General features: G+C 44.8%; 2 protein-coding genes and 1 long non-coding RNA gene across 8 annotated transcripts; 2 read left to right on the top strand and 1 right to left on the bottom strand.

Annotated features, from left to right (window-relative positions):
• Positions 1-18,075: 18,075 nt before the first annotated feature.
• Positions 18,076-19,027, bottom strand: LOC139066379 (uncharacterized). Its single transcript, XR_011519274.1, has 3 exons — positions 18,771-19,027; positions 18,315-18,693; positions 18,076-18,231 (listed from the first exon to the last, which is right to left on the bottom strand). It is a non-coding gene; the product is annotated as an uncharacterized lncRNA (long non-coding RNA).
• A 1,501-nt stretch (positions 19,028-20,528) lies between these two features.
• Positions 20,529-86,862, top strand: LOC107372665 (uncharacterized). Of its 6 annotated transcripts, none has more exons than XR_011517017.1 (12): positions 20,583-20,866; positions 21,344-21,706; positions 25,574-25,696; positions 25,767-25,984; positions 26,069-26,173; positions 26,258-26,362; positions 26,438-26,470; positions 26,543-27,450; positions 27,563-27,654; positions 27,735-28,046; positions 28,141-28,353; positions 28,436-28,787. XR_011517017.1 is itself a non-coding variant. In XM_070546118.1 (5 exons), the coding sequence occupies exons 1-5, from the start codon at positions 20,695-20,697 to the stop codon at positions 86,599-86,601; spliced, it is 1,908 nt and encodes a 635-aa protein (XP_070402219.1). In that variant the 5' UTR covers positions 20,529-20,694; the 3' UTR covers positions 86,602-86,862. The 6 variants fall into 6 exon arrangements, 2 of the variants coding, with proteins under 2 accessions (XP_070402219.1, XP_070402220.1); XR_011517019.1 differs by having other exon boundaries at positions 27,403-27,450; XR_011517016.1 differs by having other exon boundaries at positions 26,543-27,654.
• LOC139066303 (uncharacterized) lies at positions 30,999-33,215 on the top strand. Its single transcript, XM_070548744.1, has 3 exons — positions 30,999-31,192; positions 31,428-31,497; positions 32,113-33,215. The coding sequence occupies exons 1-3, from the start codon at positions 30,999-31,001 to the stop codon at positions 33,037-33,039; spliced, it is 1,191 nt and encodes a 396-aa protein (XP_070404845.1). The 3' UTR covers positions 33,040-33,215.
• Positions 86,863-121,060: the final 34,198 nt, after the last annotated feature.

Genomic DNA, 121,060 nt, shown 5'->3' on the forward strand with positions numbered 1-121,060 from the left:
CACGCTAGCTTAGCATTGCCGACAGGGTGCGCAGACCCGGCACCAGAGGACTTCACCAGGAGGGGCAGTGGGTTTTTCTGGGGGGGCCCAGTAAACCGTGTTTTTATCAACCCCTTTGCATGTTTATAATCTGTCTGGTGGACGTTACATACATATACTTCCGGGTCAAATCGGCCATTTGCATCACCAACTTGTTCTACATAAATAACTGAAAAGCTAAGATTCTTCATTGTTTAATTCCGATTAAGTATGCCAATTAAAGATGCAATCAAAACTTAAGACAAAGTAACCAATTTTACTGAACCTCTTAGAAAAATACTTGCAACTCACCGTTCTTAGCTGCGCCTGCGCACCACAGAGTCACCATCTTAAAACAATCCTCATGTCCAGTTAATGTTCTCAGTCTCCAATAAAGTACTTAGTCCACAAGTCTTCTTCCAAATCCTGCCCTGCAGCTTGATACCTTAGTAAATTCTTCTTTTTGCATGTATTTCTCATAATGTCGACATCACGAATACTAGTTAGCATCAGGTTAGCATGCTACTTTGTGCTTGTGTCAGCACTTTGTGATTTATATCTGTGAAAGGCGCTATATAAATAAACTTTTACTTACTTACTTCTTGGCTGCATGCTTCTTCTTCTTGGTAAACATTGACTTGGTGCGTTACCGCTACCAGCTGGTAAGAAGTGTAAACTAGGTCTTCTAAACAAGATTTAGAAAATCTAGAGTGTTTTCTTTCTAAAAAGAGAACAGAAAACCCTGTATTTAATGTTGAGCGTTGCAGCATCAATCGCGTATGAACTCGAGGAAAAGAAAGATGGGATCAAAAGTGTTTTCTTCTTGTGTCTTTTATTAGAACTGCGACACACACGTTAACATCCACACCGGAGACTCCATTCTCCTTAAAGAGCAAGTAACGTCTAAATTAACTTTTTTTTCTGATGAACTGTATAAATGAGTGTCTAATAGTGTTTTAAATGTGTGCATTCTTTATTTTAGCATTTTGGTGCATTTTCTTTAAAAATTAAAAATTCTGTCTAAAAACCACAGTAATGCGCCACCTTCAGCTGAAAACATAGAATTTGAGTCATTTTGAATAAATTTTAGCCAATGGCTAAAGAGTAAAGTACTACGTAAACCAGTAGAGTACTACGTAGCAGCTCCGTGCCAAAGTTATAAAAGCAACGAGCGTCTCGGCCACGCCCTGTGGCGAGTGGGAGTTGGATTTGCAAGCGAGCGTAGGAGGTCAGCGGTAGTTCAGCATTAGCATATAGCATTAGCATATCCTAGTCTTCTTTAGCATATCTTTTAGTGTTATAAATACTTATTTAGTGTTAGCTTGGCTGTTGGATATTGTAGTTTAGTTAGTGTTTGGCTGTTAGTGTAATTGGGAAAGTATTTCGGGTTTAGTGTTCCATATCGTCTTAGTATTGGTGAGTAGGTGACTCTGTGGGCATTTTACCCGCGATTCTGCACATCTCCGTTTGAAGAGGGAGGCTGCCCACCGTGGCTCTTCCGCGATTTAGATGCAGCCCACCGACTCTGCTCCCCCACCACGGCGGGCTCCAGTCTGAGGTGAGTAAGCTAGATAAACGTTTTAACATCTTCTAAAGACAATTCCCTACCTAAATGCAAAGTCTGAGAGACGTGGTTCACTTCCTAGTCATTCGGCAATTCTGCAACAGTGTCTCTAACTGACGCAGCACTAGTTGACAGACAGCATTACAGCGTGAAATCCAGCTTGTGACCCGGTTCTGTAAGGAATTCTGTTCAGGAGGTCACATTTCAGGCTCTCCACATCATGTGTGACTGACTTTTACGTTATAACAACGATCACACACTAGGAATGTTATAAAGTGCCTATATAGGAGATTCTTTTGTATATTATCTGACTTTATAAACTCCCAACAACAATGTGCTTCTATTTTTTTTTTCAGGCTAAATCTACCCAATACACTGGCTGTCAGACTGATTTAGCTGCAAGAATGCACTTGTCCAGGCTGATGTGAAACCTTCCCTGTAGCAAAGGTGAATTATTTTTAATAATCTTCTATGTAAACATTTTATTATTACCTTCTAGTTTTAATTTGTTTTACAGATTATTGTTACACGTGATTTTATGCTCTTTTAAACATTTATAAATGTGCTGCTTCTTTGTTTTTACATAGCCAGCCAGAATGGAGTTCACAGCCGCAGTGTGTCTGGTGACCCACGGGGACCATGATGAAAATTCATCTTCTAGAAAGTCTCAGAGCAGCATCCACACCCCCTGAAAAGACCAAGATGTAAGGTGTCTGCTGTTGATTCCAGCTTCCACCTCAGTGACAGTGCAAGCTCAGTGAACTGTTCAAGGTAAAAAAAAAATTAAAACATTTCAGAATTTTTAAGATATTAACAATTAAATATGTATGTGATTACATCATGACATCATGACGGAGGCTACTGATTCTGCCCCCGTGACACTTGGTGGTGACGTGTGAGCTGATTCGCCTGGAAAATAACTTTTACATTAAATATTTTGTTTTTGCTATGAAAAGTAAATTAACTAATAACCTGCATTATTGCAGGACACTCAGCAAAATATAGACTCTACACCATGAGGCAGGCACATGTTAATATTCTATAAGAGCACATAAGGTGAGCAACACCACATATTGTACACTGTCCTGAATTTGTTTTCTTTCTGCATCTCATTAGCCTGGCTGTTCACCTGATAACTCCTCTCATCTGGTTATGACAGCATGAGGATGTCCTCACACACCTGTAACCTATCAGCTCATCTGGCAGAATAGAGAGAGAAGAGACAACACCACATCTCCTGTTCCTGGAAAGCCTTCAGCCATCCTTCGATGACTGAGAACCTCCATCAGCTCTGTCTCCTGTCTGCCTACAATTATTATAATAAATATTGTGTTTGACAAGTTTTTTGTGCTGCCAAATATCTCATTTAGATTCCAGTTTTGATATTTTAATGGATATTTATAAATTACATTGATTATCACATTTTTGTTGCATGCTTAACTAGCTCTATTGTGATGAATTAAACTAGCACCTCACTGTTAAAAGCTTGTTTTAATTTCAAGCATGTTTAAGTATTTATGGACATGAACAAAAACAGGAAATATATAAATTTAGATTTATTTAATTAATATAACAAATAAGGGGGAAAGAGTCATTGAAAGGCACATTCTTCTGGAAGCTCCTGATCCTGACGACACCAGACCAGCTGCAGACACCAGAGGACCTAGAACCGAGAGAGCAGCTGTTATTAGTAAATAAATAAAGAAATCAGGGCAGTTTTAGTGGGCTGAACACATTACAGAATAATTTTCTCATGGGGTATTTTCATAACTTTATATGCAGCAGACTGTAACTTGAGCCCAGGGCTACCGGAGAGCTGCTATCCAGCACGTTTCAGTGGATTTTTCTGCTTTTAACAGGTTAGATTAGCTGTTAAGCAGCTCAGCTATTTGTTGCTGATTAAAACCAGGTGTGCTGAAGCAGATAAACCTCTAAAACATGCTGAATACTAGCTTTTTAGGGCCGTGGAGCCAAACACTGCAGCTAATCCAATGCTATGGCTAACGGCTACTTACCGTTCAGAGGTGGTTCTGTTGGGTCGGTTCTGGGAGTTTCAGGCAACTCACAAGCTCAAAACAATAAGACTCAGGTCCGCTTGTCTCCTCCAAATAGACTTGGTCCCTTTCTTCTCGAGTGTCTTGGTAAGGAGGGGGAGAAACGTCCTCCACTTCTAATAACTGCTCAGAGTGAAGGGAGCTAGCTTCGTCTAGTTAGCCATCGTCTTCGTCACTGCCGCGGCTCCGCCCTCTCGGTCCTCCAGGCAACGCCTACTAATGTTGCATTTTTTAAAATTGATACGTGAGTGGAGAAGGACTCCGAGGCTCAATTGACCCGCTCTTTAAGCAACTGTTACGTAATGACGCAGTGTGCGTGCCCCCTAGTGGTGAACAACTAAAAGCACAACCTGCTTAATAACACCAGATTACACAGTTTAGCACATGAGTCCACAATATTGAACATCTCAACACCCCCTCTTGAACTCATGTTGCTCAAGTCTTCAAAAAAATAATAAACAAACAACCCTATTGGTTTTAATAACTTGTTTTCCCCCTCTTTGTTTCTTCTAAACACCAAACATAATACCTGCAAACTTTCCAAGTTTTAACCTAGAAACAGGCTTGGTCATAATGTCTGCTGCCATCTCTTCAGTAGTGCAATATAAAAGAGACATCTTTCTCTCATTTACAATGGACTTTACAAAATGATATTTAATGTCCACATGTTTGCACCTTTGTCGACTCACAGGGTTATTAGCCAAAGCGATCGTCCCCTGGTTGTCCTCATACACCACTGTCTGTGTATATTTGTAGTTGTCAATACCTCTCAAAAGCTGTTCTAAATATATACACTCTTGCATTGTGGAAGCTAGAGCTATATATTCTGCTTCACAGGTAGAAAGCGCCACAGTAGGTTGCTTCTTGGTTTTCCATGAAATCAGAGAGCTGTTGTTGCATAAACTGACACAATAACCCGAAGTACTGCGTCTATCATTTTTGTCTCCTGCCCAATCAGCATCACTGTAGGCTATTAAACCTAGGTTTTCACTGTTTCTCCTGAAGCACAACTGTTTGCCTTTTGTTCCCTTTAGATGTCTCAATACATGTTTTACAGTTATCCACTGTTCTTCCGTTGGTTCCTGGAGATGTTGAGACAATTTGCTGACCACAAAACTCAAATCTGGACGGGTACATGTTACAAGATATATAAGACTTCCAACAGCCTCCCTATACATCTTCACATCTTCCATCCTAATAGCATCTCCTGTGTAACTCAACTTTTGTTCACATGGAGTTTCCCTGGGCTTACAGTTCTCCATGTTAAACCTTTAACCAGTATTTTGTCAACATATGTTTCTTGTGACATTGTTACACATCCATCAGACTGAGTGAAATCAATACCCAAAAAATGCTAAAGTCTGCCCAAATCCTTCATCTTAAATCTGGTTGAGAGCATATTTTTCACTCCTTCCATTTCTTTTTCATTGCTTGCCGCAATTATTAAGTCATCAACCCAAATAATCAGAACTATTTTTCCTTGTTCTGTTTCCTTGGTGTACACACAGTGATCTGCGGGGTTTTGCTTAAAATTGTTTACAGTCAAATTATCGTGCAGGATCTTGTTCCAGTTTCGACCGGATTGCTTTAACCCATACAAGGATTTCTTTAATTTACACACCAAACCTTTCCCTTCTTCATAACCTTTTGGCTGATCAACGTATATTTCATAGTCGATAGGAGCATGTAAATAGGCTGTTTTCACATCCATTTGATTGAGTAACAGATTCTCCTGTGCTGCTTTCTGCAGAAGAACTCTTATGCTGGTCAGATTAGTGGTTGGAGAGAATGTCTCGCCATAATCTATTCCCATTCTCTGACTGAAACCTTGGGCTACAAACCTTTAGGTTACTGTCGTAACCCCGGTTCTCTGAGTAACATGAGTGAGATGTCTCACTATGGGATACGCCCCTCCGCGGATTCCTCAGAAGCACTTATCTCAATACGCCAATCCTGATTGGCCAGTGACCGTGACGTACGCGTCCCCCTGCTACTATAAGTAGCAAGCGTCCCAACGCACGCACTATTCAAGATAAACACCTCTTCTCACTTCGCCCAGCAAGAAGGGTTGTCTGGTGAGACATCTCACTCATGTTACTCAGAGAACCGGGGTTACGACAGTAACCTAAAGTTCTCTTTCTTAACATTCGTTTCGATGTCTCACTATGGGATATGGAGACTCCCGTATTGCCAGACAGCTTATCCAGCGATCACCAACCTACAGGGATACGCCTTGGCCCGCCAAAGACCCCACACTCAGAATCGTGTGAGTCATTGCAGGGACCGAAACATCAAGCTTATAGAAGCGTGCAAATGCAAGTGGAGAAGCCCAACTTGCTGCAGCACAAATCTCCTGGATTGACAGCCCCCGAAAAAGGGCCCAAGAAGCAGACAGGCCCCTAGTAGAATGGGCCCTGAGCCCAGCAGGTGCCTGAATGCCCTGACAGGAGTAAGCCATAGAAATAGCCTCCACAATCCAGTGGGAAAGCCGCTGCTTTGTGACGGGTTTCCCCTTACGAGGCCCACCCCATGACACAAAAACTGGTCCCCCCTGCGAAGGTTCTTCGTCCGATTCACATACTCCTTGAGCGCGCGAATCGGACACAGCTTGTGCCACCGCTCCTCCTCAGGAGAGGAGAAGGGTGGTGGGTAGAAAGCTGAGAGGATAATAGGAGAAAAGGAGCCCACCACCTTAGGCACAAAGGCAGGGTTGGGCTTCAAGGACACCTTCATGTCACCCGGTGCAAACTGGGTGCAGGATGGGTGCACAGAGAGAGCCTGTAAGTCACTAACTCGCTTTGCAGATACCAAAGCCAGGAGTAGCACCACCTTAAGAGACAGGATCTTAAGGTCCAGGCCGTCCATAGGCTCAAATGGAGGCCCGGAGAGGGCCGACAGCACCAAGGACAGATCCCATGAGGGCACCAGGGGTCGGGACACAGGGAGAAGCCTGCGCGCGCCCCTCATGAAGCTACACACCAGGGGGTGTCGACCTGCCAATTTCTTCCCAAAACCCAAGTGTCGGGCGGAAATGGCTGCTAGGTACACTTTAATGGTGGAGAAAGCCTTCTTCCCATCCAACAAGTCTTGCAGGAAAGACAGAATGACGTTCACCGGGCATTGGAGGGGTGAGACCTCCCTGCCCTGACACCAGGCTTCAAACACCCTCCATTTACAGTCATATAGGGACCTAGTGGAGGGGGCCCTAGCATTCTGAATGGTTCGAATGACTGCCTGGGGCAGCTCTGCTGACGCTAGCCCGCACCCCTCAGGGGCCAGGCCCACAGGGCCAGCCGTTCTGGATGAGGGTGGTAGATCGAGCCTCCCGCTTGGGACACCAGGTCCCTGCGAAGCGGCAATTTCCAAGGTTGGCCCTCCAGGAGCTGGAAAATGTCTGCCACCCAAGGTATGGCTGGCCAGTATGGGGCCACCAGAATGAGAGTGTGGCGCTGGGTTCGTACCCTCAGCATGGTGGATGGTATCAGGGCCACTGGGGGAAAAGCGTAAAGCAGACCCCGTGGCCAGTCGTGCGCCAGCGCGTCCACGCCGAGTGGAGCGTCTCGGTCGCGCAGGGAGAAGAACAGAGGACACTGAGCATTCTCCTTGGAGGCAAAAAGATCCACTACTGCTGTGCCGAACCGGATCCAAATCTGTTCCAAAACTGCTGGATGCAGGCTCCAATCCCCGTACAGGGGTGTCCCTCTGGACAACAGATCCGCCCCCCGATTCAGAACACCCGGGACGTGGGTGGCTCTGATTGAGAGGAGATGCCTGCTGCACCATAGGATCAGTCTGCGTGCCAGCGTGTGTAACCGCATGGAGCGCAGCCCCCCCTGGCGGTTTATATATGCCACAGTCGTGGTGTTGTCTGTTCTCACTAGGACATGATGGCCGGAGAGAAAAGGCAGGAAGCGCCTCAGGGCCAGAAAGACCACGAGGAGTTCCAGATAATTTATGTGTGTCCCCCAGAGCTCTCTGCTCCACACACCCCTGACAGAGCGACCCTCCAGGAGCCCCCCCCCCCCCCCCCCCCCCCCCCAACCTGACAGGCTCGCATCTGTCGTGACCACTTTCCTCACGAGAACCAACCCCAAAGGCACCCCCTGTGCCAAGAGGGAGGCGTGACGCCAACAGTGGAGCGCTGCGACGCACGCTGCAGAGACCGTCACCCTGCGCGCTCTGTGGCGCACTGGAGAGAGACCCAGAGAAGCCACCCAGCGTTGAAAATCTCTCATGTGCAGACGGCCGAGTGGCACCACTGAAATAGCCGACGCCATGAGACCCAAAAGCCTGAGGCATAACGCAAACCGCACCGAACTGTGTAGGCGGAAGCGCGCCAGGCAGAGCGAGAGCGCGTTCACGCGCGGTGTCGAGAGACGGGCCGTGAACGCCCCTGAGTCCAGATTCAGACCTAGAAAGGTTATTTTCTGGGAAGGGAGTAAAGCGCTTTTCTGCCAGTTTATTCTGAAACCCAGACCACACAAGTGAGGGATCACAACCAGCGTTTTTGACGCTGCCTCCTCTCTGGATCGTGCCAGCAGGAGCCAGGCGTCTAAATACGTGGCCAGCCGAATGCCCCTCCCTCTCAGAGGGGCGATCGCCGCCTCCGTACACCTGACAAACACCCTCGGGCTCAGCGAGAGGCCGAATGGGAGCACGGTGTATTCGTAACACACTCCCTGAAAGGCAAACCTCAGAAATTTCCTGTGTGGAGGGTACACGGGAATATGAAAGTATGCGTCCCTCAGGTCGATTGAGGTGAACCAGTCGTTCTGGTGAATCAGACGCAAAAGGGATGAGAGCGTGAGCATTTTGAATCTGTACTTTCTGAGGCATCGGTTCAGGGCCCTCAGATCCAGGATCGGGCGAATCCCGGTCCCTCCTCGTTTCGGGACCAGGAAGTACCTGGAGTAGAAACAGCTCTGAGACCGATCGGGAGGCACAATGCATATCGCTCCCTTCTCCAGCAGGGAGGAGATTTCTCCCTGAAGGATGTGAGCTGACGACCCCTGGGCGTGGGAGAATACTACGCCGGAGAATCGAGGAGGAACTGAGGCGAATTGGAGCCTGTAACCCCTCGAAATAGTTCTTATCACCCAATGTGAAGCAGAAACCGCTGTCCATTCCTCCATGTGAGTGGAGAGCGGTGACACAGCCGTGACACACGGAGCACCAGCTCCCTCCAGAGGTTGTGGGGCAGCAGTGCTCGTGGCAACCACTGCGCATGCGCGGGGGCTTTGTGCTTTGACGGCCCAGGCGTACGGGGACGACCCGTGGCTGGCTGGAAAGTCCGCCAGGGGCCGCTCCCACCTGGGACCGCTCATGGGTAACATTTTTATTGATTTTTTTTTTTCTGCGCCCTTGACATTTTGTCTGGATGCGGCAGCGAACGTTTTAATGCTCATTGAGCGTGACATGTTTGTAAAAAACAACAATGTGCGTGCTTGTGACGTGTGTTTTGAGCCGGCACAGCCGGCTGCACGTCCTGGCCCCACCCTGGACCGCTCGGGGACTCTGCCGGAGGAGTTCCGTGTCGGGGGGGGGAGAAAGCACCATGGCAACGTCGAACAGGAGGAGCTGGCGAACGGGGAACTGCCAGCTGCAGCGTCGGGAGGGAAAGAACTCCGTCAGGCTGCCCTCTTCTTCTTCCTCACCTGCTGACCGCCGGGTCGGGTGGGTTGTCCCGGCGGCGGAGCAGCTTGGTTGCCGGATCGCTGAGGCCACACTGGTCGAGGCGCTGAGCCCGAGGGAGCTGGTTGGACAGCTTGAAGCTTCGGGCGCTTTGGGATCCGGAACTGAGGCTGGGCTCAGGGTATTGCCTGAGGAAGGTTCGGCCGAGCCGGCAGTGCCGGTGAAGGCTTACGGGGAAGGCAGAGATGAAGGGCTTCATCCTCTTTCTTTTTGGCCTCACACCGTTGCTGCATCGATGCCAGGGCAGAGCCGAAAATGCCTTCAGGCACGATTGGCATGTCCAAAATGTCCTCCTTCTCTCTGTCAGAGAGGTTGGTGAGGTTCAGCCATCGTGCACGTTCCTGAAGCACCATCATGCCCATAGCTTTCGCCGTAGCCTGGACCGCGCAGCGCTGCACCCGCAGGCAGATGTCGGTCAGTACGGTGATTTCCTCCCACACCTCCGGGTCCGGCTTCGTATTCATGTCCTCACAGAGCTCGGCTTGGTACGCTGAGAGCATGGAGGAGACATTCAAAGCTCGGACCGAGATGGCGGCAGCCTTGTACGCCCTCTCGTTCAGCGCCGACTGGAAGCGGTCCGCCTTTGCAGGGAGAGCGGGAGGCCTGGAGGAAGTTGCCGAGAGTCGTGGGTGCAGGTGGGCTGCAACCAGCGGTTCCATCGGCGGCATGCAAAGCATGCCAGCCCTCTCCATCCCCTCGAAGTCCAGTGAGGAGGCTCCTTGGACAGGAGACCTTGAGCTGAAAGGGTGTTTGTCCCAGGAGGACCTCACTTCTTGGAGAAGCTCCGGGAAAGCGGGAAGGAGGGGCTTTGCCGCCCTTGTGGCCTGAGGCAGCTTCTTACCCTCGTAGCGGGACCTGACAGCCTCAGTGACCACGGTGGGCCAAGGGATGTTGAGCCTGGTCGTAGCGCATCGGCAGACTGACTGCATGTCCAGGTGGGCGGCCGGAGAAGCCGCTCCATCCCTGGGAGAGGACGGAAAGCTAGGCATGGAGGCCTGAGCGATGGGGAGAAAAACGTCGTCATCCTCGTCCTCCTCTGAAATGAGGAGTTGCGAGGTGTCTTCGTCGTCTCCGTAGTCCAACTCCAACACGTCCTCGACGGGGTGGCTCGGACCGGCCAGTTCGAGCTGTGAGCCCCAGCTGAGTCCAGCACGCGGTTCCGGCTCCGGGAGGGCATGTTCGCTGGCGTCCCCAGGCGGTGGCCCAGGGGCCGGCAGGCAAGGGTCCTTCCCCGACAGGCTAGCTTGGCACGCTAGCCGCCGGCGAAGGCTCTTCAGAGTGAAGCAGGCACAGTTCTCACATGACCCGGGGACTTCCAATGCCAGCTGGGCGTGTTCCAGCCCGAGGCAGCTCGAGCAGACCTTGTGCGGGTCTTTGCTCGAGATTTTGTTCCCACAGGTACAGAGGCGAGCTCCTGCGCCATCGACTCCTCTGGTGGGAGGAGCGGCTTCCATGTGGGCTAACTGGTGTGTTAGCAGAGAACGAACAGGTGCACTGGAGTGTGAAGCTGCTCGTTATGCCCCGAACCTATGGTGAAGGTCAGGACAGAAGGACGGTAAGTTAACGTTCGGCGACGGAGAAAATATTAGCTGGCTCCGTCTGTGAACAGTTGAGCTAACTTACCTCAGAGATAAGCGACCACCGAAGCGAGAAGAGGTGATTGAATAGTGCGTGCGTTGGGACGCTTGCTACTTATAGTAGCAGGTGACGCGTACGTCACGGTCACTGGCCAATCAGGATTGGCGTATTGAGATAAGTGCTTCTGAGGAATCCGCGGAGGGGCGTATCCCATAGTGAGACATCGAAACGAATGTTAAGAAAGAGAACTTGCTTTGTATCTGTCCTGTCCTTCGCTGTCACTTTTGACTGAATAAACCCACTTTCCTCCCACAGTTTTCTTTCCTTTTGGCAAAGTGGTAAGAGTGAAAGTGTCGTTTTCTTTTAAAGATTTTGCTTCTTCATCCATAGCTTTTACCCATTTCTTGGAGTTAACTGATCCCATAGCTTCCTCAAATGTGTTTGGGATGCCACAAACTGCTCGGTAACAATAGTCTATTGTAGTATAAACCTCATCTCTACCACAATGATCAGTTATAAAATCCTTCAGATGACTGGGTTTTCTTTTCTCCCTAGTAGGATTCCTTCTAAAATCAGGTACTTCTTTTTCTGCATCTGACACTTTTGGTTCATGCTCATCTTGTATATCATTTTGAACATTTTTATCACTTGTCGTTTCATGAACGCCCTCATTTTGTTCATCTTCATCTGAGTTTGTGTCTGTCATAGGTTGTTCTACACTGGTGTAATCCTCATTCATTTCTGTCTCATCTGTCTGTGTGTTTCTCTCCCCACATTTTCTTTTCTCATAAACTTAACCAGTCTGTGTTTTTGAACAGTTTCTGTATCCGGGTGATAAACGAGATAGGCTGGACTATTTTTATCATAGCCTACAAAAAATCCCTGGTTACATTTTGGATCAAGTTTACCTCTGTGCTGTTTGTATGCAAAACATGCAGTTCCAAACTTTTGCATTTTTGATACATCTGGCTTTTTGTCTGTCATCATTTGATAAGGGGTTTTCCCTGTTTGCCTGTTAAAACATTGGTTTCGTGTTATAGCTGCTGTTTGGACAGCATAGTTCCCACCCCCGGACTTTTGCATGGGCTTACCTGGGCTACAGCCCTGGGCCCCTGCGTGCTGGAGGCCCCTCCCTCAGTCAATAAAGCATTTTTATTTTTGTATGTAATTCTCTAACAAGATGCTACCATTTAGCTGAGAAGCACTGGGATTTGTTTTGGCAAACATCTGTCATGACTGCTTATAATTGGTCCAAGTTTTCTCACACTTCTTACATCACGGCGGGCGTTTGCAGCCTGACCGAGCCTGATGCACCCCAGTATGCGGCGGCGCCGACGGCACCTGCTGAGACCACGTCCAACAACACGAATTATCTTTTCCTGTCAGAGAGTGATTGTGGAAAATTGGCGGCTGAATCCGCGGCTGATGTTCCGGCAGCAGAGACGCTCGACCTGGAGGCATCAGAGACCACCACGTCCTCCATGGATTATCTTTTCCCATCGGAGAGTGATTGTGGAAAACTGGCGACCGAAAGTGCGTCTGGGCCACGGATTGAAACTTTGGATGAACCTTGTTACAGTACGGATCCAGCTTGCTGGGGAAAATGTGATGCATCTGTGCATGCCTACTGGGCTGAGCGAGGACCGCAGAGCTGCCAACACATGGATGTAAATTTTAAAGCGTCCGAACGTGTGTACAAACAGCAGAAGCGGTTCTTCTCCAGACTGCACTTTAAATGCCAATGGTGAGTATGTCCAAAGACAGTGGCTGCTTTACTCTCCATCTACCGGAGCTGTTTTGTTTTGCATGCTGCATTTTCAGTGATGCTAAAAGCAAATCGTGCTTTGAAACTGGTTTCAGTGACTGGAAACATGCCACAAACCGGATGAAAGAGCATGAAAACAGTGAACATCACAGAAAAGCTATGCTAACATATGGGTCAGCTGCTGGAAGGATAGATACAGAGCTGGAAAAACAATTTGAATCTGAGAGTGCATATTGGACTGAAGTTTTGAGAAGAGTTGTGTCTGTTGTGAAGTTTATGGATGATGCCTGCATGTCGTGACATGTGCTACATTTATCATTAGCATCAACATCCGTCTCCAAATAATATAGCTTGTCATGCACATGGATGTTAAAGTTAGTACCATCTTTGTGGGTCAACATGTCCTGCCCTTGTTTAAAAGTGACTGTTGCTCCCAATGCGGTGGCTGACTTAACAGAGAAAATATTTTGGGGGTAGGATGGGATAAACAATGCGCCTCTCAGCGTAGCTTTACGTTGCTGGCCTGTGTCATCCACCAAGATCACCTCTGCATTTCCTCTCCGTTGGGCAATGCCTCTGCACAAGGTGCCGTCTGCCAGTTCTACACAGTGTGTTTCCGGACTGAATGTGTCATCAAAACTCTTGAACTTTGTCATGTCGTTGATGATGTGCGAAGTAGCGCCGGTGTCAACCAACAGACCTCTCTCCTTAAGGTTGTGTGCTGGCTGCTGACCTCCGATGTCCGCGTCCTCCACCCTGAAAGCATAATCCTCTTCCTTTGCTGCGTATCCTCTTCCGCTTTCTTCTGCGACCTTCTTTCCGCCATCTTGTTTAGCTCTGCGTCTGCACGTGGCTTCACAGTGAGTGCTGCTCCGGCAGTGAACACACCACGTCTTTTGCCTGCAAGCTTTTGCTCGGTGGCCCTTTATTCCACATTTGAAACAAACGATGTCCACATCACACTTGCCTCTGGCTCGTGTAATTGGCCTGGTGTGCCTCTGCTCAGCCCCAGCATCAGTTTTCATGACATTGTCGCTGGATTCAGCTACAGCCAAACATTCAGTGTCTTCAAAACTTCGTAGCTTTGTTTTAAACTCTGTAAACGTGATATAATCTGTCGTGTGTCACATGTATTGCAAATGGTTTAAAATTTTCCGGCAGTCCCTTTAAAACCATAGCGATCAATAGGCCATCACTCAAAGTCTCACCCGCGTTGCGTAGAGCTGTAATGGCTGCCTCCGCCCTGATGATGTAGTCTGTGACCGTCTCTTCTCTTCTTTTCTGGAGCGATGTTAGCGTGGTGTACAGGGTGATAATTCGGGGCTTTCCTCTCCCCGCGTAGTAGTCCCTCAGGATCTTGAATGCTCTCCTCCCGTTATCCGGGGCATCTCTCATAATCAATGAAAGGCTTTTGTCGTCCAAAAGTTGGATCATCTCAGCGTAGGCGTCTGCATTTCTCTTACTGTCTGTGGCTACTTCAGCCTCTCCGTTCGGTTCCCTCAGAACGGTGTTTTTCAATCCCAGTAAGTGCAGATGTCCTAACACTTTTGTTTCCCAAAGCTCGTATTTGGTCTCGTCTCCGTCGAACATAAGTCGAGGCAGCCTGCTTGCTCCTCGCTGATCCATGTTGCTACTTTAGCCGTTAGCTCTTTAGCCATTAGCCCTCCGTCTCAACGAGGCTTTGTGGATCCTTCAGACAAGAAAAACGGCTCCTCCTCGAGTTTGCTCCTGGGCCGATAACCTGTTGAGCGTTGCAGCATCAATCGCGTATGAACTCAAGGAAAAGAAAGATGGGATCAAAAGTGTTTTCTTCTTGTGTCTTTTATTAGAACTGCTACACACACGTTAACATCCACACCGGAGACTCCATTCTCCTTAAGCAACTGTTACGTAATGACTCAGTGTGCGTGCCCCCTAGTGGTGAACAACTAAAAGCACAACCTGCTTAATAACACCAGATTACACAGTGTCATGATGTGTGCCTAACAGGCCACCGTACGGGGCACGTGGCACAGAGACAGACAGAGAGAGAGAAGCCATTGTTGTTTGTATCGGAGGATTATTACACATTAAACACGGTTAACTTCTGAGGTGTTTCATTCTTCATTATTGCCGAACACGACATGGTGTCAGAAGTGGGCGAATCCATACCTGCATGAAGAGACATGGCTAAGTTCGGACCACCAGAACAATTTGATTTTTCACGGCCAGCGGAATGGACAATATGGCGCCGCCGCTTCGACCGCTACAGAATAGCTTCAAAGCTCGACAAGGACAGCGGCGAGGTTCAAGTAAATACCCTTCTCTATGCCATGGGTAAGGACGCAGAAGCCATATATGATTCATTCGTATTTACTGACAGCGAGGAGGAAAGAGACGACGAGGATGAAGAGGGAGGAGCCGGAATTAACTCGAAGCTGGATTACTCCAAAGTAATGCAAAAGTTCAGTGACCATTTTGTACCGAAACGAAATGTGATTCATGACCGGGCGTGTTTTACAAGCGAGTCCAGAAGCCGGACAAATCAGTAGAGGCGTTCATGAGAAGTTTATACGAACTGGCTCAGTACTGTGAATTTGGAGGCATGAAAGACGAACAAATCAGAGACAGAATAGTGATTGGCATATCAGACAGCGAGGTATCTCAGAAACTACAGCTAGAAGCTAACCTCACACTAGAAAAAGCGATCCAAATAGCTAGACAGAATGAACAGATAAAACAGCAAGACAATAGCATGCGAGCTAACTGTGCGTTGGATGCAGTTAACCAAGGCGGACGGCAGCCTCATGACAGGAAGGCAGCTGCATACAGCCAGCGAGGGAGAGCTGAGGACTGGGAGCGGAGCACTACGAGCTGCACGCGATGTAAACTGCAACATGGAAAAATGCAGCCATGTCCTGCTAGAAACAAAAGATGCAGAAGGTGCAACAGAGTCGGACGTGGCATGTTTTACAAAAACACTGAAAGAAGTGTCAACTGTGCCCAGAGAAATGGACACGGATGACCAGTTTTTCCTGGGAGCCATAGGTAAAGACGTCATTGAGCAGTTTAGCAGAGATGAAGAGTGGCTGATAAACTTACCTGTGAACGGCAGCACCGTAGAGTTCAAAATAGACACCGACATCACGGTTATGTCACAGAGTGAATTTCACAAGCTACAACACTGCCCCCGCCTGGTCACACAGAGAAAACCACCTTACATCACAAGCCCAGGAGGAAAGGTGCACTGTACAGGGAAGTTCTTGGCCTCAAGCCAGCATAAAGGGCAGAAATACAACTTTTGGATTACAGTTATCACCGGACCCTATGCACACAATCTTTTAAGTGGGAGCGTAGCAAGGAAGATGGGTCTAGTCAAACGTGTCAACGGCTTAAACACAGAACTGTTGGAGGATGTTTTTGGGGATGTTGGTCTGCTCAAATGTGACCCAGTGAAAATTGAACTGAAAGCTAATCCTGATCCCTATTCTCTAACAACACCAAGAAGAGTACCCTTTCCCCTTTTGCCTAAAGTTGAAGCTGAGATAAAGCGCATGCTTGAAAGTGGAATAATTGAGGAGGTCACAGAACCCACTGATTGGTGTGCCCCGATGGTACCTGTTGAAAAGAAAAACAGGGAAAGAGTCAGGATATGTGTCGACCTAAAACGTTTAAACAGTGCAGTCAAACGTGAAAGGTACATGCTACCTACTCTGGAGGATATAGCCCCCAAGCTCGCAGGAGCCAAAATATTCTCAACATTGGACGCGTCGTGTGGGTTTTGGCAGATCCCTTTGGAAGAGAGTAGCAGAAAACTTACTACTTTCATCACGCCATTGGGAAGGTTCTGCTTCAAGCGTCTACCCTTTGGGATTACGTCCGCACCCGAAATTTTTCAGAGACTGATGTCAGAACTACTGAGCGGCCATGATGGAGTAGTGGTAGTGATGGATGATATACTGGTTTTTGGAGCATCAAAAGAAGAACACAATGAACGTCTGAGCAGAGTCCTGAAAACAATCAAAGCAAGTGGGCTTAAACTGAACAAGCAAAAGTGCCATTTTGCCAAGCCAGAAATACGATACTTTGGACACATCATCAGTGCTGAGGGAATGAGACCAGACCCAGACAAAGTCAAGGCCATCACCAACATGCCAAGCCCTACAAATGTGGAAGAACTTCGCCAGGTGCTGGGCCTCATCAATTATGTGGGCCGGTTTATTCCAGATCTCTCATCCAAGCTGCATGCGATCACTGAGCTGCTCAAGAAAGACAACAGATGGATTTGGGACCATGCACAAGAACAAGCTTTCAGAGAGGTAAAGGCCATGCTTGTGTCAGCACCAGCACTTGTGTACTACGACCCAAACCGTGAGACTGTTGTCAGTGCAGATGCCAGCAGTTTTGGCTTAGGAGCGACATTACTGCAGGTTCATGAGGACAAGTTAAAGCCTGTAGCTTTCTGTTCCCGCACACTAACAGACACAGAGAAGAGATACTCACAAATAGAAAAAGAGTGTTTAGCTGGGGTGTGGGCCTGTGAGAGGTTTGCACGTTATGTTCAAGGCATGGACAGTTTTCGGCTGCAAACAGATCACAAACCATTAGTTCCTTTGATAAACATATACGACTTGGACAAGGCTCCACCCAGAGTGCAAAGACTACTAATGCGTCTTCTGAGGTTTCAGGTGGTGGCAGAGCACGTGCCGGGCAAACAAATGGTCATCGCGGACGCCCTCTCTAGGAACCCGCTGAACAACTCGGATGACAGCATCGACAGCACGTGCAAAGAGGTACAAGTTTATCTACAATCTATTCTGTCAAATGCACCGGCGTCGCCACAAAGGCTGGAAGAAATCAGATCAGCAACACAACAGGATGAGGAGTTAACAAGAGTCATCAGCCTCATACACAAGGGTTGGTCACCAAAACACTCACTACATCTTGCATTGCATGGCTATTTTCCAGCACGATCACAACTCTCAGAGGTTGATGGACTAGTATTGTATCAGGACAGACTAGTCATCCCTGCAGCTCTGAGGCCCGACGTTTTGAACCGCATTCACGAGGGACATCAAGGGTTAACAAAGTGCAGAGCCAGAGCAAAAATGTCGGTGTGGTGGCCTCGCATCAGCAAAGATATCGCACAGGTTGTCAATACATGCGAGCGGGCAGTAGAGGGCGACAACGTCCTCTGCTGCCCGCAGATAAACGGAGAAGGAAGTGACGCGCCACCATCAGCGTCAGCCTGAAGAAGCCGGCAGCCGTCGGCGAAACTGTAGCTACAAACAGGTAAACAAAACTGTTTCTGTGTTTAAAAAAGAACGAAAGAATGGAATTAGAAAGACACAGCAAGAACACACCTAAGATTGATAAAGTTGTTTGTGATTGTAATGACATATTTTAATGCTACTTCTAATAATCGCTAAGTGATGCTTACCAGAGGCACCCCATATGCTTTGAAACACCTTATCATATGTCTGCCTGCTCTTCATCTTCTCCCTCTGTCTGGTGATGAGATCAAAGCGGGAGCCTTTGGAGTCGATGTTGCATGCTTTACACAATTTTCTTACCACTCCAACCTGACAGTAATTAGGGAAAAATGTAAATGGAACAACCCCTGAACTTTATGTCACATATTCTGAAAACATAAAAGCAATGTTACCTTTTGTTTTGCGAGTTCATCCAACAGACGGTCTTCTGTGACACCGCTAAGCTTTGCTTCATGTGAAGAGCTTATTCCTACTTTTTGAAACTCTGTGTTAAGCACAATGTCACTTGTTCGAGTTTCATTCCCGATCCATGGTGCCCAGGACGTGTAACTTGGTGGAACTGAAAATGGATTCTTCGCGCCGCCTACAGAAAATGGCATGTTTTTTAATTACAATCTAAATTACTTTAAAACACTGAATGACTTTCAATAAGTTTTTGCCATCACTCACTTGGAAAAAACCCACAGCTTATCATTTCCAGGTGAACAGAGTTCCAAAAACCTTCAATGTCATGTTCACCATTGAAGTCTTCCGGGGCTTTGAGGTCACTCACTATAATAAATTGACTCATAAGAACATGCACATAATGTACACAATGAACTATGAACACAAATGTACTTTAAACTTACCTGCTAACTTGAACACCCCTTTTCTGTGTAAGTCCATAACTACCACTGAACTGTACAATGTCAACAGCAACTTTTAAGTCAACAAAGATACTGCAGAAGTGCTTAAAAAGTGCATATTTATAACTATAAAGTATATTTAATACAAACATACCGTTGAAATGCAAAGCATTTTTCATATGCACACTTAGATGCTCCTCAATCTTTGCCCTGACAGTAGGGCTGGAAGTGGGGCACAGAGGGAAGTGAAAGAGTCCTCTGCAGCACGTGTTGCATTCCTGCAATTCTGGCTTTAAGCCCAAATTCCAGATTGATATGTGCATCTAAAACAGAGAGAAAAACAGATAAACAGCATCTACACATTTAAGTTCAGGTTTTAGCAGAAATAACACATTACAGTTAGCATGTAATAGATTTGGGAGGAAAATTCTTGAAAAAAACAAACATTTTACAAGACACTTTCATTTGTGAGATATGTTTCTATTGATATATAACAGTCAATTGAACAAGGGCTAACTAAAATCTGGGCAATAAAAAAGCTGTACAGAATAGAATAACGAATACAAGTATTCATAAATATATAAATCTGTTTGTGACGAAATGTACGGTGTTGACGCTAACCTAAGGTGTCAAAAGTGCACACGTTCCTTACTACAGTTTAGATACCTCTGTTTAAAAATAGTCAAATAAAAGTAGAAGCATTGACTGGACTTTTTAGTCAAGTGGAAGTAAGAATTACAGGGTATAAAATATAATTTATGTACAAAATCCTGAAGTAATCTTGCATCCAAAGCACGCGTGCGGGGGGCTGATTTACAAATGTACGGATTACAAAGTACAGACATGCGTGCTAAAATGTGAGAAGTAGAAGTATAAAGAAGTATACAGTAGGCACAAAAAAGTACAACAGTAAAGATACCAGAAAATTCTACTTCTACAGTATTGAAGTATTCGTTATTTTGCATCTCTGACGCCAACAATAAATCATACTCTAATGCAAAACGTGTTTTTTCTTCTTCTCTCCCACAGAAGCCGTTAATCCAACTCTCTTACTTAAACCAGGCCCAGGAAAAAGCATATCTGTGTGTTCCTCTGCCATGGAGCACGATGGGAAAAAAAAATTAAATAAGAAGTATTGTTGTTGTAACGCAAAAAAAAGTGGCAACATGATCACTGTAAGAAAACCAGAATTATGAAATCACTAACGGCGAGTTTATTTAAGAAAGACTGTCCCATCCTTTGCAAGACGTCCGCGGTATCCATGTGTTTATTGCCATTGTGGTGGTCACGTGCTTCCAGCTACTGTGGAGGTCACGTATTTCCAGTTTCTGTGGAGCTCCACAGCGGCCGCAGCCAGACCCTTCTCAAGAGAGGGGACAAAGTAGCTGGAGTGTGTAAAACGGAACTAATGGTGGCATTAAACACTGACCCTGATATTTCATGGCTATCGTCCGCCCTTGAGTGAAAACAGCTTCACATCCTTTCTAGTCTCTCTTCCCATCTAACAGTTTATAAATAAACTGAACTGAACTAAGAACATCAGGAGGGATGAAATCATTTGTTCCTCCAGAGAACTGATTGTTGAATTCCAGTAACAGATGGATCAGTTTTCTCTTTGTCCCTAAAAACCTGCAGCTGTGTGATTCCAGCTAAATCTGCTCTGTTGATCGTTTCCCTCAGATCTTCAACTGTTTCTCTTTCCACTGTTATAAGTCTCATTCTGTCACCTTTTGACCTGAACCTGTGATCCACACCCTCATCTCTTCCTTGTTGTTGCTGGTCCAACTCCAGTCCAGTAGGTGGCGCTAACGCGCCTTCACGCTGCCACATAACCGGAAGCTGCTATCAGAGTTAGCTTGTTGTTAGCTACCAGCGCTAGCTTGCTGGTCTGGTGTGTGGGGGGAATCTCTGAGGCTCTGCAGCAACAATGTCTTCAGCTCAGTCTCTGAGAGAGGTGATCAGAGAGCGGCTAACTGCTGCTGCTGCAGAAATCTTCTCCGAGTTTGAAAAAACCATCGTCCGCTACGAGGAAGAGATCGATCGTCAGCGCAGACTGCTGGAGATCAGCTGGAAACCACAGATCAACTTACACAGAATAGGTATGAAACAGCAGCGGGACTCATGTGGTTTTACTGAGGACACAATCTCAGGACAGTCTGCTTGGATCCGTTTGCTGTTCTGAAGCTTTTTAACACAACTGAGCTGAAATCAGTCTGCGGTAAACTTTGTTCCACCTTAGAGAAACAAATCAATAACATTTCAGGGATTTTAGGACGTTTTCATTTTCAGGAACTCCACTAAATCAGTTTAAAAGAGACAAACTTTAAAGACTTGGTGAACGTTTCCAGCTGATGTTCTACAATCAGAGACTTGTTAAACGAGTCAGTCTGATAGATGCTGAGTCCAGTCACACACACACACACACACACACACACACACACACACACACACACACACACAGGTTAAGAGTTCATTGTTTTCTAAAACATCTTCAGATGCATCAGATGGTTCAAGTGAAGTGTGCTTTCTTATTGTCATATGACTCAGCTTTTTGTTTGGTCTGTTTGTCTGTCCAGAACTCCCACTGCATTATGTCAGGACAGATGAGGAGGTTCTGACTGACCAGCAGCTCTGGAACCAGGAGAGGACCTCCAGTTTGGAGCAGGAACAAGCAGAACCTTTACAGGAGGGACCAGAACCTCCACAGATGAAAGTGGAGCATGATGAGCCAGAACCTTTCCAGATTGTAAAACAAGAGGAGCTCTGCATCAGTCAGGATGAAGGGCAGTGTGTACTGAAGCAGGAGACGGTGACCTCCCTAGTGACTCCTGCTGGTGAGGAAAGAGACCACGATGAAGCAGAACCAGACAGACACCAACTCGTTTTGTCATTGTTTCCTGAGGCTGAGATCAGAGCTGCTGCTGCTCCGGGGTCAACAGGTGAGGGGGGTGCTACGTTTGTTTTCCTTACTGTGATGTCACAATAAGGGACTTCTTGAAACTGCTCATTTTAGGCAAATCTGCTTTATTTTAGGGCTGCCTTTTATTTGACGACTTTAGTCAAATAGAAGGCAAATCTGCAGCGAGGCTCCTAACTGGAGTGTAAACGTCTCTCCTTGTCCGTCCAGGGTAACTGGAGTTTTTCTTTTTGTTGCATCAAATCACCACACATGTACAATCAGGCCACAGACACAGGACTGCTCTTCAAAGCTTTTTACTGGCAGGACCTGATATAAAAACAAGCACACAATAGTTCATCAGTGTGTGTGCGTTGCAACTGCATACAACGGTCTCCACAAGCTTTCATTATTGCTTTTCTTTTTTTTCTTACATGTGATCGTATAGTGATATTTAATAATAACAGCAATATATTAATTTACCAACTTGCATTTCAAAGCAGTACATATTTTCTTTTCTGATAAAACATATAAAATAGTTCATAGTAATAACAATGACTTAACAGCGTAGCCGCTAACAGTTGAAACAGTTAACTGACATCAGTAGGTGTGTAACGGTAAAACATTTACAAATTATATTTTTACCAAACACATGTGAACCTACCTGATATAAAAACAAGCACTTAATAGTTCATCAGTGTGTGTGCGCGCTGCAACTGCATACAACGGTCTGTTCAGGGCAAAAAGAAACAACAAACATTACTAAAGGACTGAAAAGCTAGTCTCCATTAGCTTAGCATGCTAACCAGAGTGAATCTCATCTATAAAGTTATTAATTTAATGCAACCACAGCTAACCTTTTTCAAAATACGCTCTAACAACACTTATATATCTGTAACAGGTCCTATTGATATATTAACTAAAGGTTAAAATGACTTAAACAGAAGTTAAGTGCAGAGTGGCTTCACAGTACACCTACCTCCACCAGCTTTCAGTACTGCTTTGGTGGGAGGGGCCGTGAGTGCGCCTGAAGGACCCACCAGTAGGCGGCTCCAAAAACGCAAACAATCACTGCACATCACTTATGGTGAAATTCACATTTTTATCTGTTACACCAGCAAACGGAAGAGCTCACATCACTCCTGTTCTAACGTCTCTGCACTGGTTACCCGTTAACTTTAGAGTTAATTTTAGAATTCTGACTATATTTTAAGTTTGGATCTAACGCTGGTGCCGCAATATAAAAAAGCATTTAGAAAATGTTTAAAAATATATGTAAAATGAGCAAAAATAAGCAATTGCAATTTAAAAGAAAAAATGTTAAGAAAGAGAGAGAGTGAATAGGAAAGAGGGAAATCGGTGGATCCTGAGGAAGGTGGAATAGGTGGGGAGAGCAGAATAAAGAGAGAGTGGTGAAGAAGGTCATACAAAAGTCAGCTTGAACAAGTGAGTCTTCAGCTGCTTTTTGAAGGAGACCACTGAGTCCACTGATCTGACTGGAACATAATAGTTGTCACGGTGTGAAAATGTAACCTCGCGGTTATTGTGACCAAAGTTATCATGGTTTTCATTATTATCGTGGTGTTTTTTTTTACGTGTTAACTAACTAAACCCTCTATATCAGGAAAATAATGTCATCAGTTTGTGTCTAAAATTTGTTATTTTGTAATCATGTTGTTTGTTTACATTTTTCCCCTTTGTCTTTAAAATACCAGAATTTTCCAATAACTACTTATTTTTTGTCCGTTTGATGTCATCATTTAAAAAATATGAGATCAGATTATACTTATTACTCAATTAGCATTCTAATCTCCCTTTCCCATATCCGGGTCGGTAGCGGGATGGTGCCTGTGCTTGGATTAGCCGCGGTCACCGACCACGTTTTCAAACTTTTCTCTACTTACCTTCTCCTTGTCGCCTTGCTTCTGTCCGCGACAAGCCCCCACAATGCCGCTCAGAAAATGGTCCCAACCCGGAAGTAAGAAAAATTGCAGTTCCACCCTCATCCGCTGGGGGCTGGTGCCAGAAGCGAGCAAATCCTCATTGACTCCCATGTTGAAAATGCCGATTTCACAGCAGAAATAAACATGTTTACAGCCTGGTGCCAAAACATGTTTTTTGTCTAAATTATCTAGTTTATACTCATGACAACTCTGAGGGGGGTGAATTTTTTTCTCACTCTTCTGTTTAAGTGTATTGAAAGCCTAAAATTCTGTATAATTAATGAGCATCCGACACACGTGACCGCCGCCTCAGACCCACGTGACCACAGAGCTAGCTCCGTGGAAAGGCCTCAGTACAGCCTCGGTCTCTCCTGGAAACTGTTTCGGGATTTTGAGTCTCTGTGCTTGTGAATTCTGTTTTGGATATTATTGGTGCAATTGTTGGACAAAATGACTTGCAGTGGTATTAATTGCACTAATAGAGCGTCCAAGGAGTCTCCACTTCATTTTTTTCGGTAAGTTAAAATCTATATTCGTATTTTATGTCACTGCTGCCTTTAAACTAGCTGAGTTTACCGAAGTAGCTAGCTAACCATCAGTTTAACATGTAGCATTTACTGTTTAACCATGAAATTTAAATGTAAAATACGGTAAAATAATTAATAGGGCATATTTAGATGGGTAATATGGTAAAAGATCAAAATGGGTTGAAATATGACGGAGCGCTAAGAGGGAGACTTCTGTGTCCATTCTTCCACCCGGTAATCCCCAGCGGTCAGGCCGGGCAGCCTGACCGATCCGGCGCCTACTTGCTGCGCCTAGCTGCTGCGTGGTCTGACCGCTCGTGGAGTTTTTCATGTCTGACTTTAACCGCATCTAATACTGTATTATGGCGTGAGCGCAACAGCGACAACTTAATATCGATGTGTAAGCAGCCTGAGTGGTAGGGTGTTTTCATCTGAACCCTTAAAATCTCCAGCAGGCTTGGAGTGACACCTGTGTCCATTCTTCCATCCGGTAATCCCCAGCGGTCAGGCCAGGCAGCCTGACCGGTGCGGCGGCTAGTTTCTGCGCGGGCTGACCGCTCGTGGAGCTCTCAGAGACAGATCTGACTGGAGAAATACTGCAGCTCGGTGAGAAGTCTATAGGGCATACAGCGTTTCCCTTAAATCCCACCGCCACGCCGACAAGATCCCAAGTTTCTTTGTTTTTGTTGGCGCTGTTTACCGAAGAAGCAGCGGGAACTAATATGTTGTCGCTTGTGATCACAGCCGGCGGGTAGCAAGTATGTACAGTCTATGATTTTACCGCTCCCTCCTGCAGTCTTCCCCTATTAAAATTTAAAATGTGTAACTTCATGTATTGGGATGAATGACTGATATTCATGTTAAACTCAAACGTTAGGCATTTAGGGGGAAAAAACAAAATAATAAACATTATACAGATGTCAAATAAATCAAACTGTAATTAAACAATATATTTTCAAAGTCTCGATTCTGGATAAAATCCAACAACATATGCTTTATAAATAAACACTACACATGGCTTTTACACACACACACACACACACACACACACACGTTACATTGTGATTTCTTAGTAAATATTCTATTTGGCGAGAGATAAATTTTATTGTATTTATCCTAGTGAATCTATAATTAAACGGGTAAACTAGCAGTAGTACATCCAACATCAAAGAAAGTAAAATGTTATTATCAGGAGAGGGAGAATGATTAAGTGGTTAGCAGCAGTGTGCTAGATGATGGCCCCCTCCATGAGGCCACCACAGCTCAGCAGAACATCATTGTAGCTTCTTCTGGGGAGAAAAACACTTAGAGAAAAAATAAAGTAAACAGCTGAAATAGCAGGAAATAATACAGTTAAAGAGCAGATTGTAGAAGAAAGAAACCCCTGGGTTAAACTGGTCTGTCTACTGCATAATGCTGAACTCTAACATGTGTCCTCAGGGAAGGACCTGATTGGTGTCCAGAACCTGCTGAAGAAGCACCAGGCTCTGCAGGCTGAGATCACAGGTCATGAACCTCGCATCAAGGCTGTCACCCAGAAAGGAGAGACCATAATGGAGGAAGGTAGAGCAGGTCTGGTCCTGACATGTTTCTGAGGTGTCTGCAGGTTCTGGCTCACTTTGTTTGGGTCCAGGTCACTTCGCTGGTTCAGAACCCTCGGCCCGTCAGAACATTCTTATCCACCACGTTCTAACACCAGACCTGTTAACCCAACAGCAACAAGTGGCTCCAACTGACGATGAGACCGGGAAGGAGCTGGTTCTGGCTCTGTACGACTACCAGGAGAAGAGTCCTGGAGAGGTCACCATGAAGAAGGGCGACATCCTCACGCTGCTCAACAGCACCAACAAGGTTCGTGTGCCCTTCACAGCCGAGGAACGACCTCCAGCTCAGAGCGAACATCTCCACACCTGCTTTGTGTTTGTGTGACTTTAGGTTGTTTTACTTGAACTCGCGTCTTTAGCTGAATGAGGATGGAGAGACGGGTCGGACCTGGAGCAGGTCGAGGTCTTGCAGAAGAAGTTTGACGACTTCCAGAAGGTCGGACTTTTCCTCCTCTCCGTCTTCCAGCAGCAGCTGTCAGATCAGCTCAGGTGATAATCAGCAGGTGCTTTTGTCCTGCAGGACCTGAAGGCCAACGAGTCCCGCCTGAGGGACATCAACAAGGTGGCATCTGAACTGGAGTCAGAAGGTCTGATGGCTGAGGAGGCTCCTATGGTTCAGGCTCAGGTGAGCGTCACCTGTCTGCAGCAGCTGGTCCCTCTCACTTCCTGGTTTGTTAACTCTGCTCGTCTCTGTTTGTAGCAACAAGAACATCTGGGTTCTGCTCCTGGAAAGGTGCATGTTGTCCTCCGCCTCCACCAGAACCAGACGTGGTGTTTTTGTTACCACTCATTTGTTTGTTTACAGGATGAAGCCGTCTCTAACCCCGGCTTTCCACAGGAGCCGTCAGCAGCACGTTACTGCAGCAGCACGTCATAGCTGCTGATAGGAACCGCTGTGGTCAACAGAACCTTTTCCACCGGAGCCGTCAGCAGCGCGAGTCGGCCACGTCTCAGGAGCAGCATGTCGCGGCCCTTACGCGCCGGTTCTATTTTCTACGCGCGACGCCTCTGAAACGGGTCAAGTTCGACATTTTTGGGGAAGGAAAGACAGGAAATCGGACGCGGAAATTGAGAGAAGCTACCGAGATTTTCAGAATAAAGAACGTACTGCCTTCCGGTTGCTTTACTTTTAAAAAAGGTTACTAACTGTGCGTCCCCGTGAGAAGTTATCACCTAGCTAGCGGTCTCCTTTGTTTTTCAGGTCCGTATTGGCGATTATAAAACGGACAGAACATAAAACACAAACCATGTTGTAGTTTTCTCCTGCTTGTTGTTGTGTTTACTGACGAAGTCACTCGAGTGACTTCGTGCTCGGTCGGTGACAGCTGCTCCCCTGCTGCTTCGCGTCTCGTGGGAAGGGCCAAGCAGCAGCTTAGGCGAGCAAGACGTGCTGCTGCAGTAACGTGCTGCTGACGGCTCCCGTGGAAACCCGGGGTAACACGGCGTCACCCTAGAAGGTGAGTTCATTCAGCTGATCAGAGGTCACCTCTGATGGCCGCAGTCACGGCCGACCGTGCTGAAATCACACAGGAATTCAGGTGACCCGGCAGGCACCAGGTGCTGGTGAAAGTGGGGACATGTCAGCTGGTTGCCATGGCTACAGTTATCTTTATGCATCTGTATGACTGCTGACTGGTGTGTGTTTCCTGTGACCTTTGACCTCAGACCGTACGGTTGGGCGTTCAGACGACGGCTAACTTTAATTCCATCAAGGTAAGAGGAAGCTCTTCCCTTCCTGTCTGAGCGATCCGTCTCCAGGTTTCCTCGTCCGGCGTCCAGCCCGCTGGCGTCCACCTTCATCTCACTGGGTTTGGTTTCTCTCCAGGAGCTGAACAACCGCTGGCGCTCGCTGCAACAGCTGGCTGAAGACCGGAGCAACATGCTGGGCAGCGCCCATGAGGTGTAGCGCTTCCACAGGTACCCCGCACACTTATGCGCCGCTTACGGGTCAGTAGAGTTTGGACCCACACTCAGACGGAGTTCTGATGTCTTCTCAGAGACGCTGATGAGACCAAAGAGTGGATCGAGGAGAAGAACCAGGCCCTGAACACAGACAACTACGGCCACGACCTGGCCAGCGTTCAGGCTCTGCAGCGTGAACATGAAGGCTTTGAGCGTGACCTGGCAGCTCTGGGTGATAAGGTCCGCTTTCCTGATCGGTACCAGGACCCGAGTTGTCTCTGGAGACACGTTCTTCATGGTTCTGGTGACTCCACCCCAGCCGTTCCTGATCAGCGATCAGCGGGGTGCTTTCCTATTTATGGTGGATGGAGGACACAATTTGACGCCAGAAGATTGCCTCAGTTTTGGTAGTAACCAGCCACTCGTGTTACCTCTAGTGTTCCTAGGATTAATGTTATTTCGTAGTGTTTTTGCTCTTATATTGGATTTACCATTCTTCAGGATTCCTGTCGACCTCATTGGATACTGACCTCTACTCCAGGATTTGGATATTCAACACACGGACCTTATCACCACCCTCCATAACCCACCTCTCATCTCACCCGTTGCCCCATCCACCAGGACGCCCCGCTTCTCTCCACCTCTGCTCCCTCTCCTGCGCTTCCCCCGGCTCTCTACCTCTCCCTCCTCCAGCCAACACATACACCCACCACAGTAAGTCTGCTGAACACCTCTGCCTGCCTACAATGGATTTTGAAACCAGAACCTAAGCTCACCTGTGTCCTCCCTCCTCCAGACGCTGAGCTGTTGTTGCAGTTCCAACCACAGACTTATCTGTGCACCTTAAGTTCCTCCTTATAAATAAATCATTTTTTCCATCAGTTTTTGGTCAGTGTTGTATTCTGCATGTCTTGGGTTAAGTACCTTCCTCCAAACATGACACTCCTCTTCAAAGAGCAAATCTGTTCAGCACATTCTGACAGACAGACCACCATTCTTCTGTCATGATGCTGTACAGGACATTTTTAGAGTTTTTCTTTTTAAAGATAAATAGGATTACATTTAAATAGCAATACTTGCACATTATCATTTTCCCACACTTCTGTATAACTGTATTTTGTTGTTTTTCAATAAAGAATGACAAATTATTTAAGTTTGGATTTGTTGCACACAAATATATATCTGTAAAAAATATCTACAAAGCTAATGTATACATAACAAGTATGATTGGGTTTTGCAATACGGCACTATTTTAGTAAGAGTTTTAAACCAAGTAAAGTTAGTAAAGAACACATTTCTATTGTCTGCTAAGAAACTGTTGGGATTTAAAATGGGCCTGTTGTACAAATAACTTGTAAATGATTATTCCTCACTTTTGTCTTAATCAAAGAAATTCCAGTAATTGAGCAAAAACATTTATTTTTAACACTACAGTTTATAAAACAGGGCGCAAAGTGTCGGCACATGTATGTATGTCGATGGTCCGCCCCAACCGAACCAGGAGACACAGACGTCAGGGAGGCCAAGGTTGTCTCTGCAGCTCTCTGGGCACCACGCCTCACTCAGCTGTCTCCAATGATCCAAATGGCTATGGAGAAAAAATAACAGGTTTGTCAATTGTTTAAAGTACAAAACCATACATGAAGTGGTGAGACAGGTATGTGAAACTTACACTTGCTGCTTTGTGTAGCTGATGTTGGAGACACACAGGCTGCCATGGTGACATTTAAACAGATCTAACAAAAAAATTAAAATTAAAAACTCCCAGACCTCATGTCATATTTACTAATCAGCTATGGCTGATTTATTGTTTGGATCACAGTGAGTTACACTAATTCTAATATATTTTTATTTCTATTATACATACATACTTTTTAACTGTTATTTTCACGACTGTTATCAGGCTCTCTTGTTCTGGTTCTGATGATAATTCCGTGTCTTCCAGTAAGTTATCTTGTGCTTACTTCATCTGTAGAATGTCTCTTTACTTTTGGTAAATTGTACTGAGTCCAGAATAAAGACTAGTTGGCTGTACAAGATACAAACAAGTATAACATTTTGGAAATATATGAAATGTATTTACGCTGCTAATTTAGCTCGAATACTAATAACTGCAATATTTTCCGGACTATAACTCGCACTTTTTTACATTTTCTGGCAGGTCCTGCTACTTATACTCCGGAGCGACTTATATAACAAAATATGTAGGCTACACCGCGCTGCTGCGGGCCGACTCCGACCCACACAAGAATGAGTTCCCCTGTCCCGCTGGGAGGGTTTCAAACACCGCCAGCATCTGTTAGAGCCTGTGGCGGGGTGCTGAGGGCCGGCTCCAGCCCAGGAATGAGCTCTCCTCGCCGGCCGGGAGGGTTTGAAACACCGCCATCCTCTCCTCTGCTCGCTGTTGTTCATTCTGTTATGGTTACCGGTGCTTGTGTTGCAATGTGAAACGCTTGGTCTCAGATTTTGTAAGAAAGATAATAAAATGTCCCCCCAAAATACGACTTAAATATATTTTCTCTTATTCATGATACATTTAATGGCTGGTGCGACTCAGGAGTGATAGCGCCGAAAAAAACTGTACTGAAAACTTGCTCAAAGCAAAATGTTTTCATTACGGAAATAAATTATAAACTTACCGATTTAAAACTTTTTTAATACAGGTACTTCTCACGAACAGGCGCAGAAAACCTCCACCTAAACTCCGTGTAAGGTTCAGGTCGATGGGTGTTCCAGTTAGCTCCGGTTGGGTTGAAGCTAGGTGGCTACATCCGTTAGCTCGGCTCCCACCTCCGCTTTAGCTTTGGGTTAGCCAGGGTTAGCTTCAGGTTAGCTCGTAGCTAGTTCGCCTGGGTGTCGTCACTCGAGCCCAGCCTTACAGCCACACCCTCAGCGCCTCCTCTCTTCCCTTTTATGGAATTGTCTGGGCTGGACGGAACCTGTGACACGGTCAAAATGGCGGTGGTGGCCACCTCCCATTATAGACAACAAACGTGTTATTGAAGCCAATGGAATCCGTTTGTCCAGTATATGTACAGTCTATGGTCCGCGATCCTCTTTGGTAGTGTCCCGGCTACCGTCTACCAGACTCTTGTCCTTCCGTTTGTCCGCAATCGCCCAAGATGCACCGAATGATTACCTCCATGTTTGTTTACGTGAGCAGCGTGCTGGCCCGGAGCCAAACGCTGATTCCTACCTACCAGTGATGTTTATCTGATCCCGGGAAAACATTGGAGGAAAAGGGTTAAACGAGCAGGAGTCAAGGTGAGATTAAGACTTCTCTCAAAGCGTGGTTTATCTCAGTGCTGATTGGCTCGAATAGAATTCTCGCGGGGTGGAGTTATTAGCATGCGAGAGGCATGGGCGGCTCCAGGAAATTTTGTCAGCAGTTGCTGTACAGTTGTTCGTCTGTGTTTGGGGTTGCTGCCCCCTGTCGGTGCGTCCTGAAAAGCGCGGGGGTGGTGGGGGGCAAAACTCTAGAGAAACCAGTAACTCCGTCCCCTAGCCAATCAGCATCCAGAATCACGATATTGGCCCAACTCTGCCTTGCCAGGTACCTCAATGGAGCATGGACTAAAAATAGGGGAGAAAGTACAGGAAAAATACCGAACCATGCCTGTGGAAACTAGTCGGGCCGATCTGCCCCAGTCTGAGTTACTCTGACTCTCTGGGAGCTGGTGGGATTTCAGTTCGCGTTGTACAGGGTAGCATGAATTAAGGTTTGTGAGGATGCAGCAGGAGTTGAGAGGTTTTTTTTCCTCTATACTCCTTCATTGCCTGATCATAAGACACTTTGTGAGCAGTCTTCAAATTATTGACTACATTTGTAATTTTGCTCTGTGGTGCAGCTACGACAGCGTAGCAAAGTTTACACACCATTGTTACTTGATCCACGTCTGACTCCTCGAACCCGTGATGTTTCCACATCACCGAATTCGTTTTAACTATTTTCCACGAACATCTTTCTTTTTGCATCCATTATCCTCTCTCCAAACATCTTCTGCGAAGCATTCCTCACGTCTTCTCACTTGTTTGAGACGTGTTTGCAGCTCGCACTAAAATGGAAAGCGGTTGGAGCTGTGAGAGCTGCGCTTGATTTGCCACTCAGAGCAGCGCAAGAGTAAGCATGAGGGAGGAGCTAATATTTGGCTCATTCAGTTTTAATCATAATTTAAAACCCAGATCGTAATTGAGATCAAAATTTGAATTATTGAGATGCATTTTAGATGCATCAGATGATTACAACAAAGTGGTGTGTATATATATTCTTTTTGTAATTGTTATGTCACTCAACGTTTTCCAGTTTTATTTTAACCTGTCCAGAGCTCCCAAAGCTTATTTTCTGGGAAAAGTAGAAGGTTCTGACAGACCAGCATCTCTCTAACTATTCGTCTGGTGCAACCTGAGTGTAGATATTTAGGTGCACCATTGAGAAATTGAGTCACATTTGTGACCAGAATCATCCCATTCTAGAGCCCTGAACTTTCTGCCTTCATTGGAACATTTTTAATTGCCACATTACTCAACATTTTTCTTTTTACCTGTCCAGAACTTCCACAGTATCATATCTGGGAAAAAGAAGAGGTTCTGACTGACCAGCAGCTCTCTGACCAAGAGTCAACCTCCAGTTTGGACCAGGAGGAACCAGAACATCCACTGTTCACAGAGGACCAGCCAGAACTATATATCCATCAGCATGAAGGGCAGTTCCTTTTGAAGCAAAAACATGTAACCTTCGTAGAGACTTCTCCTTCTAACGAAACAGACTGCCATGATCCAGAACCCAACAGGAACCAACCCTTGAGTCAGAATTCTATAGAAGCAGAGAACCAAGATCAGGATGGATGCAGGAAAGAAAACTCAGAATCAAACAGCAATGAAGAACTGACACGTAATAAAAGACGTCTGCGAAGCGAAGATCACAGGGACAATGTAGATGTTCAGACACTAAAAAAGCACAAGAGGGCTCACATAGGTGAGAGGCCATTTTATTGTAAGCTCTGTGGAAAATCTTTCAGTCACAAGTGTTTTTTATGTCGTCACATGAGAACTCACACAGGTGAGAAGCCATATCCATGTAACACTTGTGGTAAATGTTTTACTGACAGTGGCAACTTGACTACACACATGAGGACTCACACAGGTGAGAAGCCATATCCATGTAACACTTGTGGTAAATGTTTTACTGCCAGTAGTGGCTTGATTTATCACATGAGAACTCACACAGGTGAGAAACCATATCCATGTAAAACTTGTGGTAAATGTTTTACTGACAGTAGTAACTTGACTACACATATGAGAACTCACACAGGTGAGAAGCCATATCCATGTAAAACTTGTGGTAAATGTTTTACTGTCAGTAGTAACTTGTTTTATCACATGAGAACTCAGCACAAGTGAAAAGTATTTTCCAAGTTTGGTTTGTATGAGATTCAACCAGATATTTTCTTTAACTTTTCATGTGAAAATTCACACTTGAGTTTGTATACATTAAAGTGTGTGTGTGTTTTTTTTCCCTAAAGTTGAGAAGAAATGAGATTTTGACTACATTTAATCACATATACCTTAGGCATAAACTAGCCCAGTGTGACACATGTACAGAAATATCTTAAGGATGAGCGTTGATGGAAAAAGTATAAAAAAAGGCAAAATTGCTTTTTATGTCTAATTGTGGACTCTGTTTATATTTAAACCCTAAGTTTAAGGTGTGGTTGACTGACTAAAAACAATAATAAGGTTTTTTTTTTGTAATTATAATTGATCACTCTGAGTTTTTCATGCAGGCTGAACATGAAAATAGTCTCTTACACATTTCTCCTGCATTAGCTTCTGATAGAAAATAGAAGAAGAAACTCATGTATTTGAAAAGCCTCACAGATCTATGTCACACTGTGAATTAGCATTCATGGACTCGACGATCTTGATTCACGACAGGGAAGACTGTTGTTGTTTTAACGTCCGGTAATCAGCAGTGAACGTTTCGGCTAGTTTAAGCTAACTGTCAGCATTAGCAACTACACCTCACAGCAGAAGGTCATCCAGGTTCATGTATTTTTAGAGATAAAATATCCATGTTGCAAGTCAGTGGTGGAGTTGCATTGCTAGATGTCCACATATCACGAAATTAGGCTCAAACCTGCCGTCTGAAGCTCAGCTGTGATGTGGGAAAATTTTAGGTCTGAGAAATGGTGCAACAGTATATTTGTTCCCCCTGAGAACCATTTACGAGGTATTCAATCTTACCAGAGACCACTGCACTCAAAAAAATGTGTCACCCACTCATTGAACACATACACTAATTCTAAAGCTCTGTTAAAGGTACACTGAGATTTCTTTCTTTTAAAAAAAATAATTTCTATGTAGTCTATTAACCATAGGCGTCATTTTAACCGGGGACGCCGGGGACATGTCCCCGGCAAAATTTGTGATTGGCAGCTGTGTCCCCCCCCACTTTCAAAAACGCCTGCTGATGAGGATTTTTGTTTTACCAGCTCAGATCTTATCCAGGGGTCGGCAGCCTGTTCCCATCAAAGAGCCATTATTACCCGTTTCCCATGGTAATTCTGGACGGACCTTAATAAGCAGTGACTTAAGTGAAGCAGGCAGGTCGCGCTAGAAAATTTAGTTTAAAAAGACGTCATAAATGTTTTCCCCCGTCATTTTTATTCATAAATGTAAAGAAATTTGGCTGGCTCAGCCATATTTGTAAAGAAAATATTGACTGGCTCAGTTATATTGTAAGGAGAAACTGTCTTTACTCAGTTATATTGTTAAGAAGACTCAAAGGTTGTTTTCATCGATAAACTGACGATAATATCTGTGTGTCTGTGTTTCAGTTCAATGAGGAAACCAGTTTGACAATTAAAAGTTTTAATTCTTCAAATTAAACTAATGATTTTGAAATTGACAAACAGGAAATAAAAATCAACATTGGCAACTTTGTGGGACAATCTTTAACAGTTGATATACTGTTCTTGCTCAAATAGACCTTCTGTCGGTGAATGAAGATTGAGAGTGATATGATGTGATTATGGATGCGTGGGTGTGCAAAGTGTCGTGAGAATTGAACATGAGGTGAGATGAATGCGTGTGTGTATCTGATTTTGCTTCAGGAAGAAACAGGTGTCTGAGTGAAAAGTGATGGTTTGAATAAACTTAGGTTTAGTTGGAAAAGATGCATCAAAACGCTATCTGTCGTGTTTTGCCTCACCGAAAATCGGACCCTCTGTTGGACCCGGGACGTCACCTTAGGATGTTTCATCCAGGGCACCTTGGCTGGCAAAGAAGACAAAGATGCGCCGCGAACCGGTCCAGAGTTGCCCTCGGTACACGTGGATGGTAGAGCGTTTTGTCGATGCGCTTTCTTAAGTTAATTCACTCAGAAATCAAAAGACTCGGTAATGAGTCTGCGTTAGAAGTCGCGATTCAGCTATTCTGCCTGGCTTGGCAGGAACAGCGTGAAAGGGGGGAAGAACGAGCCAACCGGCTCTGCCCCCCCTTTGGTTTTCAGGTCCACTCTCTTTCGTTGTCCAACACGAACTGAAATCATAAGACTGAAACTTACCAAAAACCTTTCTCTTCTCAAAGCAAACGTGTGCGTCAGCAAATGTGTTTTGGAGTTTAACTGTGAGAATCTGTGTGTGGGTGTGTGTGCTTGAGTGTGTGTGAAGGTCAGCAACAAACACTCTCAACATTATCTAATTATGGATTCATTAAATCTCTTATAATTACCCCAAAGCATAATAGTCATTCATTTGATTAAAACACATTTATAATGAGCAAATTGATGATTAAACTTTTAACATTCAAAACAAGAAAAGGAAGTTTAAACTTTATGTTTTGACTTGTTATGACCACTTGTCCATGAGAACTCCTTCTTCTGGTACCGCAGGTGGCAGATGTTATGGTTTCCTCCCAGACTCGCTGGCGTTCAGGTCTTAATCTGTGGGTGAAAGTTCTCAGCGACCCAGCTTTGACACAGCTGAGTCCAACACCACCTTTGTGACAGAAAACCCACACTTCCTCACGTTACATAAAATATGAAGTAAAAACTCACAGTTTAATTTTCATTAATTTGTCATTAATATGTAGTCTACACCCGTGCGTTAAGTGGACCATCTTCCAGTAAACGCACAGCATCCAGCCCACCTCTCCAAATGCGTAAAATGTGCATCAGCCGCTAGTTAGGCGCGCCACGCGCACCATCAGCTGATCAGCCCAGACAAGAGCAGAGCAACTAGAGAAAGAATAGAGGATAATTGTGTCTGGATGTGGATAGAGATTACATTTTACAGCAGCCTGATCATCATTTAAATACGTAAACCATCACCTGGCTTCTAGTCCATGCTATCAGCATTATTTTAATTGGTGTGTGTGTGTGTGTGTTTTCCACTTCAAACACTGGTCTAACCAACCAGACCAGCGTGTCCAGTAACGTATTAATGTTACAATTAAACAGTTTCCCTTCATGTATGCTAGGAACGTTTCACCTGCCGTGGCCCGACCGCTTCTGCTCCACATAAACTTTGTGCGTGATCAAATGTCTCTATGCATCATGCGTCTCCATATTAGAGACGGGAACAAGCGCTGTTCAGCCAAAGTTTCATAATTTCATAAAAAGAACATTTTTCCAAGTGACACATCCCTCAGAGAGACCGGGTTTCCAGACCGCTTCAGTGGGAGGAAATCATCGCATGCACCGTGGTTCTGCGCTGCGAACCCCTCAGATCTTCAGCTCACTGTCCACCGTGGGCGCTCCGAGCCACGCTGAACACAGTGTCCAGTATAAAGCTCTGATGTTCTGATGGGAATATTTTACCTCCGCGATGTGCGTTAACGATTAAAATGTCAGCTCATCCATGCGCATCAGTGTGCGTCGGGGTAATTCTTTCAAACCAAGCAACATCCTTGAGTTCATCTGTCAAAATAAACAGTCAAATGGAAATATCTGTAACCTGCCGTTTAACTGTTTTGCCTTCTTGTGAAGATTGTTGCAAAGAGAAACAATTAAACTTGATTAACCCCAGAGCCACCCAGAGCGCATGTGGGAAGATTCCTCCCACTGAAGCGAGTGTTTTCCAAACCCTGTCTCTCAGAGAGACTTGTCACTTAGAAAATGTTCCCTGATGATGAAACTTTGGCTGAATAGTGCTTGTTCCTGTCTCCAATGTGGCGACACATCCAGGAGCCGTCTGAGGAGAATCCCAGAATCTCACATCCTCTTCAGCTCATAAAGTGCCGATATGATTACGCACAAGCGTGACGCGTCAACCCGGTCTCACAGTAAGACCGGGTTGGACCTGTTCAGGTTTACGCAGACAATCTTTACATTTAGAATTGGCATACAGGTGTAAAATTAATGCAGTAAAATATAAAGCATTTTATTTAAATATCCATTCATTATTTTACAAACACAGAGAGCCGCATCAGATGGATGGAAGAGCCGCATGCGGCTCCAGAGCCGCCGACCCCTGTGCTAGCCTACTTTATTGTCCCCAGCAATTTTTAAACCCCACTCAAGTGTATGGTTATTGTCCCCAGCAATTCTGAAAACAAACTGACGCCCTTGCTATTAACAAATTAATCTTTTTTCATTGATATTTGTAATCGTTTATTCTAACTTAGCTGGAAATTTTACATTTTAATATACATAAACTGTGGTTGGCCAATATTTTAATTATTGAGCATTTTTCATTAGTCTTTATTTTCAAGTTTATTTTTCTTCTGTTTAGTTTTAGTTTCATCTACTTTTTAGTTTCGGTTTAGTTTTTATTAGTTTTAATCAATTTGTAATAGGTTTTTGTAGTATTAAGTTACATATCAGTGACAAGACCGGTAGTCTGATACTGATAATATAAATTTCTGTGTGTTACCAAACTGTTTTCAAAACCATATTGTTTTTGAACAGGTGAGCTACCATACGTTCCAGGCAGAATAACAAAAAATGAACTGAACAGGATACAAACCAGCTGCAGAATGCATTTTCAAAACAGCAAGTGTATGTAGGTCAACAGAACTTGCAATCTCTGAAGTAATTTAGATGAATTTAAATATGAATATTAGGAGAAAATAAGTTAAATGCTGGTTCTACAGTTCTGACAAGACAATGGAACTGACTGACATCACTAAAACCACAATAGTGCAGGACACTCCTGCACTATGAGATGGACACGTTAACAGCTTGTGTGATTCTCAGACTATCTGTTAACTTGTTCATATTTTCCTACAAACTGAGGTCATCCAAATAGCATGACATGAATTGTTCTAAACGTTTGAACAGAAATCCAGTTTAAAAGATCTCAACTGTTCGTGTGTTTCATGCTGTGCTGATACATGTGTGAATAGAGCCAACCTGACCTGCCCCTGAAACGGACTGTCAATACTGCAACATAACAGTCAAGCCATCATGAGTACAATGTTTTGGATACTTTTTGCACATATTCTGATAGTCAATCACAGTTGTTGGAAGCTGGTTTGATATGTTTTTGTAATTTAGATTTCCCTTAATAAATTATTGGTTTTTTTTAAGTGCTTTTTGTTGATTTTAAGGAAAACCCTTTGTTCCAGAGATGTGGTTGCTCTTTTTCTCTGTCCAGATGACAGCACTCCACACACAGAAAAAAATGCATTCCACAAATGTTTGAGAAGCTAAATCATTATCTACAGGGGAAGGTTTTGAATAGAAAGCCTGTGTTGACTTTCACAAATCCAGCGGTGTCTCATTAGACACGCCCTGTTTGACTTCAGTGAGATAATTCTCAATATCAGTTCAAGCAACAGGTGGTTCAACAAAAAGAGACAAAGTATTACTACAATGTATATTTTAACATGCAACAAAAGACAAAATAAAAGGAAACTTGAGATTATATTTGGTATTTGAGAGTTGCTCTAAACATGAATGCAGTATGATTTTAATGATCACATAATGAGTAGAAGGAGTCAACGCTCATCTGGGAAAGGTGCTGGATCAAAAAGTGGAATAAACAAAATAAGAATCCGCAAACTTCAATCTGCGATGTAGGAGTTTATTGGTCAAGCTTTCGGTCAGAGACCTTTATCAGGAATTCCTGATGAAGGTCTCAGGTGTAACAGGTGTAACAGCTGCAGCTTAGACATCTCATGGGGCCTGAGTGAGGGTGAGGTGGAGGAATCAGAAACTACAGAAACAGCTTGAGTTAGTGGACGTAAATTAGCTGGGTTAGATCCACAGTGTTTATAAAAACCACTTATGGAGGGAACAGGAGGAGAAGCCACTGAAGAATGAGGATAAACAGACCTTAAAACACTTGGACGGAGAAATCACGTCGCAACGCGGCCTGGCGGAAATGCGGAAGTGGCTCTCAAGTCGCCTAACAAAGGACAAGAAGCTAGAAGATCACGCCGATGTTTACTAGATAAACCACGCTTTATGAGAAGTCTTATTCTTACCTGGATTCTTGCTCATTTACCTCTTTTCCTCCGACGTTTTCCCGGGACCGGATAAACATCGCTGGAGGCGTCCTGGTTGGAATCATTTTGCTCTGGGCCAGCACTTCTTTCAGGTAAACAAACAGGAAGGTACGTCCTCGGTGCATCTTTGGCGATTGTGAACGAACGGAAGGACAAAGGAGTCTGGCGATCATAGGAGATGGTAGCAGGGACACCACTGAAGAGGATCGCAGACAAGAGCAAGGTGGAAAAGAGGAGGTTAGTGGAGAAAAGTTTGAAAAAGTGGCCGGTGACTGCGGCTAATCCAAGCACAGGCACCATCTTGTTACCGACAGGAAGTGGGAGGACTGTAGGGAGTGATGTTATTTGAAGTGGAGGTTTGAGCAAAGGCCACAGAAGGTGAAGATCTCTAGGATGTAAACCGTCATGTCTGTGGAAGGGAATCCACCATAGATGTATATCTATGGGACTGCACAGCATACCGGATGTTAGCGGTTAGCATGCTTGAGCCATGTAGGTTAGGGTGAATACTATCTTGCCTGAAAAAGGAGAAACGGTTCCAAAACAGGTTTAAATTATCGATGAAACCAAAACTGTGGGACCTGCAAGCAGACTGCAGCCAGGAGTGGAGAGAGAGCAGATGGCTAAAATGTCCATATCCATGAGAAACTGTGGGGATCGGGCCAGAGATGAAAACAGACATTCCACTGCTCTTCAGAATGTCAAATAGATGGTTAAAATGCTGTTGAGAGATGACAGACATCCCAGACTTCTGGCGTGTGACATCGTTTTATCCCACATGTTCACTCTTTTAACTGAAGTTGGGATGGAGCACAGCAGACCAGGAAGTTTATCCAGGAGAGCAGGTATGGTGGCTGATGGAAAACAGGCCGTCATGACGTTCTGGATTTAGAAGGTCACCTAGAAAGTGAATTTATTTCTGTAGATGAAAGGTTATTAAATTGGTCAATATTTAGGTGAAAATTTACCCTTTTGGACATTACACAAGACAAGGCCAGGCCAGGCAAGGCAGTCATGTTTATGCTTTGGCTGCCTCAGGAGACAGGAGCGGGCGCCTCTCTGTGTCTAGCAACTGCTCCCGGCCAAGAGACAGGTGAAGCCGGGCACCCACCTTGCTGGGCTATCTTCGGGAGGATGGAGCATCAGATTTGCAGATCCCTGATCGCAGGGCTGCTGCTGTTAAAGGGAGGGGCATATCACCAAACCTCGGCAAACCTCCTTTTGACAGCGGCAACCTATGTTCTGTTTCGTTCCCTCCTGACTGCCAGTGGCAGTAAACAGAGTGGATGTATCTCCTCGCGCTCTGCGCAGGTCGAGTACTAATGTAAACAAAGTCACGCACGTGACACGTAGCGCACCTGGTCGCGAGTCTATAAATTACGCGCCGATAGCTACGTTCGGGTCTCTTTGATCTTCTCGCTGTTGGCCTGGCGTGCTTCGCTGGTCAATCGCTCCGTAAGTCCGTGATTCGGATCTTATCGGTCTTGAGAGGTGAGTACTGTTTTTACTTGGCGTCTTCCTGCCCGGGACCGTGTGGTCGGAGCGCTCGAAGGAGCCCTCTGGGGCGGTGGATTGACGCTGTTATTTATCTGCTAATTGTTACCGAGTGCGGGTGGTGCGGCCGGCCGGCGCCGTTCGGACCGCCGCTGCCGGCTCGGATAGGGCTCGCTGGCGGTCGCAGGTTTTTCCCTGTGGAAAGGGGAGGTGTGTGCGGCCGGCGAGCGCTACAGGTAAGTGGGGCTGGACGTTCTGACCGTGGTGGTGGCACGCTCAGATTACCTAGCCGACACACACGCACGTGTGTTGTTTTACAACGTTACCGGTGAGTGGGGCTGGACGTTCTGACCGTGGTGGTGGCACGCTCAGATTACCTAGCCGACACACACGCACGTGTGTTGTTTTACAACATTACCGGTGAGTGGGGCTGGACGTTCTGACCGTGGTGGTGGCACGCTCAGATTACCTAGCCGACACACACACACGTGCGTTGTTTTACAACTCCAGGACTGAATCGCGTTCTTCAGTTTTCCTCGAAGTCCTCGCTCAGTTCCTGTGGAGTCGCTGGCGTCTCCCACACCGGTAAGGATGTTGGAGTGTACGTCATGCGGGGCTCCCCTCCAGGTGGAGGACGGCCACGACTTGTGTCCTAAGTGCCTGGGCGTCGGTCACCTCAGAGAGGCGCTGACTGACCCGTGCATGAACTGCAGCATTTTGCCGCTGGCGGTGCGGGAGGACAGGCTACGTCAAGTGGAGTGCCTCCTGTTTGAGTCAGACCTGCCGCCCTCTGGTGTCCCTCACCCGTGTTCCGGGAGACGGAGGGATAGACCGGCTGCGGAACGCGGCAGCCCGAGGCGCAAGAAGCGGTGTGTGGCGCAACCCTCTCGCCAGGAAGTGGACTCTTTGCGGGCGGAGGTGGAACAGCTCAAAGCGCTGCTGACCAGAGCCCCGGACGAGGGGGGCCCGGACGACCTGATCTCTGTGAGGGCCTCAAATTCGGAGTTTCAGTCCCTCGAGGAGGAGGGCCCCTCTCCTGGCCGTAGTCAGGGGCTGGTGATGGAGCCCCCGGGCCTGGGAGCTCACGGTGACTCGGGGATGTCTCTCCATAGCTCAGCAAGCTCGGAGCTGGCGGAGGACCCCTGTCAGTTGCGGGCGATTTTGCGAGCGGCACTGGCCAGGATTGGACGACGTGCCGGTGGCCCGTCCGGCGGGGAATCCCTTCTTCCGCTGGGCTCCGGCGGCGCCCCCGTTTCAGGTCCCACCATCGCCAGCCTTTGTGGAGGAGCTGCAGCGGTGCTGGGGGGACCCGAGACAGCTCTCCCACCATGGTAGGGATGCCAGGACCCTGGCATCGATGCGGGAGGCAGGAACCTACGGGTTGGACCGCATGCCCCCGGTGGACCACTGCGTTGCCTCGCTGGTGCTCTCCCCGGATGAGGCATTGAGGGACAGGGTCCGCTGTCCGAGCACCCAGTGTCGGGTGACCGACAGCTTACTGTGCCGGGCTTACGACATCGGGGCACGGATGGCACGCACCAGCAATTCGCTGTCGGTGCTGTTGCTAGCCCAGTCCCAGATGCTGCAGTCGGGCGCAGCGGGGATGGCACTGGGCGATACGAACGACGCAGCCCTGCAAGCATTTGGGCTGATGTCCAGGGAGCTTGGTCGGTTGTTGGGCACGCTGGTAGTGGCTCGCCGTCAGGTCTGGTTGGCGCAGGCTCCGGTGTCGGATGATTGCCGACAGAGCCTGCGCGGTCTGCCCGTGGTGCCGGGCCAGTTGTTCGGGCCCGAGGCTGAGCGGGCGTTGGAACGTCGGCGGCAGTCTAGACAAGCCGCAGAGGCCTGGAGTGGGCGTAGCAGGGTAGGGGTCCTCCCCATGCCACAGTCCAGGCCACGAGGGGCACGGGACCCTCGGCGCCGGTTTCGTCCGGCCGCCCCCGTGCAGGTCGCCCAGCAGACCGCGGCTGCGGCAGGGACTTGGAGACGCTCGGGGGCACGTCAGGCACCGCCCCGGGGATCCTCGGGGCAGGACAGGGGCCGCCGCCCCCCCAGGGCCCTAAACAGGCGTCGGGACACGGCCTGAGGGCTGTGGGCCGGCGGCGGGCAGATTTACACCACAGCACCTGGCCCTCTGGGAGGCCTAATGCGGAGACGCTTGGGTGGTTCGAACTATGTCCCAGGGCTACAGGTTGCAGTTCCGCCGTCGGCCCCCACCCCCTTCGGGGGTCAGGGTGACTTCGGTCACAGATCCTGCACGGGTCAGCATCCTGATGCAGGAAATAGATGTGCTCCTGGACAAACGGGCCATCGAGGTCGTTCAGCCGCATTTGCAGGCGGACGGCTTTTATTCGACGTATTTCTTGGTGCCCAAGAAGGACGGGCCCCTGCGGCCGGTACTGGACCTCAGGGGTCTCAATCGGTTCCTGAAGGTGCTGCCCTTCCGCATGCTTCGGACTCGCGATGTCCTTCAGGTGGTTTGTCCGGGAGAGTGGTTTACGACCATAGACCTCAAGGATGCATACTTCCATGTCCCGATCCATCCGGGGCACAGGAAGTACCTGCGATTTTCTTTCCTCGGGAGGGTGTACCAGTTTCTGGTTCTGCCATTCGGCCTGTCTCGCCCCCCGAGTTTTCACGCGGTGCGTGAAGGCAGCCCTGAGCCCCCTGTGTCGGGCGGGGTTGAAGGTCCTGCCATATCTCGACGACTGGCTCGTCTGCGCGCCGTCGTGTCGCGAAGTGGGTCTGGCCACGGCCAGGGTCCTTGCCCACGTCGAGGCGCTGGGGATGACGGTGAACCTGCAGAAGAGTTCTCTGGTTCCGACTCAGCGGGTGGATTTTATCGGCATTGCCATAGATTCTGTGGCCATGCGGGCGAGGCTGACCGAGCAGAGGAGGGTCCGGATTCGGTCCTTGCTCCGGGCCTTTCGCCTTGGGGCGGCACCCCCGGTCCAGGTGTGGCTGCGACTGTTGGGGATGCTGGTCTCGGCTTCTGCACTGGTGCCTCTCGGGCTGCTCCACCTTCGGCCCTTGCAGAGGTGGTTCAACGGCTTCCGCCTGGATCCCCGGCGACACGGGCGGGTCGAGCTGGAGGTCACGAGCAGCTGTGTGGCTCTTTTGCGTCGTTGGGACGATGTCGCCTACCTGAGTCTCGGCGTCCCGCTTGGCGCGGTTCCCGCCAGACGGGAGGTGGTCACGACGGATGCGTCACCCCGGGGGTGGGGGGCGCATTGGCAGTGCAGGTCGGTCCAGGGGTTGTGGAGCCCCCGTCAGGCACGGCTTCACATCAATGTCCTGGAGTTGAAGACCGTCTACTTGGCGCTGAGGCGCTTCTTGCCCTTTCTGCGGGGCAAGCACGTGCTCATCCGGATGGACAGCACCTCGGCGGTGTTCCACATAAACCATCAGGGGGGCACCAGGTCGTTGCGATCGTTGAGGGAGGCTCAGACGCTGCTGACCTGGGCTTACCCTCGCTTGGCCTCCATCAGGGCGCTGCACCTTCCGGGGTGGAGGAACTCGGTGGCGGATTGCCTGTCCCGGCGGGGTCTTCCCCCGGGCGAATGGAGGTTGCACCCTCAGGTGGTGCAGAGGGTGTGGCATCAGTTCGGAGAGGCCCAGGTGGATCTGTTCGCCTCAAGGAGCAGCACACATTGCCCTCTGTGGTTCTCCCTGGCAGAGGCCGACGCCCCTCTGGGGATGGACGCCCTCGCCAATGCCTGGCCGTTGGTTCGGCTGTACGCTTTCCCGCCGTCTCCGTTGCTCTTACCAACCCTCCATCGGGTGAGGGACTCGTCACACGAGGTCCTTCTGGTGGCGCCAGACTGGCCCATGAGGCTCTGGTTTCCATTGCTTCTCAGTCTGCTGAACGGGGAGCCGTGGCGGTTGCCGGCGAGACGGGACCTCCTGTCTCAGATGGAGGGGAGGATTTGGCATCCGTCCCCAGATCATCTTCGGCTCACGGTGTGGCCATTGAAAGGGGCAGGCAGCCCCCAGTCGGCTTAGAGCCCTCCATCCAGCAGGTGCTGGATAGTGCCAGGGCTCCGTCTACAAGGGCCACGTACGCTCGCTGTTGGCAGCGGTTCGCTACCTGGTGTTCTGGCAGGGACGTGGACCCTGGTTCTTGTTCCCTGCATGAGGTTCTGCGGTACCTCCGGCACCTGTTCGACAAGGGCCGGGCCGCCTCGACCCTTAAGGTACACCTGGCGGCTATTTCGGCCAACCACCTCTTGGTGGACGGCAGGAGCATTGGGGCTCACTGTTTGGTGACCCAGTTTCTGCGGGGCGTGAGAAGGTTGCGTCCTGCCTTGTGCAGGCCGGCACCTGCTTGGGACCTTCCCCTGGTCCTGCGGGCCATGTGTGGGCCACCCTTTGAGCCAATGACTACCGCCCCGTTGGCAGTGGTGTCTGTGAAAACCGCCTTTCTCTTGGCAGTGACGTCGGCTAAACGGGTCAGTGAGCTGCACGCACTGGACATCAGCCCCGCCTGCCTGCGGTGGAAGGCAGATGGGTCGGGGGTGACGCTGTGGCCCAACGTCGCCTTTCTTCCCAAGGTTCTGCCCGCGGGCTACGTGAATGCCGCAATCGAGCTGGGGGCGTATTTCCCTCCCCCATTTCTTTCGGAGGAACAACGGCGGGCGAATTTGCTGTGCCCGGTCCGGGCACTGCAGCTCTATATTGTGGCCACAAACACTGTCCGGCAGTCGAACCAGCTGTTTGTCTGTCACGGTGGAGTGAACAGGGGTCGGGCCCTCTCGAAGCAGAGGCTGTCGCATTGGGTCGTGGATGCCATTGCGATGGCTTACGCGGCAGTGGGTGCCGTGGCTCCCCCTGGGATCGTGTGCCATTCCACCAGGAGTGTTGCTACATCCTGGGCGGCGATGAGAGGTGTGCCACTGGCGGACGTCTGTGCTGCGGCGTCCTGGGCAACTCCGTGCACGTTTGCACGCTTCTACCGCCTCAACGTTGGCCACGGGTCCACGCTCGCTTCGGCGGTGCTGCCTCTGGCGGCTACCTCCTGAGTGACGGTGAGTTTTATGTTCCTCGTGACACTTCTGGCATAAGTCATCCACTCTGTTTACTGCCACTGGCAGTCAGGAGGGAACGAAACAGAACGGAAGTTACGGTGTAACTATGGTTCTGTGAGTTCCTGGATGACTGCCAGTCACAGGGGTCACTCGGAACTTCTCGGGCGAGAAGATCCCGGGAGACCCGAACGTAGCTATCGGCGCGTAATTTATAGACTCGCGACCAGGTGCGCTACGTGTCACGTGCGTGACTTTGTTTACATTAGTACTCGACCTGCGCAGAGCGCGAGGAGATACATCCACTCTGTTTACTGCCACTGGCAGTCATCCAGGAACTCACAGAACCATAGTTACACCGTAACTTCCGTTTTGTTAAATGCACATGAATGCACAGCATGTCCACCCATTCAACCAGCAAAATGAAGAACTGAACTATAATGTTACTTAATGAATAAAATGAAGCAAAGACTTCTTGGATGGTCTCTTAGTGCTGTCAGTACCACATTTTGCCATCTTTGTCCAAATAATTTCATTATTAAAGCTATAGTCCGTAATTGAAATACTTAGAATATTTTCAAAATTCCTTAAATTTGACTATCTATAGGGTAATCTTTCATAATTTTTTTTCTCCCCTAGCCTCTACAGCTAAATCAATCATTATGCAGGCCTCTCACGTTGATCGATTGAGTTTCATATTCATCAGATTGAGCTATCAGTCAGCAAGGATGCGCTTCAGTACACAGAGCCATGCACAGTGGTGTGACGTGACTCAATAGCTTCATGAAATACGTAAGCTGTGTTGGCAAACTTTTATTTGGACAGGTAAATAAAGTATTGTACCAGATTTTTGAAATTTAAACAAAAGAAGTAATAGTGCAGCTAATTATTTGCTGCGTTTGCCATCAGCTAATGTAGGGCTAGCTTGAATGCTAACTCGGCCTGTAAAGTAAACTAAATATTTGATCATTGTGTATTTGAGCTGATAAGCAAAGGCTTTAACCTTAAACCATATCAGACTATTTGTTGTGAATTGTTGTGGCATTAGCATGTTAGTGCTAGCATTGCTGTTGAATTATTTTCACTTTTAGGTTTTTCCCAGTTTGAAGACTACAGATTTGGTTCAAATGACTGATTAGCTTCTCTTGTAGAACTTGATTAAGGCTGAGAAGATAATTCAGCTGTTAGAATAAGGTATATCTGAGCAGAAACATATCAAATTTTACATGTTTGTTAGCGCTAAAAGGCTATGTCTACTAGGGTGGCCATTTCCACAACACCAAAAAGGAGGACAATTTTAAGATTGAACAAAGACAAACACAATAGCAACACCATTATATCGTATGACTATTGTACCAAAGACGTGAAGGTCTACTTTTTATATTTTTGGCCTTTCCTGGCTGCTTCCAACAGTTTTTTGTTTGAGAGAAATTTCTTGTACATGTCCGTGCAGTCCAAAGTGAAGTTGACACAAATTTGCAGCTCTGCTTTCACGCTCTCCACATCCAGACGATTTCTTTCATTTCTCCATGCTGAGGACATCATGGAAAAGATCCGTTCTGTGTGTGCATTGCTGCATGGAATGGAGAAGATGTAGGCGCAGACTTTCCTCAGGTTCACCAGTGGGACATCTGCTTTGGAAAACAGCTTCAGATAGCGCTCCTCGCTCTGACAACCTTCTATTTCTGGGGAGCTGAGAATAGCTTCAACCATGCCATACTCCTCATACAGTCCATCCATATCAATATTCTTAAGTTTGCAGGCTTGTACTGCATCACACTCTCCATAAGAGACATCAGCTGTGAGGCTAAGCTTGGACATCTTGCGGTGAAAGCTGTGCTCAGAGAAGTCATACCTTTCAGTCACATACCTCTTTGCTCTTTCATAGAAGTGAATGAAATCAGTCTCACATTTCTTTGCGATATCAGCAGTTAACTGTTTGAGTTTGCTGTTCACAGCAAAGCAAAAAAATGGTCATTTAATCTCCGCTCAAGCTTGACTTTAAGCTCACTCATCACTTTACACACAGAAGTAATGCTGAATGATTTGGCCTCAAGTGCTTCAATGGAGTCTGAAAAAACCTTCTGAATGTGACTGAGGAAGAGGAAGTACATCTCAGACACTTCAGTTCTGTCCTCTGCAAAACACTTCCACAAAATCTTGGGGCATTCTTCCTCACCAAGGCTCTGGAAATAACTCATCAGGGGCTTCCAACACTTCAGCATTCGGTCGATAGATGGCAGCAGAGACAGCCACCTTGTGATGACATGACGCAGCAGGTTGCACCCGTCCACTTCCACAAACTCACAAAACTCCCGAAGCTGCGCTGTTCTACTGGCTGAGATGCTAAAATGGCTATAGACCTTCAATACTATGTTTTCAATGTCCAGATCCAAGTTGCCAGCTGCATATCTTGTGGCATTGTGCAAGATGTGTGCTAAACAGTTAGCAGCAAGCACATCATTTTGAGCTAATTTTAGCTTCTGATAAACACTGTTGTGTTTTCCATAGTTAACGCTGGCCTTGTCTGCTGTATAAGCTGACATTTTTTGTAAATTAAGACCAGACATCTCGAGTTTGGCCAGCAGCTGATTTGTTATAGCTTCTGATGTCTCATTACTATCACTGTAGAAACCAAGCAGAGCGTTCTGCACGCCCTCTTCAAAGTGAAAATATCTGAGGACTATTGGGAAGCATTTTGTCGTGCCTTTGTTTGATGCGTCAGTCGCCAGTGACTAATGCAGTTCATTTTCTTTTATGTAATCCACATGCGCCTGGATGGAATAGGGTGCTAGGACATTTTCACACAAAGCTTTAGCTTTAGTTTTCCCACACGTTACTCCTTTTGCTACTGCTGAATCGCTGTAGACTTCTCGGTCAACTTTTATTCCACAGTCTACACTCCTGTATGACTGGTGATGCTTGACGGCGTGATAAACTTTACAAAGTTCTGCCGCAGATATTTTGTCATCCTGGGGAGATGTGGCTTCACGGAAGAAGGAAAGAAGAGAAGACGTACCCGCGCTTTTATTGTTGCTCCTGTGCTTTTCAGTGCTAGCATGTCGATCAAGCGCGCCTCTCCCTTTGCTGCTTACGTCCACATCACAACGACAAACCGTACAATATGCATGACAGTCATCTTTCCTACTTTTGGCGATGAATCCATATTCCTTTGTCCATTCGGGATTAAATGAAGTCTTTCGTTTCGGCATTTTGATGTCTGCCAGTGCAGAGTGCAGAACTGCATGTGGCTGGGTGTGCTCCCTTTTAGTTGGCCTGCGTCTGACTGAGATCAACCACCTAAATATGGCCGCTTTTACTTTCGCTGTTAACCAATAGAATTGATTTCACACCGGCTTCATCTATTAATGTCATAAAAACATATTTTAGAATTTATAATTGCATTATAGATTTAAATAGGCTATATCATAAATGCCTATTTTATTCATTTTATAATTTTTTTCATATAAGATAGAAAAAATTGTTATGTCAAAAAGAGGACAAATGAGTGTCCGTCTCAAGGGTGCGCTGGTAGGCGGACACTCTTTTTTGAAACCGGACTGTCCGTATTAAAGCCGGACGTATGGCCACCCTAATGTCTACTGTGTTGTATTGACCTGGGCAGGTCAACGTGAGTTTCTCTGCCTCAATAATACAGATTTGATTAATAATAAGTGGTTAGCAGCTCTTGCAGAGCTTGATGATGGCTGAACCCTGATTTATACTCCTTCGTCAGCTCTGCAAGGGAGAGACGTACACGCAGAGACAGACACATTTTGCTGTCTGACTTTTCCGTCACATGGGGAGTGTTGCAAAGCTGTCACCGTAACACTCATGTATCTGGCCCATGATAGTGTACTTAGTACTGTTTTTATATTTCAGAGACTTTATAACACGGAGAAAATTGTCCTTCATTTTCCTCCACCTCTTCATGGTCATGGGCAGTCTAACCAACTCTCACATGAGCTGAAAGCAAAGATTGTTCATCATCATGGTTTAGGGGAAGGATACAGAAAGCTGTCTCAGAGATTTCAGATGTCTGTTTCCACAGTTAGCAACATATTGAGCAAATGAAAGATCACAGGCACAGTTCAGGTTAAGGCTCAAAGTGGCAGATCAAGAAAAATCTGGGGTAAACAGAGGTGAAGAATGGTGAGAACAGTCAGAGTCTACCCAAAGACCCGCACCACAGACCTAAAACATCATCTTACTGCAAATGGAGTCACTGGGCTTCGCAATCTGTTTTTCTTTGACGTAAAGCTAACTATGTGTCTGTGATCCTGCCTCAGTCATGTGGCCCGGCTGTGGACAGTCGATGCTGCTCTGCATTACTCTGGCAATTTGAGGCTGTGTCCCATGAGGAGTTGGCAGACATTTTTGGGCAACTTAAGCCCTCAAGCTTTGCTTTGGATGACATACCTTCCTATCTTGTGAAGGAAGTTTGACCCGCTATTGCTGCTGAGGTCTGGATTATAGTTAACTCCAGCCTGTCTTCTGGTGAAGTTTTAAATAATTTGAAACATGTTATCATTAATCCTTGTTAAAAAATATGGTATGGACACAACCATTTAGTATAATTTTAGGCATATTTCTATGCTTCCTTTTCTCTCCAAGGTGTTGGAAAAGGTTGTGTTTCTGCAAATGACTGCTTTCCTTGATGGGAACCAGATTTCTGAGATTTTCCAATCAGGTTTTAAGTTCTGCCACACTGAGACAGCACTGGTTAAGGTACAGATTCTGATGCAACTGTATTATTACTTCTGTTGGACCTGACTGCAGCATTTGATACAGTTGACGACTCCAATTTAATGTCACGTTTGGAAGATTTTGTTGGATTTCAATGCGCTGCCCTGAGTTGGTTCAAATCATACTTGTTCAATAGGTCAGTGTCTGTCAGTATTGGTGACTTTTGTTCCAAGGAGGCCTCCTTTAAATGTGGTCTTCCCCAGAGCACGGTGCTTGGTCCTCCACTGTTCTCTTTATGTTTGCTTCCTTTGGGTGCTACTTTTTAGGAAATGTTGTCTGGCCTTTCATTGTTACGTGGACGACTGCCAAATTTTTACTCTAGTCGAATAGGAAGCGGGTATTTTACAGTGTCTTGAGGAGGTAAAAGTGTGGATGGCCTCTAATTTTCTAAGCATAAATGAGAACAAGACCAAAACTCTTTTTTTAAACCTAGTGGGTCATTGACTGTTTCCCCATCTCTCTTGGATGCATTGCTGCCTTGTCCCAAAGATGTCATCTCAAACTTGGGGAGCAAGGTATACTCGTCTCATCTTGTCTTCTTCTGCCTATCCGGGTACGGGTCGTGGGGGCAGCATCCCAACTATGGAGTTCCCAACCATCCTCTCCCCGACCACCTCCACCAGCTCCTCCGGTAGCACTCAACGGCATTCCTGGGTCAGTTCAGAGATGTACTTTCTCGAACATGTCCTGGGTCGACCATGGGGGCCTCCTGCCTGAAGGACATGCCTTACACCTCCCTGGAGAGGCATCCAGGAAGCACCCTAACAAGTTGCCCAAACCACCTCAACTGACTCCTGTCGATATAGAGGAGCAGCAGCTCAACTCTGAGTCTCTCTTGAATGTCCTAGCTCCTCAAGCTATGCCTTAGGATGAGCCCAGCCACCCCGTAGAGAAGACTCATTTCGGTCGCTTGTATCTGCAGTCTTGCACTTTCGGTTATTACCCAAAGGTCATGACCATTGATGAGGACTGGGCGACTGGTAAATTGACAGCCTTGCTTTCCGGCTCAGGTCCTTCTTCACCACAACAGACCGGTTCAGCGTCCACATCACTGCAGATGCTACCCCAATCCGCCTGTAAAAACTCCCGCTCCCTCCTTCCATCACTTGTGAACAAGACCCCAAGATACTTGAACTCCTCTACTTGAGGCAGGATCTCTCTCCCGACCCGGAGTTGGCAAGCCGCCCTTTTCTGGTCAAGAACCATGGTCTCAGACTTAGAAGTGCTGATCATCATCCCAGCCGCTTCACACTCGGCTGCGAACCTTCCCAGCAGGGTTGTAGGTCAGAGCCTGATGAAGCTAGGAGAACCACATCATCCGCCAGGGATGTCCCGATCACTTTTGGACTTTATTGCAAATATAAAAAGTCTAATATAAAAGCAGATAGCACGGAACTAATGGTGGCATTAAACACTGACCCTGATAGTTCATGGCTATCGTTCGCCCTTGGCTCAAAACAGCTTTACATCCTCTCTAGTCTCTCTTCCCATTTAACACTTTATAAATAAACTGAATTGAACTAAGAACATCAGGAGGGATGAAATAATTTGTTCCTCCAGAGAACTGATTGTTGAATTCCAGTAACAGATGGATCAGTTTTCTCTTTATCCCTAAAAACCTGCAGCTGTGTGATTCCAGCTAAATCAGCTCTGTTAATCGTTTCCCTCAGATCTTCAAGTTTCTCTTTCCACTTTTATTAGTCTCATTCTGTCACCTTTTGACCTGAACTTGTGATCCACACCTTCATCTTTGGGCAGTAGTAGCTCAAAAGGTTGAGCGGGTTATCCAGTAATCGGAAGGTTGCAGGTTCGATCCCGGCTCTGGACAGAGAATTCTGCTGCTGTGTCCTTGGGCAAGACACTTAACCTACCTTGCTTGCTGGTGGTGGTTGGAGTGTCCGGTGGCGCCTGTGCTCGGCAGCCTCGCCTCTGTCAGTGTGCCCCAGGGCAGCTTTGGCTACATTGTAGCTCATCACCATCAGTGTGTGAATGTGTGTGTGAATGGACGAATGATACACTGTAGTGTAAAGCGCTTTGGAGTCCTTACTCTGGGAGGTGCTATACAAGTGCGGGTCATTTATCATTTATCGCTTCCTTGTTGTTGCTGGTCCAACTCCAGTCCAGTAGGTGGCGCTAACGCGCCTTCACGCTGCCACATAACCGGAAGCTGCTATCAGAGCTAGGCAAGAGCATCTGGCTGCAGACATCAGCTGGCGTCTTTGCCGTGCCAGGAAATGACGTATCCGGAAAAATAAGTGTCATTACCTTCGCCGGAAGAGGCGCACCAAGATGGCGGCTTGAACGGTCGTGTTTTCTCAGGAGCTCCGAAAGACCGCAGATTTTGTTAAGTAACTTTATTCTCATACCACTCGAAATATAACTATGGATACCCAAAAAATTATTAAGGATGCAAAGCTGCAATTTGTGCCATCAAATCCCAATGTTAAGACGTCTCCGCATGCTAAAGTCAGAGACCATGACTATGCTAACACTGAAGCTGCCAACGTGGGTTTAAACAAGCGAGAACGGGGAGCAGACTCTGCGCCACCAACTCCATCAAAACAACCGCCGGGTGAGAAAAGAACAAAATCTTTAGAGAAGGAAGATGATATCTCCAATAAAACTATTTTTGAAGCTATTCTGGGACTTGAGAAGAAATTTGAAGTGCAGCTGGAAGATATCAAGGAACAAAACAGACAAAGTGCAGCTATGGTTGCCAGCTTGGCTAAGGCTGTGGAGTTTAATGCCGCAGAGATAGTTGACTGCAAACTGAAAGTTGTTAATCTGTCAAATGCGAATGAACAGCTGCTTAAAGAAAACGAAGACTTAAAAAGAAGAATGAGAGAACAAGAGCGCTACCGAATGAGGTGGTGCTTAAAGCTAAAAGGGGTGAAGGAAGACAAAGACGAAAACATTAGAGTGAAGGTTTTGCAAACGCTTGGGAAGATTGCCCCTGATTTGAACTTAGAAGAGGCCGTTGATGTGGTTCATCGCTTAGGGAAACGAGTTGATGGCAGAAACAGAAACATCATTATTTTATTCACACAAAGGCGAATTAAAGAAGAACTGTGGAGGCGCACCAAGGATTCTTCAATCTGCAAACAAGAACGCATCAGCTTCGCAGAGATGTTGCCGCAGGAGGACATACAAGATCGACAGCGCCTATGGCCTCTGGTGGAGAAGGCAAGACGTGCGGGTAAACGAGCCTACTTTCGTGGTCCACATGCCTTCATTGATGGACGCAAAGTTGAGGACACACAGGAGAACTAAAAATGACAACTGAAATAGTGGAAACTTGTTAGCGGTCTGAGGAGCTCAGCATTTAGTATTTTTTCTTCTTTCTCATCTTTTTCACGTGGTGAGCGATATTCTATCTATGGTTCATGTTGAATGTTAACATTTGTTTTGGTTCTTTAAATGTTAGGGGTTTAAGAGAATCTGTTAAAAGAAAAGCCTTATTTTTGTACTGCAAAGGTAAAAAATCAAACTGCATATTCCTACAAGAGACTCATTCATCTGATAGTGATGTATCTTTTTGGTCAAACCAATGGGGCAGCAAAATCTTGTTTAGCCATGGCTCAACAAGGTCGGGGGGTGTAGCAATTTTATTCAATAACTTTCCTGGGGATCTTGTAATACAACGAACTGACTTGAATGGTCATTGGTTGATCGCTGTAATGAGAGTTGAAAGTTTGTTTTTCATTTTAGTCAATGTTTACGGATATAACAATGAAAGTCAGAATAAAAATATGTTAGAAGATATAACTTTAAATATTTCCGAACTTAAAGATCGATACCTTACGGAATATATTTTAATGGGTGGTGATTGGAATATGACTCCTGATGAATGGACTGATAGATGGCCCTCAAGGACAGGTAGACCACAAAGAAATAACTTAATTATAGAATTTTTGATAAACAACAATTTGACAGATATTTGGAGAGTAAGAAATCCGGAAATGAAAAGTTTTTCCTGGTTTAAGCCAAATGGAACATGTAAATCTAGAATAGACTATTGGCTAGGAAGTGGCAAAATTCTTAACCACACTGTAAATGCTGTGATGTCAAATGCATCTCTTTCTGATCATTGCTTTATTGAACTATGCTTAAAATCGGAAATTAGACAATCAAATAAAAGAACTTATTGGAAGTTCAATGCCAAACTTTTACAAAATGAAGATTACTGCAACATAGTCAAAAAAATTATAAAAGATATTATGGATTATGTTCGGCTCTACCATGATTACCCTTGATTACATCCTCATGATAAGTGTGATTGACAAACAGTAGTGATCAATAACTTATATAAAGCAATTATACAACAGATGACAAGTTCATTTTTATTACATTCCACTCTTGAACTTTTCATCTAATTTATGTAACATATCCATCACCATTTCCCCATCAAAACCAATGTCATTTATAACATACCTTGTAGTTCCACTTTAATTTTCATCGTAGTCTTTGCATTATTACCCAATTTATTTCTCTTCTTAATCGAATAACATACCAACAAATAATATGATTACACAATGTTAGAATGCTGATTATAATTAATGCTGCAATCATAGGTGGAATTAGCACTTTATTAGCGGTACTCGACATGCCTGTAAATATATCCCACCAATGATGAGCGGAAGCCTGTTCAATCAATGTAGCAACATGTTTTATTTCCCCTTGTGCCACAAGAGTAGACACCATGAGCCTGGAAAGGTTGGACCTACGAGAGTCAATCAATTTTGCCACTTCAGTGGAACCATCCAATGCGCATTTGAATCGTTCCAGTGAGAGTGTCCAAGGGGAGTGTAAAACCTCCCATTGTATCTTAGTCAGCCGACTAGATACAGTGTAATTACTCAACCAATAGGTCACGTTATTCCATTCCCACATATGTATACCCTTGAGACAACCTGAAAAGGGAACTGAAGGTACCTGTGGGGAATTGGTCATTGTAGCCACGCATAAGGTGTTAGGACCCACCTGCCAAAACTGTTCCTCTGGGGGTGTGACCGTCCAATCACAGAGTACGACCCTTGAATCAGTGAAACATGGATTGCTATGTCCTTTTACCAATGGGCAGGCTAAACCCTTATCAGTCTCATCACAGTGTTTTACTTCATATGTTCGATTTGTTTTAACATCCCACCACTCTCCACTAACATGGAGATACCAAAACCCTTTAGTGGTTATCACCGGCAGTATCTGATATCTACACACAGTCATTACTGATGTCATATTATACTGATCCCAGTATCCAGTACACATAGATTTATTACAAATCGTCATTTCTGCATGTGGCTGTAGCCATAATGAACTACTGATGTTCCATAATGTTCGCCATGCATGATAGTTATTACTCATTACCTGTATTTGAAACCTATTTCTTTGTGTCTCAGCATGAATAGTCTGCAAGGAACAGACTGTCCAATTACCTATGTGTGACAAATTATGCAATGCATCATAAGTTTCATTCCAAAGCTTTAGATTCCATTTAAATACACTTTTCCACACATCACTTCCTTCTAACTGACTAGATACAGTCGAAGGCATCCATCTTGCAGTCTTGGTGACAGCTTGTGCGGTGTATTCTCCAGTGTTGGACAGCATAGTTCGTGTTACCTCATTGTCTGCTGTGTTAGCCAGACCATACAAAGTTCCAGTTCCTCCTAGCACGGTGTCATACCATGCTCGCCTCCTCCTGTTGCAAGGCGGAATAGGAGGGAATTTCACAGTCCATCGCACATATTCGGCTACCCTTATTTGTCCCATTTGTTGACAAGTGTGAACCAGGGGAGCTACAGCTGTCTGCGTAGCTCTAGCTGTGTCGGGCAGCACCCAGAATATGTACAAATAGGCGTGTCCTCCTGTGATTACAGTTCCATTCCTGATCCAGAAATCGTGATCAACCTTCATACTCCAATTTGTGCCATTTTGTATGCAAGTACCATTCCCCTGATGGTATGCACAGATGCGCGCTGCAGAATTAAAGGTTACTGTTGATCCTTGAACCAACACCCCCGGGCTGATCACCCTTCCTCGGAATTTAAGACATCCTCTGCACCGGTACATCTTACCGGTAGATGTTAGGTTTCCCAAGTAGCAAGCGTCATTTGCTCTGCATGTGAATGTGCCTTGAGTGCGGTTGGACATACTGCTAACCAATTCCAGATGGCCCATGACCCCTTCTTCCAACACTTGTCCTTCCGTGAGCCCCCAACAGAAATGTGCCCCCAGTGCGATGACAGCGAGGACATGGAGGACGATGACCAAACATCCGACACCACCAGGTCCGCGGAGCCCATCCATCGCCTCGACAAGGGTTCAATCCTTTTGTAGGGGAAGGGGACCCAGTCAACCACCGTCACTCAGACACCCGCCTATGGGATACATACAAAACTGCAGATAGAATGACAAGCATTAATTTTCTCTCCTGTAACATTTGTTTATCGGAATATTAATCCATTTTTCCTCTCCGGGGAACAATACACTTACCACAGCATCTTTTCCCTGTGCAATAATCTCTCCAGCTCTGGGAGGACCATTGAGCTGCTCCACCCACACTTTTGCCCCCGCAGTAAAGTCTGATGATCCAAACCCAGTTTCACCCCTCTGAGTGATAGTGGTAGGTTTAGTAATCTCTTCAACTTTGGACATTACACACCGTTTGATTACTAACTGAGCTATCTTGTCTCCTTTTTCCAGTACCAACGGTTCTTTACCTGTATGCTGACACACCACACCTATTTCCCCTTGATAGTCTGAGTCTATTACCCCAGCTAAAATGGTTAGACCCCTCAAAGCTAAACCACTTCTTGGACACACATGAGCATAAGTTCCTGGTGGACATTGAATTCCCAATCCTGTTTTTACCACTGTCACTTTATTGGTTACTAAAGTGATGCTTTCCAAGATTTTAAGATCTAATCCCACAGAGCCCGCAGTTGCTCTAACAGGGAGTTCTGCCTCAGAAGTTAGTTTCCACATTCGTATAGGAGGGTCAGTAGAAGTTGTTTCCCTTCCTGCCCTGGCAACCATTAGCATCAGTGGAGTAACTCCATCCCCCACGGGTCTGTTATTTAACTGATGTACTGCCCTAGTCAGATTTTCTCTCCATTTGTCCAAAGAATTAGTAACCGATAGTTTCCTTAGTTTCTCTTTCAGTAACCCATTCATTCTCTCAATGAGTCCACTAGCTTTCGGGTGATATGCTACATGATAGATCCATTCTACCGCGTTGTTCTCTGCCCATTCTTTGATCTTATTTCCAGTGAAATGGGTACCATTATCAGTCTGAACCTGCAAAGGTAGTCCATAATAGGTCTCTATTAATGACAGACATTTCAATGTAGCCTCCTGATTGGCGTTATGACACGGATGCACCACCAGTACCCCTGACACCGTATCCACGGCTGTGCATGCATACTTACAGTTTTTACTTTTTGGCAATGGTCCAATGAAATCAATCTGCCAACACTGTCCCGCTTGTTTACCTCGATGTATCTGTCCCTGTATATGTCGAGGGATTCTCTTTTTCTGATGTTGACAAGGTTCACAATCTTCTATGGCAGTTTTAATATCATCAATGATGAGATCTATTCCTCTGTAATGATGGATACAAGGGCTGAGGTGGTGGGTCAGGTTTAATCGCCCACTCCTCCTCCTCATCATCCCCCCAAAGATCCCCGTTCCATTTCTCCGGGTTCCAATCTTCACCAACATTCTTTACAAACGCCCGGATCTGAGCAGGACCTGTTCTACGAGGTCGCTTCTTTTCCTTCCTTTGCGCTCGAGACACAAAAGTCAGCGTTTTATCCAAAACATTCTGAGCATGCTTTAGCTCTTTCCCCATCACACACACTCTCTGCTCAAACTCTGAGCATGATTTTTCAACTTCTTCAGCATGGATTTTCTCCTGCGCCGCTCGCTCTCTACAACTGCTCAATTCTAACTCCTGTTTTTTCCATGCTTCTGCAAAAAGCCACATCATATCTCTCACTCCTGCCAGCGGCGCTTTTTCTTTAACTTCTATCCGCGTCAAACGGTCCAGCACCACAGCGGGGCTGACCACTCCATTTAACTCTCCCCACGGCCCAGGGCGTCCACCGCGCTGCCTTAACGTATCACCAATGGTTCGGAACTCCTCCGTTTCCCAGCCGGGAATCGGCACGGGAATCGGCGTTCCCTCCCCAGAAGCACTCGGCTCCTTTTTGCTTCTCCAAAAACACTTCATTGTTGCTGGAATAGCTTGACTGATCCTGTTCGTGACGCCAAAAATGTTCTAAAATAAAATGTTTTATTTTATTTTAATTACCTTAAAAGACTCAAAGTCTCTTTTTACACTTTATATTTATTTAATCAGGATCGTTGTCAAGTCGACGCCAGAAACAATGAAACACAACTTGAATATCAGATGAACAACAAGGCTTTATTTAACCGGCATTCATACAAGTTATCAATCATGAACGAAACATTTCTCTTACCGTTGCTTATGGGTGGAGAGCTGAACACCCCAGTTAGAAAACGTAATCCATGATAGGTGAAGAACTGAACACATGTAATCCATGAACCTCGTCAGGTAGAATCCTTCAAGCAGCTCTAACCCCCCTGAGCCCTGCTCTGCTCCTTATACATTCCCTGATGTGCGTGCAAAGCTGCACACCTCCACCATGATTACCCTTGATTACATCCTCATGATCACATTATGTTCGGCTCTACCATGATTACCCTTGATTACATCCTCATGATAAGTGTGATTGACAAACAGTAGTGATCAATAACTTATATAAAGCAATTATACAACAGATGACAAGTTCATTTTTATTACAGTCCGCTACGAGGAAGAGATCGATCGTCAGTGCAGACTGCTGGAGATCAGCTGGAAACCACAGATCAACTTACACAGAATAGGTATGAAACAGCAGCGGGACTCATGTGGTTTTACTGAGGACACAATCTCAGGACAGTCTGCTTGGATCCGTTTGCTGTTCTGAAGCTTTTTAACACAACTGAGCTGAAATCAGTCTGCGGTAAACTTTGTTCCACTTTAGAGAAACAAATCAATAACATTTCAGGGATTTTAGGAAGTTTTCATTTTCAGGAACTCCACTAAATCAGTTTAAAAGAGACAAACTTTAAAGACTTGGTGAACGTTTCCAGCTGATGTTCTACAATCAGAGACTTGTTAAACGAGTCAGTCTGATAGATACTGAGTCCAGTCACACACACACACACACACACACACACACACACACACACACACACACACACACACACACACACACACACACACACACACACACACACACACAGGTTAAGAGTTCATTGTTTTCTAAAACATCTTCAGATGCATCAGATGGTTCAAGTGAAGTGTACTTTCTTATTGTCACATGACTCAGCTTTTTGTTTGCTCTGTTTGTCTGTCCAGAACTCCCACTGCATTATGTCAGGACAGATGAGGAGGTTCTGACTGACCAGCAGCTCTGGAACCAGGAGAGGACCTCCAGTTTGGAGCAGGAACAAGCAGAACCTTTACAGGAGGGACCAGAACCTCCACAGATGAAAGTGGAGCAGGATGAGCCAGAACCTTTGCAGATTGTAAAACAAGAGGAGCTCTGCATCAGTCAGGATGAAGAGCAGTGTGTACTGAAGCAGGAGACGGTGACCTCCCTTGTGACTCCTGCTGGTGAGGAAAGAGACCACGATGAAGCAGAACCAGACAGACACCAACTCCTTTTGTCACTGTTTCCTCAAGCTGAGATCAGAGCTGCTGCTGCTCCGGGGTCAACAGGTGAGGGGGGTGTTGCTATGTTTGTTTTCCTTACTGTGATGTTTATATTTCGATACATTGATTGTAATGTTTTGTAAGTGGTCACAATTAGTAAGTAAACCAACCAAATTATAAGTAAAACACATAATTTCTTGCCCAAAATTCCCATGATGCAATGCAAGAAACATTAGCATACTGAAATATAAATGACTCATGACTGGAACATAATAGAGTTGTCACGGTGTGAAAATGTAACCTCGCGGTTATTGTGACCAAAGTTATCATGGTTTTCATTATTATCGCGGTATTTTTTTAACGTGTAAACTAACTAAACCCTCTATATCAGGAAAATGTCATCAGTTTGTCTAAAATTTGTTATTTTTTAATCATGATGTTTGTTTACATTTTTCCCCTTTGTCTTTAAAATACCAGAATTTTCCCATAACTTCTTACTTTTTGTCCGTTTGATGTCATCATTTTAAAAATATGAGATCATATTATACTTATTACTCAATTAGTGGTTAGTGGTCATGCTACTCTCCAGGTCAGCGCATGTCGGCACAGAGCGCACGTGGGGTGGTGCATTCAAGAGTTGGGGTTGCCAAGCCGTTGCTTGGCCCAATCTTGGGGTTGCGTTAGCAAACCCTAGCTACCGCCTGGCACCGCCCATGGCGAGAGTTACCAGACTCTTTCTCTGTGCAGAATTAAACAGGAAGAGTCTGGTAGGCCAGACTAACCATCTTTATGCAGATGACATCCATCTGTACATCTCCTTTAAGCCCCATGAGATGTCTAAGCTGCAGCTGTTACACACCTGCTTAGACTCTATCAAAACCTGGATGTTGGGAGCTTTCTTCAGCTGAAGGAAGATAAGACTGAGATCCTCATCTGTGCCCCAGACAAGCTGGTTCCCAAATTCAGAGACTCTTGGTCAGCTTGCTTCTCACACCAAACCTTCCGTCAGGAAACTTGGTGTGACCTTTGACCCAGCTCTCACCCTGGATTCTCATGTCAGTTCTCTTGTTCGCTCTTCCTTCTTCCATCTCAGGAACGTTGCTAAGCTGAGTCCCATTCTGTCCCGCTCTGAACTTGAGACAGTTCTCCACACCTTCATCTCCTCACGCTTAGACTACTGTAACTCTCTTTTCACGTGTCTGAGCAGAACCTCCCTGAACCGTCTACAGGTGGTTCAGAATGCCTGTGCTCGGCTTCTGACCAAGTCCTCCAAACACACCCACATCACCCCGCTTCTCCTCCAGCTTCACTGGCTGCCAGTCAACTTCAGGGTTCATTTCAAGATCCTGGTTCTGGTCTATAGGGCCCCACAGCAGGTCCCTGAGGTCCAGGGTTAGTGTTAGACCAAAGGTGATAGTGGCCCTCCATATCAGGATAGTTGTCCTCGGTTTGAGTCCTTCCAGTGAGCTTTGCAGATTTGGGAAAATGTCATTAGACAGTAATCATTGTTAAATTCATAATAATGTGGCGAGAGTAGATTTGTTGCTCATATCTGTCCCCTAAGGTGTCTGCAACACGGTTTATATGCTATCAGTGAACTTTGAGTTGAGGAAGACTCAAAGTTCTCACATTACTCATTTCAGCTAAAACGCTAACCCTAACTTGCCTTCCATTGACTGTAGAGTTGTGGGTGATGGTCATGAGTTGTTGCTGCCTTTCACAGACACTTTTTCTGCATGTGCTGCAAACAGGATAGCCGTCTTCTAGCAACTGTCCCTCGGCATTCTCCAGATATCCAAAATATGCCCATATTTCCGACTTTGTCTTCTTCGAGAGCTGATAGATGTCCTGAGTGCTGCCGTCTCCTCCTTCGGCCGTTATTTCAGCTTCAGCTTAAAGAGAGTTCTAGTTGTAAACTACAAAGTGCACATGTACGACAACTTCAGCAGATGAGACGGTGGCTGGTAAGGGTCACCGCGCCTGCACTGCACTACGGTAATTCACCGAGATAATATATTTTGTAAACAAGACGGTTATTGTTGTTGTCAACATTTGTACCGCGGTTTACCGCTACACTGGTCACCATGACTTCCCTAGAACATAATAAAATAAATGTCCAAATGTGTTGTGTATAAGTGGATAATTGAAATAAATGGGCACTTGACAGGAGGAACTACAAACAGGAGCATGGCACTAATCTAGACTATTAAAATGTCACTGTCTGATATTTAACAAGACCCCAATAAGGTAAATTTTATAATTACTATAGAAACACCTGTAAATGTTCCTGAGCCTTTAAATGGTCTCTCAGTCTAGTTAAAGTACTGAAATAAATGTCATTTTGCACAGGATTCTATTTTTTCCAGCTTCACATAATTGTGTGTTTTTAGTAGCATTTCTGTTGCTGGTAATCTAGTAATGTTTAAATAAATAAATAAAATCCTTTAAAATGACACTGGAAGAGGCATAAATCTGATGGAGGATTTAAATGCTGCTTACACATAGGGCTGGGGGTAAACGATTATTTTTAAAACGATTATTCTGACGATTATTTTATCGAATAGTCGACTATTCTAATGACTATTTATACAATTAATCTAATGATTATTTTTCTATTGCACAGTTAATTAAAACCAAAAAATCTCTAATAAATTCCTCCAAAAAATTGATTAATTGTTACTGTAAGAGAATAAACACTACAGGCCTCCCATTTTGTATAACACTGCTTTTATTGTGTTGGTTGGTTATGTTCTGGTGACTTGTAGAACTTGGGAGTGCAGGCTGCGAGGTGGTAGAAGATGGAGTGTCTCCATGCTGCTTTGTTTTGGTCACTTATGTGCGTGAGGCGAGTGGTGTTACGACTCTTCCTGGGGAGTTTGGCTCGTGTGCAAAAAGGAAGGGACAGTAATGTGGGATTTAAAAGTTAAAATGATGGTCAGGTTTATTTACAACTACAAAAAAAAAACAAATCTTTCCATCCACAGGTTGGGAATAATAAAACTAATTCTGCCTGTGGGGAATTAAAACAAAAGTACAAATAAGTAGGGATGTCCCACTGGGCAAAGATTACTGGGTTTTGGACCAAAATAAGAATCTCCGAAGTTCCAAACTCTAAACTGGGAGGTTAAACCAAACTCAAGGTGATATTTTAAACTAAACCGAAAATCCACAACACTCTAAATGTAATAAAAGGGAGATCTGCACCACAAAAGATGAACTCTAAACCAAAACGTAACAGCTTATCCAAACGCATGAAGCTGTTAGCGAAAATGCTAACAGTAGCTTTACCAACGTTAAGTTCAAGTTACCAAGTTTAAATAAACCAAAAACACCCAGCAGCAAACAGACCAGCATGGAGGAGAGACTGCTACCACCAAAACAGCTCTCCTAATGTCTGAAAGAAGCTCCTTTATGAAGGGAGAAACGCTCCCGGTGATTTTCTGCATCTGCGATAGAGACGGAGCAGCGCATTTGACCCCGGAAGTTGTTGTCCGTTGCCGGGAGACGAAGCCGGGCAAAACACGAAAGGAACCTAGTAGCGGACGGACGTTGTTCCGGGTCTTTGGTATTTGGCGGAGATGTTGGTGAAGGCGGAGAAGAGGGCGAACTAGAGGAAAAACCGGCAGATTCCACCTCTATTTACAAACTCCTGGGGATGCAACAAGTGGGCGCGGTGCGTCGACTACCGGATCTGACGTCGACGAATTTTTAGAATCGAGCCGTCGACGTCATTGAGGCTTCGCTACAGCCCTACTTACACATTAGCGTCGGCACGCTCAGGGTTTGGTCGGGCTGGATGGTGTGAGTTCAGTCTCGAACGGGTGGTGTAGTGTTCACGTATAAATCTGAGGGACTTCTCAGGAATGCAGAAATCTCGAGCCTGTGGGCGGAGTTTAATATGTGCGGGAAAGTCCGCGGTGTCCTCCTTTATAAGGTAAACAAAGGCGGACATGAGCTGTGCTGCTTTTGGAAACGTGAGGCAGTAGGCGTAATTTCAGCCGGCCAATCAGTCCGTAGTGTCGCCTCAGTCCCAGTCTGACTGCTACGGAGAAGGTCTAAGAAAAAGAGTCGCCTCAAATGCAGGACTACCGACTGCCGGAGAGTACAGACGTGTTGCTCCCAGCTCCTGCCTGCCGCCTTGCCTGCACGCATTCCTGTCCTTTATCTTCTTTTTGGCTCACTAACTTTCACCTCTTAAATCTCTGGGACCGTTCTTTAATTTGACTGAGGGTCTACAACAAGATTTTTTCTTTGACTTCGTCCTACACTCACCTTTCTCCCTACGTGCTTTGCTGCTGACATGTTCCGACGTCAACTCCCCTATAACGTCACGCTCCCATCCTTCTCCTCAGAAGATTTTCAATAACGTCTTCTTTCTTGCCTAGAAGTCGTTGAAACCAAACATGCTCAACTAGAATTCAACTGGGAGACAAATGACCTGTTTGGAGACGACAACACCCTCCCACCTACTCTGGTCGAAGGTCCCAGGACCCCGGATGATCCACAGTTGGTCAGCACCTCTTGATAAATCTCTGAGCGCCCTTCCCTGGGACACCCTTGGTGCAAAGCCAAAGAATAAGTCGGCCCCATGGGTAACAAGAGGAGGTAAACTGACTTCACTCCATGACATCACGGATGAAAATGGCTGGCCAGCGTTACCTTCACGACCGCATAATGAACACAGCAGCCCACAACATCGACAAGCTGGCAAAACAAGAGACACCAGAGGAACATCTCATCAAACAAGCATTCAGCTGCAAAACAGATGTACGCCGCTGCTAAAGCAGCCTGATCGGGAGATGCTAGAAGGCCTCTTCATCTCAGAACAGGGTAAGAAACCAAAACCAGCAGCAGAAGAGTTCTGATGAGACTCGGACTCTGATAATGGGCGACTTTCACGTGAAAGATGTGAACTTAAATGGCCATTACTCTGAAACTTCTTGTTTTTCCAAGGATACAATTACTGATATCTCAGACAGAATACCGACAATGCTTTCTAAACACCTCATTATTCACGTTGGTGCTGATGAAATCAGGAGGAGGGTTTCAGATACCCTTAAGCGTGATTTTACTGCTCTGCTGACATCACTCACCTCCCTGGAAACGAGTGCTTATCAGCGGCCCCCTTCCACCTATCAGAAGAGGAGCTGAACTTTTCTCATGGATCTACGCTTTCAACGAATGGCTGTCATCCACTTGTGATGAGGAGAGCATCCCATATTTTGACCAGTTCAACTTCTTTTGGGATCACAAGCACTTTTTTCAGCCTGATGGAATTTGTTTGAATAAATCTGGAGTTAAACTTTTCACCTCAAACCTAGCACACATGCTCCATGTTTCTGCTTTCCCTAACAAGGAAAGGCATGAGAAATGCATTCAACAGTCAGCACCATCTTCCTACTCTCACGGACCACCACGTCACACCAGCAAAGCTACAGATGCTGATAACACACTGAATGTTCCCAAACATGAAGATCACGATCAGCCTCACAGCTCTACCCCCTTCCTCCTCCTCCCTCTGCTCGCCGGTGCCACCATAGCCCCCTTCAGACAGGCCATGAAAAACGGAAATGTTCCGGACTCTGTCCGTAAGACCTTTGTGTCTGAATACAAACATCCGGATAACGTGTTCCGGAATTTAACCGGACGAAGCCCCTAGTAACAGGTCCGGACTTGTTACGGACAGGGTGGCTGCTTCAGACTGGTGAGGTAGAGTTCCGGACAAGGGGGAGGGGACCGGGGGACGCTGTGCGCACCTAGATAGCTCGCTCCTGTAGCATGCAGCGAACCACGGCAGCTCGCCTCCTACGGTACCGCCTAGACGCGCGACGGAGCGCTTCACACCGCTTCAGTGATTCCTTTGACCATTGAGCGCCATCATCCAGGTCTCTTATGCGTCTTCATGTGCACAGAATTATGCTTAAGTACCTCGTGATTTTTATCTTGAGAGGCGCTATAGAAATGATATTTTCTTCTTCTTCTTCTTAACATAAGTCCGATTTCCCCCCCCCCCCCCCCCCCCCCCCGAACCCCACCCCCGCCGCCGTCAGACATCTGGAACTTTTCCCTGCTGTGTGAAGGCAGCCGAAAGGACAAGTTCCGGTACAAAAGTGGTGTGTCTGAAAACACAGTTCCGGTTAAAAACCGGATTGAATTGTCCACAAATGTTCCAGAATGTCTATGTGAAAAGGGCTCATGAGTCGTTATCCATCAGTGAGACGAGTCAGATTTCCACCTCCCTATCCATCTAATCTCACCCCCCCCCCCAGCCCACTGTCCACATGTTACCTCACTCGCTCCAGTCACCTCTGGAGAACTGCCTACTTCTTCTGTCTGAGGACGGCTGGGTCCAGATTTTGGGAAATATAACACTTATAAATGTTTCCAGAACAAATGTGGACCTGACGAAATCTTTACTTTGCCTACTCCTGTCATAATCCCTGCAAGACTTAAAGTGCCTTCTCGAGCACATAATCCTAGGTACCTGATAACAGTTCCTTATCAACCTAATCCAACTCAATGTCCTCCAGTTACATCAATGAAGGTGGCTTTGTTAAATGTTAGATCTCTCAGGAATAAGTCATTTCTAGTAAATTATCTCATCTCCTCTCACAATCTAGATGCCATCTTCCTGACAGAAATGTGGTTATCTGACAGTACCTGTGCACCAGTAGTACCTGTGCACCAGCAGTACCTGTGCACCAGTTCTCATTGAAGCCCCCCCTCCAATTTCACATGACTGAATGTGCTTCGTCCTGATAGGAGGGGAGGAGGTGTTGCTTCTATCTTTGAACAGAGACCGATTCATTTGTAAACAGGTAGTTTGCAGTTACTATGACTCTTTTGAATGTCTTTGCTTCGAAGTTAAAGGCACACCCTAAGGTATTAGCACTTGTCATCTATAGACCACCAGGGTCTTCTAGAACTTTCATAGATGATTTTACTGAGCTCCTTTCTGCCGCCCGCCATTATCGAGCCCGCGGCACACACATCGCCAGATTCCTCCGCGAAAATGATGTTGATTAACGCGCGCTCCATCGCCAACAAGTCTCACATCCTCAACGATCTGTTCCGCACCAAAAAATTTAACTTTTTGTGGATTTCCGAGTCGTGGCAGAGCGAAAATGACGTCACTCATCTCCGTGAGCTCTGTCCTCAAGACTGCTCTTTCATCTCTGCTCCACGGACCACAGGCTGCGGTGGAGGAACAGCTGTTATCTCTAAGAAACACGTTTCGTGCCAAATTATATCCTCAAACTCCTACAGCTCATTCGAGATGATCATGATTAAAATTGGTCGAGTTCAACCAATTTATGGAATTCTGGTCTATCGCCCACCTGGATCTACTTCATCCTTCCTGTCTGACTTTCAGGATCTCCTATCTTCAACTATTAAACTAGACAGGATAATCATTGTTGGAGATTTCAACATCCACGCTGAGGATCTATCTAACTGCTCCACTAGGGAGTTCCTAAACATGATGAACTCTTAAATTCTCTCAACACTTGTCTGGTCCCACTCACAGAGCAGGCCACACCCTGGATCTGGTCTTTTCCTACAGACTTCTTGTTGATAAATGATGTTGTGTTCAGTGACCATGAGTCAGTTTCTTTTCATATTAACCTAAATTCTGAATCTCTTTTACCAGTCTCTGCTAAGCAACAACGTATTATCAACAGTTCTACCATTTTAAATTTCTCCTCCCTCTTTGACTTTGTACCTCCTTCTTCTGATGACGTAGAGCTCCTTACCAACTCATTTAATGATCACTGCCTCAAAATTCTAGATCAGGTCGCCCCTTACAAAACCAGCCGCAGTTCCAGTGCCTCCAGTTCACCCTGGCTGAACAACCAGATTCTTGAACTTAGACGCTCCTATAGAAAAGCGGAACGACGGTGGAAGAGGACAGGTCTGGTTGTTCATCGCGAATATTTTAAAGAACTTCTCGAGTCATACAACGAAGCTGTAGAAAATGCCAGGTCTTCTTTCTTCAGCAACCTCGTATGTCAAAATAAGAATACTCCTAAGGTTTTGTTTGATACCATCTCCAGCATCGTGTCTTCTCCTCTGCAGCAGGCTCAGCTATCTTCAGCTGATGACTGTAACACCTTTCTCCACTTTTTTGAAAACAAGATGCTGAATCTGAGATCCAGCATTCCACCAGCCCTCGCCCCCTCAGGAGGGGAGGCCCCCCAGTGCTCCGAGTCTTTCATCTCCTTCTCCCCAATTACACTAAATGACTTAAGCTCAATAATCAGTCAGATGAAACTCTCATCATGCTCATCAGATATCTTAACTCCCTCTGTTTTAGTCGGGTCCCTTGCCTCTATCAGTCCATCTCTGTTGACTATAATCAACAGCTCACTGAGCCAAGGCTGTGTTCCATCTTACTTTAAAAATGCAGTAGTGACTCCTCTCTTAAAGAAACCCAACCTTGACGCCAGCTCCACCAGTAACTTTAGGCCCATTTCTAAGCTACCTTTCATCAGCAAAGTACTTGAGAAGGTTGTTGAAACCCAACTCAGATCCTGGTTTTCTAAGTCAAAGATCTCTGACCCCTTCCAGTCTGGCTTTCTGAAGCAACACTCAACTGAGATTGCTCTAGTAAGGGTGCATAATGACCTCCTGATGGCTGCTGATGCAGGGAAATGCTCTGTCATGGTCCTGCTAGACGTCAGTGCAGCTTTTGACCATAGACTGTACATACTGGACAAAATGATTCCATAGGCTCCAATATCACGTTTTTTGTCTATAATGGGAGGTGGCCACCACCGCCATTTTGACCGTGTCACAGGTTCCGTCCAGCCCAGACAATTCCATAAAAGGGAAGAGAGGAGGAGCTGAGGGTGGGGCTGTAAGGCTGGGATCGAGTGACGACACCCAGGCGAACTAGCTACGAGCTAACCTGAAGCTAACCCTGGCTAACCCAAAGCTAACGCGGAGGTGGGAGCCGAGCTAATGGATGCAGCCACCTAGCTTCAACCCAACCGGAGCTAACCGGAACACCCATCGACCTGAACCTCACACGGAGTTTAGGTGGAGGTTTTCGGCGCCTGTTCGTGAAAAGTACCTGGATTAAAAAAATATTAAATCGGTAAGTTTATAATTTATTTCCGTAATGAAAACATTTTGCTTTGAGCAAGTTTTCAGTACCGTATTCTCCGGGCTATCGCTCCTGAGTCGCACCAGCCAATAAATGTATAATGAAGAAGAGAAAATATATTTAAGTCGTATTTTGGGGGGACATTTTATTATTTTTCTTACAAAATCTGAGACCAAGCGTTTCACATTGCAACACAAGCACCGGTAACCATAACAGAAAGAACAACAGCCAGCAGAGGAGAGGATGGCGGTGTTTCAAACCCTCCCGGCCGGCAAGGAGAGCTCATTCCTGGGCTGGAGCCGGCCCTCAGCACCCTGCCACAGGCTCCAACAGATGCTGGCGGTGTTTGAAACCCTCCCAGCGGGACAGGGGAAGTCATTCTTGGGTAGGGTTAGGTAGGCAATTATCATGAGAACCAGAACAAGAGAGCCTGATAACAGTTATGTGAAAATAACAGTTTAAAAGTATGTATGTGTAATAGAAATAAAAATATTTTAGAATTAGTGTAACTCACTGTGATCCAAACAATAAATCAGCCATAGCTGATTAGTAAATATGACATGAGGTCTGGGAGTATTTAAGTTTCATTCTTTTATTACATTTTTTTCTTAGATCTGTTAAAAGGTCACCATGGCAGCCTGTGTGTCTCCAACATCAGCTACACAATGCAGCAAGTGTTAAGTTCCAAATACCTGTCGTGACCACTTCATGTATGGTTTTGTACTTTAAACAATTATGACAAACCTGTTATTTTTTCTCCATAGCCATTTGGATCATCGGAGACAGCTACGTGAGGCGTGGTGCCCAGAGAGCTGCAGAGACCCTCGGAGACAACCTTTTAATATTTTGCGTTTTTTTTAATGTGTCGACACTTTGTGCCCTGTTGTTTTATTAAATGTAGTGTAAAAAATAAATGTTTTTGTTCAATTACTGGAATTTCTTTGGTTAAGACTACAAAGTGAGGAATAATCATTCACAAGTTATTTGTACAACAGGCCCATTTTAAATCCCAACAGTTTCTTAGCAGCCAATAGAAATGTGTTCTTTACTAACTTTACTTGGTTTAAAAATCTTACTAAAATAAACAGAGTGCCGTATTGCAAAACCCAATCATACTTGTCATGTAAACATTAGCTTTGTAGATATTTGTGTGCAACAAAAACCAAACTTAAATAATTTGTCATTCTTTATTGAAAAACAACAAAATACAGGTAAACAGAAAGTGTGGAAAAATAATAATGTGAAAGTATTGCATTTTAAATGTAATCCTATTTATCTTTAAAAAGAAAAACTCTAAAAATGTCCTGTACAGCAACATGACAGTAGAATGGTGGTCTGTCTGTCAGAATGTGCTGAACAGATTTGCTCTATCAAGAGGAGCCTTAATGTGTACGAGGTTCCCCTTGAGTAATATTGGTTTGGGTTATGTATCGCCACATCAGCATGTAAATGCTGAACCAATCTGGAATAAAGACTGCTGATAGAGGATAAACAAGTAAATAAGAGAAAAATTAATACAACTAGGAAACCAACATAAAACACAGCAACCAGCAGCTGCACCTGTGAAGAAACATTTCTAAGAGTCATCAAGAAAACGTGGGATGAACAACTATAAACATGTAAACCATGAACCACAAACATCATGAACAACAAACATCAACAAGCATGTGTTCGTGCGTGTGCTGGGATGTGGTGTTAGACCGGACCAGGTGCACTCTGGAACGGCCCCAAGTGCCAGAAAACCTTGCTACAGAGAACTCAGCTATGCCACATCCAGAGCCGGGCTGACACAGGTCATGGGCCACATGGCACAGGAATCACACAGCATTTCCACCTGAAACAGAATCATTAAAATTAGAATCAAATACAACAGTTGTTCAGTATGACATCAAAAGGATTTTTAAAGAAGGCAATTGGACTTTGGTTTCTTGAATATAGGAGGGTTGATCTTAAGCCTGAGTCATGCTTCTCCTGCGTCAGTGCGGAGTCACGCAACTCCATTATCCGTCCTTGCGTAGGGCCCCAGCAGGCACGCAAGTATGCACGAAGTCGAGCCCACTTTTTTAAACATCTGTTTAACGAGACGGACAGCGCAAGCTTGTAATTGGTCAGGATGCCGTTGTCGTCTACAGCGCCGCCATTGCGCACTCAAAAACAAAGAGCCGAGGATAACTAGCAACAGACACGGAAAAACTTGAAGAACACCTCGCAAAAAAGCTCTAAAAACATGAACGTTTTTATTCCGTGACTGGAGGAGTGAAACGATGCACAGCAAGCGTTTTATTTGTAGACGAAAATGACAGGAATCGTGGGTTTAGAGGTGGCGAGCCCGTGAAGAGGTGTAGGAGAATGAGACAAATTTGTCTGTTAAAAAGTCTCTTATGTACAAAAAAACACAATATCATCACACTATTTTGGACCGATACATGACAGGATACCACAGAACAGCTCTCCGCCCTCTGCTGTCCGGTCCGGGAATTGCTTTGCAACACTCCCCAGGAGACGGAGAAGTATGAGAGCTTAACGTCTCCATCTGTGCGTGCGTGTCTCTCCCTGTTGGAGCTGACAGAGAAGCATGAATCAGGCTTTATTGTAGCTGTCAATTGTTGCTTGATAAGCAGAAACTGTCACCTTTAAAACGCCTCCTCTGCACAGGGGTTTCTTTGTAATTAGGAACAGGAATAAAGTTATAGAGGTCAGCAGGTAAAAGATCAGCTTAAATTAATTTCACCATTAGAACAAAGGATGTTGTGTAGGCGTGAGATCACCAAAGATGATAGGGTCTTTTAAATCTTACTTTCAGATAAGCTGATGACGTTCAGCAGCTGAAACTGGGGGTGAACTGGCAGGAACTCAACCGCAGAGAGAAAATGAGTACCTGCTAGGAACAAAATAGAACAAACCAAAAACTCCATACTGCTGGGATTCAACAATACAGCTTATCTGTGCAATAACATATCAAAATGATTTTAGTTTTAAGATATTTTATGTTTTTCTTCAATGTAACATCAACCTATCAAGAAATTTGTCATCAAATATATACTAGAAAACTGAGAAGGTTGCATATGTATTTTGCATGTTGTAACTTTTACTCTGAACTTTATCAAGTGTCCACTTACATAAATGTTAGAATATCACCTTAGGTCCTGTACATGCAGACTCTAAGGGATAGATAGTAACATATATGTAACAGTAAATGAAACCGTGCCTGACTGTTTAAAACTCCATTTACAACTTAGTGTAGCATCCTGTATGTTGGGGTCAAACTTCAAGGATAAAGAGCTTCGTCAGTGTATACTTAGGCCCCGTTCATGCAGGCTCTAAGTAACACTTAAAAGGATGTCCAATAAAAGGAAGGCTCTTCATATGTTATGTTTTGTCTGCAAATATCAGAAAAATGTTCATGGTCACAACTTCTGACAAGCACATAACAAAATGTACAGACAGACTAAAAGATATGACGAGGACAACTTTTCTCTATTCTCAATAAAAATGGATTAATTTTGTGAGCTTTTTGCGGACAGTTTTGCCTTCTTTTATCCGGTCCGTCTCCTGCCGTGCTATATTATTTAATCTAATTTTGCAGTACCACGCTGAAGCCATCTTTACATACACATGGACATGATTACTTTATTCTGAAGAATTTTGGTGACACTTTTCAAAGAAGAAATTCTTGCCTTCAGTCTCCTTGTCTTCCAGGATTGCAATCTAAGCTTTTTCTGAACTACGCATACCTTTTCATTTGCCGACAGAACTCTCCTTTTAAGCGTTTTGGGAGACTCTGATCTGATAGCAATGGTCACTCAGGATGCTATTTGGCTGTAATGGCACAGTGTTAAACTGACCAGAGTATGAGTCATTCTGGTGTTGAACACTGTGACCAGAATGAGCAGTATAACACTCAACTGCTTGCAGAGGAATGGCATCATGTGTTACATTTTGAGTAACAAAGACCTCTTGAGGTGACTCCACACATCAATATATTGCTCAGATCAACACCAACTTTTATGGCACTGTGTACACCTGCATCTACATCTGCAACCTTCTCAAAACTTACCTTGTCATTCCTACTTACCTGTTCTTCCCTTCTTGGAACAGGTTTTTTGACCTTAAAGGACGAGAAGATTGTAGGTACGGCTGTGTCCTTCAGGCAAGCTCTCCCCTAAAATAAAAAAACATAATTACTTAATTTAAAAAAAGAGATTCACATATACACACATCAGACAAGGTCAGCTTCTGAAGAACACACTGGTACACCAGAGCACTGTGTGTGTGTGAGTGAATGTGCTTGCGTGCATGCATGCATGTGTGTGTGTGTGTGTGTGTGTGTGTGTGTGTGTGTGTGTGTGTGTGTGTGTGTGTGTGTGTGTGTGTGTAAAAGGCATGTGTAGTGTTTGTTATTTATTAAGCATATGTTGTTGGATTTTATCCAGAATCGAGACTTTGAAAATATATAGTTTAATTTCAGTTTGATTTATTTGACATTGTATAATTTTATTATTTTGTTTTTTCCCCCTAAATGCCTAACAATTTTGTTTAACATGACTATTTGTCATTCATCCCAATACATAAAGTTACACATTAAAGACTGTCCAAAAATTAAATTGTTTCTCTGAGTAATTGACCATAGAATTAGATGGAAATTAATAACATGATTGTTTCCCATCTAAACAGCCCTAGTCACAGACAATACAAGGGTGGGGACGATTTTCTTCTAGTTACACAGCAATGTAACGTCGGTATATTATACAGCTAATGCTTCAATTTTTTTAAATCTCAACCAAAATATGAAGTAATGTGTTTGTACCCTTATTTATTATATGGAGTCTACATTTACTGCAGCTGGCAGAAGCAGACATTTTTCTATTGATACACGGAATTTACAGAATCATTTTAAATTTTAATAGGGTAAGACTGCAGGAGGGAGCAGTAAAATACAGGGGGTCCCCAGCAAAAACAAACTTTACAAGTTCGATGAAACTTGCTGGTGTTCTTTCAGTAGGCTCAGTGGCAGCTACAACGACCCAGTGGCTGTGCTTGGTCAATGTTATCGAGCTCAGTCCGGCTCGGCCGTGAACGAGCCGAGGCGACATCCTGCTCTGCTTAAGAAGTGTTATTTTCCCGCTTCAGAAGAAGTGTCCGTGTTTTTACGCTTTCTCAGAGACATGTCACGTCGCTAAGTTGTTAGCGCCGTGCGCTAACACGTCAATAGTGCAGCGTAGCCTGCTGGCGGTCTTAAGGGTTCAGATGAAAACACCCTACCTCTCAGGCTGCTTACACATCGATATTAAGTTGTCGCCCATCGAAATATGCCCTATTAATTATTTTACCATATTTTACATTTCAATTTCATGGTTAAACAGTACATGCTACATGTTAAACTGATAGTTAGCTAGCTACTTCGGTAAACTCAGCTAGTTTTAAGGCGGCAGTGACATAAAATACAAATATAGATTTTAACTTACCGAAAAAAATGAAGTGGAGACTCCTTGGACGCTCTGTTAGTGCAATTAATACCACAGCAAGTCATTTTGTCCAACAATTGCACCAATAATATCCAAAACAGAATTCACAAGCACAGAGACTCAAAATCCCGAAACAGTTTCCAGGAGGGACCGAGGCTGTACTGAGGCCTTTCCACGGAGCTAGCTCTGTGGTCACGTGGGTCTGAGGCGGCGGTCACGTGTGTCGGATGCTCATTAATTATTTAGAATTTTAGGCTTTCAATACACTTAAACAGAAGAGTGAGAAAAAATTCACCCCCTCAGAGTTGTCATGAGTATAAACTAGATAATTTAGACAAAAAACATGTTTTGGTACCAGGCTGTAAACATGTTTATTTCTGCTGTGAAATCGGCATTTTTAACATGGGAGTCAATGAGGATTTGCTCGCTTCTGGCACCAGCCCCCCAGCGGATGAGGGTGGAACTGCAATTTCTCTTACTTCCGGGTTGGGACCATTATTAGAGCCGCATTGTGGGGGCTTGCTTTTGACACTGTAGACCACAACGTTCTACTAAACAGGTTAAAGGCCCTGGCTGGGATTTCAGGTTCTGCTCTAGACTGGCTCTCTTCCTATCTCACTAACAGAACATTCACAGTGAAGTCAGAAACCTTCTCTTCATATATTGCCTCTCTAACATGTGGGGTCCCACAAGGTTCAGTTCTAGGGCCTCTACTATTTGCATTCTATATTCCTCCCCTAGCTGGCATCATTCAGTCTTTCCCAGACATCTCCTACCACATCTACGCTGATGATATTAAGCTCTATATGTCCTTTATGCCACACCAGTTGGACAGGCTGGCCACCCTTGTACTCTGCCTGACCCAGATCAGTAACTGGCTGTCCAGCAACTTTCTTGTTCTAAATGCTAACAAGACAGAGACCCTGATCGCTGCACCCAGGGCTGGACTGGGACAATAATTCAGCCCGGGCATTTTGACTGGAGACCGGCCCATCACCTGTTTTTTTTGGAAAAGACATTAAGCCTTACGCTGTTTCTGACACACACCAACGTACACTTTCTTATTGGTAGTATTTATGTATCAATCTAATAAACATAAACCTACACCATCCTTCCTATCCTGGTATTCTAAAAAGTAGGGTTGGGGGTAACTGATTATTTTTAAAATGATTATTCTGACGATTATTTTATCGAATAGTCGACTATTCTAATGACTATTTAGATGATTAATTTAGCAATTATTTTTCTATTGCACAATTAATAAAAACCAAAAAATTCTCAAATAAATTCCTCCAAAAAATTGATAAGTCGTTTCTGTAAGAGAATAAACACTACAGGCCTTCCATTTTGTATAACACTGCTTTTATTGTGTTGCGGTTGTTTATGTTCTGGTGACGTGTAGAACTTGGGAGTGCAGGCTGCTGCCTGAGAGGTGGTTGGAGACGGAGTGTCTCCATGCTGCTTTGTTTTGTTCACTTATGTGTGTGAGGCAAGTGGTGTCACGACCCATCCTGGGGAGTCACGTGTTTCTCCTATTTTAACTGTAAATCCTTCTAGCTGTTATATTTATAACAAGAAACAGATATTCGGACAGAATATTTTCACGTTTATTCGAATATGATTGTGGAACACACCCAGCATCATAATAAATGAAGTAATATTTATGCCAATTTAAGCCTTTATGGGTGACCAGGACTCTGTGTTTATGAATGTGGAAGACACCCAGCATCCTGTGATGGCACTAATAACATCAAGAGATAATAAATAAGGTAATATTTAGGTCAATTTAACCCTTTACACGTGACCAGGACACTGTAATCAATTTTTGGCAAGGGAAATGATCATTTGTTGCCATTTTTGAGGTGTTTATGAATGTGAAAGACACCGGCATCCTGTGATGGCACTAATAACATCAAGAGATAATAAATAAGGTAATATTTAGGTCAATTTAACCCTTTACAGGTGGCCAGGACACTGTAATCAATTTTTGGCAAGGGAAATTATCATTTGTTGCCATTTTTGAGGTGTTTATGAATGTGAAAGACACCGGCATCCTGTGATGGCACTAATAACATCAAGAGATAATAAATAAAGTAATATTTAGGTAAATGTAACCCTTTACAGGTGACCAGGACACTGTAATCAATTTTTGGCAAGGGAAATTATCTTCTTTTTTTCTTTCTTTTTTTTTGATATTTTTGGGGTGTTTTTGATGACACAGTAGACAGTATGAGTACAGTAACGTCAACAGATAATACATAAAACCCTTATTTGGTCAATTTTAGCCTCCATGAAAATCTTAGCGATCACTTTTTGGCAAGTAAAATGCCATTTTAGTTGTCTACAATTAAATCATCAATAAAGAATTTAAAGATATTTTGAGGCATTTCTTATAGGTAAACGGGAGGGTGTAGTCTATTTGGCAAGTGACAATCTTAATTTTATGTGCTGAAGTGCTTTTATCTTGTTACTTTTAAATAGAGCAACGTAATGAATAGCAACCTACACAGTGTCATTGTAAAGCCAAAGCTTGATCATTTTAAATACTTTTTTTCAAGTAAAAATGTGCCCCAAACTAGTTAACTGTGGCTCCATGTCAAGTGGACTAAAGAAAGGAAGGGGAAAAAAATTAAATCGCTGGAGAATTGTTTATTTCCATTTATACAACGTTTACATTCAATACAGGGTGCCATTTTACATTGTTTATTTATTTTTTTAGTATCAAGGCTGCAACATAAAGAAAGCCAGTTCTTACCACAAAGTTTGTGGCACAAACCATCTTTCAATCGCAAATATTGCAAAAAGGATTAATATATCCTCATTGTGAACGTTTAAGACAAATAGCAACACTTAAAACAACTTCCGAACTGGAAAAACTAATGTGGCAAGGTGCAGAAAGGAGTGCCCGGGCGGGATTCGATCCCCAGACTCCCGGGTGAGAGTCATACGCTCTAACCAGTCAGCCAAAGAGGCATCTACCTGGCCAAATAGCCAGGGCGCACAATCTATCGGGACATTGTGGATGCTCACACTGCCACATCTTCCTCCCTCTTTCCACAAGCACGTCCTCGTGCTCCCGCGCAGGGTGCCACAAACACTGCCACACTAATATCCGCGATAAACATCTGTTTAAGTACCGGAAGAGGTTATCTTTGCTTTCTGAATGTCCATATTGCTAGATATGCTGAGTTTTAGGGCGAAATCCTGGGGAATTTTGTCTAGAAATGCAATTGCCTAACCGTGCGCGATCCCGCGGTGGCTAATCATTTTTTGGCAGCGAGTCAATTTATGGCACAACACCGGCTCGGGTTTCTCCTCCTCCTCCCTCTTTTCTTCTCCAACCTGTCGCTGGGCTGAGGCTCCATCACTTCCTAAATTGATTTTACTTGAACCTTCACTACCAAAGAACTGTCAGATTTTAACACATGTGCCAGCATCAGCCTGAAGGGCCAGTTTCTTTTTTAGTCGAATTTTCTCCGCTCCTCCTTTCCGTTTTTTGTTCTCCATTTTGTTAAGCTCGTCTGTCTGTTTACTGAGATTCACAAACAACTGGCGGGTGCATCAGACCTCTGGCTATTGGTCCAGCCCAGTGTGTATTATTACCAATTGGCCAATCCACCAACTTTTACGAGGCGTCGCGTGGGGCGGCGCGGGCAAGTTGTCCGCAACAACTAGAGGCCAGGAAAAAAAAAAAAAAAAAAAAAAAAAAACAGACACCGGCCCATAAAAGATGAAAGGGTCGGCCCAGCGGGCAGTTGCCCGCTATGCCCTATGGTCAGTCCAGCACTGGCTGCACCCCCGGAACTTCAACCAAAAATTGAGCAAGAAATTGCCTCTTTTTGCCCATCAGCCAAGGCCAACATTAGAAACCTGGGAGTTATTTTTGATCCAGCTTTAAGTTTAGACTCACACGTCAAAACCATCTCCCGCTCTTGTTTCTTTCAACTGAGAAACATTTCAAAAGTCTGTAAACTGGTTTCTACTGCAGATCTGGAAAAAATAATCCATGCCTTTGTGTCATCACGCTTAGAATACTGTAACGCTCTTTTTACTGGTCTCAGCAAAACCTCCCTCTCACGCCTTCAAGCCATCCAAAATGCAGCAGCCAGACTCCTAACCAAATCCAGCAGACGAGCTCACATCACTCCAGTTTTACAGTCCCTCCACTGGCTCCCGGTAGAATATAGAATACAGTTTAAAGTTTTAGTCCTGACCTATAGAGCTCTTAACAACCAGGCTCCAAGCTACCTATCTGAGCTTTTATCCCCACACATCACCTTTCGGAACCTTATATCCACATCTGAAAACCTCCCGGCTGTTCCTCGAACCAGACTGAAAACCAAAGGGGACAGGGCCTTTCAGACTATTGCACCCAGACTTTGGAACAGTCTACCTTCAAATCTCCGTCTCTCTAATACTGTAGAGGTCTTTAAAAATCATCTAAAAACTCACCTTTTCATCCAGGCATTCCCTCCTTAAATGTTTCAGAATGATGGCTTTGTTCGGGTTCACATCTTCACTTTGTTTATACTCATGATTTTATTTTCTACGTTTATCACTGCTATTGCTTTTCTGATGTTTTTATTGGTTAGAGGTATTTGCCCTGATCTTTATCATGTTGTACAGCGCTTTGTGATTTATATCTGTGAAAGGCGCTATATAAATAAACTTTTACGTACTTACTTACTTACTTCTCCTATAGATTACACACACCTTATCGTAAGTGGTGACATTAATATGTATGTTGATAACGCTACCAGCAAATCTGTAGAACAATTTCTTGATATGCTTGAGTTGTTTGACCTTAAACAAAATGTCCATGCTCAAACATACGAGCAGGACCACAGTCTCGACCTAATCTTAACTAAAGACGTTGTTGTGTCAAACTTTGTTAAAGATGTGGGCCAATCTGATCCTTTCTGTCTTTTCTCAGAGATGTCAGTCTCACCTGCTACACTTCAATCTACAGTTGTTCACAAAAAAGGTCATAGGTGACCACGCAGCTTCAGCTTTTACCAAACAGATGAACTTATCAACACGTCCAACATCCAGCTGTGTTGATTCACTCTTAGCCAGCTTCAACTCCAAAACACTTGAAGTCCTTGATGCCATTGCACCTGAAAAGGTCAAACTGATATCAGGCAAACAGAAAGTTCCATGGAGGTTCTCTAGATCTGTTACTAATCAAAGCGAGAATGTAGAAAAGCAGAGCGCCGATTCAGGAAAAGTAATCTACCAGATAACTATCAGACCTTCAGAATGCAGCTGTGTACTTTTAATGCGGAGATTAAAAAGGCGAGACAAGCATTTTTCTCAAAAGTCATCAATGATGATATTAACAGTTCCCATGTTCTGTTTGCGACTGTCGAGAGGCTAACTCATCTCCCAGCACAGTTAGCCCCGGACATCATTTCTCAGACCAGATGTGATGAGTTAGCATCTTTCTTCAATGAAAAAATAACAAATATTAGATTAGCCATTCATTCCTCTAAATCAGCTAACTCAACCAGACCACTGACACAGCCACACAGCAACAACCTGGCCACAATGCCGGCTTTCACCCTGATTAGTACTAAAACACTTAATGACGTAGTAAAGACCCTAAATTCCTCTACTTGCTGTCTGGACAGCCTGCCTACAAACTTCTTTAAAAATGTTTTAGTTGCCTAAAAGCTGAGGTACTGGAAATGAACTGCTCTTTAACATCAGGTCTTTTCCCTAAACCACTGAAAACTGCTGCTGTGAAACCCTTCTAAAGAAGAGGAAACTAGAACCCTCAGTGAGGAAACTAGAACCCTCAGTGTTGAACAACTACAGACAGATCTCTAATCTCCTTATGATGAAAAAGTCATTGAAAAGGCGGTAATGATGATAAACAAATAATAAACAATTATTTAGAGTCAAATAACATTATGGATGGTCTTCAGTCAGGCTTTAGACAGCACCACAGCACAGAGACTGCACTGATGAAGTTATTAAACAACATTCGTCTCAACACTGATTCAGGTAAAGCGTCTGTCCTGATGATGCTCCACCTCAGTGCAGCTTTTGATACTGTGGACCACAACACCCTTCTGGACAGACTCACAAACTGGGTGGGACTATCGGGCACAGTGCTTGGCTGGTTCCAGTCCTAGCTCAAAGACAGGGGCTATGTTGTCTCTATTAGGGACTAGAGCCCTGCGCGGGACTGTTTTCTTCATCCCGCTCCTGCCCACTCCCGCTGAATTTCTGACCATTACCGCCCGCACCCGCAACGTGTGTGTTACACTCCCGCCCGCACCTGCAGTGTGCATGTCCACTCCCGCCCGCAACCGCAAAACTCGGAGAAATTATTACCTCACAATAAAAGAGATGTATTGAGTTTGTGTCCTCAACATGTCATTTTATAGTCTATGGGATCGGCAACCCTCTCGGCTCTTCCATCCCTCTCTGTGCTTATAAAATAATGAATGGATATTTAAATAAAATGCTTTATATTTTACTGACTTAATTTTATATCTATGTTGATTCTAAATGTAAAGATTGTCTGCGTAAACCTGAACAGTTCCAATCCGGTCTTAAGACCGGGTTGACGGGTCACGCATATGCGTAATCATATCGGCGCTTCCTGAGTTGAAGAGGATGTGAGATTCTGGGACTCTCCTCAGACAGGCTCAGGGATGCGTCGCCACATTGGAGACAGGAGCAAGCACTATTCAGCCAAAGTTTAATAATCAAGGAAATTTTTCTAAGTGACAAGTCTCTCTGAGAGACCGGGTTTGGAAAACACTCGCTTCAGTGGGAGGAATCTTCCATGCGCTCTGGTTCTGCGACGTGCTCCAAGCCCCTCTCCACATCTTTAGCTTGCTGTACACCTATACGTGCTGACAGTGAGCTGCGCTGAGCTCAGTGACCAGCTCAGATGTTCAGATGGGAATCTTTTCTTGGGCGATTTAGCTACATCTGCGTCAGTTCGTATGCATGCGTCGGGGTATTTCTTTCTATTCTTTCTCCGTCAAAATAAACGGTCAAATACGGGAACTATCCGGTCAACACAACACAAGCCCTGCTTTTAACTGTTTTGTTTTCTTGTGAAAATTGTTGGAAAGAGATAAAATTGAACTTGATTACCACCAGAGCCGCGCACTGCGCCGTCATGATATCTCAGTGACTGTAAATGAGGGGAAAAACAAATTGATCGGATCCTGCACATCTTTTAACACAGCCTTTCTCAAATGGGGGTACGCGTACCCCTGGGGGTACTTAAAGAAACTCCAGGGGGTACATGAGAAAATGTACATTCATTTAAAAAAATAATATCCATGGAAAATCTTTTAAAAATAATGTAATAAATATTTTAGGAAAATATAAGTAAAAGTTCATAAAATGTGTTTTATATTCAGTAGAAGTAAGCTAAATTCATTATCCCAAAATCCCAGAGTCTCCCCCCATACCAGGATGGTTAACTCCAACCTGTCATATAACGCCTGGCATCACCAGTCAGTCACTTGGATCAGCGTTGGACACGTGGCTGAAGCGCAGCAGCAATTCTTTAGAAAACACGGAGGGACAAGTGGCCAAGAAGGCCAAACCAGAGCCGGCAAAATTCCGGCTTTATCTTGAAGATTATGTTTTATTTGGATTTACTTCCACAAGTTGCAACCCACCCAAGGCACTGTGTTTTTTCTGTGGTGAGAAATTAGCTAACGACACTGATCAGAGAAGCAGACTGTGTCTAGAAAGGAGCTTGATCACAGCAGTTGCCTCCCTGCCACCAAGGATGAAAAAGATCCTCAGTGAAGCACAAGCCCAAGTGTCTCACTAAAAAGTCTGTAAAAACACTCCGTTCAGTGCAGTAATGTTAAGAATTCAGTCTTCTTTTTGATTTTTAAAAATATATTTTGAGATTTGCATTTGTTTTTAGCAATTGTTGTTATTTAAAATGACGTTAATGATTTCTTTTAGAGAACAGATATACTATGATCCCAAAAGGGAACACTTTATGTTGATATGTTTTTTTATGAGCACAAATCTTTAATTATAATTAGCTTAATCATTTATTTGGCCTGTATTTGATATATAGTTTTTAAATATTTCTAGTTATATATTTTTTTCCAAATAGTTCAAGAGATACTACAAAAAATGTGCAGTGTTTTGCACATTTATGGATTGTTCAATGGGCAATCTTATGGTTTTAAATAGTTTTATGGTGACTGTTTTCAATTAATTAATTAGAATCTCATTTTAGTGATGAAAAATATTTCCAACACATTTAGTTATGGAGTATTAACAATGAAAATATTTGAAATAGTTATTTTTTTTCAAATGGTTGAATTTTGTACTTGTTTATCAGTTCCAAAGTTTAATAAATCAGTCACTGAAGGCACCGTGCTCTATTTAAGGTCTTTTGTTTTTTACAACCAAATATGCTTTTGCTCTGATTAGGGGTACTTGGCTGAAAAAAATATTTCATGGGGGTACATCAGTGAAAAAAGGTTGAGTACCACTGTTTTAACACATTGGTCAGGTTTGACGCACTTTGTTTTCATTTAGTTTTTAACCCTTTAATGCCGATGCGTCACCATCACCGGTGACGCCTGGCGCATTTGATTTCAAATAACTCCTCGCTACTTAAACTATAAAATTCTTAAAAAAAATAAAGGAGCTACTGTGTGGTGCTTAAAGGGTTAATGAAGTCAAGGCCGTTTCATATTATATTCTCCTCTCTAATCAGGCAATGATCGGGGTCGCTATTCTAAGAGAGACCTGAATGAGAAATATTAACACAATCGGAGAAACTCCTCCAAATGTCTGACTTGCCTTTCTTTGGCTTTTGTGTCATAAAGACCTTGTTTCAGCTTCTTTTCAACATCAGTTGCCGACTCCATCATACTCATCCCGATCCCGCACTGTTACTTTTAGCCGACCGTTCCCGCCCACAGCAAAGTTCACACCGCCCGCTCCCGCAAGATTTGTGTTGGGTCCTGCAGGACCCGGCGGGACCCAATCCCGATGCAGCCCTCTATTAGGGACTACCAATCAAAGTGGATCACCATATGTGGGGTCCCCCAAGGCTCAGTTCTAGGACCACTACTCATTAATCTCTACATGTAACCCCCTGGGTCAATTCATACTTAATAACAACATAGCCTATCATATGCTGATGACACCCAGATCTACCTAGCCCTATCACCTAGTGACTGTCGGCCGCTTGACTCACTCTGTCAGTGTCTAGAACAAGTAAACGACTGGATGCAGTCAAACTTCCTTCAACTAAATAAAGACAAGACTGAAGTTATTGTCTTTGGCAACAGGAAGGTTAGAATGGATTTTATTGCTCAGCAAGACTCCAGAGGAATAAAAACAAAGACCTAGATTAGAAATCTTGGTGTTATCATTGACTCAGACCTGAGCTTCTCTGGACATATTAAGGCTATGACTAAGTCCGCGTTTTATCACCTTCATCAAACATCAAGAGTCAGAGGTCTTATGTCCAGACCAGACTTAGAGAAACTTGTTCATGCTTTTATTTCTAGTTGGCTGGTCTACTGCAATGGTCTCCTAACTGGTCTTTCCAAAAAGCTGTGAAGCAACTGCAACTTGTTCAGAATGCTGCTGCTAGAGTCTTAGCAAAAACTAAGAGAACGGAGCAGATCCCTACCCTGGTTGCCAGTAAACTACAGTATAGGCTTCAAAGTGCTCCTACTAGTTTATAAATCACTCAATGACATGGGACCAAAATACATGTCTGATCTCATTCCTGTATACACCCAATAGGGCTCTGAGATCCCTTGGAAACAATCTGCTGGTAGAACCTCGGGTCAGGACCAAACATGGTGGAGATGCATTCAGTTACTATGCTGCTCACATATGGAATCAGCTTCCCCATGACCCCAGATCTGCCCCAACCCTAGTGTTGTTTAAATCAACCCTAGTATTGTTTAAATCAAAACTAACACACTAATGTACTCATCAGCCTTGTTTCTTATCGTGCATCGTCTCCACTGTGATCTGCGTTGTAACTTTATCTTCTCCTTTAGCTCTAAACTGTAATTCTATCTGTGTGTATTTTCATTTGTGTTTTAATGCTGTTTTCATACCATGTCCTGATAAATGTAAAGCACATTGAATTTCCTGTGTTTGAAATGTGCTCTATAAACAAAGCTGCCTTGCCTTGCCTCGGAACCAAAAACGCAAATCGGACCTGCGTGTGAACTACCTGTGTGAAGACACACAGGTAGATCTACTAACACCTTAGCACCCATGACGTTTGAGACTGATGCAACCAGTGTTACAGCAGGACTAAAGACATGATCAGAAACAGGTTACAGTTGGGTGGTCTAGGAAGGTAGAAGATTGTGACGTCTGAGCGGTGAACAGATGAGCAGACCTTCGGGACATCCTGCTGTCACACCAAGAAGGTCACGGCTGCAGCAGCGTATCTGCGGGTCTGCAGCCAAAGACGAGTCATCAAGTCTTCCTCGTTCTTCACGGGCCGTGATGCTCTTGGATGAAAACATCCACCTCTTTGGCTCCCAATCAGCTGATGACAGCTTCAACACACCGCGCTGCTGAATTAGTAATGCACGCATTTTCTTATCAGTAATGGAAGCGGCATTATGATACAAGAAGACTGTCATTAATTAGATTACTGAAAAAACAATTTTTTTTGTAATGCCATTATTTTAAACAGCGATATTCCCATCACTGTTGGCGATGCCCTGAAGAAGGCTACAAATTTAGGTAAAACTTGTCAGCAAGAAGGTAAAAACACAGCTTTATTACTCTGTGTTCAGAAAGGAACCAAATAATGGAATTGGTTTAAAATATAATTTTAATGAATAAAAGCTGCAATATTATCATTTATCTGTGAGAGGTGAAAAAACCCCACCATTACACCAAATATTGATTGAAATGGTTAGTAATAGAGTTAATACTGAAATATAAACAATGTGCCGGGTTAAACGGACCCAGGAACTTCATTGGTGTTCATGAGAAATAAACATAACATGAGGGTTACTAAATGTTTTCCATTGTCTTTTATCCTGTTCAGAACGTCCACAGCATCATGTCTGGGAAAAGGAGGAGGTTCTGACTGACCTGCTGCTCTCTAACCAGGAGACCACCTCCAGTTTTGACCAGAAGCAACCAGAACCTCCACTGATTAAGGAGGAACAGCAGGAGCTCTGCCAGCATGAAGGGCAGGTCATTCAGAAGCAGGAACATGCTTCCTTCTTGGTGAACTCTCCTTCTGAAGAAACAGACAGCTGTGATCCAGAACCACACAGGAACCAACCCTTGTGTCAGAGTTCTACTGAAATTGAAAACCAAGATCAAGATTGTTGCAGGAATGAAAACTCTGAACTAAATGGCAATGAAGAACTGACACAAAATAAAAGACGCCATCAAACTAAAGATCATAGAGACAGTGTAGATAGTCAGAAACTAAACAGGAACAAAAGGGCTCACAGAGATGAGAGACACTTTTCATGTAAAATCTGTGGGAAGTCTTTTAGTTACAATAGTGCTTTAACTGATCACATGAGAACTCACACAGGTGAGAAACCATTTCCATGTAAAACTTGTGGTAAATGTTTTTCTTACAGTAGTGACTTGACTAAACACACAAGAACTCATACAGGTGAGAAACCTTTTAGATGTGAAACATGTGGTAAATGTTTCTCTAGGACTAATGTCTTGACTAAACACATGAGAACTCACACAGGTGAGAAACCATTTCCATGTAAAACTTGTGGTAAATGTTTCACTCAAAGTAGTAACTTGACTTATCACATGAGAACTCACACAGGTGAGAAACCATTTCCATGTAAAACTTGTGGTAAATGTTTTACTGTCAGTAGTGGCTTGTTTTATCACATGAGAACTCATACAGGTGAGAAACCTTTTAGATGTGAAACATGTGGTAAATGTTTCACTCAAAGAGGTAACTTGACTTATCACACCAAAAGTCACCACAGGTGAGAAGTCGTTTCCATGTTTGATTTGGAAAATTCAGCTAAACATTTTCTTTAACTTATGTGAAAATTCTCATTTGCTATTATATTCATAAAATGTGTTTGTCACAAGTTTTTTTTTTTCATAAAAGAAACCTGACTCATTTTTCTTTTAAACCTGTGATGAGTTTCACAGATAAGCAGAAATAACAAGATTCAGACCAGAAAACAAACTTGATCTAAACCACTTCCTGTTGACTAAAATAAATCTAGTTTATGCTTTAACTCATTCCTGCATTTTGCTTCTTTTTTTAAAAGTTTAAAAAACTGAAGGATGAACCTGAATTTTCTGGAATTTTTCTGCAACCTGTAAAACCACCAGAGAGTTGATTCAAAAGGGTTTCCAGCTGATCCATGTTTCACTGGTACCTAAAGCCACTTACACACTAGCATCGGCTCCGATCCGCCCAGGCTGGCCGTGTTTGTTCCACACTGCCTTAGGAATGTGGACGTTATTGAGCACATGTGAGGTCTCCAATATTGGCGTGAAAAATAGATATCAGCGATGTCATGAGCGCATCTCCAAGGATGAGGGCGGGGCAAAAGTGCATGGAGAAGTCTGCGGTGTCTTCATTGGTAAACAAAAGAGGCCAGAGCAGTCTTGCTTTTGGAGACTCTAACTCTGATACTGCGTCCTGCTTTGTTGTGTCTGGCAGCACTGTGTGTATGTAGCCCTTTTTACAAGACACACCATGCCAGCAAATCGGCGTAATATTACCACGTGCTATGCCGGCATGCCGTTGCACGAATTTTGCCGCATTTGTTCCACCTCGCTTGATAGTAATATTGCAGTAATTCTCTGTCTTATAAATGGCGATTGCGCCTTGGCACAACAGAGGGAGGTGTCATGATGACTAGGGAGTTAATGCCGACTGGCAACTTAATTGAAAATGAAAGTAAACACAAGTGGTAAGTTTTGCTTTTTGAACAAAATCAGCTGAGATGGAAAACTGGAGTGCTGCAGTGTAGGGCTGCAACAACGAATAGATAAATTCGATGAAAATCGATTACTAAAAGCGTTGGCAACGAATTGCGTCATCGATTCGTTGTGTCGCACAACTCTTCCAAAAGCGCCCCCCCTTACCGCCCGCCGTTGCGCGCAGACCAGAGCAAGTCAGATCAGCGCGAGGGAGAGCCGGCAGATCAGCGCAAGGGAGAGCCGCAGATCAGCGCGAGGGAGAGCCGCAGATCAGCGCGAGGGAGAGCCGGCAGATCAGCGCGAGGGAGAGCCGGCAGATCAGCGCGAGGGGCAGCCGGCAGATCAGCGCGAGGGAGAGCCGCAGATCAGCGCGAGGGAGAGCCGGTACCGGCAGATCAGCGCGAGGGAGAGCCGGCAGATCAGCGCAAGGGACAGCCGGCAGATCAGCGCGAGGGAGAGCCGGTACCGGCAGATCAGCGCGAGGGAGAGCCGGCAGACTTGCGCTGCTGCGAACCGGTTCCGCATTGTTGCGCAGCGATCCAGGCAGCTGCTTCCAGCGCATGGTCCATTCTCAAAGTGGCGCAACCAAAAACCTATAATTAGCACACGATCGTTCATGTCCGCACATGTTCTCTATTTTCTGTCTTATTTGTGCCTGAAGCGCGCTACTGCGGAGCTCATCACCTGTGCTGTGGTGATGTCACCTCATGCAGCATCGAAAACGCGCTCTGAGCTTTTTCGGTCAGGAGATCCCTTTGATCTGCTCAAAAGTAACTGATGAGGTGAAAAAGTAAGAATCCAGGCAGCAGATTTTCTGGAGATTTAAGAGGAGATGCAGGAAGATGAGAGACAGACAGGACAGGAAAATAGTTAAATAAAAACAAGAAAACAAAGTAAAATATAGGTAGATTTATCTCCACTACACGTTTTTATCTGTATAAAACAATAAGTTATACACATGTAATATTTATACATCTGATACAATTCAGATCACCTTCAAAACTCAGTCACACACCCAGGGCCGTTCAAGACATTTTGGGGGCCATGGCAAAATGCCCCCCCACCCCCCCCCCCCCCAGAAGCCTCTGTGTAATTCATACCCTCTCCAGTGGTGTTAGTTATACAGTGTTTATAAAGTCCCCTCAGACATTACTGACATGTTCTAATATTATCAGATGAAAAACTAAATTATCAGACATGCTGTCTCATCTGCTGCTTTTATAAACTTGCAAAAAGTAACAAAACCATTTGAAAGCCACTATTTGTGGATTCTCTGAAAGTTTCCATGGAGTGTGTGACAACTTATTTTTTTCATTGATCCTATCGTCTAATCTCACAGCTGAAACAAGCATCCTTAATAATCTGTGCACAGGAAGCTTACCGATGCTGTAGTAAAACAAAAGGTATAATAATTTATTATTAATAAAACCTTGTTGCAGCACTAAAGCAGAAAAATTTGATTTTGCATTAAATATGCAAAATATTTACATATGAATTGTTTTAGAGCCCTTTAATTGGCAGAATCTGATATTAATTTAGTTCTTACAAAAAATGGGTCCCAACATGGTTTGTGTGGCGTTGCCATAGTGTGACGTCATAGGCACAGATCCCCTGTCCTCTTGTTTGGAAATGGAAATATGATCACCATACCTTAAACAAACTGTCCACCCGGGCTTTTGCGCTGCACAGAGACGCTTCGATGCCTATGACTGAACGTCAGTTGAGAGTCAGTCTCATGCAGACTGACCAATGAAGAGAGGGCCTCAAGTTAAGACCCTCTCCTCATTGGTCAGTCCACACGAGGTGGGTCAAAGGTTACTCTGGGCGGGTTACGTGTTGTCAGGCATTCAAGTATTGAGTATATTTACTGCATATTACAGTAAAATATTCTGTATGTGACCACATTATGGTGATCCTTGGGTCGTGATGATGGAGCCCTTGAATATTGTTGCCCAGGGTACAACAAAGTGTTAATCTGGCCCTGGTTCCGCCGTCACATTCCCGCAGAAACTGGTTGATCACACCGGGGCCAGACTACTAGCATGTGGTTTTACAACCACAATGTCCTCAGAAGCAAAAACGCTTTAAAAGGGAGGGAGGAGTCCTAACTGTTGCTGCAGGCGTGTTGTGTGAGAGTGCAGTTATATACTGGTTAATATATTTTTGGGTTCAGTTGCTTTCATGTGGCCTAATGTGAGTCTATTTGGGATCATTGGAATGATCAGCAGCATTTCTTGATGTGACTTTATGGCAGTTGCCCAGGGCATCATCACAAGGAGGATGGCATTCATTTACTTTTGTTTTATTTGGTATTTTTTCAGTCATTTTTGGAAATAGTGATCAATTTTGATTAATTCACAGCCTATGTTTAATTACATTTAAAATAAATGTCAACAGATGAGATCAAGCAAAACAGATGAGAATTGCCCTTAAGCTGTTTAACTTGGACCAAGCATTTTAGGTCACAGATAGATGTAGCTTAGGGTCTCTGTCTATACACCTTATAAGACAATTTAGGTGATGGCATGTTGTTTTTCTGCTATTGAACTGTTTTCTAATAATGTTGTGTTAAATAAAGTGAAGGAAGGAGAGAAATAACGTTTCCCTAGCAGTTTTTAAAAATTTCCCCATGTAATCCGATTAATCGATTAATCGTGTCGAGACCCCATCCGATTCATCGATTATCCAAATAATCGTTTGTTGCAGCCCTACTGCAGTGCTCCATGAGCTGCTCTCAATTAGAGCTAAAGCTCTGGGGTCTCATTTATAAAACATTGTGTAGAATCCTTTCTAAAACCAAACTTAAGCTCAGGATTTTTTTTTACTTACGCTAAGTAAGTTTGTGACTTATAAAACATGGAATATGCACAGCTTCACTCAATCTCTGCCTTATAAATCACAAACTACCTAGAAATGTGCTCAGGTGTTTCTAGATCACATCCCGCCCCCAACACGCCCACTTTCTGCCATAAATGGTCAATGCAAAGTGCCTTGTGGATCTCATGCATATACATAAGCCAGCTCGTTGCAGCGTTCCACCATTAATGATGGCAACCGCAGATCAAGGAAGCACAATTTCACCGAAGCAGAAATTCAGGTACTTGTGGGTAGTAGAAAAATGAAAGGAAGTACTTTTGCAAAACAAATAAGAGAAAATCCAGGGAGTGGCACAGCATTGCTGAAGCCGTCAATGACTACGTTTACATGCAGCCAATATCCGGGTTATGATCGGGTTAAGGTCGGTATTCGGGTTTCTGAGTTGATCAGAATAACCCGTTTACAAGCATAAATAGAAAGAGTTACCTCTAACTTGCATAACCCGATTTAAATGTGGACGTTGGGGTAGCGTCAGGACGTATGGACTACGTCCAGACGTAATATGCGTAATTTCCGGTTCTTCTTGTTCCGGTATCCGTGAAAACAACATGTTTCCCGGAAGAGATAGCGACCGCGTTTGTTTGCGCTTTAGTTTCCTCGTCACTCCAAAAGTGTGGTGCTGTGCCGCGACTCGCCATGTTGCTCCCAACTTGTTGTTTACTTCCGGTCTTCTGGCACATACAAGATGTCTCGCTACTCAAAAGACCAAGATTCCTTGCGAACAGAGCATGCGCAGAATACACGCTTTGATGGGGATATCCCGGTATGCGTTTACACGACCAAACATTCGGGTTAGAAAAGGGTTACCCCAGGTGTAGTAACTGGGTTAAAACCCGGTTATGAGCATATCTGGGATTTTTCCGGGTTATAGGGCGCGGGCGCGGCACGGTAAAACATCTGTGCGGGCTCGGGACTCGGAACATATCAGTGCAAACCAGACATTGTGAAAATTATAAACAGCCAAAAGCATGCTTCACTTTACTGGTCTAGTCCTGGTTCAGACCTGGTTTAGAGCGCACGTGCACTTCCTCATTGCGTGCGCTGACGGCTCGTGCTCTTCTAATGGGCTCGACACACGGGAGGCAACTTCGCCTCTTCTCCATTCATTTTCAATGAGACATGCAAGACAAAGCGATAATCACGGGTCTCCCTCCTACTAAAGCCAGGCGTACACCGGGAGTGCTGCAGGAGGACACACAGGGATTTATGGGGGTTGGATGAGGAAAACGAAATAAAAAAAGTAAATCTGTGTTTTGTGATCAGTTTAATTTGACATGAACAAGACAAGCACGCTTTCTTGACAATCTTTATGAGTAAAAAAAACATGTAGAAGTAAAAACGAACAGCGTGTGTTATTAGGGAAATAGCGGGCGAGCGGTGTTGATGCATGATTGCGCATGCGCCGTGACCGGTTCTGGTACTTTTTGGGTCGCAGCTGCTTGCAGCGCCGCTTCAAGTGTTGAATTTCAGAATGTGTTTACCGATAGTTGGTGGATTTAACCACATAAACTTTCCACATGAACAAAATCATATGTGTGTCATTAATAGGCCTAAGAAAATAGTGTGATTTGAATTGTTTTATTAACCCTCTGGGGTCCATGGACGCGTATCTGCGTCTTTAGATCAGGTCTGATTTGGGACGTTGTAACAGCAAGACTCCGCCTCCCTGAGTTTCGGTTTCAATTCAGCTTTAAAAAGGAGATTATAAACTACACCCCAGTTTTTAAATTTTGTTAATAGGCAACGTAAAAGCGGAGTTGTACTAAACTAAAAAACGACCTATTTTTAGACAATCTGATAACTTGTCAAAACAACAGTTTAGTAATCTGTGAGAGGGAATGTGCTTGTGAACATAAAAAACCCACAAAAACATGAGATCCTTTTGCTGTTGGTGGAAGTCTCACATATTCAGTTGATAAAAAGTATCATTATGTAGCTGACAGAGAGAGGAAGGGTGCACGAGTAACGAGATGAAAAGGAGCCGCTTCGCGGGGAAAGGAGTGGAGCGAACGGAGTAACAACAAACAATTCGACAGATATTGATGGTAAACTTCATATTTTGGAGCGATCCGTACAGATATATTGTCGCTGCAGTTTAGTAGGCTTTTATTAGGCTTTAATAAAGGATGGTGAGAAGGATAAATGTCCACCAGGCAGTTCAGATAGTATGTCTGTTTTTTGAACTGGAAGCAGAGTAAGTGGACGGAGACTCACAGCCGGAGTCTGAGGCAAATAGCGAGGATGTTGATGACGATGTGGCAGATCCACAGGTCTGTCTTCGCTCACTTCTGCACATTCACGCCACGCCCCTTGTCTTCTACTACGTTCGCGTCTCACGCATCACACCATAGGGCGCGGTGTACATTTTGGAGAAAATTTAAGACTTTTAGGTGCGCCTTATGGTCGTAAAAATACGGTATGTGATGTCCTGACTGAAATTTCAGAAACACTTAAAGAATTAGCAAGAAAATAAAAGATGAAAATTATGCCTTCTGTGTTGGTCCTATAAATGACGTGTGGCAAGGTGGAGAAATGAGGGACCGGGTGGGATTCGATCCCCAGATTCCCGGTTGACAGTCATGCGTACTACCCAGTCAGCCAAAGGGACATCCCCTTGGCCAAGTAGCCAGGGCGCATGATCAGTTGGGTCACAGTGACAGGATGCTCACACTGTCACAGATACATGGCATTCTGTTTCAATCTGACCCCCTGCTGACACTCTGCTTTTCTTTTATAAATCCCAAAATTTCCGTGGAAAGTTGCTCATGCAGTTTTCCGACCCCGTTTTGTGCGTAAGCAAGCTTTATAAATGAGACCCCAGATCACAAGGGACTGTGGGGGGACAGACACCTTTAGGAGTGGCTCCACCAAGCCTGCAAATTATATCCAAGATAAACCGCGGCAGCGTAGGGACGTCTCTCAAATCCCCATCGCCTAACTTTTTTAATAAAAAAGACATGTTTCCATTCATCCATTTTTTGCCATGTAGCGGAGGCAAATTGGTGATTTTATCTGTTATGACCACGAAGATGTAATATTCTATATACATATAAAATATTAACCTGCGATGTCTTTATTGTAATTATTCAGAAGATTCTGGGATTTAATTCAGAAATCTAAGTTCTTTGCTTTTTCAGTGGTCAACCACACTCCGTGTTACTTCAAGAAAGAGTCAAGTTTATAAAAGTAAAAATTTATTTTACAAACAATTTAAAACATGACTAATGAATTAAGCATTTACTGTGAGTGAATGTAACTAAACGTGCTGAAGGAACCCATGTGTGAATGTGATCAGTCAGAGCTTCCTTATCAAAATAAGCTGAATTCTGGTGAAATGAATTTGGATTGCTTAAGCTTATGAAGTTATCATCAAAAATACATTCAGATGCAATCTCTCTGTGTTCTACCTCACCCTTTGATGACCCTCGTCACGGATCCGGAGGTCAGGGAGGTCGGATGACCTCGGGGCACCCAGGTCCGGTAGTTTGACCGCAGGCACCGATTTCTCCAGTCCAAAAGATGCCACCAGGCAGCACAGGTTGGAATCAGCTTGCGTCTCAGGAATAATGTTACGACCTCATCCTGGTCTAAGATCCTGGGAGGCCTAACACAGAAACATGAGTATGGATAATAAACGTTCTGACACCAAGTCACAACCAAAGAAGTAGTTTTATTAACAAAAAGCGTCCCTAAGGGAGAAAACCTGGTTAATAAAACAAAGGGAGTTTTAATTTATGCTGCAGAAACAAAACTGAGGATTTAAGTAACTTAAAGAGCACTAAAATGAGAACTAAAACTCGCTGGTTCCAAAATGGGAAAACCAGGAACGAAAGAAGCTTGCCCGGAGGCCTTACCCAAAAGTCCACTGGTGAACTAACTCACCCACACAACCAAAAGCTCTGTCAAGAGCAAGGGAAGACCAAGTCTCATAACTTGAAGGTTTTCCCATGCAGGTGGAAACTTAAACCATCCGGGGGCAACTATGAATTCCCAAAGTTCTCTAACACAAGTTTTGAATAATAGGCTACAGGGTGACATATTCCCGAATCATCTTCCTGTAGGAGGACGGCTCCCATCCCAATGTCACTAGCATCCACCTCCACCTGGAAGATCTTGGAGATGTCTGGAGCCAGGAGAACCGGGGCGGAACTTAATAAACGCTTGCAGCCGTCAAAAGACGCTTGTGCAGCAGCAGTCCATACAAATGGAACCTTTGGAGACAGCAAATAGGTTAGAGGAGCCACCACAACAGCAAAGTTCTTACAAAAACAATGATAATAACTGGTCATTCCCACAAAACGGCGGAGTTCTCGCCGGGTTAACAGTTTGGGAAAATCTAAAATGGCCTGTACTTTATCGGAGAGCAGCCTGACGTGCCCTTGACCCACTTCTTTACCTAAATAGGTAACCGTGGCCCTGAAAAACTCGCTTTTTGCGAGGTTCACAGTTAATCTGGCCCATTCCAGACGAATAAAAAGATTCTCCAAAGCCCACAGGTGGTCAGCCCAGGAGGAAGTGTGGATAACAATGTCGTCCAGGTAAGTACTGCATGAAGGGAGATCTGACGTCACTAGATTCATTAATCGCTGGAAAGTAGCGGGGATGTTCCGCATACCAAAAGGCATAACTGTATATTGCAATAAACAGTCTGGCGTCAGGAAAGCTGAGATTTCCGAGGCAGCCGGTGTCAACGGAACCTGCCAGTAACCTTTAAGCAGATCTAATTTGGTGACAAATATGGATTTTCCAACACTGTCAATACAGTCTTCGATTCTGGGTAAAGGGAAAGCATCAGGAACAGTAATGGCATTCACCTTTCTATAATCAGTAATAAATCGGGCAGAACCGTCAGGCTTTTGTTCGATGAGGCAGGGGGAACTCCACGGGCTATAGCTGGGTATAGCCAAACCATGTTCCAACAAATAGTCGGTCTCTTGTTTTAACAGCTCTCCTTTAAGTGGATTAGTCCTATAAGGATGTTGCTTGGTTGGTTTTGTATCTGTAACTCTCACGTCATGTTGTACGAGCGGGGTTTGAGAAGGGACATCTTTAAATAAACACGAGTGTTTGTGGATGAGCATTGTTAACTCGCGTCTCTGGTCCTCTGAAAGATGAGTTAAGCTGTCATCCAGGTGTGACAGGATTTGCGAGTTTTGCAGCCGGGGACTAATGTTAGTGGCTGACCGGGGTTGGACAACCTCATCTAGAACTGGGGTGACGGCAGCGGCTGCGCACACCGCGGCCTCACCGGGTGATTGTGTAGTAGTCTGAGGAGACAGATATCCTTTCAACATGTTAACGTTACACAGGTTTTTCTGCGGCGGTCAGGGGTGTTCAAGACGTAAGAATTGTCACTCAGTTTCTTTTCTACAATGTAAGGTCCCTCGAATTTTGCTCACAGACCATAGGTCGTAGCTGGGTTTAACACAAGGACTGAATCTCCAGGAGAAAAAATGCGTTTCACAGCACGACGGTCGAACTCAAACTTCATCTTGTCCTGCGCACTTTTTAAATGATCACGGGCTAGGGTATTAGCCTCCAGGGGCGTCGGACTGGGGGGGGAAAGGGTACCGTTTACCCAGGGCCCACTGCAGGGAGGGGCCCTGAGACAGCTTTGAATAAAAATGTTTTATTGTTGTTGTTTTTTCCCCCCAACTTACTTAATGTCTTAATAAACTTCCCTTTACCTGGATAAAGAGGTTAAGAAACAGAATTTCGCCTTAAAAATAATAACTGAATAATCTCTGAGGCATCTATCACCCCTTAAAAATGTGCAAAGTGGTTTAGTCCACACCAGCGGCCAGGGGCTGCACTGCCGCATGTGCAGCTATGAGACATCGCAGATGCCGACAGCCAGAGCTGGAGGCAGGAGAGTCAGTCATGTCTTTTCCCAAGAAAGGGAAATCTGGCTTCCAGAAAAGAAAAGAAGGAGAAGGAGAAAAAGTTAATCGAACAGAAGCAAGTATTGACTAGATTCTTCAAGAAGGAAGGTGAGCAGCAGAACACAGTTTTAGCTGATATTAGCTAGCTCTCAGAAGCTGCATTCATGTTAGGTGTTCAGTGTTCATTTTGGGAGCTTATGATAGACATTGTCCTCTAAAATATCATAAGCAAAACTTAAAAAAAAGGTCCCCACCCTGGATTGTTAGGGGATTGGAAAGGGCTTGCCAGAAAAAGAAATCACTGTATCTGGATTTTATAAAAAATCCAACAAAGGAAAAAGAAAAAAGGTATAAGGAATATAAAAACAAATTAACTACAATAATAAGGAAGCAAAAAAAGGAATATTATGATCAGCTTTTCCTAAAACACAAAAATAATATTAAAGGTACATGGAATGTGTTAAATAAATTAATAAGAAATACAAAAGAAGCAGGTATAGATATTCACAATAAAAATGGAAAGAACATTGCAAATGAGTTTAATAAATATTTTGTGAATGTTGGCCCTAATCTAGCTAAAAAGCTGCCAGAAGTTGACATTAACCATGAAAAAAAAAAAAATAATACAATGTTTTTGAGCAGTGTAAGCCAAAGTGATGTGATCCAAGCGGTACATAGTTTCAAAAGTAAAAAGTCCTTAGATTTTCATGGGATAGATATGTCTCTCATGAAGGAGGTTATCCATTGCATTATTGAACCTTTTACTTATATTTGTAATAAATCATTTTCAAGTGGCACAGTCCCTGAAAAAATGAAAATAGCCAGAGTTATTCCTATTTATTAAAGTGGTGATAAATTATTAGCTTGTAACTATAGACCTATCTCTTTACTGCCACAGTTTTCAAATATACTTGAGAAACTTTTTGTAATTAGATTTGAAGCATTTACCAACAAGTTTGATCTTTTAAATGACCATCAGTATGGGTTTAGGAAGAATCGTTCAACCTCATTAGCAGTTATGGATTTGGTAGAGCAGATTGCAACAGCAGTGGATCAAAAACTTCATGTAGTGGCTGCCTTGATTGACTTGAGTAAGGCATTTGATACAATTGATCACATATACCTGCTCAAGAAATGTGAATACTATGGTCTTCGTGGTAAAACCAATCAATGGCTTGAAAGTTATTTAAGCAGTAGATTTCAATATGTAAATGTTAATGATATAGATTCACAGCTTGAAAGAGTAATATGTGGTGTACCGCAAGGCTCGGTGCTAGGACCGAAATTATTCAACCTATACCTGAACGACATCTTTTCTGTATCGTCTCGGTTAAAATTTATTATGTTTGCAGATGATACAAATTTCATTTGTATGGGAAAAGATATGAGTAAATTATTACAAGAGGTTGAAAACGAATTGTATTCAATTAACCCTCTGATGCATGGATTATGAAATCTTCAACCAAGATTTTTTAAACAATTTTTTTCATTCATCTTTAGGTGTGAATGAAACAAATTTCAACAAATATTTTTTGTAACATTTTGTTAATTTACAAATAATTTATTACATGTCCATCTCAGTGGACAGCGTGCATTCTGAACATGAAATATGTTGGCTTGACTTACTGAAGTCCAAATGGAGGGGCTCAAATGCAATAAAGTCTTCAACAGCTGTGCTTAATAGCAAAAATAAAGAAATAACAATTTTGAGTACCTGTCCACTGTAGTGACCATTATGTATCAAAGGGTTAAAAAATGGTTTGATTACAACAAGCTATCACTAAATGAAAATAAAACCAAATTTATGATATTTTCAGGGAAAAGGGACAATGACGGTGCTAAGCTGTATTTAAATGGAGTCCCAATTGAACAAGTACATGAAACTAAATTCCTAGGTGTGACTATTGATAGTAAACTCAGTTGGAAACCACACATTGAATATATCAAACAGCAAGTGTCTAAATCTATTGCTATACTTTATAAAACTATTGATATACTAAATAAAAAAGCCTTGTTTTTGATTTATAGCTCTTTAGTTATGCCTTATTTGTCTTACTGTGCAGAGGTTTGGGGAAATGCAGGTAAAACGTGTGTTGAGACTGTATTTAAATTACAAAAAAAGGCGATTAAAATAGTTAATAAATTGGGATACCTCGAACCAACCCATTATCTATTTAGTCAAACGAAAACGCTAAAATTAGGAGACATTATTAAAGTAAAAATCTTAGAGATTCTTCATAAAGTAGTTAATAATAATATCCCAAATTGCATAAAAGTTTATTTCAAACCAAGAGATGATCATTATAATCTCAGAGGTGTATTTATGTTTGAATGTGTAAAAGCCAGAACTAATGTGAAATCAAGGTGTGTTTCTGTTGTTGGTGTGAAATTGTGGAATGAGTTAGATGATGATTTGAAGAAATGTACTTCTTTACTAAAGTTTAAAGCAGGTGTAAAGTGTCACATATTTACAGGGTACGAAAAGTATGTATAGACATTAATGAATTTTCATTGTGGATATTTATATTGGGGAAAATAAAAGAAATGTATATTGGTTATGTATATTAGGTGGAAAATAGGGTAGGCTAAAATAAGCATTGCTTCTGCCTATTCCTTCTTTGGTTTAAATTCAAATTGTTAATATTGTTTTGTTTGAAAAGAAAAATTTTATGTTAATGCTATAAACCAAAATAAAGACCGAAAGAAAGAAGAAAGAAAGTGTTACACGCCTTTAGTTTCACCATCAAGATCAAATATAAATTAGTGTTATCAGTGATAACACTAATTAATTTATATATATATTAATCAGAATTATTATCGCGGGCGGCTGCCGCCAATTAATTTGCGGACCTCACAGTAAAAACAGGTTCACTCTGTGTGGATATTTCAGCTCCTTCCCAGTCATGGACCAGGACAAACTTGGTATCGATGGATTCGTGGTAATCTCAGGAATGGGAAGCTGCCACTGTTTTTCGTATAGCATGATTACACTGGTGTTAGAGGATTGTTATTGACTTGGTTATATATTTTAAGCCTATTTTAAATTTCTTTATATTTGATCTTGAAAACGGACAACCTTATAATTTGGCTGATAATGCAGGGATTATAAAATTTAGAGTACATTACATTCACAGAGAGAACCTGGTTTATTTCATGTCATATGTATTTAATATATCAATATATATCAGTATTAGCAAAGCTTAACATCATGAACCACATGGCCCTTTAGACGCAGTAGCAGCAGCAGCAGGGCCCTCATTGTCTCCAGAAAGCACTGAGGAGATGAGACAAGGTGAGCTCACTCAGGGGCGGCGTTAGGCCCAGCTACTTGGGCTGAAGCCCCGGATGTTTTATGAAAAGCCCCGGATCTGAAACGTGGAAGTAACATGCAGTAACAAAGTCCAACAGAGAGGGAGCAGCTGGCAGTAGTTTGTATACAGCCTGCCTGAGCCTCCACCACTGAAGAAGAAGCCCTTCAGCAGCCAGCTTCTTCTGCAGTCTCTGCCTGAAATGCATGAGTGAAGATGGACATAAGGACTTTTTTTTAGACAAAAAGTACAATGACAGAACCCCAGCTTTGATGAGACTGGTGTTGACTCAGGTTTGTGAGTCTTATTTGAAAATATTTGTTGTGTTGCTGGTTTGCCTAAAGTTAGCTTCTCAGGTAAAGTTGCTGGAAAGTGAATATTTACTTTCATCTCACACTAAACACTAACAGGAACAATATTCTGCCCTGAATATGCTTAATATGTAGCTTTAGATTAAAAAATTATGTGGTACAAGACAAATATATATGATGTTGACTAGTGCGTGTCACGTGTGTGTGCGCACGTGTTTGTGTGTTAAGCCCCGGATCTTCTTCAGTCCTAAATCCGCCCCTGAGCTCACGATACAATTAAGTTATTCAATTTACAAGCAATCATTAGCAACAGATTTATCTGAAAGGACATGTTAGGTTATATTTTGCTGACCTAATTCATGATCCATTTTGCTTGTGTGGTGTCTGTCCCCCTTGCAGCAGAGAAAGAGATAGAATATGTGAAAGAGGATGATGTAAGTGAAGATAGGGAAGGGGATGGTTGCTCTGAAGGTAGTGAGGATGATGAGGAGAGGCCAGAAGAAGAAGAAAGTGAGAGGCTGAGCAACAGATGAGTGTCTGCCAGAGGATCCAGGACTATGGCCAGAGAAGCTCACTGGTCAACAGAGAGATACAGTTGTCAGAAGACTGGCGAATAAAAGTGATCAAACACCAGGAATCGACAAAATAACACCCAAAGATATGGAGGGCAAGCCATTTCCAAATTATCTTCAATATGCTAAGTCAGCCAATGGGCATGAGAAGATAAGAAGAGACTGGCTTATTTACAGTGAAAGTGCAAAGGCTCTGTACTGCATCCCATGTCTCCTCTTGAGCTGCTTAATTCCATCTACAGGATGCAATTACAGAGCATTTTTGGAGAAGTTTGTATTGGACTGAGGATTTTTTGCACACTACCTGTGACTGTTGCTGGGGGTGAACGGGCTTTTAGCAAACTGAAACTGGTGAAAAATTATTTGAGATCAACAATGTCCCAGGATAGACTGAACAGCCTAGCTCTTCTTTCTATTGAAAGCCAATTAGCCAAAGGATTGGACTTTAAAGATCTCATAAGGGATTTTGCTAACATGAAGACCCGTCAGTGGGCATTTACTGGAAAATAAATTCCAGGATTAATGTTTGAACACATTGTTGGCAAATAAAAATAATTATATGTGAAGTCTGGGCATTTCACTTTTATTATGCTGGCATTTGTATTTGCTCAATATAGAGGTTAAACTGAGATCATATTTATTATCTTGTCTTATAGCATGGCATAAAATGTGTAAGAGAGATATTACACAATTGAGCATGGGGCCCACCTAGAAGACTTGTACCTAGGGCCCAGAATTTGGTGCTACGCCCCTGTTAGCCTCTCTCAGCCTGGTTCTGAAAGCACGAACAAAACGACCTGTACTTGGTTTTTGAGGAGAGGGAGGCTCCAGGAATTGCTCTTTTAAGGCCTTCAGAGGTCCCCGGGGCATGTGCCCAAAAACTAGCTGTGCAGGACTAAATCCCAAAGACTCATGGTTTGCTTCCCGGGCAGCGAATACAAGAAACGGGACACCCTCATCCCATTGGTTTCCCGAAGAACAACAATATTTCTTTAACATGGTTTTAAAAGTTTGATGCCACCTCTCGAGGGCACCCTGACTCTCCGGATGGTAGGGGGAGGAGATGACGTGTTTAATCCCTAAGGACTGGGTCACACCTTTAAAAAGTTCTGATTTAAAATTCGAACCTTGGTCAGTCTGAATGACTTTTGGTAACCCCACGAATGAGAAGAAATTCACCAGAGCTTTCGTAACCGCCTTTGCAGTGATGGATGAAAGTGGGATGGCTTCAGGGAAACGGGTGGCAGTACACATTATAGTGAGTAAAAACCATTTTACCGATTTGCTCCGGGGCAGAGGGCCCACACAGTCCACAACAACATGGTCGAATGATCTCCTATAATAGGAATCGGTTTCAGAGGGGCCGGAGCCAAGGTCTGATTTGGTTTTCCCACTACTTGACAGAGATGACAGCTGTTACAGAACCGTACCACATCCTTTTTAAGTCCTGGCCAAAAAAAAAAAGCTCTAAGATGAGCTGGTAGGTCTTTCTAATTCCAAAATGACCCAACCACAGGCTTTCATGCGCCAAAGACAGGATGTGAGTTCTGTATTTTGTTGGGACCACAAGTCTTACCAAACCCCAAGGGGCATTTTTAGCTGCTGGGTTACACCAGGTTCTCAGTAACACATCATTCTCAATAACATAACCTGTGGTTCCGTTTTTTTTTTCCAACATTCTCAAAACAGACGGTCAGAGAGTCATCAGACCGTTGCTCCGCCTCCAAAGAAGCAGGACTTAAGGGGAAAATGTTTGTCGACACATCTTTATTCGTGACCGGAAGAGTAGAAGAGGGTGATTGAACGGGACTAGAAACGTCGCTCTGAGAATCAAATAAACTGGAGATATCCAAAACCTCATGTGTTCTCTTAGCTTGAGATCGTGTACACACACAGGCGGGGAGCACTCCTGCGGGAGCCTCCTCGCATTCTCCAGATGAGATGCTCTCATTCACCACTGGGGAAGGAATGACTGCACCTCCGGCCAAGTCATTCCCTAAAAGAAGAGCTACACCTTCCACTGGCAAGGAAGGGCAGACTGCTACTTCACATGACCCAGTAAAAAGTCCACTCCGCAAGTAAATCCTCTGGAGGGAGCAATAAACAGGCACAGCATTTACTCCAGCCAACAACACAAAAGAGCCAGTAGAGCTCAGTTCGTCAAATGGCAACACCTTTTGCTAAATCAAAGTGTGGCGCCGAGGGCACTTGTCAGAATGACCCTCATGCGCTCCGGAGGAAAAGTAATACTGAGGAGGCCGTTGTCCAGTGCAGACCCAAGTGTACTTTATTTACATTTAACAAAATTAAAATCTAGGCAGCACAAATCCATGCCTGCCGCTCCATCCAACACTCAACTCCCTCCAACAAACACAGAGCTGTATTTATAAACAGGTGTGCCTAATTGGATTAATCCTAAAACTCAGACACAGGTAAATACAAAAATACAATCTTTCAATACTCTTAAATTATACTTAAATCATCATCTCTAAGATCTCATTAAATAATTACAATACAAAAATAGAAACATCCTTAATCAATCCTAAAAACATTCAGTGAAACTAATCTGCATTCCTGGAGCAATTTCACAGGTCACCCCTCCCATTCCTACTCAATGGAATGCTCCAGAACCTTCTTTAGGTGCTCCAGCTCCCCGGGGACTCTTTTAGCTGGAACACTTGCAGAAGCACAAGGGAAACACGTAAGTACAAACATTCAATCATTTATTTACCACTTTAAATCTTCTATATTCATACTAACTCTTCTTACAGGTCCAAATGCTTCCCCCTTTCAAATAAACATTAAAACAATCATTGAGTCTGGTTTCATTTATCCTTCAATCATAGAAAAACCTGTGTAATGGACTTGCTACATTACATTCCTCCCCTCCTCCTTTAAGGGTGTAATACCTTCTAATCCTCATACATCAGTGAGAGAGAGTCAGCCACCGTGTTGGACTTCCCTGCCCGATAGCAGACAGTGAAGTCATATGGCTGCAGAGCCAATTACCAACCAGCTAGTCTTGTGTTGGCGTCCTTCATTCTGTGAAGCCATTGCAGAACACGATGTTCAGTCTCCAAGCTGAAATGACGTCCCAACAGGTAGTATCTCAGCGACTCGACCGTCCATTTCATTGCCAAGCACTCCTTCTCCACAGTTGAATATCTAGTTTCTCGGTCCAGCAATTTCCTACTCAGGAAGGCAACAGGTCTCCTCTCTCCATCCACTTCCTGCAACAAAACTCCACCCAAACCTACACCAGACGCATCAGTTTGCAGAATGAAAGGTTTATCAAAATCAGGAGTCTGGAGTACTGTATGTTCATTTATTGCCTCCTTAAGATCTGTGAATGCATGGTCACATTCAGCTGTCCAATTTACCTTCCTTGGCGCCGCCACTTTAGTCAGGTCATGCAGCACGGCCGATCGATCTGCAAAGTGAGGGATGAACTTCCTATACCATCCCACCAACCCAAGAAAACTTTTCACTTTCTTCTTTGTGGTTGGGATCAGGAAGGAACGGATTGCCTCCATCTTCCCCACTTGAGGTCTCAGTTTCCCATGACCTATGACGAATCCAAGGTACTCCACCTGTTTTTGAGCCAAACAGCATTTCTGCGGGTTGATTGTCAATCCAGCTGCCTTTATACACCGCAGAACTTCCTTCAGATGACAGATGTGCTCTTCCCAGCTTCTGCTGTATATCACCACATCATCTTGATATGCAGCGGCATAGTCTGAAACCTCCCTCAGAACATCGTCCATTAACCTCTGAAAGGTGGCTGGTGCTCCTTGGAGTCCAAATGGCATCACACAAAACTGGTACAAACCAAATGGCGTTCTGAAAGCTGTCAGCTCACGAGCCTCAGGAACCAGAGCAACTTGCCAATAACCCTTACTCAGGTCTAAGGTGGAGATGTACTCAGCTTGTCCCACTCGTTCCACCAGCTCGTCGATCCTGGGCATAGGATACAGATCACACATTGAAACTGCATTCAGGTAACGAAAATCAATGCAAAATCGCAGTGAGCCATCTTTCTTCGGTACCAGCACCACTGGACTGCACCATTCACTCCTGGACGTCTCAATAATACCCAATTCCAACATCACATGGATTTTCTTCTTCAGGCTCGCCACCAGCCTCTCTGGAACCCTGTAGCTCTTTCGGCGCGGAGCTGCTTCCTCCTTCAACCGAATGTTGTGTTGCACCACGTCAGTGTATCCAGGGGTGTCTTTAAACAGTTCTGGGTCGATGAGCAGAGCCACCTCTTCCTGTTGAGCCACAGAAAGGTGTGATATGTCCATGACAGATGACTCACCCAGTTGTCCTGGTATGAACTTCTCTGGTGTCTCTTCATCCCCCACGGCACGAATCAGCAGCTGTGAAACCATGTCCTGACGAGACTGAAATTCTTTCAACAAGTTCACATGGAAGGTCTGATACTTTTTAGTTCTGTCAGGCATGAACAGTTCATAGGTGAGCTTACCCACTTTCCTGGTGATTTCATAAGGACCAAACCATTTAGCAAGGAGTTTGTTTTCAGAAGTGGGAAGGAGTAGGAGTACCTGTTGGCCTGGTGTGAAACTTCTCTCCCTAGCCTTGCAGTCGTACCACCTCTTTTGGTTCTGCTGGGCCGTCCTCAAGGACTCCTGTGCCAGCGCCGTCATTTCCTCCAAGCGTTGCCTCATCTTCACCACATAGGCCACCACGTTGTCTCCCGTAGATGTTGGATTTTCCCAGTAGTCCTTAAGCAGGTCCAAGGGCCCTCTGACTTTGTGACCATAGAGCAGCTCAAATGGGGAAAATCCTGTTGAAGCTTGTGGCACCTCCCGGTATGCAAACAGCAGGTATGGCAACCATTGGTCCCAGTCCTTTCCTGTCTGAGAAACAAACTTCCGCAGCATACTTTTCAAAGTTTGGTTATACCGTTCCACTAGCCCGTCCGTTTGGGGGTGGTACGGGGTGGTCCTAATCCCCTTAACCCCTAGGAGCTTATACACCTGCTGCAATAACTTTGACATAAAGTTTGTCCCACAGTCAGTCAAAATTTCTCTAGGAATCCCCATTCTAGAGAATAATTGCACCAAACAGTTAGCAACATTCTTAGCCTTCACTGTTTTTAGAGGGAAGGCCTCTGGGTATCGAGTTCCATAGTCACAAAGAACTAATATGAATCTATACCCTGTACTACTACGCTCTAAGGGCCCCACTATGTCCATACCAAGTCTCTCAAATGGTGCTTCCATGATGGGTAGAGGCTGCAACATTGCCCGAGGCACTCTGCGTGAGGAGGTAAGTTGACAAATTTCACATGAACTGCAAAATTTTGAGATGTCATTGTACATGCCTGGCCAAACAAACCTGCTGGCAATCCTACACAAGGTCTTCTGGAAAGCCATGTGGCCAGCCCAAGGAACAGAATGTCCCAGCTCCATTACCTTGGATCTGAACTGCTTAGGCAAAGCCAAAGCTTCTACTGTCCCCTTACTCTGGTACAATATGCCATTCTTAATGACATATGTTGCATCCTCCAAACATCCCAAGCTACCTTGCTTTACTCCCTCAACCTCTATCACCTTGTTTAACCAGGGTTTCAGGGTAACATCCTCTTTCTGTAGCTTAGCTACATCAGAAGGGAGATTTAACTCAACTGGCTGAAGAGAAATGTTTAAACTTTCCATCTGTTTACCACCATTTCTGCTCAGTTTCTCTCTTCTTCTTTGTGTTTATGATTTCCTAGGTTTGCCTCTCCCAGGTTCAAGATCTTCCCCCCAGAATGGCAATTCCTTTAAGGTCTCACTAGCACTCTGAGATCTTGTCACAACCATGTTAAACCCTGTAGGTGGATTAGCTACACTCAGTGAGATTGCAGCCAAATGTTTAGATGGATCTAGCTCTACTGATGATTTTTCTGCCTCTTGCACTAAATCTAGCAGGATTGGTACATCATTACCCAAAATCACCTCAAATGGCAAGCTTGAAGCTAAAGCCATTGGCAGCAAAAAGGTCTGGCCACCAGCCGTTAAATACACATCTGCCATAGCATACTGATGTCTGTCACCATGAACACAGCTAATACTGATTTTATCCTCCCTCCATTTTTCTCTGGATATTAGGTCAGCAGAAACCATGGACTGAAATCCACCTGTATCTAATAATGCCATAACCCGATGACCATTAATTAGTACTGGTGTGGTAAGTGCTTTCTGGGTAGTTACTACAGAATTTGGCAACCCAGGTCTAGGTTCTCGCACAGTAAAGGGAAGGTTTTGACTTATTGGTTAGAGGACAAGAATATTGGGTGTGGCCTAACTCATTACACACATAACATCTAACCTCTTTACTGGACCTTTGAAAACTGTTAGCAGGATTTGGCTTATGGTACTTATTAGCTGTAAACTGCCTTGGTTTAGACCCTGCCCTATGTGGACCAAAACCCCTTTCACCCCCATCGGACTTACTCTGGGCTTGGTCTCTGGGTCCATTTTCTCTGTCCCTCTCCCTCTGGAACCGTGTAGAACCTTGTCCAAGGATCGTCCGACCGGATCCTTTCCTTGCAGCCAGAAAAACCTCCGCCAGTTCCGCTGCTCCTACCGCTGTCTTGGGGTCTCGCTCACGGATCCATACTTCTAGGTCTGGATGAACCATTCTCAGGAACTGCTCCAAAATCAGAGTCTCTGAGATCTGTTGTTTTGAAGATTCGTCAGGTTTTACCCACTTTGAGAACAGATCCTTCAGCCTCACATACAGCTCTTTAGGAGTTTCGTCTGGAACCATCTGTGTAGACCGAAATCTTTGACGGTAGGTTTCTGAAGTGATTTCATATTTTTCCAGGATAGCTGTTTTTACTTTATCATAATCTTCAGTGTCAGAAATGTCCATGAGCACATATGCACTTCGTGCCTTACCAGTCAGCAGAGCTACCAGACGGAGAGCCCATTCCCCTCTTGGCCACCTACAGACTTGAGCCATCCTTTCAAAAGTAGTCAGAAAATGTTCAATATCATCCTCTGGTGATAACGGCAACAACTTTGGCTCTCTGTGGAAGATTGACTCTCTGTGATGTCTGTCCTGGTCAGCATTACTGGTTCTTTCCTCATTCTCTTGCTGGTCAGCAGGGGGGGCAGAAACTTCTTCTTGATCAGGAGGTCGTTGGATAACTTGATGCACCAAAGACTGGATTTCTCTGAATTTGTGCTGCATGTCCTTCCATCTCCAGTCTTGTCTTGCTGCTTCCTTTTCCAGATACTGCTCTGTAGTTGTTTGAGACTTTGCAAGAACCCTCACCAGCTCTGCCAATTCCTCCAACTTCTCCTCAGTGGTGCCCCTTCTTGCAGCTCCCTGATCAGCGGATGCACTTGAGTCCACCTCAGGCTCTTCACATTGCACTGGCTGTGCTTTCCTTGTTTGCATCTTTGTGGTCATCCTCAGCACTTCACGCAGGCAAAACTTCTGACACCAATTGTGGCGCCGAGGGCACTTGTCAGAATGACCCTCATGCGCTCCGGAGGAAAAGTAATACTGAGGAGGCCGTTGTCCAGTGCAGACCCAAGTGTACTTTATTTACATTTAACAAAATTAAAATCTAGGCAGCACAAATCCATGCCTGCCGCTCCATCCAACACTCAACTCCCTCCAACAAACACAGAGCTGTATTTATAAACAGGTGTGCCTAATTGGATTAATCCTAAAACTCAGACACAGGTAAATACAAAAATACAATCTTTCAATACTCTTAAATTATACTTAAATCATCATCTCTAAGATCTCATTAAATAATTACAATACAAAAATAGAAACATCCTTAATCAATCCTAAAAACATTCAGTGAAACCAATCTGCATTGCTGGAGCAATTTCACAGGTCACCCCTCCCATTCCTACTGAATGGAATGCTCCAGAACCTTCTTTAGGTGCTCCAGCTCCCCGGGGACTCTTTTAGCTGGAACACTTGCAGAAGCACAAGGGAAACAGGTAAGTACAAACATTCAATCATTTATTTACCACTTTAAATCTTCTATATTCATACTAACTCTTCTTACAGGTCCATACGCTTCCCCCTTTCAAATAAACATTAAAACAATCATTGAGTCTGGTTTCATTTATCCTTCAATCATAGAAAAACCTGTGTAATGGACTTGCTACATTACACAAAGTTTGGGAATCCCCAGTATCTCTTAAAATTTTTACAGGGGTCAGCGTGGCACAGCTTTCTGTAAGAGATACTTGTCCTTCTGACATAAAAGGACCGAAACCAAGATAATTGTCTCTAGCCTTGGAGACAAAACCCACGGGCTGCGTAGCAGACCCTCTTTTTTCATTCCTCCGCTTGAGGATTACACAATCTCTCGCGACATGCCCTACCAGGTGGCAGTAATAACAGCGAGGTTTTTGAGGACGAGGAGGAGAAGGAGGAGTTTTAAAGGGTTTAACTGACACAGGGCGAGCGGATTCACCCCGATGATCATTACCACCAACTCGGTGCGTTAACACATACTCATCCGCCAGGAGAGCGGCTGAGGAGAGAGAGGAGACTTTTTGCTCATTTAAATATATTGCTAGCCTCTCTGGCAAACATTTCTTAAATTCCTCCATGAGAATCAGCTCTTTCAGATCCTGTAACGTTCTGACCTTGGAAGCAAGGATCCATTTTTCAAACATTAAAGCTTTCTCCCTAGAAAACTCAACATAAGTTTGAGTGGAGGGTTTTACATTCTGTGACCGAAACTTCTGACGGTAGGCTTCAGGAACCAACTCATAAGCAACAAGAACAGCAGCTTTTACTTTGTCATAATCCATGCTGTCAGACAGAGAAAGAGAAGCAATTACCTCTTGAGCCTTTCCGGTTAACTTACACTGCAGGATAGTGGACCACACCTCCCGAGGCCAGTCCAGAGCAGCAGCAAGATGCTCAAATACAGCAAAGTAGCTGTCAACCTCATTCTCCCGGAAAGTCGGCACCAGAACAATGCACTTGCTGACATCGCACTCTTTACTCCATTTGTCCCTTGATCTCTCGTGCTCCGAGTCTGTAGCAGAACCACCTCCTTTCGCTTGGTAATCCAACTCCATGCGTTTCAGCTTTAGCTTTGTTTCAGCCTCGATCTCACAGCGGCGGATCTCAAGTTCGATTTGCTGCAATCGGGCTGTCTCCTCGGCCTGTCGGGCCTTTTCCTCAGCCGCATATTTCATGCGGGCTAGCCTGAGACGAAGACGGGCATTCTCCTTACCAGCAGCAGAGGAAGAAGAGGAAAAACTCCCTCCTGTGAGCAGCGTCTGTGGCGGAAGAGCGTCCTGTTCATCTGGGACAGAAGGGCGCTCGGGTGCCGCACCCACAGAAGTAGAAGCAGCGTCATTCCCAGTCATTTCACCCCCAGAATTCTCAAAGTCCTGTTTCAGGGGCAAATCAGAAGTGTCACTCAAAGGAGGCTGCAACAAACCTTCCTTTTGCAATGTGGCCATCACATAATCTTTTAGGTCATTTTTCAGCTAAGTCTGGATGCCTTGGAGACCGAGGTGTACAACTACCTCCACCAGTTCGCTCTTTCTGCAGCTCTCGACCCAGTCCCGAGAAGGGGTGGCCAGAAACTCCTTCAAATTAAACATACTCACGTTATCACAAAAATCAGAATCAAAAGCATGGGTTCTCAAAGTGACCACTAATCATCCAATGTAATCAAATTAAAAGAAAATAATCCCGGATGAGCCCCCAATATGTTACGACCTAAACCTGGTCTAGGATCCTGGGAGGCCTAACACAGAAACATGAGTATGGATAATAAACGTTCTGACACCAAGTCACAACCAAAGAAGTAGTTTTATTAACAAAAAACGTCCCTAAGGGAGAAAACCTGGTTAATAAAACAAAGGGAGTTATAATTTATGCTGCGGTAACAAAACTGAGGATTTAAGTAACTTAAAGAGCACTAAAATGAGAACTAAAACTCTCTGGTTCCAAAATGGGAAAACCAGAAACGAAAGAAGCTTGCCCGGAGGCCTTACCCAAAAGTCCACTGGTGAACTAACTCACCCACACAACCAAAGCTCTGTCAAGAGCAAGGGAAGACCAAGTCTCAAAACCTGAAGGTTTTCCCATGCAGGTGGAAACTTAAACCATCCGGGGGCAACTATGAATTCCCAAAGTTCTCTAACACTAGTCTCTCTCTCTCATTAATCCTCTCCTGTCCTCCTCACCAGTCCTCTCCTTCAGTCCTCTCCTTCAGTCCTCCTCTCCATTCAGTGCAGCGGTGATTTTTTCTGCTCCAGCCGGGGGATTTCCTGATGCGAATCAGCTGCGTGAGTGTGGCCGGGCGCTCTCCAGGGTGCTGACCATGGTGCTGAAACGGAGCGGAGTAGAAGCCGGGCGCTGGGGAACTCAGGGCTCGTAACAAATAACTCCTAAGGAGTTGAACAATATCAGCTTTGTTCTGCAGGAACTGTTTGCTGTCAGCTTTGCAGGTGCAAAAAGGTTTTGACGACATGTCAAAATCTTTGATGGTTAAAGAAGTCTTTCTGCTACAGATGGCCGGTCTGAGCGATTCTCTAGAACTGTCGAATCTCTCAGCATGTTTTAGTTTTAATGTTTAGTTGTTATGGTTTGGACAGCCAATCAGAGGCTGACAGGAAAGAAGATGTTACCAAGGCAACTCAGAAACACCCCTTCTTTAATATGGAGGCTCTGATCTGGGTAAAAGGTTAGCTATGTGTAATGGATTTAACTTAGCCATACTTGTGATTGTGTTGAGCAGGTGTGAGGACCTTGTCGTCAAAACATGGCGAACACATTGCAGTCTAGTAGACAAACAACATCCATTCAGTGAGCACAGATTAATGAAGCATTTCATTACACTGTCATTATCATAAGTAGTAATAAGCAAATGTTTATTTAATGATTATTTAGATTAGAAGTCATAGAAGAAGTTATTAATCATTCATTATAATTATTCTTGAATTTAGCAACTGATTCAAGCTGGATCTTCTTTCTTTTGGAGGCAGACAGATGAGACCTAGGGGAAAAGTAAGTTATTGTTAATGATTCAGACCTGCGGAGTCTGAATCCCAGCTGGTGAGAAGCAGACGTGTTCAAAGGGAACACATGTTTTGTTGTGTCTCCTTTCTGACCAGATGTTGAATAGATGGTGAAAGGTCAGACTGTACCCAAACTGACCATTGCTGGACGCTACAGCCGCTCTGTGGTCGGGTGTCGGGGGCAGTAGCCTAAGCAGGGAGGCCCAGACTTCCCTTTCCCCAGCCACTTGGACCAGCTCCTCTGGGGAAATCCCAAGGCATTCCTTGACCGGCCGTGAGACATAGTCTCTCCAGCATGTCCCGGGTCTTCCTTTCGGCCTTCTCCCGGTTGGACGTGCCCGGAGATCCTCACCAAGGAGGCGTCCAGGAGGCATCCTAACCAGATGCCAGAGCCACCTCAACTGGCTCCTCTCGATGTGGAGGAGCAGCGGGTCTACTCCGAGACCCTAACAGATGACAGTTTCTCGCCCTATCTCTAAGGGAGAGCCCAGCTATCCTGCGGGAAAAAAAACACATTTTGGCCGCTTGTACCCGTGATCTCATTCTTCCGGTCACTACCCAAAGCTTGTGACCATAGGTGTGGGTAAGAACGTAGATCGACCAGTTAATCGAGAGCTTTGCCTTCTGGCTCAGCTCTCTCCTCACCACGACAGACCGGTAGTACAACTTCTGCATCACTACACAGCACCAATCCACCTATTGATCTCAAACCATCTTTCTGTCACTCATGAACAAGACCCCGAGATACTTAAACACCTCTACTTGGGGCAGGACCTCTTCCCTGACCTGAAGAAGGCATTCTACCCTTTTCTGACTTAAGACCATGGTCTGAGATTTAGAGGAGCTGATTCTCTTCGCAGCTGCTTACTTACTTTATATTTATGTATACTCTAAAGCAGTGGTTCCCAAACTTATTTAGCCGCCCACCCCCTTCTATGTCCCGACCATGTCGACGCCCCCCCCCCCCCCCCCCCCCCAGCCCCCACATCAGGGCATGGCTCTACATATATATATATATATATATATATATAGATATATATATATATATATATATATATATATATATATATTAGTGGTGGGCATAGATTAATTTTTTTTATCTAGATTAATCTCACTGTAATCTTGGAATTAATCTAGATTAATCTAGATTAAAATGGCTCATTCAAATTCTGCCAAAGGCATATGTGTGTGCTACCTAGATAATGAATAAAAGCAAGTCTTTGAGAATGGAGGCGTATTTCTTGTTTCAGTAATGCATCACAGACTGATAAAGCAGTTTTACTACGATAACTGATGATGAAAATAAATAATGATCAATAAGTATTTGTGTTTAATAGCTGTTTATTCAGTTCAACAAATTCTGCACTGTAGGTCAACAGAATAGGTCATGATTAACTATTTACAGTCAGTAGCATTTGGTCAATCAGTCCAAGCTCTATTTCTCCTTCTTCCACCAGTCACTCAAGCAGACCAGCTTGTTCACATTGTCTGGTGACAAACTAGTTCTTCTCTTCTACACAATATGGCCTGCTAAAGAAAAAAGTATATAGATATATATAAACACACACACACACACACACACACACACACACACACACACACACACACACACACACACACACACACACACACATACATACATACATACATACATACATACATACACACACAGAAACTATCTGGCCTGGGGAGGGGGTTAAATTTCTGGGGTGTCCTTCCAGTGCCCCCCCTTTAGTTTCCATGTAGGATCGCCTCTGGTGAATAGGAGCAAGAGCTGGAAATGATGCCACAGCTCACCTGTATGAGCAGAAGCCAACTGTTGCTGTTGTTGTCTCTGAAAATGGCAAGGGGAGTTATCCTAGCTCAACTTTTCTAAATAAATATAAAAATTTATGAGTAAAACGTTTATTATTACAGGTGAATTTGAGTCGAAGCCACATGAACAACGACCTGTAGAAACAATTTATCACTTTATCACAATAAACAGCTGCTAAAATAGCTAAACTTAGTTGGAAACCGCACCTGTCTGAGAAAGTCTTGTCTCGGTTTTCTCACATCCGAGCGCTGCTTCGGCCGCGGACGGTGAAGTGTGGCCCGGGGAAAGCCCGGCTGGAAATGTTGGGGGTAAACAAAACAAAATAAAAAGAATGAAAGTCGGATTTATGGATTAAACTCTGGTTAAAGTACATAAATTATTTACTTGTCTCGCGCAATGAGAAGGGAGAAGCGCTGCTGGTGGCGACTGTTCGGCTGCATGGGGAATATTAAACTCCGCGAGCCTGGCGTCCGTCCATACGTACGATGATCCGCGCCGAGTACACATCCGCGCCAACCAGGTATCCATCCGCGCAATGTGAAAGTCATCATAGTTTACTTAGTATAGACCCAGATCCCAACCCAACTTTGAGAATAGATTAATGGCGTCATTTTTTTTATCGCGCGATAAGAGTCTGGCTTTGCCACAGCGCGTTAACGCCGATAACGGCCCACCCCTAATATATATCGTCGTCGTCGTCGTCTTCCTCCGCTTATCCGGGTCCGGGTCGCGGGGGCAGCATCCCAACTAGGGAGCTCCAGGCCGTCCTCTCCCCGGCCTTGTCCACCAGCTCCTCCGGCAGGACCCCAAGGCGTTCCCGGACCAGATTGGAGATGTAACTTCTCCAACGTGTCCTGGGTCGACCCGGGGGCCTTCTGCCGGCAGGACATGCCCGAAACACCTCCCCGGGGAGGCGTCCAGGAGGCATCCTGACCAGATGCCCAAACCACCTCAACTGGCTCCTTTCGATCCGGAGGAGCAGCGGTTCTACTCCGAGTCCCTCCCGAATGTCCGAGCTCCTCACCCTATCTCTAAGGCTGAGCCCGGCCACCCTACGGAGGAAACTCATTTCGGCCGCTTGTATCCGCGATCTCGTTCTTTCGGTCATTACCCAAAGCTCATGACCATAGGTGAGGATTGGGACGTAGATCGACCGGTAAATCGAGAGCCTGGCTTTCTGGCTCAGCTCCCTCTTCCCCACGACAGATCGGCTCAGCGTCCGCATCACTGCAGACGCCGAACCAATCCGCCTGTCGATCTCCCGATCCCTCCTACCCTCACTCGTGAACAAGACCCCGAGATACTTAAACTCCTCCACTTGAGGTAGGACCTCTCCCCCGACCCGGAGGTGGCAAGCCACCCTTTTCCGGTCGAGAACCATGGTCTCAGATTTGGAGGTGCTGATCCTCATCCCAGCCGCTTCACATTCGGCCGCGAACCTACCCAGCAAGAGCTGAAGGTCAGAGCTGGATGAAGCTAGGAGGACCACATCATCCGCAAAAAGCAGAGACGAGATTCTCCTGCCACCAAACTCGACACACTCCACACCACGGCTGCGTCTAGAAATTCTGTCCATAAAAGTGATGAACAGAACCGGTGACAAAGGGCAGCCCTGGCGGAGTCCAACCCTCACTGGGAACAGGTCCGACTTACTACCGGCTATGCGGACCAAACTCACGCTCCTCTGGTAAAGGGACTGAATGGCCCTTAACAGAAAGCCACCCACCCCATACTCCTGGAGCGTCCCCCACAGGGTGCCCCTGGGGACACGGTCATAAGCCTTCTCCAAATCCACAAAGCACATGTGGATTGGTTGGGCAAACTCCCATGCCCCCTCCATCACCCTTGCAAGGGTATAGAGCTGGTCCACAGTTCCACGGCCAGGACGAAAACCACATTGCTCCTCCTCTATCTGAGATTCAACTATCGATCGGACCCTCCTCTCCAGTACCTTGGCGTAGACCTTTCCAGGGAGGCTGAGGAGTGTGATCCCCCTATAGTTGGAACACACCCTCAGGTCACCCTTCTTAAAGATGGGGACCACCACCCCGGTCTGCCACTCCCTAGGAACTGCCCCCGATGACCACGCAATGTTGTAGAGACGTGTCAACCATGACAGCCCTACAACATCCATAGCCTTGAGATACCCAGGACGAACCTCATCCGCCCCCGGGGCTCCGCCGCTGTGTAGTTGTTTGACTACCTCAGCAACTTCTGCCCCCGAGATCGGACAGTCCATCCCCAGGCCTCCCAGCTCTGGTTCCTCCTCGGAATGCGCATTGGTGGGATTGAGGAGCTCCTCAAAGTATTCCTTCCACCGTCCGACTATAGCCTCAGTTGACGTCAGCAGCTCCCCATCCCCACTGTAAACAGTGTGAGCGAGTTGCTGCCTTCCTCTCCTGAGGCGCCGGACAGTTTGCCAGAACCTCTTTGGAGCCGATCGATAGTCTTTCTCCATGGCCTCACCAAACTCCTCCCACGCCCGAGATTTTGCCTCGGCAACTGCCACTGCTGCACCCCGCTTGGCTATCCGGTACCTGTCTGCTGCCTCCGGAGACCCACAGACCAGCCACGCCCTGTAGGCCTCCTTCTTCAGCCTGACGGCTCCCCGAACCTCTGGTGTCCACCAGCGGGTACGGGGGTTGCCACCACGACTGGCACCGGCCACCTTACGACCACAGCTAGCAACAGCCGCCTCGACAATCGCAGAGTGGAACAAGGCCCACTCGGACTCAATGTCCCCCACTGCTCTCGGGACGTGGTCAAAGCTCTGCCGGAGGTGGGAGTTGAAGACCGTCTTGACAGGTTCTTCTGCCAGGCGTTCCCAGCAGACCCTCACTATGCGTTTGGGTCTGCCAGGTCTACGCGGCATGTTCCCTTGCCATCTGATCCAACTCACCACCAGGTGGTGATCAGTTGACAGCTCCGCCCCTCTCTTCACTCGGGTGTCCAAAACATACGGCCGCAGGTCAGATGATACGACTACAAAATCTATCATCGACCTGTGACCTAGGCTGCCCTGGTACCAAGTGTACCGGTGGGCATCCTTATGTTCGAACATGGTGTTCGTTATGGCCAAACTGCGGCTTGCACAGAAGTCCAATAACAAAACACTGCTCGAGTTCTGATCAGGTGGGCCGTTCCTCCCAATCACACCCCTCCAGGTCAAGCTGTCATTGCCCACGTGAGCATTGAAGTCCCCCAGCAGGACAATGGAGTCCCCTGATGGAGCACTATCTAGCACTCGTCCCAGGGACTCCAAAAAGGGTGGGTACTCTGAACTGATATTTGGCCCATAAGCACAAACAACAGTCAGGACCCGTTCCCCGACCCGAAGGCGCAAGGAAGCTACCCTCTTGTCCCCCGGGGTAAACCCCAACACACAGGCAGAGAGTCTCGGGGCTAACAAAAAGCCAACCCCAGCCCTCCGCCTCTCACCCGGAGCAACTCCAGCAAAGTAGAGTGTCCAACCCCTCTCCAGGTCTCGGGTTCCAGAGCCAATGCAATGTGTCGAGGTGAGTCCGACTATATCTAGCCGGTACCGCTCAACCTCTGCCACAAGCTCCGGCTCCTTCCCCGCCAGCGAGGTGACGTTCCATGTCCCAAAAACTAGTTTTCTTGTCCAGGGATTGGACCGCCAAGGCTCCCGCCTTGGTCTGCCACCCGATTCACATTGCACCGGACCCTTCATGTTCCTCCTGCGGGTGGTGGGTCCACAGTTGGACGAGCCCATGTATCCGGTTCGGGCTGGGCCCGGCCGGGCCCCATGGGCGAAAGCCCGACCACCAGGCGCTCGCTCACGGGCCCCAACCCCAGGCCTGGCTCCAGGGTGGGACCCCGGTAACCCTCCGGGCCGGGTACTCCGACTCTTCGCTTTCACCGCCATGAAAGATCCTTCGAACCGTTCTTTGTCTCACCCTTCACCTAAGACCAATTTGTCATGGGAGACCCTACCAGGGGCACTAAGTGCCCCAGACAACATAGCTCCTAGGATCATTAGGGCACTCAAACTCCTCCACCACGATAAGGTGACGGTTCAAGGATATATATATATATATATATATATATCAGATGTCAAGCTAAACAGAGAGGGTTAAAAAAAATTCCCCATCACTTTCATTTTTTTAAATAGTAATTAATAAACATTCGATACCATTACAATTTCCTTTGATTTCATTTTAAATAAATATTTAGAGTGCCCAGGTAGCACATAAAAATGCAATTTAACGGTTTTCTTAAAGTAGGAACGTTTAACCTGTGCGGCCAGAGCGCTCTCCTTCCTTCTGTTCTGCGTAAACTTGAGCTGATCACCTACTTGTGCGTAATCAAATGTCAATAGGGGACAAGCTGTAACCATGAGGTTCACTTTTACCTCAGACCGACTTATTGCTGTTTTATGGTGTGGCTGAATCTGCGATCCGCTGCCACGCTGACTGGAATAACAAATGCTGCAGTAACAGGACTTGTGGTCAGGTTCATGAGGAGTCACTGGCTGGAGCGGACCCGACTCATCCCAGAAGCTAATATCTTAATTTGACCTTGAATGAAAAATAACCTCTTAAAAGTTTTTATCACGGTGGAGGCAGCGTTCATTTCTGCCTTCAGTCTGACGGTAGAGAGAATTATAAGATACCTTTCGTCAAACATTTTGACAGGTCTATTGTTCTTTGACCTTTCAGTCCTATTGTTCATTTGACCCTTGACCTTGCCCCCCCTTCCTATCATTAATCAAATGGACAGGTGTATTGTTCAATCTTTGCCCCCCCTTCCGTATCATTAATCAAATGGACATGTGTATTGTTGATCGTCCAGATGGCCTAGACCCCCCACGCCGCATCATCAATGGCGTATTGTTGAACGTCCAGATGTCCATGATTCCCCACGTCATAGGCTAATGTGTGTAATGGCGTGTGAAGTTTCTTATTGTGTTACCCAGCGGTTCCCACAGCCCCCCTCCCTTCTGAGTGTAATCCTATTGTGTATAACTCTTTAAAAGCTCAGATCTGTCCGAATGGTGAAAAGCCGAGCTCTAAGAAAAAATGATGAACCACGAGGAGATGCATGAAGCACCAAGATGACGCTGCAGCCCTTATAATGCATTTACCAGCCCTTACTGGCACACTATATCAGTCTAACCTCGTGGGACTTTTTATATCTAACATGACATGGCTCACTGACAGTGGATGAGTGCGGCCTAACTGCTGTGAATGACAGCCCCACACGCTGGTCAAGTACTTATGAAATGGTTGTACGTCTCCTCAAAGTTAAAGAATCTGTTTGTGAAGTAGCAAACAAGATGGGATGGTCTGCTTGCTCTCGAGTGAGTGGCATAAGCTGAAGTCAATGCAAGAACTTTTGCAGCCTTTTGCTGAACACACACAAACTCTTCAGAGTGACACATTGTCTATGTCATTAATACTCTCTTTGATTTACTCAGCCATCTGGCAGATGTTCACGTTGGATTTCGTATGTTCAGTCTTAAACTTTGTGTTTAAATGTGTAAATATTTACATGCAGCTCACTGACACTTTTTGACCAGAACTAAAACTATTGTGTAAATCTTTCTGTCCAGCAGCACATCAAATTAATGGCTGTAAACACACACACACACACACACACACACACACACACACACACACACACACACACACACACACACACACACACACACACACAAACTCTTCAGAGTGACACATTGTCTATGTCATTAATACTCTCTTTGATTTACTCAGCCATCTGGCATATGTTCACGTTGGATTTCGTATGTTCAGTCTTAAACTTTGTGTTTAAATGTGTAAATATTTACATGCAGCTCACTGACACTTTTTGACCAGAACTAAAACTATTGTGTAAAACTTTCTGTCCAGCAGCACATCAAATTAATGGCTGTAAACACACACACACACACACACACACACACACACACACACACACACACACACACACACACACACACACACACACACAAACTCTTCAGAGTGACACATTGTCTATGTCATTAATACTCTCTTTGATTTACTCAGCCATCTGGCATATGTTCACGTTGGATTTCGTATGTTCAGTCTTAAACTTTGTGTTTAAATGTGTAAATATTTACATGCAGCTCACTGACACTTTTTGACCAGAACTAAAACTATTGTGTAAAACTTTCTGTCCAGCAGCACATCAAATTAATGGCTGTAAACACACACACACACACACACACACACACACACACACACAAACTCTTCAGAGTGACACATTGTCTATGTCATTAATACTCTCTTTGATTTACTCAGCCATCTGGCATATGTTCACGTTGGATTTCGTATGTTCAGTCTTAAACTTTGTGTTTAAATGTGTTATTTACATGCAGCTCACTGACACTTTTTGACCAGAACTAAAACTATTGTGTAAAACTTTCCCGCCACCTGCAAAAAAAAGGAAGTCATTTGCTTTGTCAGAAGTCGCTGGCCGTGCAAAATTGTTTAGAATGAACTTTAAGAAAGCTCAACAGATCTTAAAAGCGTCACGCTGAGGTAAGGATCAACTTTTGTTCTTATAGGCTTGAGTATGCAGGGTGCTTTACAATAGAACCATAAATGGTTTAGGATGGCAAACCATTGCTTTTGTGAAGTGAGAGAAATGTCTGAATGGATGTTTAGAGTTGGTAACAGAGAGAGTCAGACATTTTCTGAAAGGGGAAAGTGCTTTAAATGTGTGTGTAAGTGTGTGTGTGTGTGTGTGTGTGTGTGTGTGTGTGTGTGTGTGTGTGTGTGTGTGTGTGTGTGTGTGTGTGTGTGTGTGTGTGTGTGTGTGTGTGTGTGTGTGTGTGGGCTTACAGCCATTAATTTGATGTGCTGCTGGACAGAGAGTTTTACACAATACGTAGTTTTAGTTCTGGTCAAAAAGTGTCAGTGAGCTGCATGTAAATATTTACACATTTAAACACAAAGTTTAAGACTGAACATACGAAATCCAACGTGAACATCTGCCAGATGGCTGAGTAAATCAAAGAGAGTATTAATGACATAGACAATGTGTCACTCTGAAGAGTTTGTGTGTGTTCAGCAAAAGGCTGCAAAAGTTCTTGCATTGACTTCAGCTTATGCCACTCACTCGAGAGCAAGCAGACCATCCCATCTTGTTTGCTACTTCACAAACAGATTCTTTAACTTTGAGGAGACGTACAACCATTTCATAAGTACTTGACCAGCGTGTGGGGCTGTCATTCACAGCAGTTAGGCCGCACTCATCCACTGTCAGTGAGCCATGTCATGTTAGATATAAAAAGTCCCACGAGGTTAGACTGATATAGTGTGCCAGTAAGGGCTGGTAAATGCATTATAAGGGCTGCAGCGTCATCTTGGTGCTTCATGCATCTCCTCGTGGTTCATCATTTTTTCTTAGAGCTCGGCTTTTCACCATTCGGACAGATCTGAGCTTTTAAAGAGTTATACACAATAGGATTACACTCAGAAGGGAGGGGGGCTGTGGGAACCGCTGGGTAACACAATAAGAAACTTCACACGCCATTACACACATTAGCCTATGACGTGGGGAATCATGGACATCTGGACGTTCAACAATACGCCATTGATGATGCGGCGTGGGGGGTCTAGGCCATCTGGACGATCAACAATACACATGTCCATTTGATTAATGATACGGAAGGGGGGGCAAAGATTGAACAATACACCTGTCCATTTGATTAATGATAGGAAGGGGGGGCAAGG

This window comes from Nothobranchius furzeri, chromosome 2 (genome assembly GCF_043380555.1).
Source record: "Nothobranchius furzeri strain GRZ-AD chromosome 2, NfurGRZ-RIMD1, whole genome shotgun sequence".
NCBI classification, from domain to species: domain Eukaryota; kingdom Metazoa; phylum Chordata; class Actinopteri; order Cyprinodontiformes; family Nothobranchiidae; genus Nothobranchius; species Nothobranchius furzeri.

Coding starts and splice junctions, on each gene's coding strand:
- LOC139066303 (XM_070548744.1), top strand. CDS start 30,999: ATGGGCGGCTCCAGGAAATTTTGTCAGCAGTTGCTGTACAGTTGTTCG. Junction 31,193..31,427: donor GCCCAACTCTGCCTTGCCAG/GTACCTCAATGG, acceptor CCTGATCATAAG/ACACTTTGTGAGCAGTCTTC. Junction 31,498..32,112: donor TGTGGTGCAGCTACGACAGC/GTAGCAAAGTTT, acceptor ATCCCATTCTAG/AGCCCTGAACTTTCTGCCTT.
- LOC107372665 (XM_070546118.1), top strand. CDS start 20,695: ATGTCTTCAGCTCAGTCTCTGAGAGAGGTGATCAGAGAGCGGCTAACT. Junction 20,867..21,343: donor GATCAACTTACACAGAATAG/GTATGAAACAGC, acceptor TTGTCTGTCCAG/AACTCCCACTGCATTATGTC. Junction 59,256..59,772: donor GATCAACTTACACAGAATAG/GTATGAAACAGC, acceptor TTGTCTGTCCAG/AACTCCCACTGCATTATGTC.